Consider the following 141,106-nt stretch of genomic DNA (forward strand, 5'->3'; position numbering starts at 1 on the left):
TCCTGCCATGAGTCCTTCTCGCCTCCCTCCTAGCTCCCCAGATCTGTCTTTCCTCCTGGGGCCTGTCCACCCAGTTCTTGACCAAATGCCATCCCTCAAACTGCCTCAGTGCTTCGCTTGTCCATCCCTTCCCCCTCCAGAAGGTACCATCAGATGTGGCCCCTGGAGCCTGTCTAGGTTGCCACGCTTGGGTCCCATGCTCTGGACTAAGCACAGGTGACAGCCTTATTTCTAGTCCTTTACTTCACCCAGTGCCCATGCAGCTAGACTAGTGGGGAACCCACATGCATCCATGAAGGATCCATAGTGACTCTCTCATCCAATAAACCTGATCCCCAAATCCAAATCTAAAGGGTAAATGTTGATTAACCCCTGTGCCAGGCTTTGCCCTTGGGGAAGAGTGAGTGCTCTCCCCTCCTGCCCTCCAGCCTTGTTCTCTCACTCCTCACTCGCAGGTGCATTCCCTGCCCTTCTTCATCCCCTGGCAGCTTCCAAGAGTCACCCAAGTGAATCAGCCCCATCTGCCTTCAGGCTCAAGTCCCTGTTGAGGTGAACTGCATGCTTTACCCACCTCACCCTCCCCATCCAACAGCAACTCCCTCGGTAAAAGAGGAAAGAGAATGGAGCAGGTACCTGTGGTTGAAGGTTCAGGTCAGGAGGCGAGGGTTGCCAGAGGACACCAGGAGAAGGGAGCAGCCTAGGCCCTGGCTCCTCCGTGCTGCTCTCCCTACGCTGCTGCGGCTGTGACATCCCCCACCACCACCGCCTGTGGCTCTGCTCCTGATGCTCTTTTAGCTTGTGAACTCAAAGACCTGCTGCTTCCGCTCAGCATCTTCTCACTCTCCATCCTGCCCTCTGTGCAGACCTCCAGGCTGTCAGTGGGCAGGCAGAGGAAGTGGGGTCAAGGTGAGAAGCCAGGCTCCGAGCAGTTTCACTCTGGCCCTGAGAAGTGAGGACAGTCCCTTCTAGGGGCAGAAGGCAGCCCCAGCCCTGGGGAGCAGCATTCCAGTACAAGGTGACCCCTGCATCTGAGTCCTTCCTGTAGCCTCAGAAGCTAGAATGCACCATGAGGGGACCAGTTCCTCTCTGCAGCCACCCACCTGCTCCTCCTCTCTAGGCAGTCCTTTCTGCTCTGTGTTCTACAAGTCTGACCTCAGGAGAAAGATGGAGCTGCAGGAGGGAGCCTGGGTGGGTGAGCAGGGGAAAGGAATCCACCTCAGGGTCAAGCACAGCCTTGGGCTGTCATATCCAGGGTCCTCCACCTTGAACTCCCCAAGGGCTGGGGGTGGGCAAGAGGACCAGGTAAGGTCCGGGGAGAATCTTATGGAATTTACCACCTAAGTTCATGCACACAGATATTAGCCCAACCTACAAAGCGGAGTCTGAAAGCACAAGGTTGGGGAATGCTGCCCCCTAGAGCCAGGATCAAAAATTCTTTATGGACATTCAGCCGTTCTCTGTTTATTGCACGAGTATTGAGTTCCTACCTAGGCACAGGCATTATGCTAGATACTTAGAATACAGCAGTGATGGAGGCAGGCAATAGAGTGACTAACCATCACGGTTTGCCCTAGATTGAGGGGTTTCTCAGGACATGGGACTTTCAGTGATAAAACTGAAAAAGCCCCAGGCAAATTGGGACGAGTCAGTCACCTAAGAGAGAAGCCCCTGCTCTCCTGGAGGTCATATTCCAATGGCAATGGCAGGGGTGGGGGTGGAAAGGATAAATACATAAGACAATTTCACGTAGCGGTAAGTGCTGTGGAGGAAGGATAACAGAGTGCAGGATCCTCTGAGGAGGCAGCAGTTGAGCTGAGACTTGGCTGATGAGGGATCAATCCTATGAGCACTCAAAGAAGAGCTTTCCAGGCACAAAGCACAAAAACCCTGGGGCAGGAAAAAGTGTGGCGGGTTTGAGAAACAGAGAGAAAGCCTGGGCAAGGGTGACTGAGGCTGGTTGTAGCTGGCAAGACTCTGATCAATTTACCCTAAGAGCTATGGGAAGCTATTGGAGGGGCTGAAGCAGGGAATACTATGTTCTGGTTTGTTATTTTTAAAAGCTCCTTCCAGTTGCTGGGTGGGGAGTGGATTGGAGGGGAAGGAATGAACGGAGGAGGACTAGTTAAGAGGCTGTTGCAGATGGGTAGGTGGCTGGATTAGGGTGACAGTGGGGCTGGAGAGAGAGGACAGGGCAGGTCCAACTGTATTTTTTTAACGAATTGGACATAGGGGTGAAGGAAAGGGAGGACTCAGGGATGACGCGTATGTCTGGGTCTGGAGCCACAGTAAACAAGGATGTGCCCCAGGGGCATCAGGGGTCCCTCTGCGTGGGGATTAGGAGAAGAGAGAGGAGGAGGCCCTGGCAAGGCCAATAAACTCAATCAACTGGAAGATAGCTCAGTGGTTGTATCCTTGATGTAGCATGGTGGGAGAAGATATATGTCTGGAATGTGCCTTTTTCGGGGAGCAAGGAAGGAGTTTCTTAGAAGGCAGGATGTGTGCATATGGGAGTTAGCAATCTGTCTTAATATTGATGGGCCCAGTTGCAAAGAGACTGCAGAGGGGTCGATGGTTCAGACAGGTTATCCATAAAGCAGTGGTCCCCAACCCTTTTGGCACCAGGGATTGGTTTCATGGAAGACAATTTTTCCAAGGACTGAGGGATATTAGATTCCCTTAAGGAGCACGTAAGAAGCTTTGAAGCTTCACTTGCCCACCTGCCACTCACCTCCTGCTGTGCGGCCCAGTTCCTAACAGGCCACAGACCAGGACTGGTCGGAGACCAGGGGGCTTGGGGACCTCAGCCATAAAGGACCTGTTTAGATGACTTGAAATGGAATGAGGATGGTGTATCAGGATAATAAGGTTAGCTGTAACAAACAACCCCAAATCTCAGGGGCTTGGCACAGCAGAGGTGCATTCCTCACTCACGTTACAGTCCAGTGAGGGTCTGGGGGGGGGGGGGTGGCCCTGGTCCATTCATTCACTGGAGGCTTCCAGGCTCTTCTCATCATGTGGTGCTGCTCCCTTCAACACACGCCCCCTAACATCACCACAGAATGGGAGGAGGGAATGCAGGATGTTTGGGAGACTTTTATGAGTCCAGCCTAGAAATGGCACACATTGCTTCTGCCTTCATTCCATTGCTCAGAGCTCAATCCCATGGCATCAGTTTAGCTGCAAGGAATCTGGGAAGTGTAGTTCAAATTTAGGAGGTCATGTGCTCAGAAGAAGAGACACACAGGTATTGGTGAACACTAGTGGTCCCTGTCACAGGCAGGGAGAGTGCCGTCTGTCTCAGGAGTCGCAGTGACGTCTGTCCTGGTTTGGGATGTGAGTGTGATCTCTGAACATACCTTGGAAGGGAAGCTCATGTGAGAAGTTGTGTGTGTGTGGTGCACACCTGTGTGCTTTGCAGCGCCACGGCCCTTCCATTCTTTCCCATTCTTGTGGCCTTTCTCCAGATGAGATCTTACTTATCTCACACCTCACCACTAAAATAACCTTGTGAATGCTTTGTCTTCTACAATGTTATTTCCCCATCCAATCTGACCTGGATATTACCGTCTAACTAATCTTCCCAGGACCTGGCTCATGTCATGCTACCCCTGTTCAATAATAACAGTACAACAGGCCGGGCGCGGTGGCTCACGCCTGTAATCCTAGCACTCTGGGAGGCCGAGGCGGGTGGATCGCTCAAGGTCAGGAGTTCGAGACCAGCCTGAGCAATGAGCGAGACCTCGTCTCTACTAAAAATAGAAAGAAATTATCTGGCCAACTAAAATATATATAGAAAAAAAAAAATTAGCCGGGCATGGTGGCGCATGCCTGTAGTCCCAGCTACTCGGGAGGCTGAGGCAGTAGGATTGCTTAAGCCCAGGCGTTTGAGGTTGCTGTGAGCTAGGCTGACGCCACGGCACTCACTCTAGCCTGAGCAACAAAGCGACACTCTGTCTCAAAAAAAAAAAAAAAAAAAAAAAAATAATAATAATAATAACAGTACAACAGTTTGTTGGATTTCTGTGTTGAGTGCTTTCACTATAGTTTCTCAAAGTATCTCAATCTTTGCAACAAGCCGGTGAGGTATCATCATTATTTCTCTCATACAAACAGGGGTCCTGAGAGGTTCTAGCTGTGCTAACAGAGCAGCCGCTAGCCATGTGTAGCTGTTTAAGTTAAAATTAATTAAAATTAAATACAATTAAAAATTCAGTTCCACAGTCACACTAGCCACATATCAAGTATTCGATGGCCATGTGTGACTAATAGCCACCGTGTGGAGAGTGCAGATAGCCGGTATTTCCTTCAGGGCAGAAAGTTCAGTTGGGCAGCTCTGAGTTAGGGGCACTTGCCCAGGGTCACAGCAGCAAATGGTGTAGCTGCGCCTCTGACCCCATCTGACGCTAAAGCCCTCTAATAGCTCCTTTTTCCTTCCACAATTAAGAAAGTTTCAGCCTGGCCTTAATCTTCTTGTACAACCTGGGCCCACGCCGCTGTTACATAATTATTTCTCATTATTTTCTTGCACAATCTCGCTGTCCAGCACAAGTTTGCTCACTGCTCTCCAATACTCCCATAATGTCCACTCATAATATTTTTGCTCTCCTCCTTTCTGTCCGCCCAGCTAATGAATTCCTACCTGACCTTTAGGTTCAAATAGCTTAAATATCTCTTGAATCCGTTTCCTTTTTTCTATTCTCACTGCCTCTGCCTGAACCAGCTCTGAGGTCCCTCATCACCTCTTGCATGGCAGCCGGTCTGCTGCTGCTGCTAATTATACTTCCTGACATTTATTGAGTACCTGTAGTGTGCTGGCTCTCTGCTAAGCACCGACCCCTCATCAGGACACTTTGAAGTAGGTATTACTGTGGTCTCTGTTCGGTAACTAAAGCACTGGAAGGTGAAGTACTCGTCCAACTCATCTGTCTGCTTCTAGTCTTCAGGGGCAGCTCACTCTTGCTCTATTACTCCCACCATAGATCTAAAACACAGAACAGCTCCTTCCCTCCCCAGGCCCCATGCGGAAGGGACAGCCTTCTTAGCAGAGCCTGCAAGGCCCTTTATATTCAGAACCTTTCTATTCCCAAAACCCACCACTCCACCCTCAAACCTGATAGTCCAGCCACACACTACTTACAGTTGCCCAAACCTGCCATGTTATTTCTCCCCTCTGGGCCGTCACATATGCTGTCCCCACTGCCTCGAATGTTGCCCATCCCGCCAGCTCTGAAGCCGCCGTGGCAGTGCACTCTGGACCACGAGTGCTCCCTCCTCTGCAGGTTTGGGCCGCACTTACTCTCCACCTTGGCTCCTAAGGGAGGGCTGGGTGCTGATCTCCTAGCATCAAAATCACTTCTCATTAAAATATTAATATATTCTCCAGGCTGGGTGCAGTGGCTTGCATTTGTAATCCTAGCACTTTGGGAGGTTGGGGCGGAAGGACTGCCTGAGCCCAGGAGTTTGAGACCAGCCTGGGTATCTCTACTGAAAATCAAAAAGTTAGCCAGGCTTGGTGGCATGAGCCTGTAGGGAGCAAATCATACGAGCCCAGGAGTTTGAGGTGACAGTGATCTATGATCGTGCCACTGCACTCTAGTCCAAGCAACAGAACAAGACCCCGTCTCAGGAAAAAAAAAAAAAATATATATATATATATGTATACACACACACACACACATTCACACACATTCACACACTCCAAGATTCAAAATTTAATAGGCAGGGGTGGAGTTGGGTTTATTTATTTTTAAAGAAGCTCCTGAGGTTATCTGAGCGAGGCAAATGTGGTTTACAGTGTTGGGCAATTAATCATGCCCTGCCTAGATTCCTTGTGTATAATTCCCTTTGTTGTTATTTAAATCTCACCCTCATTTATTCACGCTCATCTATGCAACAAATATTTATTAAGAAGTATTATGTGCCACACACTCTTCTAGGTGTTGGTGTGAAAAGCGACACCATCCCTGCTGCTCATGGAGTTTATGTTCCCGAGGGTGTGGCCCACAGAACAATGGCCCCTAAAGACATCCACATCCAAATTAATGCCACAGAACCTGTGTCACCTTACAGGCAAAGCGATTTTGCTGATGTGAGGAAGTTAAGGATGTTGAGATGATTATCCTGGATGGTAGGGTCCTCAATCACAAAGGTCCTTATAAGGGAAAAGAGGGAGAGAAAGCGCCACCACAAGTCAAGGCATGTGGGTGGCCTCTCTCTAGAAGCTGGAAAAGGGAAAGAAACAGGCCGGGCGCAGTGGCTCATGCCTGTAATCCTAGCACTCTGGGAGACTGAGGCAGGAGAATCGCTCAAGGTCAGGAGTTTGAGACCAGCCTGAGCAAGAGCGAGACCCCATCTCTACTAAAAATGTAAAGAAATTAGCCAAACAACTAAAAATAGAAAAAATTAGCAGGGCATGGTGGTGCATGCCTGTAGTCCCAGCTACTCCGGAGGCTGAGGCAGGAGGATTGCTTGAGCCCAGGAGTTTGAGGTTGCTGTGAGCTAGGCTGATGCCATGGCGCTCTAGCCCAGGCAACAGAGCAAGACTCTATCTCCAAAAAAAAAAAAAAAAAGGAAAGGAAACAGATTTTCCCCTAGAGCCTTCAGGAACAAGGCAGCCCTGATGTCCCCTTAATTTTAGCCCAGTGAGGCTCATATTTGGATTCCTGACCTACAGAACTGTAAAATAATGTGTTTTAAGAGATCACATTTGTGGTGATGTGTTACAACAGCAAAAGGAAACGAACGAATCCTAGAGGTTGGTTACACACTTTGCGCAGGTGTGCGGTGGGCTCCCCTTGTATTATTATTATATTAACAGATTCTAGGTGCTTGGGGCACAGCCCCTGTTGCTGTGCCCAGGTTTTCCCTCCCAGCAGGCGGCGGGGCCGCGGTGGAGCTGAGTGTCCTCCCGCTACAGATTGTGTCGTTACTTTAGAATGGTCTGATTCTGAGGGTTGGGGTGATGTTTGGTGGGGACTTGGGGGTATGAAGCTTGTGAGGATAAAAGGAAAGAGGAACTGCCGGTGAGAATAGGTGTTTGGGGTTAGAAGGTGACGGTCGCAGGGGTTCTCAAACATTAGTGTGCGAAGGAATCTTCTGAGATGTGGTGAGAGGGCACCTGGCTGATAGGGGGACGCGTGGAAGGAATTATATTCACTGTGAACTCTTATGTTTCCTAATTTTTATGTATTTTAGCAACAAACTTAAATCTTAAACGAGAATGTGCCTCCTATTTAGAGAAAAAATTTAAAAAGTAATCACCGCAGCCTACTTGTATAAAGGCATATTCCCGGGCCCGGCCAAGGCCCACCTATCCTGCCATGGCGCGTCTGGGGACGAGCCCGGGACTCTGCCTTGCTGGCGGGCACCCGCCGAGCAGGCTTTGCAAAGCGGGGGTGCGGCCTGCGCTGGGCGCGGGCGGCCTCCGGCCGGGGAGGGCGCTGTGCCGGCGGCGAGGGCGCGGGGGCCGGACGGGGGCGGAGCGCAGGGCGCCGGCGGCTCGGGCTGCGGCTCGGGCCCTGCACCTGTGACTCTCGGTCGCGCTCGCCCTCGGCCGCCCGGCGTCGCAGCCCCATGGCCCCGTCCCGGCTGCAGCTCGGCCTCCGCGCCGCCTACTCCGGCATCAGCTCCGTGGCCGGCTTCTCCATCTTCCTCGTCTGGACCGTGGTCTACAGACAGCCGGGGACCGCGGCCATGGGAGGGCTCGCAGGTACGCGGGGACGCCGGGTCCCGGCTCGGGCGGGCGGCGGGGAGCGCGCTGTCAGCTGCTCCGGGACGATCCTCCTGGGCGGCGCTTCCCCGGGGAGCGGGTGGGGTGTTTACCCGAAAACACTGGTTGGCAGCGCAGGCCCCGCGCGTGCCCGGGCTCCAGGGCATCCCCCGGAGCCCCCCGGGACCCGATGCCCGCCCGAGCCCGCCGCTGCCGTTTGCACAAGCTTGCGGTGCCGCCCGGCTTTCGTCCCCGCGCCCCGTCTGCCGGCCCTCCCCCCGGCGCCCGCTTCCCTGGCCACCTCCTTCCCACAAACACACACATTCGTTCTGGGGGATCCTCGTCCCCCAAGCGTGCCTTCCTTGGGTGGTGGGTGAGGGACAGGAAGAGGGCTGGGGAACCCATCTGCCTCCTTCCAGTGTGGACCCGCAACCCCAGCAGAGCCCTCCGCGGAGACTGGGAGCACGGCGCTGGGGATCTGATGGAAACTGGACATTTTCTTTCCACTCACGTTGGTGCCTTTTGCGAGCCGTCTGCTGTGGCTCCTCCGCCGAGCCCCGCCGACCACCTTTCTTAAGGAGAGAAGGGGCGGCACCGGCGCGCTGGTGGAGGCCAGGTGCGCGACACTGCCCCCTACTTGCTGTGCACCTTTGGCACGCAATTTAACCTCTCTGTGCCATAGAATTGGTGTGAAGACAAAAAATATTATTTCTACTTGCTAACATTTTTTTAATGCTTTCTATGTTTCAGGCACTGTGTTAAGTAATCTGCTTCCCTTATTTCATTTAATCCTTACATTAATCCTATGAAGTAGGCATTATTGTTGTGTCTAATTTACAGATACTCTAAAGTTTAGAGTAAATAAATAACTTGCCCAGGGTTACACAGCTACGTGAAATAATATGTGTAGGAAAGGACTTTGGGGAAAAAAATACATGTAAAGGTAATGCTTTTACATATGATGATCTTATCCTATTACGAAAATCCTCTGCTAAAAGAGCCCTACATGGAATAATAACTAATTTACTAATTTAGTGGGGTTTCTACCCCTACTAATCAGGTGGGGTTTCTGCCTTATTAGAGGGGCATACATAGCCCCAGTCTAAGCAATGCCAAGCAAAGTGCTGGGGTCACCACGGAAGTGCAGGTGGGCACCCTGGCTGGGATATTCTCAGCCTGCCAAGCTGCCCTGCCACCTGTGGGCCCCTGTCCCTCCTGGGAGCAGCCAGCCCATCTCTGCCCACTTGTCTATGGGTTCTGGTTCCTTTTCCCTCCACACCCCACCACTTTCCATGCTCTTCACCGTTCACTTCTTACAGCTTCTTTTCTGTTTCCTATTGGCCCTGCTGCTTGCTTCCCTTTGGAAGGCCATGTCAGGGCAGGATGGTTGAGATAAGAGGGAGGACAGGGGTGATGGGGGAGGGCCATCCCTGGGACCCCCGCTTGGGTATGCTCGGAGTCTGGCCTGGTGGCAGTTGAGGTGAGCCGTTCCTAGCCGTTGTGCCCTCGGGCATACCAAGGCTTCCTGGGCCACAGTTTCCTCTTCTGTAAGGAGCGGGAGATTCCCCTGAACTAGCTCTCTGACTTCCCTCCAGGTCTGAAATGCTGCAGTTCTGCTGTCCACTCGCTGAATCTTCCATCTCCAGCTGCCTGTTAGAAAGTTGTGGAAAAGGCCTTCTTTCTTGTACTCTGGGGAGTTGCCTAGGTTTTCCCTCTGACCCAAACTCTGCCCTTTCTCCATCCCTGCGGCTTCCCTCGGCCTCTGAGGCAGGCCAGCTGTGGGCTGTGGCGTTGCCTTCAGGGAGAGGCGCCAGGGCAGCAACCACTTGGAGTAGGGTCCTGGCATTTGACCCGACATTTGACCTTTGACACTGGCCATGGAAGAGCCAAAACTGTGTGGTGGTAGGTGGTGGTGGTGGTACATGGTGGTGCGGAGGGGATTCCCAGGCTGGGGCCACGCACCTTCCCCACCCCGAGTGGGTTCTAAGAGAGTCTGTAGCCAGTCAGCCTTCTTCCCCTTTTGGGGGTGAAGTGTCAGCGGATTTAGTGACTTGTGAGCACCTCACTTCTGACTTGGCGTTTTCCAGCCCAGAAACTGCAGAGTCACCAGGGGGTAGCCCTAGCATGCTCCTTCTCCCCTGTGTTAGACCAGCCAGGAGCTGGTTGGATGTGCTGGTTTCTGGGGCCAGGGCAGCCAGGGAGCCCCTGGTTCCAATGGGCAGAGAGTTTGTGGGTGAGGACACAGTCTCCCAGCCTGGTGGGTATCTGGGAAAAAGTGTCTTTGAAGAAAGGCTGGTTTTGCTGGGGAGGCATGTGTTGGACCTACCTGCTCTGGCTTTGCTGTGGGAACCCTGGGGGGAAACAGACTCTTGCTCTAGGTTTAGTAGGCCAAGGAAAGAGAAAAAGAATAGTTGCCCCAGGAGACTAAACTGCTCTGAGTTCTTCCCACGTGAGCTGCAGAGGGCTGGAGTGCCCGAATGTAGAGGGGCCCGACCCAGGCCCAGTGTCCTGCTTGTCTGCATTTCCCCTGGGGGCTCCCCTGGTGGTCTTCTGTCTTCTCACCCCCAACCCAGCTGCTAGGGATGTTTTCACCATCCAGTCCTGCACCTTCCTTGCCTTTAGCTTGTCAGCTGTAAGCCCAGAAGCGGAGCAGGGGCCCTGCTCCTTGGAGCAGGTGGGGTGGAGTTAGGGCGTGGTCTGGCACCGGCTTGCAGCCAGGCGGAGCTGGTGATCTGTCCATTCCTCTGTGAACTGTCCATTCCTGTGTGAACACCAGGCTTGCTGCAGTCCCAGAGTATCCTAGGGAAGGGTGCAGGGCTGAGGGACATCGCCTCCTGCCTGAAGTGTGGGAGGGGACCCATGAGGGGCCCCAGCTCACTCAGTGAACCCTTTGGGTAGAGCTGATAGGGAACTCTCTTCTGAGGAGGGTGGCGGGAGCTGGGGTGGTGGGAGTGGGCCTGCCTCCAGACTAGGCGTGTGTTTATCTGGATGTGAGGCCTGTGTGCAGGGCCTGGAGCAGGGTTGAGGGGAGGTGAGAGGGGAGTAAAGTCATGCTTTCTTATTAACAAAGAACAGGGCCCCAGAACACCCCAAACGGCCGTCTTCTTCTCCCTCTTGGCCTCAGCCCTCTTTGGTATGTGCGTGTACATGGGGGTGGGAGTTTTGGGGAACTACTGGATCATGGCCAGTGGACTAAGAGCTGGCATCTTCATGAGCCTCTATTTCAGCATTTCCTAACCCAGAAATTGCTGAGTCACAGAGGAATTGCTCTGACCTCCTTATTTTTCTCCTAAGCTGGCTTCCAGAATCTTCAAGTGGGAAAGGATCTTGGAGCTCAACTTCTCCAGCCCCTCTGTGGCGTGAGGAGACAGAGGGCGAGTGGACCTGTCCCAGACAGGTGCCCATTTGACTGTTCCTTGAATGTGCTCAGTGACAACAAGCCTCATCCCTAGGGCCCTTTAAGAAACCAAACATCTCCCTCAAGTGAAAACTTAGGATGATGTGAGAGAAGTGGGACTTTTGAGGACAGTGGCTGGTATAAAATCCAGATCACGTAGGATGTAAGCAGAAGCAGGGGATTATATTCTGTCCACGACTGGCCTGCTGCAGCTGCCCAACTAGGCAAGGATGGAGAGATGCTTATCCCTAATCTCAGGGCTAAGGGGACCCACTTTCCTGGCCCCCAAACCCTGAGGATGGTGGGCAGGGGCAGAGCTGGGAGATTGTATGGGAGGGGAGGCTGCCGGGTTGGTGGACCTCTGCTCTCCCTAGGGTGGAACTCCAGGGCCCCTGATTATCCAGACTGGCAGGACCTCTGGGCTCACCCGTTTTTAGATGTGGAAACACCAGGACTCTGGGGCATGCCAGCACCGGGCCTCAGGTTTCCTGGCTTGCAGGCTCATGGGTTTTTGTCCCTCACCAGGCTACCTGAATTGTGACAGCTTCTGAGCTGATACCCAGAGTATAGCTCCACGATAACTAGCTTCCCCTTGCCTTTTTCCCCCCTCACTTTTTAAAAAATTATGAAATATTTCAGGCATGTAAAAAAGGGTAGACAATTTACCGAAATCCTTTATATTCACTACCCAGCCTAAGAAATAAAATAGCATAGATCCAGTCAAAGCGCTCCACACCCCACCTCCCTGTCAACTTCCCTTCCTCATCTCCATTGCCAGAGATAACCACTTTCCCTGCCCAGATACTCATCCTTCCTTGCATGTTTGGGAGGCTTTGATGCCTGCAGTGTGTGCCACCGCTTTCGGAGAGGGCTCCTGACTCCTAGGGCACAGCAGCCTGTGTGGCCCACACCCTACAGGCCAGCAGGTGGAGAGCTTGCAGCTGGCTCTGCCGCTTTCCTTCATTCCTCCCTTGCTGGGACCCCACGGCCCCATCCGGACCCTTGCCAATGGAATTGATATTCGTTCCACTCTTTGGGCTGTGCCAGCAGGCACTGCCTGGCACAGAGGGTTGTTTTGTATTGTATTGTATTGGCCGAGTGGCAGCTGGCATCCTAGGGGAAGTACACACCCAGGCCCAGAGGGCAGGCCCAGGAAAGGCTGGGGGTGTTTGGCTTGCCCTAAGCTGCAAACTAGAGGGAGTGGCATGAGGTCTGGCCAATAGCCAGAAGGCTTCTTGGGTGCTGGGTGGCCGTGGGGTCCTCATGGCTGGGCCTCCTTACCCTGCAAGACCAATGCAGGGAGTTTGGGAAGAGCCCTGCTGCCTAAGAGCCCAGCTACAAGCCTTGAAACTTGGAGGTTGTAGCCTCCAAGGGCCAGGTGGAGGAAGAGCGTGGGGTGGGAGGACAGCCCCAGGACAGGGTGGACAGTGGGAAGTCCCTGGAGAGCAGGCTGGGCTGCTGAGGTTCTCAAACTTTCTGATTTCAGGACCCCTTTATGCTCTTGAAAAGTAGTGAAACTCAAAGCAAATTTTGTTTACATGGGTATGTATAGACATGTACCATATTAGAAGTTAAAACTGAGAACACTTTTCAACACTTGAAAGTAATACTAAAAATAATATTGAGTTAACAACATAAATAACATTTTTGTGAGAGATATTCATGTTTTCCAAACAAAAACATTCAGGAAGAAGAATGCAGGGTTTTCTATTTTTGCAAATCTCTTTAATGTCTGGCTTGCTAGCAGGCAGCTAGAGTCTCTTATCTGCTTCTGCATCTAAGTCCTGGTGATACCACAGGCCCTGTCCAGCTCCACGGGAAGCTACGCTCTGCAGTCACGAGGGAACCAGAGAGGAACGCCAGTATTAATATTCTTATGCAAATAGGCCTGGCCTAGTAGACCCAAAGGGCCCTGGGGATCCCCAAGGGCCCCCGGGCTGCAGCGTGGCTGGCAGGCCGGTCGCTGACCCAGTCTTTCCCGCAGGTGTGCTGGCGCTGTGGGTCCTGGTGACGCACGTGATGTACATGCAGGATTACTGGAGGACCTGGCTCAAGGGGCTGCGCGGCTTCTTCTTCGTGGGCGTCCTCTTCTTGGCTGTCTCCGTCGCCGCCTTCTGCACCTTCCTGGTGCTGGCCATCACCCGGCACCAGAGTGAGTGCGTCCCGAAGAAGAGGCGTGGGAGGGGCAGCTGGGTTTAGGAATAGACCCTAGGATTCCGGTCCTGGTTCCGCAGCTCACGTCCAAGGGACTGGGTAGACCACTTAGCCTCCCTGAGCGTGGGGCGTCTTATCATTAAAGTGGGGAGAATGAGCCCCGCGTCCCTAACGGTGGGGGTGTTCGATGAGACTGCGGGAAGTGTTGAGCACTGCCCATGCGCATTAGCTATTGGTACCGCTCAGTCTCTGCCCAGCTCTGGGGTGGGGGCGCCCTCTGGTGGCGATGGCAGTAAGTATCCAGAGGCCCTTCTCCCCGCCCGCAGGGAGTCTGATGCTAACTAAAGCAGGTTGCAAGTGGCCTGGGGTACGTGTCACAAAAGCAGAGTGCATGATACAGCCCTGTGCTTGGCCAGCCCTGCCATTCCCTCACCCCCACGGCCTCCTGCCTGCAGCCCCTGGAATGCTCTCAAACCTCTTTCACACTCACTTAAGTCTTTCTGTGGGGTCCGTTCAGCTGCTGGGATGTTGAGCGGGAGGAGGGTGGCCCTGGCCTTGTGGCATGGGGCTGAGGGCGGGGCCCTCTCAAGCCACTGTTGGGCTCCTCTCCCTGCAGGCCTCACAGACCCCACCAGCTACTACCTCTCCAGCGTCTGGAGCTTCATTTCCTTCAAGTGGGCCTTTCTGCTGAGCCTTTACGCCCACCGCTACCGGGCTGACTTCGCAGACATCAGCATCCTCAGCGATTTCTGACCCAGGGGTGAGGTCTCTGCACCCCGGGGGTCCTCAGGACCTGGACTCAGTCTCTTGAGACATTGGGAGGGCCTGATCCCACCCCCTTGGGACCCCAGAACTGTGGCAGAGAGCACACAGCAGGACGAGTGTGGTCTCCCAGGAAGCTATCCTGCCTGTCCTGCCGGGGAGACCTGGGTGTGGTGGAAGACGTTGCTCCTCACTGGCCTGGCTGGAGGGCAGCTTTACACCTCAAATGGATGTTTTCTTTGCACTCAGTGAGGAATCTTTGTGGGTCAAGGGGTAGGACCATGAGGCCTTGACCTACGCCTGGGGGCAGAGCAGTCCCAGAGATGGCGACACTGGGCTCTTTCCCCAAGGCCTGAGGAGCTGAGTGGAGAGTTCAATGTCCCTCCTCCTACCCTCTCACCCCGAGCTGGTCTCCCATGAGTGTGCTAGAGCCAGAAGCCATCAGCCTCTCCCTGCCACCCCCGACATACAGAGGCATCCCCACATCCCAGCACAGAACTCCCCCAACAAGGCCAGACTAAGGGTCACGGGAAATGTGCTCCTGCCCCCGGAAGGGCTTTGGGGAAGGGGGCAACGTGGTATAGGCTAGAAGGAGCCCCCAAACCTGTACCGTGTACCCCTCGCCCTGCATTTCCACTCTGCCTCCTCAGAGTGCCATTGCACCCAGACCCCCAGCCATGAGACACCTTCTCTCCCACTCCAGCCCCTGCTCACTGCCCTTCAACTAGAGCTTTTATCTTTTTAAATTTCCCCTCTGAAGGACTAAATCTGCTTTTCTGCCCATACACTGGCCCAAGGGCTCACCTAACTCAGGAGGGAGGGGCCTGTTGTTACCTAGATCTTTTTATGTTAGGTTGCCATTTTGCACGGTCTACCCCTCTCCCACAGACCCACGATGTGTCCTGCCCCTCAGCTCTTTGCCTTATCTGTGTCACTGTCACTTTAGCAGAAATACAGCAGCCATTTGTATCAGACAGCCTCTGGTGGTTACTTGTGGGGAGGGAACCTGGAAGGGGGATGGACTAGGAGGGGTGGGCGGGGCGGAGGGTGGTAATAGTTCTCTAGCTATCCGATTAAACCATTTCCTAGTCCAAGTTGTGGGGAACCAGCAGCTCAGCTCTCCTCTCCCAGCTCTCAGCATGCCCCCCTGTGCGAGGATGCCCACGCACACAGCCTCAGCAACCCCCGTGGGATCCTGTGTCCATCACAGGAGAGGCCAGGCCAGATGGGAAAGGGAGGAGCACCTCTTCCCTTCACACCCTGCCAGGCTGCTGCGGGCTCGGGGCCAGGTCTAAGGTAATGAGGTGCTGCTCTTCCTGCTGGAAAAGCCTGGCAGACTCAGAACCGCAAAGGCAGGTGCTGGCAGCCCTGACGCCTTCCCCTCTGTTTATACCAGCTGAGCTTGCCCAGGCCTGTTCCCTCGCCCATTCTCTCTTCTAGGCTCAGTATATGCTTAAGAAGTCATGGCACATTAGAGCAGAAGGAACTGTAAACAGTACCTATTTCCGGAGCCTTTTGCTGATAAACAGAGGCCTCAGAAGGTGATGGGACTTACCCGAATTCCCAGCTGGGACCTGAACCCGGGGGTGCCTGATTCATGACTCGCTAGGGTTGAGCACCTGTATTCCTGCCTCCCCCGTCCCAGGGCTGGGCCTTGTGTCTATGGACTCAGCCCAGGGCCGCCTCCTTATCACCCCACGGTGGGGCAGGCAGGGACAGATGGGGTGTGTTCAGAATGGGTTCTTCCTACAGGGCAGCGGCCGCAGAAGAGCAAGGAGCTCACCCCGTGCTCTGGGCTCCCAGCCGGACGCATGCTGTGTGGTGCAGCTGTGTGCCCATGTGCACGCCCACGTGACAGCACAGGCACTTTTAAAGCAAATAAAACATTTATTCAGATTTTTTTCGTTTTTTTTTTTTTTTTCTTTTTTCCTTCTTTTTTACAAAAACATGCATACGTACACAGGGTATGGTGGGTCCTGGGGAAGACACACACGCACACGCACACGCCTCACTCGCACACGCTCACACACAAACGCTTTCCTTCTTGGCCCCAGGCCTGGACCCCAAAAGCCTTGAAGACTTTGCCAGGGCAGCCTCCCCTCCCCGTGTCTTGTGTCCACTCTCCCACGCCGCCCCCACAGCCAGGCTAGTCCTATATGAGACAGGAGTGAGAGCTGGGGGGCAGACCCCAGAAACAAGGCTCATGGAGGGGGCAGCATCTGGGGGGCCCCTGGGGGTCGTGCTGTGCTTCTGAGGGGAGACGAAGGGTTTGGCACCATTGGATCAGGAAGCACAGGACTCCAAGAGCACCTGTCTGCTCCACCAGGGCACTGAGATGGCCAGTGCAGGGTGGCCTCTGGCGGGGGCAGGGACCAGGTGGAGGTCTGCCGACAACTGCTCTCAGGGGGAGCTTCGTCTCAGTGCCCAATGTTGCAGGGAAGCTTCCAGAGTCATCCGAGGAAGCAGGTGAGAGGAGGGACCCCCTGCGCTCAGGGATACAGGACCTTTGGCCCCCTGCCTACCTCCAGCCCACAGAGCCTAGGAAGGGCCACCCCGGCTGAGGCCAAGTTCACATTTCTGTGTGGAGCCTGGGGCTGTGTGCAAAGTCTGGGGTCTGCAGAGCCAAAAATAGTGGTTAAGTGTGGGCCCAACCGAGCCAGTCCTCCTCTATGCAGTCCTGAGGAACGTGGGCCACCGCTTGGGGCCCGGACACCGAAGGGGTAGAATCTGTTCTTGAGAGAGCCCTGTCGGGGCCTGGCTGCCCAAACTCCTCTCAGGGTCCTCTCTGGTCCCTGTCCTAGACCCAGGGGCCCTCTCTGGGGTGGCTGTCAAGGCAGGCAGGCCATTCTCTGGCCCAGACCACCTGCCCTCAGGATCTCTGAAGACCCAGGAACGGGGTCTGTTGCCAGAGACTAAAAGAGAACCGGGTCCGAAGGGTAGGGTGGGTGCACATGTCGTTCCGAAGCCTTAGAGATTCATTGGTTCTTCCTCCTCCACCAGCTGCTCTGAGGGCCTGGAGGGAGGGACAAGGATGGGATGCCGGAGGGCCAGGAGCTGCAGGAAGGATCGCAGCTGAGCTTCCCTCCCAGCCCCGGACAGGACGCCTGAGAGGGCAGGGGTGGCTGCACCGGGGATCTGGGGTCTTCCAGCAGGGAGGATCACAGGGGTGGAGAGGGCCCAGGGCCAGGGGTCTGGCATTACCTGTCTTCAGCCAGGATGCCCACAGAGAGGGATGCCAGTGCCGTCACTGCCTCCACTTCTTCTGCGTCGGCCCCCGGCCCCCGGGGCACCCAGGAGTCTGGACAGGAGGCCAGGCGCTGCATGCAGCCCCAGTATTTACCTGGGGCGAGAAGCTGGTGAGATAGGGCGGGGGAAGGCAAGCCCCTCACGCTGCACCCTAGACCAGACACGGGTGTCTCAGGCCCAGGGCCCAGGAGCCTGAGACCAGGAGCAGCAGGCCCATCCTCAGCTTGGGGTCAGCTGTCCCACCTGCCCCCCCCCAGTCGCGCCCCTCCCCACCCAGCCCTGACAGGGTGAGCACAGCAGGTTCCACTTGGCTCTGAGGGGGTCCTAGCAGCGCCAGGCCTTCTCCCATACCCTGTGGCTGAAAGGCCATCTTGGACTCATCGTCCTACATGTGGGTTCCTGAGAGCTTTGGGAGGACCCACTTTCCCGCATACGGGGTCTGTGTCAGAGTGACCTCCCAGGTCCCCGAGCCCCGGCCTCCTGCAGCCGAGCGTCCCACTCATGCTGCCTCCACCCGTGCTCCGCCCGGCGCCCAGGGAAGGAGAGCATGGCAGGTGGGACGAACACGGCGCTGGGAGAGCTGACCATCCCACGGCCACTCTGTGTGGCCTCCGGGCTGCCACCGCCCACCCAGGCCGAGGGAGTGTTGTGAGGCTGATGCACAGGGAGCACCCCCAGCACACAGCCTGGCTGAGTCTCTGCCATTACGCACACTTCCTTTACCCGGCCCTTGTGTGGGGACTCTATTTTATTCATTTTTATGTCCCTAGCATAAATTCTGGGTCTTTACATAAAGTAGTCAATACATGTTGCGTTGAAGTTGAAAACTTAAAGTTCTTTCCAAATGTGGGGGTTATTCTGAGATGCGGCCCCCAAGCAGGCTGTGTTCCCCAAGGCTCCAGTGGCCACGACTTGGGGAAGGGGTGGCGACACGGCCTCTGGCAAACAAGGCCCGAGTGTTGCTGTCGGCCTGGCCCTGGCCGAGGGCTGTGGCTGGAGATGAGAGGTCAGTCCCTGCCTTGAGGAGGCCACTGTGGTGGTCCCTGCTGTGTCCATCTGAAGGGCTTGGAGGTACCCGCTCATGAGGGGCTGCCCACCATTACCACTGGGGTGACTCAGGAATCTTATGCCAGACCAACAGCAGGTCACCTGGTTGGCACTGGAAGCCCTGGAACTCTGGCCACTGGGGACAGGGGATCTTTGAGGTTCTTTCAAGTCTGAGCCCGGTGACTGTCCTATCTCCACACTTACTGTGCGCCCGGATCACGGCTTCCAAGGATCGGATGGCATTGAGGTTGGGTTTCTGTTTCCAGCCTTCTTCTGAAAGGGGATCCACCTACAGAAAACAGTACATCAGCCACCAGTCTCTCAGGGACCCGCAGGCCCGGCTCCCTCCCACGCCAAGGGCCCCCGCCCTCTGGGCACAGACAGGCACAGGCGCTGGCTCTGCCTCGGTCAGGAGGTGCTGGCCCTAGCCCTGACTTGGGGAAGAGGCGTCCACTTTGCCCACCTCGTTTCAGACCTGGCCACCCCTGCGCTGTCCCATCCCATCGCCTGCTCTTTGGACTGTCCTGGGGAGCCAGGCTCACCTGCACAGATGGGGGAGGGGGACAGCTCACCTTGTTGCCCAGCAGAGCAGCCACACAGGCCTCAGAGGCGTCACAGATGGCTGTGAGGTCATGGCCACCCTCCAAGGCCAGCACCACCGCGCCTCCTGCCAGGTTCATCAGCTGCTGTGTCATGTACCCAAAACCTAGACGTTCGGGTGGGGGGAAAGAGGAGGGGACAGGGATGGAGGAGCGGTGGCCCATTCTCTGTCCCGGTCTCCCCGCTTGCTTCCTCCCTTCTAGATAATGACTGAAATGCGTAAGTCGCGAGTTTCCAAAGTGCTTTCACATTGAATCCTGCACAAGGCTCAGAGAAGTTAAGGGACTTGAGAAAGGCCGCACAGCTAGTAAGTGGCAGCAGGGTGGGACTTGAACTCGGGGCATCGACTCCAGCCTGAGTCTTCTTCACGGAGCCACCTCATCTCCTCTTTCTGTCCCCCAGGCCCTGTGGCCCAGGGGGCTGAGGGACGCCCTCTGTTCTGAGGACGCAGCTCCTCCCATCCTCCCTGTGGAGAAGCCGCCAGCCCTGCCTGCAAACAGCACAGTTGGGCTGGGGAGTTCTATGGCGGACCTTTCTGTGTGTCAGACTTAAGTCCCCAGGGGTCTGACCTGGTCAAGCCCTCCGTGTTGAACAGGCCTGGGTCCCAGAAAGGGCCTGGGCTGTGCTAGGCTAGGAGATCCCAGGGAATCCCAGAGCCAGCTGTCATACTGCGGTCCTCAGGCTCACAGCCACTGCTGCTGTCCCCTTTAGACTCGGGCAGTGCCTCCCCACCCCCCACAGCCTGGCTCTCCGTCCCTACTCCTCCTCCTCAGCTGGGGCCCCCTTACATTTGGCAGAAACGTGGTAGCCACCCAGCGGGGCTGGGTGTCCCTCGGCAGCGTCAAACCCAGCTGACACTAGGACCAGGTCTGGAGAGAACTCTCGGGCGATGGGCATGACAACTGTCCTGTGAGGTTGCAAGGAGAAGAGGGGTCACCACTCTGCACAGCACTGTGGGGGCAGAGGCCAGGGCCCCGCCATCTTTGCCGTGGGGTGCCCTGCTCTTAGGGCTCCAGGACACTCAGTCCCCCAGCAGGATTAGCGGGTCATCTGCCTGCTTGACTTTGGCTGGCCACTCGTGTCCCTGGCACAAAGCCTGAGGACTCAGCCCCCCAGGGAATGAAGGGGGAGCGTGTGTGTCTGTGAGTGCAGTGAGCAGGGCCACAGAGAAGGGGCACTCTCACAGCCGGCCGAATGGCTGGGGACCGGCCCAGGGACTGCAAACGCTGGTGCTGTGCACTGAGTGAGCACTGTGGCACTGTGGCACTCAGCTACTCAGTACCTGAGTGCTGACCAGGGCAACTAGACCCTCTGAGGTCCTGGGCCACTAGCACCATTTGCTCATCCCCTCCCCTGCCGGCCCCCCACAGCTGCCTCCCTCCAGCCCTGACCCAACTCTGAGGTCCATTTTGGTGTTCTTCAAAGCCCCGGGCTCTTGGCTCATACACCACGAACTCCCACCCAGGGCTCCTGCAGAATTAGCTCTCATGGAGATTATCTACAGAAAAGTCTGAGATCTACTTCCAGAGTTCTCTTTTCCCACATGGAGCGCAGGGCCCCCAGCATGAACAGAGCCAGAGCCCCTCCTTCAGAATGGCTTTTCTTAAGGTATTCCCCCAGCAAGAAATCCTCTGCTTTTTCTCTGCCTCCCCAATTTAAGTTTCTCCCCCCCTACTCAAAGCCCACCTCCTCCAGGCAGCCTTCTCTGACTAAATGTGGCAGCTCTGCCCACTCCACCCTGCCTGTCTGCCAGCACTCAGTCTGACATTGGTTCTTGGTAATGTGGGACTTTACCCAGTGCCCTTTGACTTCTGTGTGTGTCCTTTCCATTGGAGTTTGCCTACAATGACTAGTAACCGGTGGGGACAGGGTGACAATCCAGCTGATCATCTCCAACCTGGTGCGGTTGGGAAAGGGGCAGGAGAAGGTGGCCTTGCTCCTCTGGGGGCCCCAGAGCACTTACCTGAAGGCAGCCAGGTACTCAGGATCCCCCATGGGGGGGTCCAGACCGCCAGCCCAGGCCACATTGACGTTGAAGCCCTCACCGCTTCCAGACCCTACCTGGGAAGCAGACGCAAGGGAGACATGAGGAGAGCAGAGCCCTGGAAGAGGAACCCCGGATGCTAGCGCTGCCAGACCAGTCCATCAGCCCCCTCACTTCCTCACGGGGAAGCTGAGGATCAGGGAGGCTAAATGATCTGCTTAGGGCCACACAGCTCGTGGTGATGGAAGCAGATTGAGTGCCAGGAGGAGAGTCAACAGGGCGGGAGAATATGGCCCCACCGTGTGGTCACCTCATCCACAGCCCCGCTGCCTGGGAAGAAGTTGCCATCGTCATGGCGATGCAAGGAGATGTAGAGCACGCTGGGATCTTGGTAGAAGGTTTGCTGGGTGCCGTTGCCATGGTGAACGTCCTGCATAGGGAGATGGGCAGTGGATTACGGAAGGCGCAAAAGCAGAGAGATGGGGACCAGGACGGTTAGAGGGTTTCAAGGTCAGGAGCCATTCTGAGGGTCAGGACCCTAGACTGGGAGTCAGAAAACTGGGGTTCCTAGAGCCATATGGGTCAGTGGCCCCAAGTAACCCACTGCCCAGGTCTGAGCCTTAGTCTCTCCATATGGAGGACTCTCTCTCCCTCTCTCTCACTCTCTATAGGGACAGAGAGGAACATGGTGGGTGGGGCTGGCTGTAATATGAAATCCTAAAGGAGGGAGGCATCTCCATCGCTGAGGAGGCAGCCATGGCAGGCCAGCCCACATGAGAGAAAAACCATGTGGGGTGGATCAGTGGCAGGGAGAGGGAGGAGACCAGGATTATACACATCAGGAACCCTCACCACCATGTCCTGCATGAAGTCATGAAGTGACGCAGGTGAATAGAAACTGAGCCCAGTTACGGAGGGGCAGGTCGCTGGCCTGGCCCCATCCCTCCTAGGAAGAGCTGAGCCTACACTGGACTCATAAGACCATGCATGGGCTCAAGCGTGCAGAGTTCCTCCACGGTTTTCAACTTCTGCTTTGACGTGTCCCTTTCACAGCCATCAGTGCAGAAGGGACATAGCTTAGCAGTTAAATACGTGCACTCTAGAGCTAACCTGCCTGCGTTCAGATCCATCTCACGGCTTACGAGATGAGTGAGTGTGTGCAACTCACTGAATTGTTCTGTGCTCACTTTCCTCATCTGTAAAATGGGTTTTAGTCAGGATTAAATCCATCGCTGTAAAACCATCAGTGGCTGGATGTGATTAGTGGTATACTGATATTATCTGCTATTATTCTTATCATAACTACCTGTAGGGGAAATGCAGACATTATTAGATCTGCCAAAAGAAGGCAACAGAGGCCAAGAGACAACACTCAGATGAGAACTCCTACCCACTGTGGGAGTTCGCTTTGGCTGAAGGCCTTCCCACACACCATGTCCTCTGGGCCTCCCAACAGCCCTGTGACGTGAGTGTTATCTTCATTGGAATTTTACACAAGGGGAAACTGAGGCTCAGAGAGGCTAGCACAGAACTAAGACATGGAACCACATCTCTAACGCCGGGCTGGGGGCTCTCTCCATAGGACTCTCGGATCTGAGGTGCAAGGACAGGCACCTACCCAGTCCACAATGAGGATCTTGCTGGCCTTGCTCTGCTGTTGCAGCTGCCGGCAGGCGATGGCCACGGAGTTGAAGAAGCAGAAGCCCCTGGGAGGAGAGAGAGAGGTCCTGCTGGCCCTCTCCCGCCCCACAACCCCACCTCTCCAGCCCCTTCTCTCCCCCAGCCCCTGGCTTGGCCCAGCCCCAGAAGGCTCAGAGAAGGAGGCGAATGTCCCGGCAGGAAGGCCCCAGGGGCCTGCCCCCCACCTCATCCCACCCAGGCCTCCTCCAGGCCTTACATGGCTGTGGAATGATCTGCATGGTGTCCTGGGGGCCGCACCACAGCAAAACCGTTCTGGAAAGAGAAAACGCTCATCAACCAAACAGTCAGCGCCCTGACCCACATCTGCGCGTACCAGCCCCCAAGCCCCAGCCTCCTCCTCTGAGAGGGGGCCACAGGGCATCAGCCGCCAGCATGTCTGACCCTGTCCGGGCTGGAGCTGAAGTGGCCCAGAGCCCGACCCTCATGCTACAGGCCCTGTGCTTACAGGCTGCACGTGAACACAGAGCCCCACATCCTGGGGTGTCCCGGCTATTGTCACTTGGCAATGACAACTGCTACTGACTGTCAAGCAAAAACGATGCACCTGGCACTGTGCAAATGCTGGACTTCATCCTCACAGCCTCTCTGTGAGGTCAACGTTACCTAATCCTCCGTACGACATCTTCATAAAACAAACATTATCATCTCCAGTCCACAGATTAGAAGTCTGAAGCTCAGGTGAGCTAAGCAACTTGTCCAAGGTTGTCTGGTTGTGAATGGCAGAGCCATGCTTTTCAGGCCCACCGAGGGGCTCTGACACTGAGGGCACTGACTGCCTTGGGCTGTACGCTCCCAGATGACTGGGGTGTGGGCCGCAGGACAAGTCCCATGAGACGCCCAGCCCAGAGCAAAAAGCACGGGCACCAACCAGGTCTACATAACCTCAGCACTGAAGGTCCAGCGACGTCCCAAGACTTGCCTGCAGCCACGCAGTGGGCCTTAAATGATCCTGGATGATCAGAACCCTGTGTCTCCTAGAGACCAGCGGTCACAGTGGCTTGCCTCCCTGCCAAGTAACATGAGCCTAGGGTTGAAGTCTCAACCTGGTCCCTAGAGCCCTCAACTTCCCTTCCAAAACCGTGTGGCAATATTTCCAAGAGGAATGAGACATCTGGGGTCCTGTTCCTCCCTGTTGCCTCCCCTGTGGAGGGCCCACCTCAACCCAAACTTCCTACCTTCAGCTCACGGGAGGCCACTTTGAAGGCGAGTTCGGTGACACTGCCGGCAGCCCAGCGGGCTGCATTGGAGGAATGCAGCTCGTTCCAGATGGTGTCAGTATCCACCTGTGGGAGCCAGAGTCAGGACCCGCATCATCCAAGGCTTCGCACAGGAGCCAGGGCCCAATGGGGCAGTCCCCACCCAATGGCCAGGACCCCAGGGGCAGGGAGCTGGGCAGACAGCGCTGCCTCCCCAGTGCCCCACCGCCCAAAGGCAAGGCCTCCTGTGTCCCCAATCCCAGCACAACTTCTCCTTCCCAGCTTAAGTCCCAGAACCAGCCCATATCTGGCCAGCACTCTGCCGACAGCATCGCGCCTGCCTCCCCGGTCAGGGGAGGGGGCATGGCGTTACCTGGGCGGGACTTGGGGTTTGGGCCGGGAGGGGGTTTTAAGCCCCAGCTGACTCTGCTCAGGCCCTGCGGGACGGTCGGAGCTGGAGGGGCCGTCTGCACCACTGTCTTCCACTCAGGGCCCCTAGCCCAGGCTGGCAGGCCCCCCAAACCCAGTCCCTGGGCCTCAAGGGGGGCATGATGGGGAGATGGGGAGGGCGAGGCAGACCAAGAGAGGCGAGGAAGGCAGAGAGAGTCGCAAGAGGCTGGAGAAAGAGAGAAAGAGAGAAAGACAGAGAGGGAGAGAGGGAGGAGAAAACAGAAGCAACAACAGTTGGAAAAATCAGAAAGTGGCAAGAAATGGGAAGTTGTGAACAGGGCGCTGACTGGCTCCCAAACAGCCCCCCACCAGCTACGGCTTCCACTTTCCCTCAGAGCGAGGCCTCCATCCCCTGCCTCCACACACCGTGCTCGAGAAACCACTGCAGGGACATTTCTAGGTGAGGAGAGCCGAGCCAGAGGGGGCAGGAAGCCCCTCCAACAGGTGAGGGGTGAGCAAAGCTGGGGGTCAGAGGGCTGCGTCCTGGGGTCGGGCAGTGCCTGGATAACCAAGGACACCAGGAGCACCCACAGCCCCACGCCAGGCAGTCCCGGGTCTGGAGAGCAGCCTCACTCTGCCACGGAATGGCCGACACCCAGCCACTGGGCTCTCAGAAGGGAGACAACCCAGCCCCAGTCTCGGCCCTGCTCTTTAAGCCTCCCTCAGCATCCACCAAACACCTTCTAAGTGCAAACCTAGACTGGGCTCCATGCTGGGGAGACACCGATGGGCTAGGATACCCCTGGCCCTGGGAGCTTCCAGCCTGCAGTGGCATCGTGGGGAAGTCCCTGGCCGCCCAGTCCGGCAGAACCACAAGAAAAAGCAGGCAGGGGCTAGGCCTGGGAGAACCGAATCGGGGAGATCCGAGAGCCCTTGGCAATTCCCGCTCGAGACCCTGGGCACACTTACCCCAACCCCACCACAGGGCAGCATCACAAACATCCGCTGTGCCAGGAGCCCTGTGGGGAGAGGCCCGCCCCCGTGAGTGTGAATGCTCTCAGCCTTCGGCCCCTGAGGAGGGCTGGGCGGGTGTGCAGGAGAGAAACAGTGCAGGGAGAGGTGGGGTGGGCAGCAGAGGGGCCAGTGTGACAAGCTGGAGCAGGGATGTCCAGGAGGCTGCAGGACGGCCAGCGGGGACCAGAGTGCAGGGGCTGGGCGAGACCCAGGGCCCGGGCACCACCCTACCTGCTAGCTTCCCGTTGTCCAGTTTGAGGCGGCTGAGCGGGTTGGTGCCGTAGAGGAGCACATGCCGCTCAGAGTGGACCAACTGCAGCTCCTCCAGGTTGGCCTTCCGGCCCCGGACACACTGAGGAAGGGCCCACAGAGCTCCTCAGCCCTTGCCCACCCCCTCCCATTGCCACCGCCCCAGCCGCTCCTCATCTCTCGCCGGCCCCAGGGCCTCCCAGCCCATCGCTCCCACTGCCCTCACCTCCTCCGTCTCCTCACCTCACACTGGCTCCGGAGCCCCCGCTCCTGCAGCCGGGACCAGATGCTCTGGATGCGGCCGGCGTGCTCTGGGTGCCTGCTGTTGTCCCCGCAGGAGCACTGGTGCTTCAGCATCGCTGAGTCGTAGACCAGCCCTGCGGGAGCAGGGGTCAGGACCAGGACCCCAAGGCCTCCTCCGCCACCTCCATGGCACGGCCCCCACACAGAGCCAGGCAGGGCACCCCCCCACACCCCCACACATTCCTGCCCCCGCCCCCACCCCAGCCCGTCACACCCATCTGCACACCCTGACGCTTCCCCAGGTGGCCGCAGACAACACACCAACACAACGCCAGCCACTGCCTCCCTGCTACGCTGACCTGACTGCTCACACGGCCCAACACACCACCAAGCCCTCAAGTGCTCAGAGCCTACGCACAATGAGACCTGCTGCCAGGAGTCTCACACTGGCTGTCATGACCCCAGAGAGGCTACCAAGGGGCAGCAGAGGGGAAAGAATTCCTAGGAAACCCCAAAACTGGGAGCAAGGAAGCCCACAACGACACCGGGCCATGTGATAAGACAATTACAGCTTTGGAGAAGTGACTCTTTCAGTGTGACCTGTGGGAAGACTATAGGGGAGGCCCTGCACAGTGCTGGCGGGAGGATGAGTTCCTGTGCATCTTGGGACACCAAGGACCTTCAAAATGCTCGCAGCATTTTCCCCAGGGATGCCACTCCCCAAGAGTGAACTCTGGGTAATAACGCCAAGCACGAGTGAAGATTTACACATCAGGTAAGTAAAATGAGCAATAACCTAAGTGTCCAACCACTAAGAAATCACCGACTAAAAACAAAATACTATGAGACTCTCAGTTTTAAAACTTAATTTGTCAAGAAGCATTCATAATACGTTAACCAAAGAAAGCAGGGTACAAAACATAGTTAATGTGTTGACAGCGTCCATACACGTACATGCGGCTAGAACGAAAACTGGATTGAACTATGGCGGAATTGAAGAGGGGCTACCTCTGGGTGGTGGGATACTGGTTGGTGATTTTTATTTTATTCTTATGCTTTTCTGTACTTTTCAAACTTTCTAAAATAATTCTGAGCTCTTTCTACAAGCAGAGCAACAGTAATAAATGTCAGTTCCAAAAATGGGCTGAATGCGTTGGCAGGAGACTGCAATTCTTATCCTGGCCTGACTGGCACTTGCCATCTGACCACAAACCTGTCACCTTAGATTTCCCAAGCCTTGGTCTCCTCGATGGCCAAACAGAATAACCACCTGCTCCACCGGCCTCACGGGCACCGTGTGGTTCTAACAAGACTAAGCGCTCTGTGGCCTCTAAAACGTCCTGAGCACCACAACACAGACAGACTGGTGCAGCCGGGCCTCTCCCTCCTGCCTCCGCTGTCACCCCTTTCCCACCTGTGGTGAAGCGCGGGGTCCCGGCAGGGGTCTCTGAGCTGGAGAGGGCGCGGGCCTGGCTGGCAGGCTCTGAGGTCGACAGCGAGGCAGACGCAGCTGGGGAAGACTGAGTCCTGGACAGGGGCCGGTGTCCGCCCTGAGCCAGAGGAAGCAGCAGAGGGTCCCCGGTGCTTCCCGGGGGGAGCCGCCCGGCCAGTCGCTGCTGCTCCCAGAGCAGCACCTGAGGGAAACAGGGGGCCTTAGTCTCCAGTTTCTCAGCATCCTGCCCGAGGTCTTGGGAACCTCTGGGTGGGCCCCCTTCCTGGAGAGCTGGGCTCTGGCCGTGGACTCTCTGAGCCCCCTGCCCCCAGCAGCCCCCTCAGAGGCTGTACCCCAGACTGACCCCCCAGCTCCACCAGAGCTCCCTGGGCCCTTGGGACTCCGAAGGCAGAACCCAGGTGAGGGGACTTGCAGCTCTGATCAGGATCTCCTCATCTCCACAGACTGAGCAGCTGCCCCAGAACACATGTATGGACCCACGTGTCACGCTGTGTCCCCTCCCCACCCAATTCACATGTGGAAGTCCCAGCCCCCAGTACCTCAGAATGTGACCTTATTTGGAGACAGGGTCTTTACAGATGTAACTGAGTGAAAATGAGGAGATCAGTGTGGGCCTTAAACCAGTATGACTGCTGTCCTCATAAAAAGAGGAAATTTGAACAGCACAGAGGGAAGACCGTGCAAAGACACAGGAAGAAGATGACCCTCTGTAAGCCAAGGAGAGGATGCCAGACAGCTCCTTCCCTCGCAGCCCTCAGAAGGAACTAACTCTGCCAACACCTTGATTTGGGGCTTCTCCAGCCTCCAGAATTGAGAGGTGATGAATTTCTGCTGTTTCAGGAACCCAGTCTATGGTACGTGTCCCAACAGCCCTAGCAGATGAACACACCGCGGCTTGATTCACACGGTGAGAGTGTTCTGGTTGGACTGCGTGAGCCCAGCTCCTTCCTGCCTCTTGCCCTAGCCGCCCGTGCCGGGGTGCAGGGGAGACGCATAGGACAGGGTGTGCATGGCTCCATGGAAGGCCAGAGTCCCTGCTGGAAAAGGGACATGGCTTCACCCTGAGACTGGCAGGCTGCTGGAGTGTGTGTGTGTGTGTGTTTGTGTGCATGTGTACACGTGCGCACACGTGTATGTGCCTGCATCTTGGTGTGGATGCAGCACCCAGGATCTTGTAGGGTAACCATGGGTCCCAGAGCTGTCCCCTGCACTGATGTCACATCTCCTCCCTTCCTCATCTCACACCGGGCCGCAGAGTCTTGCACACGCGCTCTCGGAGGGGCGTGCGGGCACTGCCATACCTGCGGGTGCTGCTGGAGAGGAAAAGGGCCTCTGGCTTCGGGCTGCGCGTGGCTCAACTCCCTGTGCTCCAGGCCGTCGTCCCGTAGCTGCCCTGCTGCTCCCCCATCCGTCTCGAGGTCCTCAGCCGACGGTATTTGCCGCAGTCGGGGCTTCTCACTCGGCTTGGCTGGCCTCTGAGGAGGGGGGACGCCTGGCTGAGAAGCCACGGTGGAGTGACGGCGTGGGATGGGAGGGGAGGACAGGGCCAAGGACTCCAGCACCATGCAGCTCTGGGCCCCCAGAAGCCACATCCTCCCTCTAGCCCTGCAGGTCCCTGCCCTTCCTAAGCCCCCTCTGCTTTCAGGCCCGCCGGGGCCCAGTTAAGCACCCACTCAGAACCGCCCCTACCCAATTCCTCTCACCTTGATCAGCTGGATGTGAGGTTTGAGCCGCTCTTGGCCAGGCTGCAGGGGGCCCAGCAGTAGGGGGGCGGTGGCACTGGGGGGCAGGGGCTCTGAACGAGTCCGGCTCAGCGGCCGGTGGAGTCCTGACCCGGAGAGCCGCTCGGTGGTCAGTAAGGACTGGGCAAAGTGGAAGGGCACGTGCCCAAACCCAGGCACTGGAGAGAATGGGGCGGTGGGGGCATAAGGAGGGGACCACGGGGAGCAGTGGAAGGAAGCGAGGGCATGGGGTGGGGACCGGGGCATAGCAGAGAGATGCACAGGACAGGGGGACGGGAGAGGCAGGAAGCAGGGGTCCCTTCTTGGGCTTGGCCCTTAGCAGGGTGCAGGGATCCACCCCCGCCCCCCTCCAGAGAAGCAGTGGGACTCACCAGTCAGCAAGGAGGCATGAGAGACTGAGGGGTCCAGGAGGAGAATGGGCTGCAGGCGAGAGGGCAAGGCACCCCCAGCCTCAGCCTCCAGGCCATGGGGCAGGAAGAGGGGAGCATGGGGGCTCCCCAGGACCGGCCCCCGAGGGCCCAGAGTTGGATGGGTCCTGCGGTCACCATCAGCCTGGGAGAGAAGTGCGGAGAAGTCACGGGGGAGAACATACCAGCAGAGAGCAGTGGAGGTGATGGGGTGAGGCAGTAGGAAAAGGGAGCGAAAGAAGCTGGGGGGGCTGCAGTGGGGGTTGGCGCCCCAGCCACTCACCCTGGCAGGGGCAGGAAGCCCCAGTGTGATTGCGGGCAGCAAGGACACTGTCGGCAAGGCGAACAGGGCCAGAGAAATCTCCTGCTGCCGCAGCCGCTGGCCCAAGAGCGCCTGCCGTAGGGAGCAGGGCCAGGGGTCACCGGTCCCAGCCCTCCACCCCGGCACGCTCCCCAGACCCCCAGAGGCTCTGCTGCGGCCCCAGCCCAGGTCAACTGTCTGCTGGAAGAAGGCTGAGCCTCGGAACTGCCCCAGGAGAGCCCAGTCCTGGCAAGGCCTTACCTCCGAGCCCAGGACAGGGTTAGGGCCATGCTCGCTGTCATTGGGGGAGCTGCACCCTGACACGGGCGTGCTGCTACTACTGGGGGAGGAGTCTGGGGTGGGGAGAAAGGGAGGTGCATCAGAGGCCGTAGTGGGCAGGAGGGTACCCAGAAGCAGCCTCTTCCCTGATGGGCAGCCTCTGCTTCCTGCTTTCTCCCCGTAAAAGCAGAAAGAAGGCAGGCCACGCCTAGCCTACAGCACCTGGGGACTATTTTCCTATCTGCCCTTTTCTGGGCAGATGTCAGGTTAGCCAACATCTAAGCAGGGTAGGAGTTAGCACCTCCCCAACCCCCCCAGCAGGTGTGTAGGACACGCCCCGTATGACCACACACAGTAGCCCTGAGGAGGGAACCCCATATGGACAGGACCAGACCCAAAGGGACAACACCCGCCAGGATTGAGGGTGGCTGCTGCCCTCACCTCCGAGGGTTTCCGCAGGCCGCCGCCGGAGGCTGGGTGGCGCACTCTCCTTCCTCAGCAGCGGATTCTTCCTGCGCTCCAGGGACTTCTTGGGCTTGTAGCGCAGTTTCAGGTTGGGCTCAGAGACTGCGGGGAGCACCAGCGTACTCAGGCCCCCATGCCACCCTTCGTTCCCTCACCCCCAGTGAGCTCTGTGGGTTAAGGCAAGAGAAGGCAGGGCCAGAGAAAAGACCACAGCCTGTGGACCGTGGCCCCCGCCCTCTGCACTCCTGACCTGCATCCAAGGCCCTTCCCCCTTAACGTTCCCGCAGGGTCCGGCTTGCGTGCCCAGCTCACCTGTCTTGCGCAGGGGGAAGTGCTCTGGGGGGTCACTGGGCAGGCTGGGCACAGGAGGCAGAAAGCTGCTGAGCATGGAGCAGGCGGCTCCTTCTGTCTCCAAGGGCTCGAGAGTTCTGTGGAGGGAGTTCCCAGGCACTTCAGAGTGGCGGGTGCTGCACAGGCACCTTCCTGAGCACGGCACAGGGGCCTGGGACCTGCTAGGGAGGCAGCAGCGGGCAGGGCCGGCAGCACAGGGCCGGCAGCAATGGGGACCATCTCCAGGGGGCAGCAGTGGGCCACCTAGTCTGCTCTGATCTAGGCAGAGAAGCCAGGGTCTCAGCGCTGGGCTGAGGGCCCCACTGGAGACTGTCTGTCTCCTGCGGCAAGAACCTGCTCTAGGAACTAGGACATTTTTGTGCTTAGAAGATACAAAGAGAGAAGGGACGCCTGTGTGCAAGAAGAAAGCCAGTAGGGCGTGGCGGGGGGGCCTCAGGTGGGGCAGGGAGAGATCATGGAAAGAGAGAAGAGGGCAAGGATGAGTGGAGAGCTTGGGGGCATTATGGGTCAGGAGATGACGGCAGGGGAGGGCGGGGCAAGTACGCATGTGGGGCACGGTGGGACAGGAGGGAGTTACCTGTAGGGGATGCTGGGGCTATTGGGGTGGCCTGTTCTCTCTAGGGCTGCCTGCTGCTTCTTCAGAATCACCTCCGCCAGCTTCTGCTTGACTACACTGCTGGCTACGGCACCTGCAGGGCGGGAGTCACGAGTGGGCTGGGAGTGGGTGGATGGGTGGCCTCCTGGGTACATTGCCTTGTCCACACCCCCAGTATGATGCATCCTAGGGACTCTTCAGGCAAGAGCCAAGCGGAGGTCCCACCCCTCCCTGGAGCCTCCAGACCCCCAACACCTAGGCAGAGCCGGGCAAGCAGAGGGAGAGCAAGTGGCTGGTGGCCCAGCCAGCTGTGCCCCTCCTCGCTCCCAGGCCCACACAGGCGGCCGTGGGTACCCAGGCTGGGGCAGCCCCCATCCTTACTTCGCTTGCTTTTGTCCTTGTTGAGAAGCTGCCGCAGCTCTTGATCCTGCTGCCCGCCCTGCAACTCGGTCATTGGGGTGTCCATGGAGAGCTGTGGGCAGGGCCAGCAGCCCAGGAAGGGGCAAGGAGTTGAGGACTGAGGCTGGGGTCTAGGGAGGCTGAAGGAGGGATGGAGGCTGGGGGCCAAGCCCAAGGTCACCCTGTGGTCAGGGAGCTCTATCTTTACCCTCATGGGCTCTGCCGAGTGATGCTGCTGCAGGCCTGCCAGGAAGAGGTGATGATTCAGGCGCTGGGGACGCTGCAGGGCCAGCAGCGTGGGCTCTGGTGGGGGCTCCACCGTGGGCCGCTGGCCTACCCGCAGGTCCATGGGCTGGGGCTGAGGGCCTGGCGTGTCTGCACGGGGTTTGGGGCAGCCTGGGGACAGAGAGACAAGGCAGGGTCAGCTAGAAAGTCCGCCTGCAGGTGCATGGCTGCAGCCCGCTCAGCCTCCTTCAGGCTCACTTAACATCGGCAGCACACCCTCAGGGGCCTTTCCCTCGCTTAATCCATGCCGTGGTCCTGCAAGGTCAGTATTATCAGTTCCATTTTTCCCAGGAGAAAGGAGGTCAGACCATCTGTACACAGTTACACTCTATTGCTGGTGGTGTCTGAGTTGCGCTTCTGACTCCAGGCGTAGGGCTTTTCCACAAAATGTTCCTCCCCAGGCACGGGGCTGAGGGCTACGGGGATTTAGTGCTGGACTGCAGGCCCCACAGTGGTATATTCTGGGCCCTGCCCTCTCCTTCCCTTTGCCCCTCCCCAACCTCTAAATAAGAGGCTTTGCCCAGCTGCCCGCTAATGAGCTGGGCTCAAAGGAAGCGATCAGGCAGGCAAACAGGTCCACGCTGTTCCTCCTCCAACCCCAAGGGGCCTGGCAGGCCCTCTCAGTCACCACCCTTCCATGCTCTAGCCCCGGCCATCGGATAAAGAAGTGATGCCTCAAGCCTCAGCGGTGAAGCGACCCGTCCAGTCTCCCATCTAGGGGCAGAGCTAGCACGGGTTCTGGTCCTGCCGAGGCCAGTGCTCTGTTATTCCACCAACTTTCAGGAAGTCACCAGCCCTCGAGGGGGCTTCTCACTGGGCAAAGGAAGAGAGGCTTGCAGCATGTTGTCCCTAAGGGACGCTCGCACTAGCGTTCTCTGTGAGTGGACGTGACAGAGGAGCTGCCCCACCCCCACCCATATCAAGAGCCCTGAAGGGATGACTGTGCACCCAGATGTGGCCCGCAGCAGACAATGCGCTGCGTCGATGTCCCCACCCCTGTTCACATGGCCACCTAAGGAATCCCGATTCCTACTCTGGTTGAGTCTGGGCCTCCAATGCCAACACACTCCTGCCCTGGGAAAGGTCTTAGTCCTCCCAGGTTCTGGAGTCCTGGCTTCCAGGGGTAACTCCCCTGATGATGATGCAAGAGGAGCTTAGGGGAACCCAAGACCAGTGGCTTCAGCCACACGGACTATGAGCAGCCCCCAGCAGTGGCCCCATCCCTCACTCTCAGCACAGCCACTGCCTCCAGAGCAGAAAAGAACATAGGAGGGGCTCTGCTATGGGAGGAAAGTACTTTTCAGGGTCCTTTAGCATTTGGGGAAGCCAGACAATCTGATCCTAACTTGCCTTCACTCAGCTTGGTCTCCTCCATCTGCACAAGACCCTCCACCTTGGCCATCAGCTTCTGCCCTGTCACAGCCTGTGTAACTTCTATCTCTGAGATTTTTCTCCCAATGCCTCCTGCCTGTGCTGTCCTCGTCCCTATATTCTACTCTTCCAAATCCTACCCTTTGCTTGAAGCCCAGCTGGAGTCCTCCCTCTTCTCTGGACCCAGTGCAGTGCCCAGGGTCCTCCCTCTTCTGCACAGCCATCATGCTGGCTGTTCTACGGTGGGAGAAGCACTTGGTGGGCAGGTACCTGTCTGAGTTAAGCTCCACAGAGCAGGGACTTCGCTTCATCCGATGCTCATTATCCCCAGCACCTAGAATAGTACCTAGCACATGATCAGCACTCAGTCAACATGAAATCAATGACTAAATCCCTGCATCCCCCCTAAAATGCCTAGGAAGAGATCCTGGCACAGAGATGGGGTTCATTGATTCTTCAATGTTAATCAGGTGTCCTCTCACTTGGCACTGGGCACATACTGCATTCTACTACTTTTTTCTTTTATTTGTGTGTCCCGTCTCCCCAACCTGCCTATTAGCATTTGGACAGCCAGGACTGAAGCAAGGAGGATACCTGGGCTCCCCTGCTCTCTGCCATATGGAGTCACTGGGCACCAGGCTGTCTGTCCTGCACTCTGTAGGCCCTCCGTGGACATTGGCTGAAGGGAAGGAAGGTCAGGCTGTGCCCAGTCCAGACCTAGCCCCGTGGGCAGGTCCTAAACCAGCATGGCCACAGGCAGTCCACCCCTCCTGCAGGGCAGCCTAACAGCAGGCGAGGCTCGGGCTGGCAGGGGAGAGGCAAGGATGGTGAGAAAGCCATCTCACTGGGGCAGCCCTTTGGCTCCCACCGAGCAGTCCTGCGTGGGCTGCTATGCCCACCAAACAGGTTGACAAACAAGAACACACCTTGCCTGGTGCCTGACGTGGGGCAGGGGTCTGAGTATAAATATTAGCTTCCTCCTTTCCTTCCTGTTTCACTACACCCAGCAAGGACAAGAAGAGCATCCTGTCTTTCCTTTTCCTGTTGGGCTTCCTGGCACCGGGCCCAGACCCTATCCAGAGCTGCCTGTCTTACCCCACTCCTCAGCCCTTCCTCATGGCACCCTAACTTTGCCCCTCGCCTGGCACCCCCACCTGCCTACTCTCTAGCCGATCAGCCAGCCACCCTGCCTCTGCAACCCCTCAGCTTCTCGCCTTCCTGGGGCCCCTCCATCCCTCACCTTCCACTCCCCACCACAGGCTCCCTCAGGCCTGGCTCTTACCTGTGCCAAGGGGGTTGGGACAGCGGGCACCCGGACTCACCTGGGTCCCATCTGCAGAGAGAAGAGAGATGGAGTGAAGGGGCTGCAGGGAAGGGAAAAGGGGAGAGACAGGGCCAAGCCAGGCCGGCCCCTGCCGTTCCAGCTGAGCACGCCAAAACCTGGGCCTCCACCAAAAGCTGACCAAAAGGAGAAGACCCCACCCCACCCCTCTCTGCAAATGCCCATGCTGGCTGAGAGGGGTTCCTGCTCCCCCTTCCCCATCCACCCACTGAGTGACCTGCGCTCAGTCCATGCATGGCAAGGACCTACGGAGGCCCCAGCTCACCCAGCAGTGCCCTCAGCCCTCCCTGGTGTGGTCAGATACAATCTTCCCTGGGCAGCCAAACCAGGCTCCCATAGCCTGAAGGGAAAGAGGGCTGGGAGGAGAGGTGGGGCCAGGGGTGGGAGAGCTGGCTGGGGAGGCCGGCAGGGAGATGGGGCGCAGGCTCAGAAAGGGGCGCAGGCTTGGAGATGGGGCTGGGTTGTGGCTTGGAGGCAAAATCAGATCTGGTGGGAGCTGTGGAGTGGAGTGGTCTGGAATGTATAGCCCAAAGACCCCAAATGGGGACCCCTTTCCTGCTACTGCCCCAGCCTGTGCCCTCAGCCTCTGTTCCCCCAGAGAAGAAACCTACTCAGCCTCTTTCCCGGATAACCTGAGATAGAAATCTTTCCCTTTGGAAACAGCTACGTCTCTCAGGCTCCTAAGCCCTGCTCTGGTCCTCCTATCTCATTCAGAGCTGGGCAGCAGCAGAAAGACCCCAAGGAGCTCAGAGGGTGGCTGGGGCAGGGCAAGACAGAGGCGAGTCCTGAGGCCACCTGTCCATGAGGGACACCTTTCCATCCTGCCATCCCAGCTCAGGGCCAAGGGGACAGGAGGCCACCCGGGGGGCACTGGGTGAAGACCTGTGCGGGCCAGACTTGGGGCAGAAGGGAGACTTTCTTCAGAACAACTGGTGGGTGCTATTCTTTGGGTCTGTGTCTCAGGGTAGCCACAGTTCCTCTTCCAGAAGCTGAGAAAGGAGAACTCCTTGCAGTCCAGTGCTGTTGGGGGAGGGGGCTCTAGGCACAGGGAGACTCCCACCAACCACCCCCAAACACCAGTGCCCCGTGCTTCGATGACAACGTATAGTCAGGAAATGCTGCTCCACCTATTCAAATGCTGCCTGTCCTTTGAGGTCCGGCCCAACATCTCCTAGTGAAACGCACCCTGACCTCTCCTCTCCTCCCTTCCCATAGCACTGGCTGTGTGTCCACCGCCTGGATGCTCCATCAGTCATGATCTCTGCGGTAAGATTTGAAAGCCATGCCCACCTGCACCTCACACCTTGCTGGGCACACAGCAGGCTCTGGCACTGGTGAATCAAACACAGTGGCTCTCTCCTGAGAGAGCCACCTGCCTGAGACACAGCATGAGTTGCTTCTCAAGGTTTGTGAGCCCCCGAGGCAGACTCCCTCCCCAGGACACGGTAACCCCTAACCCTGGGCCTTCTTAGGACCTCCTCTTTCTTCTGCAGGACCTGGTCCCCCAAGAGATGTTTCTGGACTGGGCTGCAGGGTGCACTCCCAGAGACCGTGTGAGGCTTAGGGTCCCCTGCCTCCTGGGAGTTCTCTCCCACCTCCCCTGGGTCCCCCGCCTGAGGGCTTGTCAGCAGCATTCTCGCTTGGGAGCAGAGCCAGGTTCCTGCGCCTCGCTCCCCCGGTACCACGGATTCCGAACACCGTGCACCCTCTGGATGGCAGAAAAATTAATGGCCCTGAACTCTGTGGTGTTTGTTACCAGACCCAAAGGGGATGTTTTGTGGTGATGATCTATAATATAAACTCTGCTCAGAAAAGCCGCGCGTGTGCGTGCATGAGCGCGCGTGTGCTGGCAACACGGGCTGCTTCCAGAAGCAATTCTTGGGACAAGTCTGCTTCTCCCCCGACTCCTGGCAATGGCTCTGTGCTGAGGGCCACTGAGTTCAAAAGAGCAAGAGCAACAGAGACAAGACCTGGGAACAGCTCTCTTTGTGTCCCAGAGAGAGAAAAGGTATCCAATGGCCCCCAGTCAGTAGCTGCACTGAAGCCAGAACACGAACGTCCTGCATTCCAGTTGTGACTTGAATTTGGGGACCCTTCTTCTCATCAGTCCCTCGCTGTCTCTCTGAGGGCTACGGCCACTAATTTGGGGTCAGACTGAAATAACATGAGGAGTAAGCGGACCTGAGCGATGGGCCCAGGGCTGGACCCTTCTCCACGCAGCTCTCTGCCAGGGTGGGGAGCTCTCCTTTTTGGAATCCTCACTACTCCCCATATCTACCTTCCTTGGAGGCAAGTACAGTTAGATTTAAAACGCACTTTACTTGGTGCTAAGGCACCTGGGCCTCCCGAGTCGCCTTCCTAAATCAGAGCACCTGATCTCACCCAGAACCAAGGAGCCTCAGAAATTCTGCTCCAACGGGCCCCAGCCCTCAGCAACCTCCAGAGCAGATACAAACACCACAATTCTACCCTGAACGCCTGCGACAAGCTGGCTTCCCCACTGCTCCTACCTAATTGACTCTAGCCCCAGCTTGGCCTTACCTGCCCAGCAGGTGTGACTTTGTCCCCCAGATCTACACAATGCGGCCAGAAACCTGAGCCTTGCCGACGACCTGCTCTCCCAGGGGCTTCAGGCCCTCTGTTGGGGGAGAGGGCTTCCCTAGGAGCACTGCCACCCAGAAGCCCCTCCCAATGCCTCCAATGTCTTTGTTGAGGCTGTTCCCACCTCCCTGGTCTCCTGACTAGCTGAAAAGGAAGTAGGAGACCCGGGCCTCAGCGGCCAGGGGAGAGCAGGCAGTGGCAGGAGGCCACAGTCCCGGGCTCAGGGCTGACTCCCTTCACACCCCAGCTTGCAGCCTCTGGTTCTCTTTCTCTGATACAGGCTGGACAAAGCTGGACCCCGCGTGAGGGCTGGCAGAGAGGACAAAAGCTGGGGGTGAAATGGCTTCAGGAAGATCCAAGAATAAATAAACAGGAGAAAGAACTTGGTGGTTGCCAGGCCTCCCTGACACAGAGCGAGGGCTGAGCGTGGAGGAGCAGCTCTTGTTCCAGGCTTCAGAGATCATTCAGGCCAAGGCCCTCACTTGGCAGAGGAGGAAAGAGCGAGGAGAAGGGCAAGGTCACAGCCACCGGCAGGCCAGTGGTCCAGCAAGGCCGGGCAGCGCAGCGGAAACCCGAAAGGTCAATCTCCAGTGCACCAGGTCCTGGCGACCTCCATGGGAAGCCAGTGATCCAGGGGTTGAAAAGACGAAAACACGGATGAAACTTGGTTTTCACTTTCAAGGAATTTAAAATACAGCCCACAGTCTTAAAAATTTTTGAAAAAATATACTACTTGCAGATACTAAAAAAGAGTTCAAAGAGTCCCAAAAAGTGTAAAACATAAAGTTTCTCACCCATCCCAGACTCCCTAGAACTTCCCTAGAATCAGCCTTTTCTAACAGTTTCTTGTGTCTCCCTTTCGGAAATCCTCGATACTGCCCGTTGTCTTGGCACTGAACTGCTTCTTGCTCAGATTTAGCCAGAACCCAGCAGGCGGCCGAGAGTGGGCTGGAAACCCCTGCGTGTGACATGAAGCTGACAGGCCACAGACTGAGAGAAGTGAGGGTGTGAAGCACAGAGGACGCTGGCCTTGAGGTCAGATGGGCCTGGGTTTGAACCCCAACCCCCTCCGAGACTGGCGGGGACAGCATGAAACACAATTCCATAGGGCCAAGCCTGGCTGCCCCTCCTGTAATCAGGAGATAAGAAGACCTGGTTGGAAGAGGTCACCTGATGGTGGCAATGCTGTGTGGGAAGCAGCCGGCACCCGTGGGCGCTCCCTCAATGGTAGTGGCTGCTGTTTGCCTCCTGCAGTCGGCCTGCAGGCCCCTTTCTGGTGTCAGCATTTCAGTGCCTGGTCCCACCTCCCCTCCCTTCCTCTGCCACAGACCCTGTTCTCTCGGATGCACAACCCTGCCCCTCCGCCTACCCCCAACCTCTCCCAACTACAGTCTCTTCCCTTTCTGTCCCACCTGAACTTTACTGCGTGCCAGGAGTTGTTCTCCTTGTGTTTTACATTTGCTAACTTATCTCACCCTCACGACAAACCTATGAGGTGGTTACTGTCTTTATCCCCATTAGATAGATGAGTAGACTGAGGCCCAGCAGTATGAAATAACTTGTCTGAGGGCACACAATGCAGAAAGGCTGAGCTGGGACTCGGGCCCAGGCAGCTGGGCTCCAGGATACATACTCTCAACCAGTACACGCTACAGCCCCGCCAGATCATTTCCACTTGCCACAGGCCAGCTGGCACAGGACACATGCAGGAGGTAGGTGGGCACGGGGAAAGACAGAAAACTCACATAGCCCCGCAGAGACCCGTGCCAGCAGCAACCCCCCGCCCTGCGCAGGCGAGAGGGCAGAAGCTGCCTGTTTCATCTCCGGGCGCCCTGCAGACAATCCTGAATAATCACTTAGAGCAGCTGCTGACGTCGGAGACACCCAGCAGTGATTTGAGACTGGATGCTGGAGACAGGGGGCCGGCAACAGGCTGGGGTCTCGGAGGAGCGTCAGCTCCAGGTTCCCTGCTCTAGGGCACCCTGCCCTGTCCTTTCTCTAGGAGCTCCCCGGTGCCCGTACTCTCTCACTACCATCGCAAAGCAAGCTGCACCGTTTCTCAGGGCAGGCAGAGGAGCCGACTGCCGTCAGGGCAGGGGCTCAGCTGGCAGGTGAGCCAGCCAGGACGCCTGCCTACCCAGACGAAGGCCTCCGTCAGTCTGAGGCAAGGGGACTGAGCAGTTCTGCAGGCTCCGCAGCTGTGCGCCAGGCAGGAGGCTGGATATGAGGCCGGGCCAGCCCTCCTGCCTCCACAGTGAGCGTGCCCCTGTCCCGCCACCTCTGGGCAGCTGGGGCCCGGGGGCGGCTATTTTTAGCTCTTGACACCTGGGTATTTTGCAGCCGCAGGATGTCCGGTTTGGAGTCTCTTTCTGGGAATCCCACACACGGCTGTTGTAAACAGCCCCACACAGCGGTGGCCCGAGCTGAGAGCCAGTGCACCCCCCTTTGGCTGTTTGAGATGACTCAAACAGGAAGCACATGTAACCATGGCAGCGGCAGCTCGAGCTCCTGGGGGTGGGAAAGTGTCCTCCCGGGCTCCTTGTCCCCCACCCCAGACCCTCTACTCCACCCCGAGGCCTTTCTTCATGGATGGAGACCTGGCTGGACCCTGAGGCAGGAGTGCTGGGCCATTCTGAGGTGCATGTGGCTGTCAATGCCCGGGCCTGGCATTCTCCAGAGAGCCTTGCTGTCCTCTGGCAACGAAAACCAGGGGTCCTGCCAGCCCTGCCCACCTCCCAGGGCCTCTCAGACCACCACTCGGCCTTCCCTGCATGCCCACTGTGAAGGGGAGGGCACAGCTACTTCCTGGAGAGCCTGCATCCACTTCCTGTCACCCACAGCTCGGCCTGCTCCTGCACTGCCCTGCCCACTTCGGGAATTTCTGAACAGGCAGGCTCAGCTCGTCCACACCGCCCTGGGAGTTCTCAGGTCCTGAAAGCCCTCAAAGACACAAGTGCCACACTCCTCCTCACTCCCCTGCTCCCGTATCTCCAATCCCTGAGATAAGAAGTTCACCATGATGTCTAACCACCGTCTTTCCTATCGTAAGCAGAACATCCTAAGCAGGCAAGATCTATCTGTACTGTGGGGCTAAGAGCTTAGGTTCTGCCGGCTTCTGCCTTCACCTCCCCCCTCCCCCCACCCTTCTGGAGCCCCACTTAGATCGGCTGCTCCCTCTCAGCAGCCAGTCTGAGCCAGTCTTTCTCAAGGGTCAGTGCACCAGGAAGCACCCTCTCCACCCTGGGCTGCCTCTCAGCGCCGCTCCCTCTCCCCTCTCAGGTCTCACGCATTCCCTTGCTCTCCTGCCACCCCCAGCTCCAGGGGCCGCGGCCAGACCCTGCCTCCCTGCATACCCCACTCCTGCGTGCCCACTGGTTCTGCCAGGAGATGTGCCTTCCTCGGCTCCTCTCACCTCTGCCACCCACAAGGCCCTCAGCCCACTCCCAAGACTGCCAGGGAAATGTCTAAGTTACAGTATCAACAGTAAGTATATCATTCTGATTGTTAACTGATAATAATGATCAACAACCATGTGTGAATGCTCACCGTGTGCCGATTACTGTGCTAAGCATTTTAATAGTACCACCTCATGTAGTCCTCACAACAACACTATAAGGTAGATACTGTTATTATTTTCATTTTACAAATGAGGAAACTGAGGCTCGGAGAGGTGAAGGAACTTCCCGAGGCCACACAGATGGGGCTGCTAGGGCTCCAGGATCTAAGCTCAGGATCAGTGCACTGGCATGAACAGACAGTTCAGCCCACCTCCTGGCAGGAGGCAAGGCCACCGAGGGGAGGCAGGTCACAGTGTGGTCCTAGGGTGTGACTCTAAGTGTCTGCATGTTCCCACAAAGTGTGTTGTACTCCATTCCAAAACAGCAACAATAACAAAAATATGGGCTGGGTGTGGTGGCTCAAATCTGTAATCTTAGCACTTTGGGAGGCTGAGGCAGGAGGATTGCTTGAGGCCAGGAGTTTGAGGCCAGCCTGGGCAACATCGCAAGACCCCATCTCTATAAAAAAATTTTAAAAAGTAGCCAGGTATGGTTGCACGTGCCTGTAGTCCCAGCTACTCAGGAGGCTGAGGCAGGAGGATCACTTGAGCTCAGGAGTTTGAGGTTGCAGCGAACTATGATGCTGCCACTGCACTCTAGCCTGGGGGACAGAGAAAGACCCTGTCTCAAAACAAAAAAAACTCAGAGATAATAATCTCTGCTTTGTGTCCTTCAGATGTCTTTTGTCTCCAGGAGGCACCCCCACCCCACCCTCACTCCCTTTTTCATCTTATATTTTCCCAGCTTTTTAAATGTATATATTACCATTTTATTGTATTTCTTGCAAGCTGCCTCCAGCAGGGTATCACTAAATAAGCAAACCTCCCAGGGCTGCTGTGGAGGATCAAATGCTGCATGAGCACTCTGGAAACTGTCAAGCCCTGTACAAAATGCGGGTTGCATAACCAGAGCAAGTCACCCTCGCAGTGGGTACTCTGGAGTGAATTCCTTTGGGAGGGAATGGTGTGTGTCCTCTGTCCCTCTGTCTGTCTCTCTCTCTCATTCTCTACTCCCGCCTGCCCCAGGCCTCCCACACAAGCAGGCCTTGGGCAGGTAGAGGGCTGGAGGCATCCACTGGTGCAGAAGGGAGCACACACCTTCAGGGCAGCCTCCTGTGCACACAGCCAAGTGGCCACTGGCATCCCTGACCTGGTGCAGGGGAAGGCAGAGGCCACTGAGGAGACCCTGGCCTGCACCATGGCCCAGGGCTGGGGTGGGGAGTCAGTAGGAACCAAGCAAATGGAGGCATCTCCATGTGAATAGCAACAAGCTATGAAGAGGGGAATTAACAGACATGCCATATTAATATTAATGACAGTAAATACCCAAGAGGTCCACCCTAATCGTGCCCTAGCATCCTCTTCCTTCTGCCTGTTATTTGGGAAGATAGCAGAAGTCGACTGGGCAGATTCTCCAGGTGACCCGACTCCCTCTCACAGCCAGGGCTGCCCTTGAGACTTGGCGGGCAGGGGTTCTTCCCTCTCACAAATCCAGGGTGTTCATACAGCCTTCAGGGAACTCAGCAGACAGACACATGGTCCTGGACATCAATTTGGACAAACTAGCTATAGGGAGAATTTCTGGCCAACTGTGAATTTGATGAGATAAAAATTTACTGTAATGGAAGGTGGAGATCACTGACTGGAAAAACAGCATATGCAGCGTGGTCTCATTTTGGTAAAAAGTACAGCATGCAAGGAAATGGAAAGGTGTGCAGACGGCTCACAGCAGTGATCTCTGATGAGTCTGTGGTGTTTTTTAGTTTTTAGTTTTGGCTGGTCTGCTTTGTCTGATTGTCTACAATGCACACGAACTGCCCTGGTAATAATAACGCAGCATATACACGTGCACACACACACCCACACATACACACACATGAAGATGGCACAGCCACAGGTAGCAAAGTCAAGATGTGACTTCAGGTTCCTGTGAGAACTAGGCCACGGGGCTTTCATTGTCTCTGTGTATTCTTGGACCATAGATCTTCTGAGGTTCCGTGCTATCTGCAACCCAGTGTCTTCTGCCTCTCCTGAATCTCACCAAGGGCCTAGCACAGGGCTGGACACAAAGTCAGGACTTACTTAATGAATGCCTGTCAGCTGAATAATGATCATTTCCTGAAAGAAATGTCTCATGCCGCTTCCAGAGCCGCTGAGCTGGGAATACTCACTGCTGACATCACTGACCTGCCCACCCCTCCTCTGCCTCATGTTCCTCTTAAGAGCTGCCAGGGAGGGGCTAAAATAAAGGTCACTCCAGCAGATGCTGGCAAGGTACTCTACACCCTGTCCCAGACCCTCCCCAGGCTGGCAAGGTAGCCCCTTCGCCGGGCCAGCTGGCTGCGAGGCCCTGGGGTCCCTCCTCACGCTGCCTCATTGGGTAAGGCTGGGGGAGGTGGGGGGAACCAGCGAAGCAGGGGTCCACCCTGTGACTTCTGGCTACAGACTCCTGCTGCTCCAGGCCCTTATGGGTGGAGGAATCTGGAACAGGGAATTTGGCCTGGTTTTTTCTGTGAACTGGGGCTGCGCCCAGTTTCTGTTCTTCATGTCTTCAACATTCCCTATCCCTGACCTTCAAAAATATGAACAATAACATTAATAATAATGATGAATATTCAGTGTACACAGACTTCATACCAGGCATGGAGGCAACTTTATTTACAATATCTCCTTTCATCTTTACAGCAACTCCATGAGGTTGACACTATAATTATTTTTACATTACGGGTGAAGAAACTGAGGCACAGAGAGCAATGTCCCCAGTGTCACACTTAGATGTCTGCAGGAGAAAGAGGGATTCTGCTAAGGTCATCCCAATCCTCCCTCTGTGTCCTTCCAGGAAGGGCCTCCTGCCAGGCTTTGCAATGGGCAAAACAGGTCTCCGGTGATAATTAACATCTGTAGGGTGCTTTAAACGCCAAGTGTTTACATACACAGATGAGAAAATCCCCACTTGAAACTAGGAAATCAAGTCTTAGAGCACTCAGCACCCTGCACAGGGTCCCACGGCCATGTGGCTGTGATTCAAACCTAGGCCTCTGGCCTCAGAATGGCACATTTCGTCCCCCGTATCACACAGTGCCCCTGGCCCACTCTCGAGATGGCCCTGATGGCCTGGAGGGGAGGGTTCCCAGCTCCTTCAGCTCTGGAGCTCAGGCCCTCGCCCGAGGGGGTGGGGGTGCTGTGCCAGCACCTCCTCAGTGTCTCTACCGTGACTCACTCCTGGGACCCAGGGGAAGCACAGCCCTGCGCTGTGGGCAAACATTGCCCGCTGCCCGCCCCGCCTCAGCTCCCCGCCTCCACATTTGCTAACCGAAACAAGGCTGCTGCTATTTTTAACCCTCCCGCTCCCCCTGGCCTGGGGCTCCCCCTTCACCCCCCCACCTCCCCTGCCCCAGCCGGGTGCCACCAGCCTGTCATTCTGAGAGCAGTTCTACAACCTGAACGCCCAGGAGGGCGCAGCGGATGCCCGGACGTGCAGGTTTGTAGGGCAAGCAAAACAAGACGGTTACGGCCCAGTCGCCGAATTCCCCCACCCCAGACTCTTTCCGAGCCTGTAACTCCCAACCTGCCCCACTAATCCCTGTCATCCTGGGGGGCCGGGGGAGGGGGAGATGGGACTTCTGGGCTGGGGGTCACGGCTTGAACCAGACCCACCTGCCCCTCTGGTCTCAGTCTCATCCAGTTTGGGGAGCAGGAGAGGCTCCTTAGAACGGGCTCTGCAGGGAGGAAGCTGAACTAAAGGGGGATGGGGTTCCCCTCATTGTCCCCACGGCATGAGGCTGCCTCTAAGGTCCCAGGCTTCTGACCACCAGGGTTTCCAATCCCTGCAGGCAACACGGGGGGAAAAAGGAAGTGGTGTGGAGCAGGGTGGGGATGGTGAGTTTAGCCAGGGCCCGCAGCATTAGGAGAAGTCCCCTCCCCGTCCTGCTGTGGGGGCTGTGGAGCTTGGGCAGGGAAGGCCTGGGAGCCTGGGGGAGCAGCCGGAAGAGCGGCCAGGGTGGAAGGACAGCCTTGGCAGTGTGCAGGGGGAGGAAAGCAGACCAGCCTCTCTTTTCTTTGAGGGCTCCTCTAGTACTCTACAGAAAGGGCCTGGCCACACCTTCCTGCAGCCCAAAGCTCCCAGGGGAAACCTTCCTCCGAGAAGAGGCTGGAGGTGAGAGGATCTTTAGGCCGCTGGCCTAGAGCAGGGACTCTACACCCAAGTTGCTGATGTGAAAAGTGAACCTCCTGAGGGAAGGGTGAAGGGGTACGGCTGCAGGTGGACCAATGGGAGCATGTCCTTCTAGCAGATGCAGAGTTGGCGGCTTGAACCAGACCACCTGCCCCTCTGGTCTCAGTAACACCCAGTTTGGGGGCAGGTGCCAAGGGCGCAGGAGAGGCTCTGGAGCGCCCAGCCAAAGGGCCGCTTGGGCTCAGGTCTTCCTCACGTCTCTCTCCTGTCCTGCACCCTGCTCCGCCAGCCTCAGCCCTCTCTTGAGCTGTGACCTCTCCCAGCCCCGGCTCCTCTTTCTGTCTCTGTCCACTCTCCCAGGGTCCTCTCTAAGACTTGACCCCTTCTCGCCTCGGTGATTTCTGAGCCAAGTAAATAAACCCCAGTGGCCACAGAGGCAGGCAGGCAGGCTAGGCCCAGAAAGGAGGGATCTGGCACAGCAGTTCCCTGGGTGGGCAGATGAGACGGAAGGGAATGAGGTGGGAGGACGGTGAGGCAGGAGGGCCAGGAGCAGGGCAGTGCTCGAGAGCTCCTGGAGAGAGGCTGCCTCCTTCCCCCTGGACTCAGCCCCATGAAGGAACATGGCTGCTGCCCACACAAAGGAGCTCGCCCTGTGCCGCTCAGTCCTTCCCTCCCTCCTGCCAACCTTTGAGGGCTGCTTGAGGAGTGGAGCTCCGCCCAGGCCCCCCACCTGGATCCAGGTGGTTCCCAAGCATGGCTCTAAAGGCTCTGAGGGCTCACTTGCAGTCTGGGGAGAGGAGAGAGGGCACCACTGTCACCTTCTTAGGCAGGCCTCCCCTGGCCACCCTATCTAAGGAAGTCCCACCTTGTTATTCTCTATTGCTACACCGCGTTCATTTCCTTCTTAGGGCTTATCACAGTGTGTAACTAGACATATAGACTCATTCCTTTACTTGCTTACTTGCTCTGTTTGTCTCCTCCACTAGAGTGGAAGTTCCCTGAGGTCAGAGATTGTGCCCATGTGTTCACTGCCTCTCTGTAGCCAGCACCTGGAACAATGCAAGTCTCAGCAAGTATGCAATGAATGGATGAATTGCTGAATGACTGGCTGAGCAAATGGGGCTCCCTGGTTGCCAACATTGACCTTTAGGGTTGACGCTCAACAGTTCCAGGATTTCCCCAAGGAAGAGGAAGCAGGAAGTAACAAGAACAGCAAGGTCGGGAAAGCTGGGACTCCAGGGGAAAGCTCAGCGCCAGCCAGAGGCAGCACCTGCATCAGCCCTGTCTGGCCCACGCCATGACGCAGGGTGTGTGCACACACGCACCCACAGAGGGGCATGCTGAGCACTGAGTCCCGGACAGGTCTTGGAAGCCTGGAGTTTTGTCTTGATTCTTCCTTTTAGTAGCCCTATGACCTTGGACAAATTACATCTCTTCTCCTCAAAAGAAAAAATGTAGAGGGTGGCCCAGATCCATGGTTCTCAAACACGGCTTTGCACCAGAATTACCCGAAGCACATGTCAAAATCCAGATTCCCGGGCCCCACTCCTGTAGAGTCTGACTGAGTTGGTCTGGAACGGGGCCAGAGAATCTTTATTTTCAGACATTTTCCAGGTGACTCTGAAGCAAATGGTCCAGGAATTGGCATTTGAGGACCACATATGAGATGGTGTTTTATGAGCTGACATCTAGACTTCTATTAAAAAGCCACTCCTACACAGGAATACATCCCCCCAAAACGTGTCCATACATTCCATATACCCCACACAGGGCCACAAATGACAAAGGTGCACTCTCTACAGATGACGCACATCTGTACTGTATGTGTGCATACTCCCAAGACACCCAACACAGAGCCACCCCATGGATCACAAATTGCCAAGGAACCACCACATCAACGTACACAGCCTGGGACACACACACAGATTCCTACCACACACCCAGTGTGCCGCTCACACACACATCACAAGCTGACCCACACTAAACAGACACTATCCTGAATTTATTTTGCCTCTGGGAACTGGTCCAGGACAAAGGAGCTATGCTCTGCTGATGAAAACATCCCTCTGCCTCTGCCACCCCCACCCCTACCCTTGCCCCAGGCAGCATGCTGTCCACTCCCCCATGTAGGGGGAGGGCTGCTGGAGGAGGACATTGGAGAGATGGGTTGAGGGGAGGCAGAGGTTAAGGCCAGCGACTCACGTCCAGCAACCCCCTCTTGTCCCCTTCCCTCCAGGAAAAGCCAAAGGGCCTCCACCCAGCCTCCAAGCTCACTCAGGCCACTTGCCTAGATTCCCAGGCCCTGGTCCTCGGGAGCCAAAAGGGCTAGGGAGGTGGCTAAATCTGGGGACTCCTCCTAACACTCAGGCCTCTAAGGAAAGGGCTGTCTGGGGGCACTTTCCTGCAGCCCCAAGGCCTGGGGCCCCCAGGGAAGGTAACCACAGAAACGGGGGGAAAATATTACAAGGAAACACAATACCCGGCAGGGTCACCTGCTGACCAGGCTTCCTGCTGTGTTGCCCACCCCCCATCTCACTGCCCTCATAGCCTCCTCCAGCCTCAGCCTGGGCCTCCTCACCAAGGCTCTCCTTCCTGCCCAGGGTTAGGGGAAGCAGCCTTAAGAGAAACTCTGGCCCTCTGTGGTTCCAAACAACATCAGGGATGGCCCAGAGCTGAGCCCCCCACTCCTAATCCCTACCAACTCCCCCTGACAGGAAATCAAAGCTTCCTGCCCCAGAGGAAGTGCCCCATCTAGGGAACAAATCCAACACACACAAATGCACAGTCCAGTCCCGGGAGCCTTGGGAGGACAGATGCCCTCCCCCCAGCCCCAGGCCTCACTCTGGCCATGCTTCCAATAATACCCCACACCCTACTGGAGGCCCCAGCCCCCAGTCTGGCCAGGGAGGGCCAGGGTGTGGGGGGAAGGCTGAGAGAATGGGCAGTGGCAGAGTCAGAAGTTCTCGTTCAGGCCCTGCTCCGCCTGCCATTCCCTGGCTGGGCGACCCTGGGCCTTGCGTGATTAGCTCATCTTCTCTCAGGCCCTTGCCAACTTCAAAATTACCAGCTCTTAATGAAAGGCCAGGACAAAGAAGACAGGGAGGAGGTGAGGTTACACATGCTTCTGTCTTCCAAGTCCTTGGGCAAGCATGCCCACAGCTACAGGAGGGTCCCCATCCCCATCCCCATCCCCATCACACATGAACTTCTCACTTGCCCGAGCGTTTTATATCAGAACTGAGAAAGTTCCACCTCCCATGCCCAAATGCCACCAAGGACTAAATGTGAGGTCCATTATCCCTAAGGGAAGTTGGGGGAATGTAATGGCACCCACACTGGACACTGATTCATCTCTTTATAGTCAATCTCTCCTGCTCTGTGCTCTGGGAAGTGTGCTTGAAATTTTCTCCTCATTTTATTGATGGGGAAACTGAGCTTGAGTATGAAACTGAAGTGACCAGCTGAGATATGCAACTTTCTCTCTGTCCTTGGATCCCAGCAAAACACTTGGTGGCCAGAAAGACACCCACCCAATGGGCTTGAACTAAGGGACACAGAGGCCTCAGGAGAACACTACCCCAGGACCAACCAGGTGCAGCTGCACAGAAGGCAGCTCTGAGCTTGATTCTGAGCCTGGCCCTGCTGGGCAGTGAGGGACATCAGGAGACCAAATGCAGGGGACCAGTCCCAGTGGGTCCAGGACCTGAGTGCAGTCTGGGTTCACTGGGTACAACACAATGGGACTGCTCTGTGCCTTAGTTTCCCTCAGAAGTGACTGCAGAGAAGAAGAAAACGACTAACAACTGAGGTGGGCAGAGGGAGCAGGGAGCAGGGAGTGAGAATGAAATGCTACACCGTGAGGGGCTGGAGAAGGGGCCTGGGAAGGTGTGAGAGGGTTGGTGTGAGGAAGGAAGAATGCCAGCAGCCTAAGCCACCTATGGGGTCCTGCTGGGGAGAAATGGGCCACCAAAGTGCCCCATTAGAGGGTGGAGATCTGAGTCACATTCTCCTTCCTTTTAGCCCACTGGCTGGACAGGGGTCTTGAGGAAGGTCCCCATGGATCCAGGTGCAAGTCCAGGGGATGGGCTGGTGAGTCTAGATCTTGAGCTCCCAGCAGAGCTGCTAAGGACCAGTGCCCCATTCTTACCCTAGAAACTGGCAGGCAGAGGTGGGCCTCAAGCAGATGTTGATTAGGGGTGTGGGCAGGGAGGGTTAGCAGCCAGACAGCCAGTGTCCAGACGCAGGGGGAAGCTTTCGGGTGTGCAGGACAGCCAGCAGAGACGAGGAATGGGCCAGCAGAGACGAGGAATGGGGGGTGCAGCAATGGCTGGCCAGGTTAGACTCAAATGGGCAGCCAGAGGGGAAGAAATGTGGGGGGGGGGGGGGGACGGGGCAGCCTGTAGGCCCGAGGGCTCTCTCCCAGCCCACAGGCATAGAAATTCTGCTTGTGGCAGCCCAGCTCCGCTGCCTGGTTTGCCGCCTGCTCTCACACTCCCCAACACCAACAGACCCAGGCCTGGGGGGTGCACATCCTGTCCCCACCCCTCAGTGCACAGCCTGCGGTCCCCACCTTCCCGCGCCCCAGCCGGCAGTGCCCTCCACAGCTCATTTGGGCACAGGTGTCTCTTCACCCTGATGGGTGAGCAAGGGTGGGTAGGCGATGCTCAGAGAAACCTTCTAGCCAGGGACCCCTCCAGGGGGAACCGCTTTCGCCCGCCCAAGGATCTGAGTACGGTCCTGCTCAGCTCCACGGGATGGGGGCGCTGATGTCCAGCCCCACAAGCCCGGCCCCAACTCAGTGGGTGCTGCCCTTTGCCCTCTCGCTTCCAAACCTTCCGCCCCAGAGCACCGCCCCCTCTCCGGGCCACGGCGGCCGTCCTCCGTCCCGGTCCCCCGGCTCGTCCTCCCCGGGAATGGGGGTGATGGAACGTCGGGCCCGCGCACCGGCGACCCGGGGCCTCCAACTCCCTCCCTCGGGCCTGTCGCTGCCCCGGGGCGGGCGGATGTGGACGCCCCGCGGGAGGCCCGAGCCCTCCGGCCCCGGAACCAGCCCCGGCGGAGAGCCTGCCAGAGCCCCGCTGAGCCGGGCGGGGCAGGCGCGGTCGGGGGGTGCACGCCGGGCTGGGCCCGGGCCGGCCAGAGCCCGAGCCGGAGCCGGAGCCGGAGCCGGAGCCCGAGCCTGTGCTGGCGGCGCTGGGTGCCGCGCGCAGGGCGGGGCGGGGGCGGCCGCCCTGTACTCACCAGCGCTGGGGCTGTGCATCCAGGGGCCGGGGCCCTCAGAGCGGGGGGCTCATGGCGGGGCGGGGGGCTGGGGCGCCGGCCTCACATCCCCCCAGTCGCCGGAGGCTGCAGAGCGACTGTGAGACGGCGAGAGGAAGGGAGGGGGCCGGGAGGGGGAGGGCCCTGGCAGCCCGGCCGGCCGGGTAGGATGACAATGGAAGGAAATGCTTTATCTGAGTCTGAGAGCGGGCCAAGGGGGAGGGGAGGGAGGGGGCAGGCGCTCGCGGCCCTGGGACACACCACCCCGGCAGACTGCACCGCGCGGCGCACAGGCGGGCCGCAGACACAGCGCGCGGCCGGATCGCGGCGGGGCGCGGCGCACCGCCCGGGAGGCAGCGCCGAACCCGGAACGCCGGACGCGGCCCCGAGCCCCGGCCGCCGCGCGGCGCTCCGACCCGCGCACAATTCCCGGAAACCCAGATACCTGAGCGCACGCACCCTCGCACACACTACGTACACGAGCATGCATCCATGTTTACACAGGGCCAGAATCCTTGACACAAACACACACACACTGCGGCTTCGGGGAAGGACCCCGGTGCCCATACCTACATATACGTACAGCCCGCAAGCGGACAGCCACACGTAGGGACAGTTGGACACGCGTGGAGTCCCATGTCCCACCCAAGGAACCCCAGATGGACACCCCCCCCCCAACCACACACACACACACACACACACACACACACGACTTGCCTCAGGAAAGTTCCAGGATCTGATTTGAATCACTACCCAGCCCTCCCCCACTGGCACCCCCCCATGCCTGCTGAGGGGAACAGAAGGGTCCAGCCTGTTCCTATTAAAAGAAAAAGGGGGTGGGGGTGGTGCGGATTTTGAAAGTTTTCTTTTTTTAAAGAAATTTCTCAAGGGATTTCCTTCCCTCCTCTCTTCTTCCTCTCTTCCTCCCATTCCTCTCCCTCCACATGCCCCCCTCCTTTCCCCCTCCCGGTCCCTATGAGTCAAACTTCAGCAATGTGCCCAGTGTCCCCCAGTGCATTACAGCGGATCACAGAAATGTTCCAGTCTGTGAGTCGGAATGCAGCCGCCTCCAGCCCTCCCTCAGCTAATAAACTCAGCTCAGGGCCGGCTTTAAGCGGTGGCCCTCCCTGCCTCTCCCCCCAACCACCCTTTTAGCTGGAAAGAAGGTCAGATTCAGGGGTCAGGGGCTGAGGACCTTGCCATTGTGCTTCCTGGCCTAGCCTATCAGCCCTGTCCGCCTCCAGCAATCTGGTGGGTCAGAAACGCAGCTGCTCCTGGGAAGGGGAGAGGTCCACAACCCAGGGACACTGAGCTCTCCTGTAGTATGAGACGCTAGCAGGGAGCAGCTTCCATCTGACCCCTTCCTACTTTCTGCAATCCTAGGAACTCCAGAAGCCTACAGAAGGAGAAACTGAGGCAGACCCAGAGAAGGAGTCGCGTCAGATTGGAAGCAAGAGTTCAAAGTTGCCTAGGAGGGCTTGGCCATGCTGGGTGAACCTCTGGCCTTAGACTTCTTGTTCCCTCGGGCACAGCTCAGGGCTTCTAGCTGCTCCCTATCACATCCTTGTACTTTCCCACCCCCTCGCCTGGGCTCACCGTGTTCCCTCCAAAATGAATGTCCTCCCCAGTCCCTTTCTCCCCCTCTTGAAAGCTTTCTAGTCCTCAAGACCCACAGCTTATACCTGCTTCTCCAGGAGCTTTCCCTGATTCCCACAGCCAGAGGGATTCTTCCCTTCCCTTAAAGGACCCCACCCCAGAACTGTATTGCTCTTTCTCTGTACATTGACCTTCACCCACCTAGTCTGCTTGTTTCAACTCTCTTCCTTCTTCCCCAAGAGCATTCAAGAGTGGGTATCCCCACGCACCTACTGCCATAGTCATGGGTGCATGTTCTGTAGTGTCTTGCATAGAATTCAAACTTGCTGAGTTGTTGAATTGGGACAGATGTTCATGACCTTCAAGGATCGTCCTCCAGCTGGACGCCCCCGATACACTCTTTCAGCCCATAAACTACCTATGCTGACTCTGCAAGACGCATGCTTTTCCACTCAGGTATGTCATCCCCAGCCCTCACTTCCAAATCAGATCACCCTCCTTCCAAAGTCCTCCTTGGCAGCCACAGCCTCCAGAAAAACCACTTGATTACTGCAGACGCCCAGGGCTCTCCCTTGCTATCTCCCTCCCCTAGCCCCACAATGCCCCCCACATGCACACCTCCTAGCTCTCCTGTAGCTCTTTCTGTGCTGAAGTCAGATCCTTGTCTGCTCTCTTCTGCCACATGCATCATACATGTATTTGTTTACAAGTCTTCTTTCTCTTTTTAACCTGATCACTGAGTTCTGAGTGATCTGAACAAAGGGTGTCTTCCTGCTTGTCTGTCCCCACAGTGCCTAGCATGTGGCTTTCTACACACACCAGGATTCAGTGTCCAAAACATAGAAAGACAACATGTGCGACCTACATCAGGGAAGCTGGACTGTGTTCTTCCTTCCCCTGCCAGATATACTTACCACTCCACCAGCCCCCACCCCACAGCAAGTCCTAAGCCACTTTCTAAGTCACATGTCCCCTGCCAGGATATGTTAGACAGCCTCTGGGAACCCTTAGAGACATGAGACAGAAGGATGCAGGCTACCTCTCTCTCCTCTAGCCTGGTTGCCATGGGAAGCTTTTTTTAAAAAGGCTCTTGAGTCCAGGCCTTTCACAGCCTCCTCAGCTGAACACCTAGCAGAAGAAACTGACCCCAAAGGACCTGCCTTGGCTTCCTGAGTCTTCCCTAGAGTCTCCGGCCAGCACAAAGCCTGAGGGCACCAAGTCTGGGCCTACTTGACCTTCTCTTTCTCCTTCTCCTCTCCTTTCCTTAGTTAGCTACTGTTTACCAACTGTTTACCATGTAGCAGTCCTTGCTATCCCTTTGACAAACATTAGATCATTTTATTCTTAACAATAATCTTTGTTATGCCCACAAGTAAAGCGTGACCAATAAAGGTTAACCCTGACCAAAGTTGCACAAGTAGTGTCAGGGCCATTCATTCATTCAGCAAATATTATTGGGTACCTACTTTGTGCCAGGATTTAAAGCTCCTGGCAAAATGATACCTCAGGGCTCTGAGACCCCTCCTGTCCCAGCCTTCTAGATGTGGGGGCTGCAGCCACAATTCATCCCTGTACCTGCACTTATTCTCACACGCTCCCCACGAAGTGAACCAGAACGTACTGCTTCCCCAAGGCCTCAGTGAGATCTTGTGGACAGCCATTGCATTGGCTTGGGTTGAGCCTTGTGTCCCAGTTTCTGGATCTGAGATCAAATGTCAATTCATAGGGTTTAGGACTTTCAGATTAATAGAGGAGGTTAGGTCCCCAACTCCCAATAAAGGGTTTCATAGAACCAAATATAAGAAGTACAAGGAAAGAAGGAAGGGAGGAAGGAAGGGAGGGAGGAAGGAAGGGAGGAAGGGAGGGAGGGAGGAAGGAAGGAAGGAAGGGAGGGAGGGAGGAAGGAAGGAAGGAAAGGAGGATAATTTAGGATTTATTGAACAGCCCCTGCATATCACGTGCTGTTCAAGGCCCTTTCACTTACATCTCATTATTGTCCCCATTGTTTTAGTGAGCAAACTAAAGCTCAGAAAGACAAAATGATTTGCCCAAGGCCACAGAGCCAGTAAGTGACTTAATCCCCAGTGTGTCTGATTCAGAGCCTGTGCAATTTCTCCTGTCAGGTCAAAACAATGGAGACACTATTGCCAGGGTCTCCTGCTCCAGTGTAGCCTTGTTACTTGAGGTCCTAGCTGATCTATACATGTCATTCCAGATGCCAAGTTTCCTGCCTCCCTGACCGCGGCCATGTGGCCTCTCCTTGTTTCCCACCTTTCTCTGTTGCACTGCACAGGCAGGATCAGAGAAACTGTGTAAGTACTTTGGGGAGGGTTGGGGAGAGTGGCTTTGGGGTACAGGCAGGCAGCCCCCATCTAGGATTTCATGGTCTGAGACAAGAGGTGCCACATCGTTCTGGGCCAGAATTGACTGGATAAATCAAGAGGAGGCTGCAGCATGGCCACAAGTTCTGCCAGCTCAGATTGGGGGGGGAGATGATGGTGGGGATGGGGGCAGCTGGAGAGAACTCAGCGAGTCCTTTCCCCATCCCCCCCTCCCTACAGACTCAGCAGGTGATGTGGTTTCCCCTGTGGTCTGTTGCCCTAGACACCTGCAGTTCTGCGTATATGTGCATGTGACTATGTGCCAACAATGTGGTGGGGGGACACGAGGAGAAAGCACTGGCACAGGATAGGGAGGGGCAGGAAGCCAAAGACAGGGTCTCCTCAACCCCAAGACCAAGAAGGTACAAAGAGTGCAAAAGATGGCAAAGGTCACCCGTTCTACTACCCTAGGTCCCCAGCCAGCAGCAGAGAGAGAGTAGGAAGAGTGGCATTGTGGGTACCAGGACCCTGAGCTGGGAGTCAGGGAATGTGAGTTCTAGGCCCAGTCCTGCCATTAACTTCCTGGGTCACACCTTTCTAAGTCTCAGTTTCCTGCTCTGTAAATAGCAATATCTTGGCTACAAACCTCAAGGGGCTGGTCTGAGATCAGATGAAGAATATATGCAAAAGTTTGTGCCACTGTTGAGTTTTAGAATTATTGTCCTGATAGCATAAAAAAAGTTACAGTTGCTTACTGTAGCCCCTGAATATACAACATACACACACATGTACACACACGCACACACACACACTCCCCCAGAATGTGGCGATAAAGAGCATTAAAGACAAAAGCAAAATCACAGCCCAGGTCTTATATTGATCACAATGTGTTGAGGAAACAAAACAAACACAAAAAATACTTGACAGCCTCTTACAAAGCCAACTGTTTAAACCCTCTCATTGCCTGCGTGACTGGCCAAGTCACAACCTACTCTGGGCCTCAGTTTTCTCTTCTGTCAAACGAGAGGGCTGGTTGAGATCATCTCTACTTATTTTTTTGAGTCTAAAGCAGTTTTCTGATTCTGTTCTTCCAAGTGTAAATGAGCACATCAAAACGAGGACAGACCTGGGCGGTCGGGCAGGGCACGGCCTGAATGAAGCCGGTGAGCGTTGAACTGGGTTTGAAGAGCCCAGAAATGTGAAGTGATGTGGGGAGAGAGGCGGGGGTGACATTCCAGGTAGGGAGAATGGCATTTGCAAGGGCGAGGAGAGGAGGCAGAGGGTGGCAAACAGATTAGCCAGGCTCAGGAATGAGGTTGGCAGGATCGGAAGGAGCCTGGGGAGGAAGTCGGGAAAGGAAGAGTAGAAGGAGCCGTCCCAGGGCTGAGGGCAAACACGGGAAGGTGGAGGAGGAACATGGATGGGGAGAGACTCTCTCAGCCCCAGAGGTCGGTGCCAAAGCCGGTCCAGCCAAACTCCACCCAGGAGAGGGGGAGAGCAAAGCCCCCTTGCCAAGAGGCACCACCCACCAGGGAAGGCCGTCCCCTCCCAGCCCCACTCCAAACCCTGAGGTAACGGAGGACCCTGTTAGGCCAGAGCCTGATTCATGACAGAAGCAGATGGGGCCACCACGAAATCCTTCTGTAACAATAATGCTGGCATCAAAATAATAATAACGATCATGATGATAATGAAATAAACTACCCCTCCCCCCCCCCCAGTAAAACCCCACAGCAGTAAACCTCATGACGGACGTGGCTGCGCCATTTACTAGCATCTTTGCGCCCAAGAGCTGCAAGTGTTTGCACAAGATTATCTGCTCTGTAGGAGCCCCCAAACCTGACACTGTATCGAGATCACTTGAGAGAATCTATGAAAAACAGATTTCGGGGCCCCATCACAGACCCAGTCAGATGCTCTGAGGGGGCTGGGTGGTGGCCAGGAATCTGCCGCTCCACAGGTAATTCTAAGGTGTGGTTAGGTTTGGGACTCCCTCATCTGATCCAGACCACTCCTTTCACAGATAAGGAAACTGAGGACACGAGGGGAAATAGCTTGCCAGAGGTGACATGGTTAATCAGGGTCAGGGCAGGCAGAGAGCTCAAGCCTCCAGGCTTCCAGGTCAGCGCTCCTTCCACCACTGTCGCTGCCCAGCCCAGGGATGCCGGTGCCAGCAGAGATTATGGTCAGGGAGGCAGCCACCGGGCCACACTCTAATCATGAGCAAGAAGAAATTTGTCTGAGTTGCAAAATGCCTTTCTGCAGCCAGCTCACGATTACTCGCTCCAGTGGGCCCCTGCAGGGATGCTGTGGTCCACCCACTGGCAGGCTCGAGGTTCGGTCTTGCCATATCCCCCAGCTCGCCCCTCTGTTGCCCCAGCGACTGTGTTGGCTGCAGGGCAGGATCTGGCTTTGCCAGGGGATCCTCAATGGCTCCTCTTTGGAGGTGCAGACCTCTGGTCCCCAACTGTCCAGGAGGGACCATTGAGAAGGCCCTGGCCTAAGGACACTCACCTCTCTTCCCCTAGGAGTGTCTTCCAGGGTGGGTTTGGATTATGCGCCTGTGTGTCAGGAGACTGGAGGCAGGAAAGAGAGCAACGAGCTGAGGGTGAAATGGGGTTGGGGGTGTTTAAACGGGAGGGGAGCAAGGGTGTCCTTGCTAAGTAAGACCTTAACATACCCTACCCGTGCATGATCAGCATCATACTCCTTTTCATCAGCTCCCATTTATTGAGCATCCACTCTGTGCCAGGCTCTCAGGCACAGAGATGCAATAAGCCACAGTCCCTCTAAACTGAGGAATCCGTCATCTCCTGGGGATCAGGATACAGTCTAAGAAAAGAACTTGGAGCAGAGAAAACTGTCAGATGAGGGACTCAAACAACATGTGCTGCAAAGGAGATCGTGGGTTCAGAGTCATCGGAGTTCCAAGTTGGAAGGGACCTGACAGATCATCGGGCCATTTTGGGCTGGGGCAGTGCTTCTGCCCTCACTGACCCCCTTTGTGCTGGCTACCCGAGGAAGCCTGGAACAGTGATTCTAGAAGTCTCTGTACTGTCAGATCCCCCACTCCAGCTTGGCCTGAGTAGCTGGGGGTAGGAGGGCAGAGGAGGCAGAGAGACAGTGTACAGACAACACCCTTTCCCTTGTGCAGCTTCTGAGGCCGGGGCTTCAGGGCTCTCTACACCGAGCTTTTGAGTGGTCATGCAAAAACACATGGAGGAATGGACAAAGGGAGGTGGTATTGTGGCTAAGAGCAAGGATTTGGAGTCAGGCTGCTTGGGCTGGAGTTTGTCACTTCCCCACTGCACGGTCTTAGGCATATTATTTAACCTCAAGGAGACTTGGTTTCCTCATCTGCAGAAGAGGGTGTGAAGCTCCTGCCATATTAGGGTTGCTGCCAGGACTGATGAGATGGGGACACGGAGTGCTCAGAACAGAGCCTCACACACACTGGGCTCTGTTAGGTACAGAGCTCCAATGATAACATTAGTAATAGAAGAAAGACAGTGTCCTGTCTCTTCTCTCTAAGCCTATTTTCCCCTGCAAATTATTAATAAATCTCAAAATGAGCACTGACCTAATTTATACAAGTGAATCCAATCGTGTCTATAGTACAAACTGACCTTTCTAGGGTGTACAGGTAGCTTGGCCAGCATATGGGAGTGGGAAAATATTAATAGGTGCGATCCTCCCTGACCCTCCCGGAACACTCACATGTTGTCTGGGAGTTGAGGGGAGCCTGGACCAGGCTGCAGGGAATGCCATATGGACTGCAGAAAGGGCCTGGCCCCTTCTGCCAAATCCTGGCACTGCACATCTGGAGTGATCTGCACATCTGGCTGCATCCCTGGGGCAATGGTCACAGCTGCTGACATTTGAGGGTGGAGCAATCCAGCTCCTCAGACAGAGCCTGGGGGGCTATAAATAACTAGCTAAGAGGACCAGGGGGATGAGGTTGACCTTTGGGGGGCAGGAGCTGCTGGTGATTTCCCCCTCCCCCCTTGGGGCCAGAGCCAGAAGTTTAGCAAAACAGGAAGAGGCAGCAGCAACTTCTGGGAATGTAGGAGTGGCTCCCCTTCCCCCACTTGCCTGGGGCCTTCGGATCCCTGCTAGGACCTGGGAGAGGTGGAGTCATCTAGGCAAGGAGAGGGAGGGGTAGACCCACACAGACTGGGCCCCAGCTTCGATGCCCTCCTATGGCTCATCTGGAGCACAGGAAAGGCAGGGATGAGACAGAGGAGAAGGGCTGCCCAGTGGGGTGTGCCCGCCTCCCTGGCCCCCTCCTGTTCCCCTTGTTCCCCTCTCAGTGGGCCAGCAGGAAGGATAGGCATCAGAAACAAAGTACAAAATGTCCCTTCAGCTCAGGTATATTATATTTGGAGGCTCAAGGTCAAGTTGAGCATACCTCTGTCTCCATTCCCTCCCAGCCCAAGGTGGGCTAAGGTTAACCCCAAATGGGTGGGAGAGAGCGCCCTAGACAGGAGGAAGGATGCCTCTGGGCTTCTGGAAAGGGGTCCAGGGCCTGACCCAAGTGGAATGATGGAAAACCTCCCAATAGACTATTGAAGTGAGGAAGATCCAAAGCTCTGGGTGGTCCTGGGTAAGTGTTTTCCTAGAATAACAGAGCATCTATAGGGACAAGCTCAGGAGAGCTAAGCCCCAACTCAGAGGACCTCATAAAGTCAAAGACTGAAGGAATCATCCAGGAAATGTTGCATTGCTTTGCTTTGCCTGGGTGAGTCTGCAGACATCTGGTTGGAGCTTGGGCTGGCCCACAGCTGCAGTGGGGTCTGTACCTGCATCTGCCATGGAACGTCCTATCTCCTCAGCCTGGAGCCCGTGTTCCACCTGCTGGGAGGGTCCAGACCAGCACTGTTCGAAAGAAACAGAATGTGAGCCACACGTGGAACTTTACATTTTCTAGTAGCCACACCAAGAAAAGTAAAAATAGGTGAAATTCATTTTAATAGTATATTTGTTTAACCTAATATACTATACTTAAAATATCATTTTGGCGTGTAATCAAAATAAAAAGTTATTAATGAGATATTTTACATTCTTTTGTCATACTAAGTCTTTGCAATGCAGTATGTATTTATTTATTTTATTATACTCACAGCACATTTCAATTCCGACTAGCCACATTTCAAGTGCACAATAGCCATAGGTGGCCAGCGGCAGGTTTAGATGACTTGTAGTTTAACTTCTTCATTACCCCTTCCAGTCCCTTCCTGGGGAGGAGGCTCAAGAGATGGAAGAGGAAACCGTCAAGGTCAATGTTAAGAGTTAATTTGCTCTAGGAGGGTAACTACCCACTTTGGTTTTCAAGCATTCATAATAGAGCTGGAATCAGTTCTATTATATAGGCGGCAAGGAAACTGAGTCACAGGGCAGCATCTTCCCTGACCACTGGCCTTTTCCTCCGCTTCCCAGCTAAAGGCTGATAGACTCCCATTTCCTCTTCAGATCTGCCAGCCTGTGCATTCCTCTTCCCCCTTCGTAAAACAACCCCAAACCCAAAGGAGTTTGGGGAGCCAAGTTAGAGAATGTGGGAAAAGAAGCACATTTAGAGGAAAATGCAGAATGGAGCTGTGGGCAGGTGGAGTGTGAGGTGCTGGTGGGACAAACAAGGGGAAATGTTGGTGGGACAGTTGCTGTCTGGGGCTCAGAAGACATACAAAGGACAGTGAAGACCTGGAGATCAGTGAGAGATGAAACTGCAGGATGGATGAGACCACAAGAGCTGGGGAGAAGAAGAGAGAAAGGGAGGGGAGGGGAGGTGGCTAAACTCAGAAACCTGAGGAAACAAAGATTTCGGAGGGTAGAGGAGTGGAAGCTGGAGAAGGAGGCTGAGAGGGAGCAGTCAGAGATTTAAACGGAGCAAGAAGTGCCACATGGGAATCCAAAGTGGGAGAGAATGTCAAGAAGGAGAGATTTGCTGGCGATTGCAATCAAAATGCTTTAGAATCATTCTTATAAAGAGAGCTCACGGGACTTGTTGAAAAGCGCTAAAACAGTAGTACGTTCAAAGCACAGAAACAGACTCTTTCGGGAAAGAGGAAACACAGCTAGTAAGCAAAGGTAGGGGAATGTTCGACCTGATCACAATCAAAGCAATGTCAATTAAAATGACCCGAAGGTAGGTCCTGTTCTCAAACATCAGCGAGAACTTGGTGAAGTGTGTATGTTGTCGGTAGTGGCGTAACCTCTTTTGAAATCAGTTTGGCAATATATGGTAAGAGCTACAAAATATTGTTACGCTTTGGCTCAATAACCCCACCCAGTATACCCTAAACTAGATTTCAATGGCCAGAATTTGGGGAGAAGAAGTGGAATATGAGCATAATTATGTTCTCCATCACACTGCTTATATTATGGAAAATTAGAAACAATTTGAACACCCACAATTGGAAAGTTGTGAAGTAAATTATAATATTTCCACTTAATAGAAATTATGAAGCTGTTAAAAGGGGATTTATGAATGCAACATAGCATCAAAGGAAAATAGAGATTTGTGCGTGCCCTCTGATGGCAACTATTGAAAAAACATAGGCTTGGAGGAAACGATTAAGAGGTAGTATGTGCAGTAGGTAATGATTATGCAGGGCAGTATGAGCACACGTGTTTTTCTGATCATTTAATGATTGCCAATGTTGTGGAGGGCTGTGGAGAGCAGGGATGAGGGCTGAGCAGAAGCCAAGATTTGGCTATGAGGAAGTCATGAATTCACTCATCTAGCAAGTAAAGGTACTGAGTTCAGTCCATATGCCAGGGGCCTGTCGCTGTGGGTATTAGCCCAGCCTTCTCCTGCCAGAAGAAAGCCCATAGTGAGGGGCGATGGCCAGGTGCTCATCCCAGATTCCCTGGCTGGGTTCCAGGGGGATCTGCCCACGGGAGGCACCTGGAGGTCCTTTGTCTCCTCTGCTCCTGCTGGGGACAAGCCCAAGGGTGGAGAGAAGTCAAGAGCAGGCACTGGAGGAATGTGTCTGCAGCAGTGCCCGAGGAGGTTAGGGGAGGGCGGGGGGCCACTGAGGAGCTCAGTGGGTGTGAGGGCTGCTCTTCTCCGGGGAAGGGTTGCCAGCTGTGGTTGGCCACCTGCTGTTTCACATCACCCTGAAGGTGACATGAGATTAGATTCGGGGGGCCATCACCTCCACCGCCCCCCACAGGAACTCTACCTGGGCCCCCACCTACAGGCACCATCCGGCTGGGCAGCCTCCTGCTCCTCCCCCCTCGGCTCTCTTCCTACAACGACACACTGGGGCCTTGAAATAACACATCTTTATTTACGCCATCATTTCCACATAATTTGCCTATGATTCATTTGTTGTCAAGAGGCATTAAAACCTCCAGCTCCCGGGCACCCCCAGCCTGTCCCCTCCCTCCTAGGCCCCACCGTCACCTCCCACGGTGTCCCGCCTGGCTCTCACCCCCATCCCTGCATCCTGAGCACCACACCCACCCTCTCAGCACCCCTTTACCCACGACCACCCCACCCCTACTTGGTCTTCCTTGGGGAGCAGGGGGAAGGGGCAGGGGCGGGCCCAGATGGCATCCACCCATCTCCCTAGCCCAGACCCGCCTGAGGAAGGCCCTGCTGGGAAGGCCTCTAGCCTCAGGACTTGAGATGACCTCATGCAAGCAGGAAGCCCTGGAAAAGGGAAGAAGCTTCTCTCTGCCTAGAAGCAGGAAGCTGTGGAACCCCCAGCCCCAGAGGCTGCCCCTTTCTTCAACCCCCACCCCCTCACTTTGTCAGGCTGGATTTTCCTCCTGCCCCAAAGCCTGGTCCCTGGGTCCCTCCCCCTCACTGTTTCCCAGTAGGCACAGGGGTATAGAGTTTCCACTGTGTGTGTGTCTGTGTGTGTGTGTGTGTTCGCCACGTGTGCTGGGGAGTAGGAAGAGTTGTCTTCTCACACCCTCATTACCCAGCAAGGCTTTGGGGTTCCCCTCCCTGCCCCTCCCAGGGCCATCTAGGTGCTCAGGGAGCTGGAAGGTGGGGCAGGCAGTGGGGAGGAAGGAGGTGAGGGGCGAGGGTGCTGGGCGCGGGTTATCTGATGTGAAGAGCCAGGTGTGCAGCTCTGGGGTGGGGGAAGAGCAGCCTGAGAGAGAAGCAGAAGCTGTAGAAGCAGCCTGGAGACCAAGAGGCAGAGACAGGAAAGGCAGGAGGTGGGAGGGAAGAGAGACCTTGAACCAGGAAGACCCAGGGGGACTGCAGCTCTCTCCCTGGCAGAGGCTTTCCTCTGCAAGCTCTGGAGGCAACACCGGGCAGGTGGGGGTGTCCCCCAGCCCCTGTAATGCCCCCCACCGCCAGCACCCAGAGAGCAGGCAGCCTCCCTTCAACACCATGAGGCAGAAAGGGACGAGGGTCCAGCCTTATCCCTGAATCAGAGCAGTTGGAGACAGTTGAGGGTCTATAATCTCGGTTGGGGTTAACGGGTGGAGGAGGCGTTGCAGGAGGAGATAATGGGGCGGAGCGGAGCCCTGGCATGGAAGAGCGTGCCCTCGGTCCCCCCAGCCTACGCTGCCCTGCACCGCACCGTGCAGCGGGGCAGTGAGCAGGGCTGTGGGCACCCTGGGCTGGGCGAAGGGTGTGCCCACCAGCCTTGCAGCCTGCTTGGGGTGCCAGCTTGGCCTTGCACAAGAGGGGTCCCCCTGTGAGTTCCAACTTCTACCCCCTAGCCCTGACCTGGGATGTGTGTGCGTTGGGGGTGCTGGTTTTGCGGAAGAGGACATTAGGTTAGAGGATATTTGGCTGGAGGAGAGATTCCCCAGAGGAGACGAAAATGACAGTAATGAGGGCTAATGTCACTTAAATGCACGCCAGGCACAATTCTAAACCTTACATGGTGCCCATTTGGCCCTCACCACACCATGAAGTAAGTACCATCATTATCTTTGCTTTCCAGAAGAGAGGCTAAGAGTGGGTCCATGGGCTGCCAGCGATCCCACAGCTAATACGGGGCAGAGCCAGGGTTCCAACCCCACCCCCTGGAGGCTGTCTGTGCTGCTCTTAACAGCCGCCCTAGACAAGACCGGGCAGCATGCTGCGAGCCTCCCCTCATGCTTCCTTCACAAAGACTCTACATCGCATTCACAGATGAGAAAACTGAGGCCCAGAGAGCTCACGCCACTTCCCCTCAAGGTGACACAAGCCAGTGAGAGATGCCGTCAGGATTCGGGATAACCTACTCTTAAAGTCCGTCTGGTATCTGCTAATCAGCTGCTCCCCTCAAGGCTGGGGGGTGCAGTGAAGAGGCGGCAGAAGAGCAGTTGAGTCTGCCCCTGTGGCCCTCCCGCCTAGCTCTGCAGGGCGGTAGGAGGAGCATGGAAAGCGTTTGCTGGGTCAGTGAACAAACAACCGAACACAGAACAATGGAGGGTCATCTTCCAAGGCAAAGGATTGCTGAAGCCGCTGATATCCTCCCCACCCTCCTCCCCACCCACTCCTCTTCCACCTCAAGTCCTTCCTGTAAACACAGCAGAAGGCAGGGAGCTCCTTGGGGTGGGGTCCCTATCAGGGAGGAAGTGCAGCTGGCTTCTCCCCCACCCCCTTTATCACTTCTCCCCATCCCCACTTATCACTGAGGGTGCTCCGCAGCACCCCCTCCCCTGGGGCTCCTGGGTAGGAGAGGGTAAGAAATTTAAATCAGTGGGGCTGGGGGGAGCTGAGGCAGAGGGACACCAGGAAGGTTTTCCTGGCACTGTTGACCTGGTGCCCGTGGTCCTTGCCAGGCGGGGCTGGAGATATGGGAGGCCAAGCCCTGATCAGCCACTTGGTCTATGTGGCTGTCCTGGTAGGCAAATTTGGGAATGGGAGCCAGGTGCTGACCAGATCGGGACATCTGCCCTCAGCTCAGCCCTAGCCCCACACAGGCTGCCACAGATGTTCACGGGTGTCTGTCAGAATTTTAATTAAATGGGATTGGGTCAGGGTGGCATGGGCCTTTCCAGTGGCCCAGTAGGATTCTGAGTGCAAGTGAAGAGGGCGGTGGAGAGGCCCCATGGAGCTAAATAAGGGCTGTCAAACTAGGCTACACATGACTTCTCCATTCCCCACCAGGGTCTGGAGGCCTAAGGAGGGTTCTGCCCAATGCCCCTGGGGCTCACTGGAACTTCTCCCTGTCTTCCTCCTCTCAGCAACTAGTATCCAGGAGGCCATGCCTTTCTTCTCTGAGTCCAGCTCAGATGGAATTTGCAGAACAAACCAGCTTGGAATTTGATATTTGATCCACCCCTTCCTGTATTCCCTAGATCAAATAACCCAGGATCTCTGACCCTTGGCTCAGATCTGGTCTAATTCTAGAAGAGTCTGGTCAGACTTGGGGTGAGACTGTGAGTCCTGAGGAGGGAGGGGTTGTGGAAGCACTGACAAGCTCCCCACATTCCTGGGAATGCCTGAGTCTTTCCAATTGCTCCCCTCACCGGAGACTCGACTCTCATTACCACCCCTTTCCCTTCCTTGCCTGTGAGGTCTTGAACAAGAGAACCAAAGAGTTTCCGGTTAATGCACTAATGTCAACTTGCAAGAGGGCATAGTCCTTGGCTCTGTCTTAGTCACCTCTGAACATGGTCTGCAGACCTAAGTTTTGGAAGATACAAAGCCAGGAGGGATGGTCAGACTATTGGATGACAAAGCAAGGATTCAAAAGACTTGAGCAGGTTAATGGGGGGTAAATCAAATCAGATAAATATGAATAAGGATAAATGCTAAGTTCTGCATTTAGTCAAAAAACAAATTGGCCAAGTACAGCATGAGAGAGATGCAGCAGACACTGTAGGGAGAGATAGTATGTGGGTTCTGGAGCCACAGGGACTTAACTTCTCAGTTTCCAAAGTTCAAGGGAAGGTGTTTAAATTTGCATGAGACTGTTGCACTTCATTTTCTAGCAGGGACCCAAGTAGAGTTTTTTTCACTTGACATTTATTGTGAAGACTAGATCTTGTAGATGCTAACAGAAGTGGGCAGCACATTGTGTCATATTCATTCATCCATTTATTTTTTTCAACTACATTTATGGAATCCTTACTTTGTTCCAGTCTGGTAGGGAGCCCCAAAGGCAAAACAGAAATTTAAAACACACCACAGTGTACACTTCATGCTATAATAGAGTGGGAGAGCAATTCTACCCAAAGGGGGCAAGTCGGGGGAGGGATGCAGGATAACGAGGGTAAGGGGAGCATTTGTGAAAGACATGAAGCCTGAGCTGGGAATTTAAGGAGCAGTAGGAGCTTGTCTTGTTGAGAAAACTGGGAGATAAGGAACAAGGAGAGGGCATTTCAGGCCAAGGAAACACCATGTAGAAACGTGTATAGCAGGGGTTTCAAAGTGGACCCCTCTGGGTGCCTGAGACTCAGGGGGTCTTCAAGATCAAAATTACTTTCATAGTAATATTAAGATATTATTTGCCCTTTTTGTTCTCATTCTCTCACAAGTGTACAGTGGAGTTTTCTTTTTTCTTTTTTTTTTTTTGAGACAGAGTCTCACTCTGTTGCCCAGGCTAGAGTGCCGTGGTATCAGTCTAGCTTACAGCAACCTCAAACTCCTGGGCTTAAGCGATCCTACTGCCTCAGCCTCCCAAGTAGCTGGGACTACAGGCATGTGCCACCATGCCCAGCTAATTTTTTTCTATATATATATTTTTTTAGTTGGCCAGATAATTTCTTTCTATTTTTAGTAGAGGTCTCGCTCTTGCTCAGGCTGGTCTCGAACTCCTGAGCTCGAGAGATCCTCCCGCCTTGGCCTCCCAGAGTGCTAGGATTACAGGTGTGGGCCACCGCGCCCGGCCTACAGTGGAGTTTTCTGAAGGCTCCTTGACATGCGGTATCATACCAGGTTGAATGCAGAAGCCAATATGAGAATCTGACTGCCTTCTGTTAAGCCAGATGTTAAGGAGATATGCCAAAACAATAGCTTCTTGTCATTAATTTAGTATTACTTGGGAACACGGTTATTTTTAATAAAAACTGAGTTATTTTTGTTAACTTTGAACATATTCATTGTTATTTTTAAAGATTTCATAAATACATTTTAAATTTTTCTCAGTTTTAATTTCTAACATGAATATTGATGGATATAACCTATATAACCAAAAGTTCTTTTTTCTTTTTTAGAGACAGGGTCTCACTCTGTAGCCCAGGCTGGAGTGCAGTGGTGCAATCATGGCTCACTGCAGCCTCAGACTCCTGAGCTCGAAGGATTCTCTCGCCTCAGCCTCTCGAGTAGCTGGGACTACAAGTGCGAGCCACCACACCCAGCTAATTTTTTTATTTTTATTTTTTATAGAAATGGGTCTCACTGTGTTGCTCAGGCTGGTCTCAAATACCTGGGCTCAAGCAATCCTCCCACCTTGGCATCCCAAAGCTTTGGGATTACAGGCGTAAGCCACCACACCTGGCCAACAAAAGTTCTTTGTGGTCCTTATTTTTAAGAGAACTGCTAGTCTAAAGGCAGGCCACCAAGGTGCAGGTTCAGAGAGCTGCAAGCAGTTGGACAGAGTGGTGGCTTGAGTGTCAATGTCTGGAAAGATGACGTATAATGCTGGAGATGGACAGATTGTGATGGGCTTTATACCTCACCGAGGGAGCAGGGCTCCAATACACGCGGGGATAAATGAATGAGAAGCAATGACACAATGAATACATAGCTCAAACCTGATTCTTGACACTCGTATCCCTTTCCCTTTCAGGGCACAAGCCACTCCTTACCAGAGAATACTGACATTAATTATGGCTCAGTAATATGCAAGTCTGGATGGTGGTAATTGTTCTGGAGGGTGATATTGACAAAGAAATAACATAATTGAAAGAAGTTGGGGACACGGATAACTAGAGTTCCTGTGTTTCGGATTTATATTCCAACCTTCCTTCTCATCTCTTTCCCACACTTCTCTCCCCAGGCAGCCTTCAGTCGGGGCCAGTTTGGCTTATTAAGTGGCACACTTGCCCCCTGGTGGCCAGATGGCACAATGACACTTCCCCCAGCTCCTGCAGACACCCATGGAGCAGGAGGCCCTAGCCACAGAGGGTGAGATCCGGAGGAAGGCCAGAAAGATCAGTCTGGGGCTAGTCCGGAGGCCCCGCAAGGATCGGTGGTCAGAGCGTGGGAGCAAGGTCGCCTCCCTGATGAATACTTACGTGGCCGCCCTCCACTCTGCAGCCCAGTGATGCTGCCCAGCATGTATGGCGGCCGGCTGCACAGCAGGGACTGTGCTCAGTGCTTTCCACAGATGTCACAACGACAGCAAACCTGTGAGGTAGTTACTAATACAGTTGCCATTTTATAGGTGGAACTGAGGCTCAAAAATGTTAAGTAATTTGCCCAGGGTCATACAAGGAGCAAGTGGCAGAGCCAGGACTGGGGTCGGCAGTTCACACTGTTAACTGTTACACTTCTGCAGCGTCCACTGCTTTGTAATCGCGTGTTTTTAGGTCTGTCTTCTCCCCCTGGACGGTGATCGTCTTACTCCTCGCGGTATCCCCAGCGCTGAGCTCAGCGGTGTGTCTGTGCTTGGAAGCACTGGAAGGACGACGCCACCAGGCTGGACCTCAGAGGGACCCCGCGGCCTCCCGCACTCCCAGCACCGACTGCTCAGGGGCCCCGGGCTCAAGATCTCAGCCTTGGGAGGCCCTTGGCTGAGGTGTGAGTGTCAGATCCTCCCCCGCTGTGACTCCAGAGGTGGCTTGGGAAGCAAGAGAGCAGGTCTCTTACCCATGTCCCTGGCGCGAGGACAGGTAAACCCCACCGGGTACCCTCAGGAGCAGGGACTCAGGGCCATGCGGGACCTCAGTCAGCATCACAGAGACCAAGGTGGAAGGGGGAGCATGGGACGGGGTAGGGGAGAGGCGGTTAGCTCAAACCTGTCCCTGTCGGGCAGTAGCACCACCTAGTGCTGAAGCTCAAGACGATTTAGGCAAACATCAGCTAATCCACAGCTGGGAGTAGCACCCTCCTTTGGAAGTACCTCCTGAAACTGTTGCTGTCCCCCTCCATAGAGCCACAGGGCAGGGCCTGGAACTCTTCCGGCCCCTCTCCAAGCCAGAGCAGCTCACTACAAAAGAGCTCACCGGGTTGTACAAAATGTGAAGAAAACACCCCTCAGTCCTACCAGCCCTTGGCTGAAAAAAGCCACTGAGCTCAAGATCATAACAAAATATCACTCTCCTCGGGAATAGCCTGCACCCAGAAGCCCATCTCCCTCACCTTAACTTGGGACAAGACAGAGGGCCGTCTTGGCTTCAGAGGTTCCACGCCAGGAGGTTGACTGAGACCTTTGTTGAGCCCAGCTTCTCCCCTACCTCTCTCTCCCTCAAACCCCTACGTTTCAGTCTATATTTCAGAGTCTACTTCCCTGGACCCCATCCCGTGTATCATGTATGACATGTGTGCATACGTAACTTCGCTGGGTCCTTGTCCACAATGAAGACTAGCCGATAGGATGTAGGTGTGATGAGGCATCTCCTTGGCCATACTGGGAGTGTCAGATATCACCTACCCTCCTGTCACCTGCAGGGGCCATGGGGTGGGCAGACAGACCTACACTGCTCAGGCAGCCAGCACGGAGCATGGTAGAAGCTAGAGAAACGGAAGGTTCTGGCCACCCCAGGCAGGCCCTGTTTGCTTGCCCCCAGGGCTGAAGGAATCAATATTTCCCAGCACACTGGTGACCTGTTTTACACCACATGATGCCCTGAGCCTGTCAGCCCCATGGCCTGTGGGGTGTTTTTGCTTTCTGTGTCTTTTGAGGAGCAGATTTGCTTCACGGTAGCCCAGGTGCAGCACAGTCCGATGTAAGGGGAGGACGCTCCCTATTTATCTTTCACAGGATGTCAAACAGTCTAGTGGCTGTTTGGTCCAATGCATAAACAGAAGCATGTTGGGCCAGTGTCCCAGGGAGCCGTCCACAGTTAGTGCCAGGTAAGACCGCATTGTGTAGACCAGCTGTGCAATAGAACCTTCTGCAGTGGCCAGAATGTCCTGTATCTGCATTGTCCCTTGTAATTGCCCTGAGGCTACTGAGCACTGGAACTGTGGTTTGTGTGGCTAAGGAGCTCAACGTTTACTTTTATTTCATTTTAATTAATTTAAATAGTCGCATGTGGCCAGTTGTTCCTTTATTGAACAGTGCAGGTGTAGAACCCAAGCAAGAACATGAAGACTTAAAATCACTGGGTTCTAATTATAAGAATTTCCTGGGGTACATTCCTCGCAGTTTACCTGAGAAAGCTGATTATAACACACAGGTCTGGAGATTTTTTGTGTTCCTCTAGATCATCTATAAAGATGTCAAATGAGATTCTCCTAACGGTTCCTCAGAACTCCGTTCTTTACACTTCTCCAGCCGGAGACGTGCCCGTCTAGGCAGCTGTTGATTTCCTCTCTCGAGGTCCGTTCATTTTTCATGACAATATAGCCCTCAAGCTCTGTGCCTCATTCCTGTACTCCCATCTCATCCCACCTTGACACATTTTAGCCTTTGGTTTGAAATCTTTTCAGGTGCTTCCAAAAAATTAAAATGAATCACCACTCACAGGTTCCCAGGCAAACTTATACTAAATAAACACATTGGTTGGGCACGATTTTCCCCTGTACGGATCATGATGCTCTGTCCTTGGTGGGTTATTTCTGCGTGCTGTGCTCAGCGATGCTACCCTTGCCATAAAGCCCACTTCATTGGGAAGCAGAGCGGGGCGCATTGGCTGTAACTCCTCTGGGCCCCTTGGGAGTCCTGTTTCTGCACAGGAGTCATTTGCAATCCTTTAAGTCACTGGAATAGCAGCCATAGCAGCTGTCTCTGATGCAAGACACATCTTTGCCAACAGTTGCCTGGTTTTAATTCTTGAGGTTCTCGGGTAAGTGCCACACTTGACTGGGCCCAGCACGTTCGCCTGAACACTTCTGGAGAGTAGAGCACTAATCCAGGCCCTCTGATTTTCCCATCTCAGGGCCCACTTTGGGGAATGGGAACCTCCTTTACGTCCTCCCAAGGAGAGAGCTGGCCAGACTGTCATTTGTCAGGCCTCTCAACCCAGTAGGAAGCAGTATAATGTAGTTGTTAATTAATGGCTTCTGGAGCTAGCTGCCAAGAGTACAAATCCCATTTCTCTCCCCTCCCACAGGGTGGCTTTGGGCAAGTTATGCCCTCTGTCTATGAGGGTAATAATAGTCCATCTCCCATGGGGTCCTTATAAGGATAAGGCAAACTGGTTTGCATAAAGCATTTATTTACAGCAGTACTCGCAACAAAGTAAGTGCTATGTAAGTACAAGCTATTTTTATTACCATAAGCAGAACTTTTTTCACTGGTTTATTTGACAAACTTCTGGCAAACTTTTTTTCTCTTTGGAAATCACTCAGCAGGCACCCTCCGCGGCCTTCTTTGGTGGCTGTATTTCTAGCTCTCACCAAATCTGTCGTACAGTCCGACCTCTCTGGGCCTCACTCACTTCCAGTTAGGCAGCAGGAGGATTTTTCTATCTCTGGGAATCTTGTTTATTTTGCTATTTGGTGCACACTTTCCTTCAGTTTCAATAATATACTTTAAGAATTTTAGATTTATAAACATCTGTTTTTATACTCTCATTCTAAAACAGAATAGATGATAGCGTTTTCTCTCAATTCAGCCCCATGAAACCTCACTTTTCCCTCTTTTCTTTTGCTTCCAGCTCCCAGACTTCCCGTTGGGAGTGTCCTGGGTGGTTGCGGGCCCCAGGACTGGGTAACCAATGTTCTGGAGAGTCCAGCTGAGCTCCCCGGAAAGGGCAGGGCCAGAGGGAGAGCGGGAAGGTGAAGACACGACAAACACAAATGCACTTTATTGATAAGGCAACAGCATAATACAGGGCTGGGGCACAGCGCCCAATGGGCCAGGGCCACACATGGAGACAGAGGCTGAGTGTCCTTCGTCTTCCTTCTGACGAGTCGGTGGCATTACCACCCAGGGAGGGAAGGAAGGAAGGAAGGGGTCCCAGATCCAGACTTGCTCTGTCTGAAACCCAGGGCTTCCCCCAAGGGGCTGGGTCAGCCACCAGGGGAAGGGGACGGGGGTCTGAACTCAAGCGTGGTATAATGAAAAGAGCACTGGACCACGAGCCCAAAGTCTGGCCCAGTCCTGGCACTACTTCTAACTAGTCCTATGAACCTGGGCCAGTCATGCCCTCCTCTAAGTATTAGTTTTCTTTAACAAGGGGGTTGAACTAGTTTAGCAATTTTCAAGCTTTTTCTCTTACTGAATAGCAAGCTGGACCAACGTGTTCTGCAGCAAAAATCAAACAAGGGTCTCTCCCGAGACCCTTGTAAAATAACAACAACAATAATTAATGTACAGAATTTTCACAATGTAAGTTTTTCCTCCATAAATATCTCTGAATCAGTGGTGCCTGCTACCCTCTATATTAGAATATAGTACAAATGGAGTCTGATTCTGAAAACAACGTATATCTAATAAATTTAAGATTAAGCCATGTGTATGCTATTCTGCAATAAGGAATGTGGCTTTCAGATGATTTTCCCACCTGAACAATTCTGAGAGACACAGGGCCAGGTGGACACTGACGGCCCTTGCAGTGGTAAGTCTGATTCCTCCTGGGAGTTTCAGGGAACTGCAAACGCAGGTGGGAGGCACATCTTCCAGGGGTTTGGCGATCACATTCCCACTGACGTTACCTCCCTGGCAGTACATCAAACGCAGCCATGTTCCCCAAACTGAAGCAATGATCTGAAGAACCCTCGATGACCCTCCTGGAAGAACCGCCTTTGGGGCTGGTCCCACACACCTGCAACCCATTCTCATGAAGAAATCCCACCCTGGAGGAAACACACCAAGCATGGCCACCTCCTGGGGTGGGCTGGCTACAGAGGAGGACACGGAGTCTGAAGTTATATCCCCCACCCCTGCCTCACAGGCCCCTTTTGACTTCTGGGTGGCGGAGTGAGAATAAGAAGGGAACCAGCCCCACCCCCCATGCCCCTCCACCCTCAACGCTCTCTCCCATGAGCCCCCAGAGGACAACTCACTCTCCCTCCATCTACCCCCCAGGGTGCTGGAGCACAAGCTCCAGGCTCTGCGGTGAGCAGCCTTGGAAGCACACCTAGGCGGCAGGAACGGCAGGCCCGCCTGCTGGGCCTGGGAAAGTTCTTCTCCTACCTCCCACCCTGCCCGGGAGAGAAGATGCAGCCCCCACTGGTAAGCAGAGAGGGAGGCGCTGCTTCTCTACGCTGAGCTGCTGGGAGACCCGGGACTTCCAAGAGGGAGGGCTCATTCTCTGCTCTCCCATGGGAGCTAAGGCACTGGCCGGGGGAGGAGTGAAGACCCGGATGGGGAGTTTCTGCAAGCTGGGGCAATTCAGTCTGCCACGTGAATCGCTGGAAGGAGCACTCCCACGTCAACCAAGCCCTCAGGCCCATGTCGAGGAGCTATGGGCATGGTGACAGGGACAGCCTGTGGCCACCCACTACTCTTCTGGGAGGCTGGTTTTGTCTATTCCCCACCGCCCACGCCCTGCATTCTTCTTCCTTGGGCCTCTCGACAGGTGGGTTCTGGGCCAGTGGCTCCAGCGCTGGGGAGAAAGCCCACCTCCCCAGACCTACTGTCTGGGACTGTATAACTGTGACAATGGGATGAAGGTGGGTACCCAGGGGCTAGACAAGTGCCCTTTGGCCAGCAGAGGTGGGGGAGGGAGGAGTTAGGCCCTTAGTCACCTTGTTTTTGGTCATCCTTGGCAGTGAGTGTCCTAGAGAGGCCAGAGGTGGGAGGCAGAGGAAGGAGACCCTGTGGTGGCATGCTGCCTGGGGACAGACGGCACCATCTGGCGGCAGGTGAGATGGGGGAGGGTGGGGCTGCGGGCCAGTCATTTGTCGTGGGTGGGCAGGGGGAGGGAGATCCCCACCAGGCTCTGGGCGCGTGGGCCTGGAGTGGGGGAGGTACTCTGTCCCTGAGGCATGGGAGCACTTCTCCTGCCTGCCTGTTCCCTCGGCACCAGCCAGCAGCCACCTGTGGAGAGGTGGGGGTGTCCCTGGATGAGGCCCTGCCTTCAGCCTCTGCCCTCTGCCCCCACTTGAGTTTCTCTGTCAAATAAACAGCAAGTCCTTATGACTGAGGTCTGGAGGGGCTGGGGGCAGCCCGTAGCCTGCAGGAAAGGGGAACCTGGGCTTAGGTCGGACAGGAGAGAGGCTGGGCGGGGCTGCGAGGGGAGGTGGCAGAGGAGGGGCTGCACTCCAGAGGGGGTGGGGAGGGCCTCTGGGCAGTAGCCAGCCCCGGGCCTGGGCGCGCAGCCCTGGAGAAGCAGCCCTGCCCAGGCGCCACCGCAGGCTGCCCCAGTCAGGAGATCTCATTGCCAAACACCTCGAGCACGAGGGGCGTGAGCCTCATGCTGCACTCGGGCTGGAAGGAGAGGCAGCGGTACTGCTTGGAGTGCTCCTCGTTGAGGCTGCGCAGGTCAGCCAGCTTCTGGATCATCTTGGCATAGAGCAGGTGGCTGCCCGGGGGTGGGTGGCGGCAGCGGATGTAGGTCTGCAGCGTGTTGGACAGGCGGTCCTGGATGGCCTCCACCAGCGCGGCATCCTGTACCCCCGGACGGTCTGTGGGCACCGGGGTGCAGGAGAAGACACAGGAGCTCTGAGCCGGGCCCCTCAATCTTGCCACCACCCCCATCTACGCAGACACCCAACCACAGCACCCCCAGGTCACCGCTGTAGGGCTGCTGACCTGTGACAGCACTGCCTGGCCCAAAGCCCCACAGCAACTTCCCATTGCCTTTAGGATAGAGTCCCAGGTCCCCTGTCCCCAGCTCTCCTGGCTTCCTGTCTCTCTGCTCTGTCCTTCCATCAGTGTCCTGATGCGCCACTCTACCTGGCCTCTAGGCTTCAGGTGTGTGTCCCCTCTGCCTGGAACCCAGCTCTTCATTTCTGCCTGACTCTTACTGATCCTTCAGGTGGCAGCTCCCTCCAGAAGGCCATTCCTGACAACCCTCTACCTCCACGCCCAGACGGCATCAGGTTCCCTCCTATTATACCCTCCTGTAGTATCACGTCTTTATTTTTGGTAAACTCTCATCATATTAGGAATTAGTTGTTAAACAGCACCTGTTTCATGTCTCCTCCTAAGCTTCACGGGAGAGAAGTCTGTGTCCTGTTTGCTGCTGCATCCCTGTGTCTAGCATAGTGCCTGGTACCTAGTAGGTGCTCAATAAATCGCCAGGTGTATGAGTGACTGAGTGCGCGAATGCCAACCAGGCAGGGGAGGGGAGCCCACGTCCACTCCTTGGGCCCCCAGCCCTGGAAAACACCCCTGGGCAGAGGCCACAAGCTTGTACTCTGAACACTATGTAGGCAGAGGCAGAGCTGTCCCCCTCTGGGACTTGTCACCAACACAGAACATCCCTAAGACCACAATAACTTCCTCTTCAGCTTTTTCTCCCTTTTCTCACCCCAAACAAGCAGAAGAAACCAAGGGTCACAGCACACTGTTTCCAAAATCAGTCTGGTAAACTGTCTAGGCAGAATGTCCATCGGGCCCCAGGGTTTTGACCCTGCCTCCGAGGAGCCTCAAGTGACAGAAAGGTTTGGCTCGGTTCACACAAGAGCAGAGCCTGAGTATGGGAAGACTCAGGCCTTTCTGTGGCCTGAGGAAGCCTCTTCCTCTCGTTCCTCAGAATCCTCCCTGTGGATCACCTACGGTCTCTGTAGGGCAAAGCCAAGGGCAGCGAGGGACCCCTCAACACACACCCTATGGGCTGTGCAAACCCAGCAAAGCGGGCATTTCCTTATCCGCCTCTCCTTTTGCTCACTTCTCCCTGCAGCCAGCCCTGATGGCCCTCAGCAGTCTTTGTCACCCTGCCCGCTTTCCAGGTCCCTGAGTTCTTCCCTGCTAGGCCCGTACCTGGGGAGACAATGCAGATGGCCATGAGCAGGACGTGCTCCTCCTCATGCAAGTTCAGCTTCTTCAGCCCCACCTGGAACTTGATGAGGGGCTCAATCAGCTCCAGGCTGTGTCCAGCTGTGAGAGACAATGACCAGGTGTTGTGGGCAGGACTGAGGAGCCACTCACCCCACCGCACACGCCCTGTTTGTTGCCACCCCCCGCCCATGTGCCTGCTTGGGGCCCACGGCCCCAGGAGGGGTGGAGGCAGAGTCCAGACGCACCTTTGGCCACATCACGGACGTCATACTTGTAGTCATGGCTGCCGCAGGTCCAGGACATGTCGTCCATGGTGAAGGACTGGTTGGAACGCAACATGATGACTTCGATGGCGCTTGACTTCAGCAGCACAATCTGGTCCTCAGAGGTGAGGTCTCTGACAGGGAGGGCAGGGGAGGAGGTCAGATCAAGACTTTCAAGTCACACAAATCAGTTTGGCATTTTGACAGGTATACACCTGCCAGGTGACCAGCATGTGCCCTGAGTCCTCCATCGAGGAGCTTGCACCCTGGTTGGAAAGGACAAGAGTGTCCCTTGAGAGAGCACAGAGAAGGACTGTGATCGTGTGCCAAGGTGAGAAGGGAAGTAGCTCAGTTACCAAGACAAAGAAGACCCAGTGACTGCACAGCCAGAGCTCTTAGAGACAGGAAGATAAAGCCTGAGAAAGCTCCAGCGCTGAGGTATAACATGGTGGTCTGCAAATGGTATGGCCAGAGTTATCTACAACTCCCACTTTTTGTTTTCTCCTCCCTCCTCCTGTCCTCCAGTCCTTATTAATAGCAAACTCAACCAACTGTGTCTCCAGGCCACGTCTCGAGCCCTTGACCTCCGACCCCCTCCCCCAGGACTGCTCTGGCTCAGAGCTCCATCCTCTTTTACAACAGCCTCCTCTGGAATCTTGGACTCAAGTCTCAGGTCTCTTTCTTACTGCCACTGCAGGTGAATGTCACTCTTGTGCTCAGAAATCCTCACTGACTCTCAAACACCCCAGGGTCAAGCCCATACTCCATAACTCCGCTCCGACCTGTCTTTCCAGCTCCCTTTCCCATTGCACACTCCACTGACCCTCCATTCTAGCAACATTGGGCTACTCTGCGTTCAGATGCTGTGCGTCCTCACACCACCATGCCTTTGAGCATACTACGGCTCCAGCCAGGAGTACCCTTCTAATGCTCTATCCTGTCTTTCTGGTCCCTGGAGCCCCCACTCTCCAAATCTCTTCAGCATAAGTAGAGCCATTTCTTTCTGACCCATTGCACATTGCTGCTGCTCCTATTTTACCCTTTCCCCTCATCTCTGTTATTTATAGTCTTGTCTCTGGCTCTTTTTTTTTATTTAAAAATTTTTTTTAGAGACAGGGTCATGCTCTGTTCTTTAGGCGGGAATGCAGTAGCACGATCATAGCTCATTGCAACCTCCAACTCCTGGGCTCAAGTGATCCTTCTGCCTTAGCCTCCCAAGTAGTTGGGACTATAGGAACATATCACCATGCCAAAAATTTTTCTATTTTTTATAGAGACAGGGTCTCCCTATGTTGCCCAGACTGGTCTCAAACTCCTGGCCTCAAGCGATCCTTCTGCCTTGGCCTACCAAAGTGCTGGGATTACAGGCGTGAGCCACTGCACCCAGCATCTGACTGTTATTTGTAAGGTACTTGCAAGCTAGCACCAGTTCTTAATTACATAACTGTTGTTCACACACTGATCATTGAGCCCGGAGCACAACAAGGGGATCAATAAATATGTGCTAATGGGTCGAGAGGAAAATGCACTATTCTGAATCACGAGTCATAGTGGGCTTGTCCGAACAATAGCAAGGAAAAAACAGGGCCCACATTTCAACTTGCTTCCAAGCTTTTATTCCCATTCTCTTCCTGTCTGCTTCCTCCTGGACATCCTGTAGATGGGCTGCCATCCCCCCTCTGGCTGAATGTTGGTATGTAAGGCAGAAAGCAGATATCAACTGATGAGAGTTTCGCATCATCGGGTGACAGATGACGGGGCATGAAAAGGCTGGTGAGATCAGGGAGCCAGCAAAGCATCTGTATGGAAAAAATCACAAAGTGCTAGAGTTGGAAGGCTCCTTCTAGAGACTGTGTGGTCCAATTCCTCCTCCAGCATTCCTGGCAGATGGCTCTGACACAGCCCCTGCAGGGTTCTCCTGGTGTCAGGGAGCTCACGCCTGCGGATACAGTTAGGGGTTGTCAGCACCTGGGTTAATGGCCTCTTCTTCTATTGAGCTACAACCCACATGGTGATGTACTCATTCGTTGCTTATAGTTTTGTACTCTCGAGGAGCACAGAATCAGACTTCTCCACTGGCCATGGACTTCCTTTCAACCATGGCTAGTGGAATTTTTTTAAAAAAAGAAAACCACCACGTCCTCCTTTTGTCTTCTCCAGGACAGACAGTCTAATGACATGGTGTCTAAACCTCTCACCATCCTTGTCACTTTTCTCTAGATGTTCAATCCACATTTGAAACATAAAAACTAACACCACCCCTATTTTAGTTTTAACTTATACAAGTAAAACATTTATTATCACATCTTTGGAATGTACAGAAAAAACATAAAAGCACATGAAAATTGCTCACAACCACAGTTAACATTTTGGTGTATTTCCTTCCTATCCTTTTTCCATGAAAAATATATATGTTTTGAACATACTTGAGTTCATACTAACTCTGTATTCCACTTCTTATATCATTTAACATCCTTTAACCCAATTCTTCGTGGGTTACATAATGTTACATCATAGCAATATACTAGAAGTTATTTAATCAGTCTCCTGTGTGCCTATTTTTGGACATTTGGTTGCTTCCTAACTTTTGCTGGGTAATTCTGTGTGGGATATCTTCGTACATCACACGTTCAATGCCACACTCAGAATGGACGGCCCATGGTGAACACATGTTCCATGGGTGTGTGGCCAGAGAGATTTCAGTGGGATCGCGGCTTATGAATACTACCGCCATCAAAGCAAACCTAAAACAACCTCAAATTACCCCCCGCAGCCTGGAAAAACAGGGACTTTGTAAGTGCAGGTCACAGCCATAAGCAGGGATGGCGGCGGGGCGGGAGCCGAGGCAGCACAGGGGAAACAGTCAGAGAGCTTGTCCTGCGACGGCAGGCTCAGCCCGGGCCCTGTGCCTCCTGCCTGACCCGTGTTATGTCCACACCCTGCACTGCGTGGCTGCCTTGTCTTCGCCACCCCCACAGGCACAGTCCAGCCCCTCCTCTCCGAGATTCCCACGGTACCTCTAGCAGGTTTCTAGCAGAGCTCTTATCTCTCTGCAGCAATTGTTTACATGTCTATCTCTTTCATCAGACACTGAATCTCTGGATGCCAGAGACTGGGACCTAGTTGACTTTTATCCCTTGCAGTTTACATAAGAAGGCAATTTGTTAGATGGATGAGTAAACAAATGTGGAGAAAGGGGTATAGGGTGAGGGAAACATGGTGACTCCCAGGACTTTGGCCTGGGAAGGAGCCCTGGAAATGGAAACGGCAGTGAAGTGGAAGGTATTTAGCCCCCGGTTCGGGCTGCAGCTGATGTGGCCCTATCTCTTGTGTACTTTACTCAGTAGTGAAGCCTGAAGGTCCTAAATCCTCCAATCTAAGGCTGCTCCTGGCCATTTGGATGTTGCTACTAACAGCACCTCCTCCATGCCTTTCTTTTGCAGCAGTGCCAACAAGGAGAGAGATTTGTGGGGTGAGGCTGAGAGGCTGAGGGAGGGAGGTGGGAGGAGGGAACAAGGCCAAGGCCGCAGTTCACACCCAGAACAGCCTATCCAGTCCTGCCCCACGTTGGTCTCACGCTTGCATGGGAGACTCATCTGCCCCCTCCCCACTCACCCACACAGGAGTCTCATCCTGCCTTCCCCACACCCTCCGCCCCCGCCTACAGGCAGCGAGATCAAAGCCACCAGGGAGGCAGCCACTGTTCTTTCAGTTCTTGGAAAAACAGAACCCAGCAGAACCAGAGAGCTGCTGGGCTGGCCCTGCCTGGGCCCAACTGGAGCCTGGGCTTGGGCTCCAGTCCAGGCTTGGCATCACCTCTGTCCAGCTACAGAGAGTGTCCACATCAGTGTGTCCCCCTGCCCCCACCCCACCCCCGCCTCAGGAGCTCTTGCCAAGGCTGGAACCATTTTCACTGTACAACATTCTGCTCTGGGACTTTTCAAGTCATGCTGAAGAGAGAGAAGCCAACTCAGGGATGTTCAGGATCAATTTAACCCATTTTGCATCAATAGCTGGGCCCCTACAGTACCTGCCCATATGCACCTCACTTTGGCCATGACTGTAGGGCTAGACTGGGGAACCTTGGAGAAAATGAGGAAAGGAAGGTGGCATGCTTTAACTCCACCTTGGGGAGAGAAATTGAGGGGAAGGTGGTGCTATTCATGTCAGGTATGGGGGAGAGAAAGGGACAGTGGCCAAGGGCACGGGGTGAAATGGAAGCTAGGATTACTTGGTGATAGGGACAGCATTGGGGTAATCTGGTTTAATAAGTAACTTTCCCTATAGGACAATTTTCTCATGTGTGCCACCACATCTAGAATCTCTGAACCTTGGTATCTGGAGCTCGGGGGCCCTCTGTCCAAAACCCCACCACAACAGGGAAAGATGAGTCCTGTGTAGGTGAGGACGGCTGTCTGGCATTAGGATGGATGCCGGTGCTACTGTGTTTTTCCCCTAGCTGTTTACACAAAACAAGACTTTGGAATACATGGACTTTGCAAACAATAATGTGAAGCATGGAGGAGGGAGTTGGAACTTGTGCTCAGTGGAATGTGTCGTCAGTTCCAAGGAAAGGCTCTGAGGGTGAACCGCAGGCCCAGCACGATGCCGGGGCTCACAGACCAGTCATTTGCTCCTGCCTGCCGGCCAGAGGGGCCCTGACCCCTGTTATTACAACCAAAATGTGCCATGCAGCAAGAGTGTCTCAACACCATTTGATGTTTTTCTCTTCTTCCCAATTTTTGCATTAATTCCAGGGGAACAGCATTGGAGAGTTTCTGGTGTTTGGGTTGGCGAGAGGCAGAACATAACACAGAGCCAGTTGTTTTCAGGCAGAAACAAACTGGGAAGTGCTGGGTCTAGTTCTGTGAATTACCATCAACCAGCTGGCAGGGTGGGGATTTAGACAATAATGAATGGCCTCCCTATCCAGCAGAGGGGTCCTCAAAACAATAAATGGCACCTCATATTAGTTCCTATGCAGAACTGGCCGATGTTAATGCATTTTCCAGCTCCCAGTATTCCAGCACTGAGTCTGAGCACCAGCATCTAGGAAGCGTTCTGCCTTCTGCTGTAACTACAGCTATTGCTACTACTTGAAATGATACTAATGTTGCCTGATACTGATTTATTTCTTTCTATGGCTCAACTACATTGTGTATGTTTTTTATGGCAATGTAACAAAGGACCATTTGGATATAAATTTACATAAATACAGATATAACTATCTCCCAACATATCTACTAAACCTGCCAATACTCTATTGTTTTAAGAATATTTAACACTGCATAAATAGTTTAACATTGGTATTAATACAATAAAACACGGGAATGAATGAGTGAAATGTGTATGAATGAACCCATAGAGGAGGGTCCCTACTCCAGTAGAATTCCTTATTCCTATCTATTTTGGCAAAAAGGTTTCAGTTTGGTTAGGAAATGGTCTTTAAATGTAAGTTTTGGTGACAGATGCCCAGTTCATAGTGCCAGCAAACCTGTCCCCCTCTAGTACTCCTAGACTATTTCACGAGTCCACAGGGCCAAGCTTTCTCTTGGAATTGGGTGTGGAGGAATAATGCAGGTTGAATTTAAAGGAATAATATGAGGGTTAGAGTCAAGCCAGTGGGAGTGGACACAGCAGTGAACTTTGAGTTCCAGGCCTGGCTCGGACACGCTGGCTGCAACACCAGGAAGGGACCCCGGCTGGCCATGAAACCTCTCTGGGTTTTCGTTCCATCATCCAGAAAGCACAAGGATGGGCTAGCTCTCCAGCGCTGGTCCACAAAGTAATACAGGATGGGCTGCACTTCCTAAAATACAGATTCCTGGACCTACCCCAGAGACTCTGATTTAGGAGGTCTGGGTGGGGCCTGAGTCTATTGGGGGAAAGCAGTGGACTGGTGGTCTCCAAGCCTCCTTCCAGCTCAGTTGAGGGTTCTGACCCTGCTCCCAGAAGCCACAGAAGCTTCTTACCTGAATCCTGGGATCATCTTGGCAAAGCCGATGACCTTTTGGATGCTGTAACTGACCAGGTCAGCCAGGTGGGGCAACATGGAGAGCTGGGACAGGTCCAGGGTCACAGAAGGGTCATCTGAGTCCTCTTCGTTCAGATCCAGGTTGGAGAAGCTGGACGGCTCCATCATGTCTGGGAAAGACAAGGGAAGAGAAGGAGCTATTTGAGGACAGTCAGGCCAGGCCCCTCCTGCCTGCCACTGTGTGGACCTCGCGTGCCCTGGCAGCAGGGCCAGCTGGGATCCCACAGCGACCACCTCTCTCCACAGGTCACTCTTCAGCCCCAGGCCTTCCTCTGCAACTCTCCCAGTCTCTTTCAGCAGTGGGAGGCAGTAAAATCAAAGAGCCAGACATACTTAGAGAAATGAGACTCCCTCAAGCCAGGATTTTTCAGACCACACGTTGTTCCCCACGATCTCAATCAAAAATTAATTTGGGCCCAAGCAACCCATGGGAAAAAACATTCAACCTCACTAGTGAATGAAGAACTGCAAGGTAGAACATCTACACTTTTCACCTGTAAGCTAGAAACGACTAGGTTTAAATGTTGATGGCAGTATTTGTAAAGATGCAGGGAATTAGGCAATCCTTATGCAGGGCTGGGGCACTAAGGGAGGTGTACACTGTGCAGGTAATCTAGAAAACCATTTGGCACCACGGGTCAAACGCCTACAGTTGTGTGTACTCTCTGACCAGTAAGCCCACTTCCACGAATTCATCATGAGGAACAAAATCCAGAATATGTGTAAATATTTAGCCACAAGTATACTATCTTACTGAAAACCTGGGAAACACTCTACATATCCAATCCTTTAAAAAGGACATTCTAGATGTATGCCGAATGATATAGAAATATGATACAACATACCATTTGGAGAAAAAAAGCAAGTCATCGGTCTGTATACAACACAATTCCATTTCTGAATGTACATACATGTTTAAAAAATATGGGAAAGAAATATACCATAGTGTTAACAGTGATTATCTTTGGGTAGCAGGATTAAAGATTGTGTGTATATATATATAAAATTTAGTTTATATTTTCTAAATGTCTATGCTGAATATGTATTACTTTTGTATAACAATGTTTAAAAATTAAAAAAGTTATTAACTTGTTTAATTTTTATAGCTTTTATAATTTTTATAATTAAATAACTATAGTATTAATATATAGTTATTTGAGTTTTAAATAACTATATGCTATACTAAACATACCATTGCTGGGAGTAAGCACTCTGAATCAATTAACCCATGAGAGGACATCAAAACTCCTAAATAATATGAAAGTATTATTAACAGGTGAAGTACAGGCCAATGTATAGGTTATACAGATTGCTCCTCATTGGTACAAATGAATATGCCACCATGTGGAAAAAGCAGGAAGGCAGGTAGAGAAAAGCAGCACATGGGAAGGATCCTACCAGGTGAGGCCAGGCCAGTGCTTCTCTGTAGTGTCCCCCCGCCCCTTCCCTCCTGTCACTTCTGGGTGGGTGGACACAAGGTCTGGCTCTAACTGCTATCTCTGGCTGGTGGCACTGGGACCCCTTCTACCTGTTCTGGATCCGAATCTGGAAGTACCATATCTCAGCTGTCCTCACAGGACGGGTTTTTGCATCCCTGCCCTCCTGTAGCCCCCAAGCAGAGAACACCAGGGTTGGGTGAGACGGAGAGGGAGGAAGGACAAGGACGGGGGAGGATGAGGCAAGATGATGAAGAGGAAGGTAGAAAAGGGCTGTAAGAAGAAAAGCACAATACCTCCCAGACTCTCAGGTGAGCTGGAGGTGATAGGTCTTCTAGTCCCAGAGCAGTCCCCCAGGGCTCAGGTGGAGTGTGGGCCACAATGGGACCCACACGCTCTCCCTCCCACCCCAAATTGCACCTTCCGAACCGCCCAGGATCAAAACACCATTTCAACAAATGAGGTCATGCCCAGGGAGGGGCCCCGGCCAGAAGCCTGGCTTAGAGGAGAGAGCACAGCCGAACCCCAGCTTGGGCCCTTCCCCAGCGTGGGCCCTTGGGCTAGTCACCCCTCATCTGTACAAGAGGGGCTGTTTTGAGGACACTGTGTGGCACTCAGTACATAAGTGCTGCTCGTGTCAGGGAGCCTTCTGCCTCTTTTGGTCCACAGCCCAAGGGCAGGTGGGTCCTGCTTACCTGGAGAGGCGATGTAGTGTTCTGAGCAGGAGGAGGAGTCCTCCCCGGAGAAGCTGGCAGTGTGTCTCGAGTTGGGCCTGGAAGGGAGGCTCCCTGCACCCTCACCTCCGCGAACTGGAGGCTGGAAGGGAAAGGTAGGGTCTCAGAGACTCACATTTTGGGGCCACCTTCCTACCTTGGCCCTTGGCCGTTGATCTGTCATAGGAATGGCTGCGAGGAAGGTCCATGGGAGGGGAGGCCTCTCGGTACCGAGGGGCAGAGCAGCCTCCGTCCCTTCGGCTGGCTGTGTGCCAGGACAGCCCTCGCCCTCCACACCCACTCCCCGTCTCCTCCAGGTCGGCTCGTCCTGCCGGCCAGCAGGCGGACGCACCCGGAAGTGGCTGAAGTCGGCGTAGGTGGGGTCGTAGGTCTTGTGGTGGGCGTCCAGCAGAATGGCGATGATGCGCTGCTGCTCCTCGGACAGCTTGGGCCGCAGGCTGTCCTTCAAGGCCTCCTCCTCCTTCCGCTTCAGGATCATCTCGCGCTTCCGCTGCACCTCCTCATCCGTCAGGATGACTGTGGGTTGGGGGGCAGTCAGGAGGGCTGCAGCCCCTCCAAGAAACCTTCCTCCATCAGTAAAGGCCCAAGATGGGAGGGGCTTCAACACCCAGGGCCCCCCTGCCACAGGGACTCTGACTCCACTGTATGCAGGAAAATGGGGTTTTCTATGATGAAAAGGAAAGTACACGCAGGAGAAAAAAAGAGGAAATTTAAGAGGCAGGATGGTCTGGGAGTCAGGGAGGCTGGGTTCTCAAGAATGTGTTGTGAGACCTGGATCAAACTGTTTCAGCTCTCTGGGGTTCGTTTTCTAGCTTGAAAAATGAGAGATTTGGACCAGACAATCTCTTCCAAGGTCCCTGTCTTATACCTTCCTCCATAAAGCATGTGTGTGTGCAGGTAGAGCAAGTAATAACACCCACCTCCGAGGCTGAGCTGATTCGAGAACTGCACGCCTGCCTGGCACAGAGCAGACGCTCGTTGAACATCAGTGCTCTGCTTTGCCCCCAGCCCCCTCCCCACCATGCTCTACGATCCTGAAGAAGACATCAGGGTGGAGAGAGGGTGAAAGAGTAACTGTGGGCGCTCGGAGGATTGGAGGCTGGGAGATGCTGAGAAGACGCCTCTGTGTGGCCGTTCCCAGGTCCAAGTTTCCAGACATGGAACTCAGGCATCTAGTTCACTCTAACCAAAGGAGAAAGACTTGGCCTCTTTAGTTCTCTGCAAGACAACCCCTCTTGCAGCCTGTACAGTCTTGACATTTCTGCCCATGGGAGTTTTCGAGTCCTCTTGAAGGCCCTGAAGGCTGAGGCCTCACAGCTCTAACCTTGGAAGTTCTCTCCAGCCGCTAGTCAGGGTGTTGGGCCACCGGGAGACCCTCCGCCAGCTGCAGGCTTGTGCAGGGGCTCGTGTCTGCCTCCCGGTGCTGGGGCAGCTGCCTGGGAGGGCGGGGCTGGGAGCAGGGATGCCTGGCACGGGGGCCAGGCAAACAGACCTCCTGGCCAGGGCTTGCAGAGCGCTGGCGGCAGGAGTGGGCACCAGGGCCCTTGGCCTGTAGCTACTTGCTGGGTGCTGGTGCTGCCAGGGCATCTACCCACAGAGCTGGGGAGTTTCACAAGAGCAGGGAAAGGAACCAGAACCTCAGAGTAGGTGAGTTCCAGGCTTCAAGAAAGGCCATTGGCCCAGGCTCCTCAGGTAGCGGGAGGACAAGAGAAGTTGGTGGAGGATGTGGATGGCTGGTGCCACAGGCATGGCAAGAAAGGGAAGCCTACCGCAAAGACGGAGCGTCCCTCCACAGCCGAGGTAAGCCCTACCAAGAGAGGGGCCGGGAGGAGGCCACGCCCAGGAGACTGACTCACCTGCCCGAAGCGCTGCCGGCTCTCCTCCCACGGAGGGTGTCTGCCCAGAGCCTACGGGGTCACGCAGGGTGGGAGTGGAAGGGGCAGAGAGCACCCCAGGGAAAGGCAGGGTGTAAGGCCCTAGCCTGGGGAATCCAAGATTAGGTGTCTGGTCTTTCCTGCTCACCTGAGGGGTGAGGCAGATGAGTTGGCGACACATGAGCTAGGGAGACCTGGCATGACACCCCATGCCAGGGGTGTCTACAGGCATGTCCCTCGGCCTTACTGGACTTTGCTACATGATTCTATGATGTTATTGTCCTGCTCTAGGCATGCTGGCATTGCTGACCTGTGAGTGTGGCCTGCTCACACTTGCCCCTGCCTTTCCACCTGCCCTGGGTCCTGTCTAACTGGGTCTCCCCGATAACTATGTGAGCTCTATTGGTTCTTCAGTGCCCAGCCACAGCCAGTTCTCTTTTGCCATGAAGCCCTTCGTGATTGCCCTGATCTGTGCTGAGCCTCATTTCTTATGCTTGCTGCGTATTTCCCACACACGTTGGCGCCCAGTTGTCTTCCACTCTGTGGACCCATGGTTAGTACAGGTTTCAATCAATGCCTGCAGAGAGAGCCTAGGAAGTCCAAGGTCTCCCTAGACTGCAGGTTACTTAAGGGCAGGGGCCACATCTTATGACTCTTATGTTTCCCCGACAAAGGCTAGTGCAGTGGGGCTGCCTGGCCACGGTTCTCGCTCCATAGTCTGACACCAGACAACAAGCACATCAACTCAGATTGCACCTACTATGTGCGAGTCATTTTGCTGGCTCAGGAGAGGACAGTGAGCAGCGCTGCAGTGCTGCCTGTGCCCTGCAATGCCGGGAACGGCACACAGCATGCCAGTCTAGACCGCCCTTCAAGGCCTCCTCCTCCTTCCTTTGCTCATAGCTGAGCAAAGATGATCTCTTTCATCTTAATAATTGTGATTAAAATCTTTTCAAGACAGAAAACCTTGTAACGGAACACTTGTAACATCATGTAACCTTTTCCTGATGATTCACAGCTGAACTTTGCAGGACAAGGTTATGACCTCAGCGTGTCTGGGGCTCTTTGCCCTCCACCGTGTGGCTCAGCCTGCTGTGCCTTGGAGTTCTCGTGCTACTCTTCACAGATTTCGGTGTTAGCTATGTGTTGTCTCTTCTTATTGGTGCCTGCCTCTAGAAGTGTGCTTTCCTCCCCCTTAGGAGTGACTTCTGATTCTGAGCTAGAAATTCTGGTGATCAAGTTTGATGTAATAAAAAGATAATATTAATAATCATGGATAATACATACAGAGTTTTTTTATGTACCAGGCACTATTCTAAGTGCTTGTTGTATATGAACTCATATATTCAGTCCTCATAACAACCCTTTAAGGCAGGTGCTAGTGTTATTCCCATTTAGCAGATGAGGGAACTGAGGCCCTGAGAGGCTATATGTCTTGCTCAAAGTCACACAGCTAACCAGTGGTGGATATGGTATTCGGACCTGGGCAGTCTGTTCTGGAGACAATGGTCATAACCACTACCCTATACTGTGTCTGCTTATAACCAGTTGGAACTGATCAGCAGAACTTGGCTCTCAGCCATGCAGTCCTGACCCACGAGGTGCTCTAATCCCTCTGAAGAGTGTGAAAATGAAATAAAGTTGCAAAGCTTATAAAGGATTTACTTTAAAAAGACAAAGAAGATTCAAGGTTAACCTTACAACATCCTTCCTCCCAGACACTTGTATCAAATAGCAGCCACCATCCTCTGTGTGGGTAATAAAGGAAGAAATGCTGAGATCTACTGATTTCAAACAGGGGCACCCACTCACGGGCTTCCTGCAAGGCAACATTGTGTTGGGACTGAATAAGTCGGAAGTCTCTCACAGATGCAGATGCTATTTCGATTTATGAAACAATCTGTTTCAAAGGGTTATTAATTTCATGGGAAATTTTAAAATCATTTTCTCAATGAATTGATACTAAAATGTTATTACTATCATGTGGGAAGACACATGTTTCAAAGTTAAAAGGCACTGACCTAGAATGAGAGTAAACAGGCTCTGAAAGACTGTTTGTTGGGCTCTTCAGTGAATAATGTGCATGAGCTTTGGCACACGGCCTTTGTAAAACCTACCTGGCTGCTAAGTAGCATCTGAGACTTCCTTCTAAGTTCCCTGTTCAGTGTGAAATAATTTTGTGCGAGTTACTGCCATGCAAGAAATGTTCCCTGCCTAACAAAGTTGAAATCAAGTTGGGAAGTCAAGATCTGCAAACATAAACAATGTAAACATATTTCAAGATGCCAAGGGTGGCCTAAGGACAACAGGGAAGAGGACATAAAATGTTGCCAAATGAATGACACAGAAATATCAGGTTTGGGAGAATCTTACTGATCTATCTCCCCGTGGGAGATACAGAGATACAAAGAAACATAAAGGGGAGCTAAAATTCATTCATTCATTCAACATGTACTTATTGAGCACCTCCTAGGAGCCAGGTGCTGTGCCGATGCTGGGGAGAGAAGATACATATCTGTAAAAACATTAACCAAGTTAACATAACAGATGGTTCTGTGCAGAACAGATGTAGTATAAGCAAGAACTCAACTATGAAATTTCTTGGGTTCCAAAGGCATAAAGTTAACAAGGACTTGAAGCGAAAGGAAAGTAGTCTTCCATCAGAACAAATCTGTCTTCAGCACATCTCTTAGGGCCCCAGGAAGTGCCCAGAAATGCACAATGGAGTGAGCTCTGATGCACTGGGGGTGCCCGAGGGGCTGCCCTGGGGTGCAGCCCACAAGCCTGGCCTTTGGAAGCAGACAGACCTAGGTTGGAATGAATGCTGGTACTAGTATCTTATTAGCTCAGAGGCATGATATTTTAATTCCTCCAAGCTTCCTCTCAAGCTATTAAAAAAATAGAAGTATTTACATATTTGGAGTGTTGTGAGGATTGAAGAAGAAAATGCATGTTCCTGACATGATATCTGATACACAGTAGGTAGTCAATGAACTTTCCTGTGCCTCCTCTGTGCAAGGGCCCAACCCCCTGCCCTGGCCAACAGGGAGCCTGGGTTTTTAGCTCCCTTCCTGTGGTTTTACAAATGTTAAGACCCTCAATTATCTCTGGCACAGCAGCCAGCCCAGGTGATAAATAAGCAGATATACTATCAAGTCCCCTGAAGCTGGGCTAACTTGAGGCAGGGAACTGTATCTCTTACTGGACCACCTTCCCTTTGGGGCAGTGGAAAGCACCAGCTTAGTGCTGGCCCGATGTTTCTATTTTAGCTAGAGCTCTAGGGCCCAACCCTGGGAGCCCCACTCCAGCAGCCCGTCCACAACCTGTTCTCCACCATGGACATATTACTCTCTGCTGGGACAAGAAGGGGTCAAGGAGGGTGCATGGAGTTAGATTCTAGCCCCAGCTCAACCCAGCATTTCTGACCCCAATCCTGGTGTTTTGACCTCTCTGAGTACCAGATGTTCTTCCTATTCTGTTAATAGGACACCCCCTTCCCCAAGACATGGGAGTGGGGCCTCTCATGCATCAGGGAACTTGGCCCTGTTGGGAACTCCTGTGGCAACGCCTTACTGAACCCCAACAGTGAAACCCCATGCCGTGCTTGGTTGGCGGCAGCCTCAGAACCCAGGCTCCAGGCCTGCAGAGGCCTTGTGCTCCGCCGAGACAGGGGCTATGCCGAGTGCACCTGTTTATGTCCGCCCTGGTGCCGCGCTGAGCAGGCCCCGTGAAGAATGTGTGCAAGGCCCACAGGCACTCCGCTTCTTACCCTCTCCAGCATAAACACCGGAGTCGGGTGGGGCAGGACTGGGGTAGGCGAGGTCGGCGTGTCCAGGCGTGCGTGCTCCTGTGGGGGTGAGGAGGAGCGGAAGCCTGGGAACTCCTGCCAGGGCCGCCAGCATTGGCTGGGAAGCCAGATCCGCAGAGAGGAGTCGGTACCCCCAGGAGAGGAGCCTCGGTCCGGGCTCAAGGAGGAGGCCCGAGGTGAAAGCCTCCGCTTTGCCTCTGTTCCCCAACAACAGAGAAGTAGCTTTCCCCTTAAGGAAGAAATTTCCCACCCCCTTGGCCCCATCCTGTGACTGTTCCCCTGTTCCTGACACATCTCCCTGGTACCTTTCTTCTCTCCATCCCCCAAGAAAGGTCCGGTAGCCAGGAGGGCCTACATCTGAGCATCCCTGTTAAGGCACCTCAGGCCCCCCACTGGCAGGGCCTGGGTTCTGTCCTAAAGCCGGGCGGGGGTCCGGGTGCAGATGCAGGCAGCAGCGAGTGAGGGGAGCAGAGCAGGGACGAGCGTGCAAGGGCATCGCTGCCAGGGCTGGCCCAGTGCCCTGCTCCAGCCCAGGGACAGCCTGGTGAGCCCCCTCCTGCATCTGCTGAATTCAATGGCTACTTTGGTTACCAAATAACTGTACTGCAGCTCCAATGCAAAGTCCAAGTGTTGTTTTCAATGGTGGGTCAGAACATCCCTGTAAATCTGCCATGTTGGACAGGAAGTCCTATAGGGTCACCCCTCTTCCTCCATCTGGATTCAGAGGGCCATCCTAGAGCCCCAGTGTGTCCCCTCACAGACCCTTTTCCCTGGTCTCCCCCAGGCACCAGCCCTCAGATCTGCTCATGGGGCCACAGTGGCTGGAAGTCTCCGGTGGGGCGGAGCATGGATGCCAGCTGAGCTCCGAATGTTTATTCTCTCCATCACTCCTGCCCTTCCTAGCCCACAGCACTCTCTCTCCCAAAGTCCAGAGAACCCTGGGGTCCTTGAGCCTCACTCTCTGCTCCAGGTCCAGGGAACAGGGAGCTATGGGAGTATGATGATGTCCTGGAGGAAGACTCTGACTGAGGAAGGGGGGACTCTTGAAGACACCGCCCTGCCTCTCCCTCCTCTCAGCCTCACTCCAGAGGGGCCCTCCCGGGGCCTCTGAGACACACACACACACAGATCCCAGAGAGGCTCACAGGATGGCCCGGTGCATTTGACCCTGGAGTCCCAGCTGCCCTGCTGCCGCTGCTGGTCCCACTCGCGCCCCAGCCACAGATGCTGGAGGCTGAAGAGGAAGGGAGGCAGACCTCTCTGCCCAAACCCACATGGCAGGGGACCGGCCCTCCCCGGCCCCCACCCAGCCCCCTGGACACTCACACTCCTTCATCATGCCGATGTCCACGCAGCGCTTGAGCCGGCAGGCCTGGCAGTGGCGCCGGTTGTCCTTGGTGATGCGGCAGTCCCCATTGAAGGGACAGGTGAACAGTGCCTTCCGCTTCATGCTTCGCCTGCAGAGAGAGCACATGCCCTGCCCTGGGTCACTGACCTCCTGGCTCCCAGCTCTGGCTGCAGAGAACAGCCTACCAGGGCTGTGACCACTGAGACCTGCGCAAGTGGCCCCCAGACCTCCTTCCCCCCAGTGGCTGGGCCACACTCACTTCTAGGCTGGGTGGCCCCCGGCCCCTCCTCCTCCTCTCACTGCCTGCTCGGCTCCCAGCACGGCTTATACTTACTTGTACGATCTCTGCTCCTCTCCCTCTTAAAAATGACACAGGAAATACATGAGTAAATTTTTTCTAGTAAAAATGTGTTAAAATACTGAAATCTACATGGTAGCCCTCATAATGTCTTATAATGAGCTATTGTGAGAGGCAAGGGTGCTAGTCTCAGCGTTAAGTTTTCTAGAGTCCAAGAGATCTGTGACTAAAACATTCCCCGTTCCAGGGATAGACTTGTGCACGGAAGGGAGCAAAGGCCCAAGCCATAGCTCCAGACATCTAAAGAACCTGCCCAGAAAGGGAAGAGGCCGGATGAGCAGGTGGGAGCCCTGATACTTGGCCTTGGCTTTCTGAAAGGCGAAGGAAGCAAGGGCTCTCTGAGAACAGAAAACTTCTAAAGGGTTCTTAGCTAGGAAGCTGGTACCCCTGGTATCCTACATGACACTGTGTGTGTGTGCGCATGTGTGCACCCTGTGTGCACGTGCAAGCTTGAGGGCTCATTTCCTAAATTCTATCGTTTCCCACTGCCAGCCACACCACGTAGACTTTGTGAGTCTGCATGAAGGACACTTTCCCAGAGGCTTCTCATCATCCATGTCCTAGAGGCTCCTGCTACTCCTCCCAGCCCTACCTACTAAAAAACCCCACTTTTTTGCCCCAGAGCAGGTGACATATTTAGCTAGGGAATGATGGTGGCAAAATCACTTTCTGCATGAGCAAGCAGCACCTTCCAAGGAGCTGCTGAGTGTGGAGAAGCCCAAGCCTTAGAAGAAAAGGCCCAGCCCCAATCCTTTCCCTCCCAGAGATGAGCTAGTGACATCTTCTCCAGATGTCAGACACTAGTTATGATTATTGGTAAAACAAAAATGACTTGCTGCTCATGTTCATGAGAACATACACAGGGTTTAGGATGATCGCACTCATCGGTTGACAGACTTGCTCCACCAAGGGGACAGATGGGGACCAAACCGACTTGGCCAAGGGGACAGTGGAGAAGAGACCAGTGTAAGGCTCTGCTGGCAGTCACAGGCAGACTCTTAGATCCACAGGGGACCCAAGAGACCATTAGCGTAACCCCCTCATTTTATAGATGGGACCACCGAGAGTGAGAAATGTATATCAGTCAGCTATTCAGCAAGAAGTTAAGGCTCCTAGGTCTGGAAGTCCTAGGGATCTGAGGCTCAGCTTCTGGGTTCCTGGATTGTTTTCAACCCCAGAAAACATAAAGTGCTCAGTGAAGTTGAGCCCATAGGCAAATAGCTGCGCGTGGCTGGCTCTTGAGCACAGCTCAAAGCCAAGAATGACCCAGTGGTTGAGGAAGCAGCTGCTGTTGGCTTTGGATTTTGGCTCTGGCACCCTCCTGTGACAACCTTCATCACTCAGGGGCCACCAGCAGAGCTGGGCTGCAAGGAGGCGGAGTGGCCCCAGGCTGTGACACCGTCCTGCCCCACTAACCAGCCAGAGAGAGATTATATGCCAGGTTTTGTCCTCCATCTTTACAGAAACAAGAAGACTTTCACCTTTCACCTCTATACCTCTACTGCAGCTTTCCAGAGGGACAGGAGAATATGCAAGCACCTTGTGCATTTTTAGGGCTCCCCAGGTATGAGATACGATCGTCACCATACGGCCCATTTGTATATTCCAGGACGGGAGATTGGTGGCTCTCCATTCTCCTTTCCCTCTTTTCCACCTGGTGGCTCTTGAGGCTTCACCTGTTACCACAAACGCTCAGGCCCCAGGATGCCCATAATTCTCTAAAGCTACTCACAGAACAGAATTTTCTAATTCAGAGCTAATTCTCATTTTTTTTTTTCTTTTTATATTTTCACAACCGGGCACCTTGCCCAGGGGCTGAGCGAGTGCACCCCTGTCTCCTATCCTCCTGCCCAGTGTCTTGTCTGGCTCAGAGCTCTTCCTGTTAAGCCTCCAGGGCTGTCGGCACCAAGAGCACATGTCACCTGCCAGCCCAGTAGGCACCTCCAGAGATACCTGCCAAAGCTTCTCACAGCCCTGGGCTGGGGGCTGCGAGCTTCCTGGGGTCCCAGGAGGGAGGCAGCCCCAGTGCCCTTCAGAGGCCCATCTGTCCTTCCTTAGGCTCTAGGGGTCCTGCCTCTGCCCCTCACTGGTGGGCAGCCCCCCACACTGCAGGGTTGCCAGGAACCAGATCTTGGTGCATCACCATCTTTCTTTTATCTTTCCCATGTTGCTTTAAATCTGAAGCCCAATCTCGGGATTCCACACACCACTGGGCTTGACTTCGCCTGACAACAAGAATGGACACTAAGGCTGGGAGTAGGGATGAAAACCAACGCCGAGATGGGTTACACGAAAATACCAGAGGGGGAAACCCCAGTGCCTCTGCTTCCTGCTTAGGAGTCATAGTCTGAAGCCCAAGAGCATTGAAAAAGGACAAGAAAACAGCATCACACTCTGGAGAGTGGGGCCAGTGCTCCGGGATGGAGAGTTCTCCCGCTGGCTCTGAGAGACCCAAGTCTGTTCCGGAACCCAGATCCCAGAGCTGGCCTTTCAGGCGCGTCTGGCCCAGCATGGCTATTTGCTGGGCCACAGGTCCTGTTGGCTCAGAGGTCCTGTTCTTCCCTGTTCCGCTGCCTTCTAAGGGCACTTCCACACATGTGGCTGTCGTTTAGTCTCTGCCCACGAGGAGTCAGGGCAGCCAGACAGCCCAGCCCGGCTCTGCGCCTTGTCCTGAAGATCCACACTCAACCCTGCTTTCCTCCCAATGCTAATTGCCTATGAACTAGTTCGGTTTTGAGAAATAAGAGCCTCGGGTTTCCATGGGAGCCCATTTCCTCAGCTGCTCTCTGGGCCTGAACCCTGTCATCCTCTGGGAGGTTGGCAATTATACCCTGCTTAGGAAGGGGGGTAAGGGTGGTGCAACCAAGCTAAATATAGATGCAGTTTCTAGAAAGCCAGGGGTGAGAGAGGACATTGACCGACTCTCATGCCAGAGACCAATTTATCCAAACACAAAAGAGACAAGCAACTCACAAAAGCGTCAAGCTCCTGGGGCCAGGGCCTCAGGCCTGGGACAATAGGTCCTTTCTCCAGTAGGTGGCCTCTGCCAGCAGAGACACACCTTGTGTAACCCAAGCGTGGGGTCAAGTATCCCCTCTGGGCTCTGTCTCCACTGCAGCTGCGTGTCACAGAGATCCCGGTGCCTGGGCAGGATACAGGAGCTGGATGGAGCTGCTGATCTGAAAGCCCTACGTGAGGTGACGGGAATGTTAGCAGCTTCATTAAGGTGATCATTTCACAACACACACATGTGGCAAAACATTGAGCTGTGCACCTTAAATATAGGCCGTTTCTATCTGTCAATTACACCCCAGTAAAGCTGGAGGAAGCAAAAAGAGAAAGACCTATGTCACCTGATTGGGGCCCGATTTGCATGTGGCAGCATCAAAGGGTTCTCAGCAGGTGGTTTTAAAAAAGCTTTATGCAAATTGACCACGGGGTTGAAAAAAATAAAAAACTGAAATAAAATGTAAAAAAGCTTAAAGGAAGGTTAATACTAGTAAGGAGCATAGCCTTCTTTTTTTTTTTTTTTTGGAGGGCAGTTTAGCAATATGCATCAAACATGTTAAATGTAGACACCTTTTAACATGGTAAATTCACTTCTAGGACTTTATTTTGCGGGCAGAGCAGTCTGTGGGCCTGAGGGTGGTTACTGCAGCCCTGACTGCAGAAGCCAAAGGCTGAACCGAAATGCCCATCAAGGGAGGGCTGGTTTGTTATGTCATAGACGCATATGTGACTGCAAGAAAGGCAAGGAAGAATGCTGACATGGAAACAAGCTTGAAGAAATGTTCTTTAGTAGATTAAAGCAAGAAGCAGAATGGTGACTATAGTATACTCCCGCCTGCATGCACACCTGTGTGCGCACACACACACACACACACCTACTCATACATGCTCATAAAGGGTCTGAAAATGAACACAGTGAACAGGTAACAGTGATAGCATCTGGTAGGAGGGAAAGAACTGAGAATTGGGTTCGGTAAGAGACTTAGTTTTCACTTATACACCCTTTTAAACTGTTTGCTTTTTAAAAACCATATATAGACATTACTTTAAAAAATTCATATCCATTTCAAATATTTAAAAAATAAAAATGAAATACAGGCTTTGGTTTGATTGATTTGCTTGAGTTTAAATCCCAAAGCACAACCTTCACAAGTTACTTAACCTCCCCATGCCTTGGTTTCCACATCTGTAAAATGGAAACAACCCTACAGAGGAGGTCATTGTAAGGATTAATTAAAGGAAAAGGGAACTGGACCCAGACAAAGGAAGCACTAAACAAAGGGAAGGGAGAGAAACTGGCAGGGAGAGGCAGTGGCAGGGACTGCTGAAGAGTGGCCAGAAATCGTAACCATCCCAGTGAGAATCTGAGACCCTAGAGGCAGACACCATGTCTTACACCTGCCCCCTGGTGCCTAGCGCAGGACTCTGCAGGCGGAGTTTTAGAAGTTGTTCCTGATGTCTAGACCCACAGACCACTGTCCAGTTCTGCTGAGCACTAACCAATTCCCACCGAGTCTCTGACATGAAGCTCTCTCAGAGCTCCCAGCCCAGCCCTTCCTTTTTCACACCTGATATTTAACGCCTTCTGTTCAGGGACCTCTTTTCAGAAACCCCTGCCAACACATCACAGCCAGACACGTTCCAGGTTCCACGGTAAGGAAGAGGAGGAAAGGATTGTCTGTCCTTAGAAACTAAAAGGGGATAATGACACTAGCTGTCACTGTTGAGAGCTTTCTGTGTCAGTACCTCACGTATTATCTCCAGTGCTCTCAACAACATTTCAGGGTAGGTACTATGCCTGTTTTACGAGTGATACAAGAAGGCGCAGAAAGTTAGATAACTTGCTTAATGTCACACAGCTCACAAGTGCGAAAGCTGGAATAGAATCGAAATCTGTTTGACTCCAAAGAATCTGGTCTTCTTACCTACCATGGTCCTCATCACAAATCTGCCATTTCTCAATCCAAGCTGGAGGAGCAATCAAAAACATGCCTCCCCCAAGTCCAGAAGCACAAAGCAGAGACTGTCCTCCTCTAGGACAAAGAAGCCATCAGGATTATAGGCAGTCCCTGGATGGAGGCTTCGGAAGTAACGTCTGGCCACGCTCTCCACTGGCTCTATATTGTCTGAGCACAGAGAGGATCCCAAGTGACTTCATGTAAATGAGCCCTGATTAGAGTTCTGAGCTCCTACAGAAATGACCAAAAGGCAATGTAAGATCTTCTTCACATCCGTGCAGCTAGCTGTCTTTCTTGACAACCCCAGCAACCTTTCCTCTCCAAATTCTCTGGCTCCCTCTACCCAAGTTTCTGAACATCACTCTGGGACCATCCATAGATAACCCCACTCATTCTCTTTCATCTACTTCCTCGCACATCTGTGGATGGAGGTCAGCTGCCAAGTGGACCTGGACAAAGTTCTCTCCGGCAACACTCACTTCTTCATGACTTATTTACTTGTGCCCATAGAATACCTTGTGTGGCTGTTCCTCCCCTTTTCTCTGTTTACTCTACTGCCTTTAAGCACTTTGAGTCTTAAATTGCTGGACACCTGCCCCATTTCTCTGTTTCACTTCATATCAAGGTTCCTAGAAGAGCTGCAGATATCAGCTGGGCGACCTTCCTGAATCCCAGACCATTTCTCATGCTCCTGGGTCCTTGTCAGCCTGCCTTTTGCCCCCTGCACTCCACAAGACCCATAATTAACAAGGTCCCCGGGAACCTTGGGCCTAGCAAACAAAAACAGGCTTCTGCACACTGTCTTTCTCAGCTTGGAGCTTGCAGCACACAGCTTCAGTGTCCTGATTAAGGAAGTGTCAACAAGAAGGAAGAAGACAAGATAGAGGAGTAAAGGATGATCTGTCTCTCAACCTTCCTTCCAGGATCAACTCTTAAACTTCACCATCAACCTTCATTCTCTTCATCAAAGGGGTCCCTCTGACTTCCTTCTCTGTCCTTTACATCTTTCTCTTATATCACACCCTGGAAAAAGCCATCCATGCCTATATTTGTCCACATCCATATACATATATGGACCATCCATTATATGTATACAGAGAGGGGAAATATGTAGACCATCCATTTGTAGTAGATCTACATATTTTCCTTCTCTGTATATAAATAATGGATGGAGATATATATATATATATATATACACACACACACACACACACACACACACACGGGGGGAAATATGTACTATAAAATTTTAATATATATATTACAAATTTTATATACACACACATATATATGTAATTATACAAATGGATGGTCTACATATTTCCCCATATATATAATTTTATATATGTGTGTGTGTGTGTGTGTGTGTATAAAATTTTAGTAGATCTACATATTTCCCCTCTGGCTCCTACTTATGCTCTGGTTGTTAACATATAGCCAGGAGATGTCTGACTGTCTACAAGCCTACCTGTGCCAAACTTTTATTCACATTGGAAACATCATCTTCTCTGAGGATGTCCATGTATTCCAGGACAGCAAGAAGCAGAAGCAACATGAAATAGCTTGTAGGAGGAATTGACCAAGAATGGCCTCTAATTCCTGATCATAGATCAGTAGGACTGTGGTCCCTGCATAACCTTCCAACCTTCCTAATCACCCTTTGGTTTGATTATGAGTGTTGGACTAGCTGGGATGACTATAATTAGCTCTTAGAGCAGTTTAGTTTGACCATCTTAGAAAGCCAAACCAAATACTAAATGGTCAAACAGGATTACCAGTTTCCAGAGCTTGGAAAACATCCAGGGACCCAACATTAAAGCAATGCTCTTTCCTGAGAACTGCCGTGACAGGGTAGCATGAGCTCCGTGAGGGCGAGGGCTTCATTGCCCTCATCTCTGCGTCCCCAAGGATGCAGTGCCTGACACAGAGAAGGCACCAGCCTCGGACATAGTCCTCCTTCCTGGGATCAGAATTTCACAAACAAACAGATATAAAGGACAATAGAATTCCTAAGTCACGATTTGAACTAGACTAAAATGGAAAAATTCCAAATACTACTTGGGTGAAGCAAAGGAGAGGAGAAATGATGTACGTGCAGTCGACTCTCATGATGTGTGGTTATGCTTATGGTCTATAACGTGAGTGAGCAGTGGATTAGTGAGTCCTAAACCATTGCTCCTGGGGGAAATACAGGGTTATGTTCCTCTGGTCACAACATTTTCATCAACTGATCAATACATAATCTTGTTTTATGGATGTTTTCTGTTTAGGACACCTTATTTAATACATATTATTGATTTACTAACATAGAACCAACAGCCAATAGTTCTATTGTCTGAATGAAGCTTGTCTAACACACATAGTTTCTCTCTAAGGCACATGATGGCCTCTTCCACTTAAGAACAACAGATAGCACAGCTGCACTACATGTGGGAACCACTTTAAACAGCAAAATCACCAATCAAATCACACAAATGCAAAAAGCATAGCACTAAATAGACGGTGAAAAGGACACTTGTTTATGGTATGAGAGCTGAAACGGAAGGCAGGCTGTCACCTTGTTTAACCTCAGCAGAGAAGACGCACATCAAATTTTTCCCGGCTCTGCACGTGTCCAGAAATGACCACAAAAGCGCTGCCAGTATTGATTTTGGCAAATTTTAGCAAGTAGGCAAATTTGCAAATATAGAATACATGAATAATTAGGATGTGTGTGTATTTTTTTGTTTACATATCAAATGAAATTCAAGCCAAATGACGGAGATGTGTTGGCTCTTTAGAAAGTGCAGCCTGGCTCAGTCATCCGGACAGGGACAGTAAAGATCTAAGGTAGGCTGAGGACAGGGTAACAAGACATAAGCAGCCTGTGGCCATAGTGCCAGCCCTCACAGGTGGTGGCTGTGGCCGTCAGCCAGCAACAGATCCTAAGGGGTCCTACCGAGAGGGGCGAGTCATGGTAGCATCACGTGCCCACAAGCAACACAACCGCACTGCAGCTCTGCGATGAGACATGTGTGCCACCCCTGTGCCACCCCAAACGTACCACCCCTGTCCATTCTGCCATCTCCCACACTTGGCCTTGGGCATGAGGAGACCTGTCCTTTTGTACCCAGGTGACTCACACGGTCCTGGCCCAAGGATTCAGAGACTAGTGGTGTGTCCAAGGACAGCAACCACAGGTAACAGGAGTTAGAGCCACTCTAGTGAGGAACTGACCTCCAATATGTCATAATCCAACATGCAGCCACCTAAGGGTCCCATTTCCCAGAGCTGGATACCAGGAGTTAGGTGGCCTGGGAAGAGGGAGGGATTTGGGTTCAGCTTGAAGCTGTTTGGTCAATGAATTAACCAAACAGTCTCAAGTGCTGTTGGGGACGTGTTGGTGGCAGACTGGTGAGCTATGGCCTTTGGTGAGAATCTCCATACTGCCAGCTCCTAGCCCAATGCTGGATCATAGATGTTCATTCAAATCTGCTGAGGGAGTGAGTGAGAGAAAACACAAAATGAGGATGGATGGCTGGCCGGAGAGACTTTTGTTTATTTTACGAGGGCATGGTTCCACTAAGGGAGTGGTAGCGGCCCATCAGGCTAAAAAATAATATACTTATATTGTTCTTTATGTTTTTCAAAGCACTTTTATATATGTTATCTCATTAATCCTCAGATGAACTCTATGTCGCAGGGAGGTCAGATATCAGTACACCCATGGGGTTAGTTGAGCTAACTGAAACACAGAGAAGTCAAGGTGTTTCAGCAAGGACACTGGTTAATTAATGGCCAGCACCCCGGCCCACACATTTCTGAGGGTTTCGTGGCAGGACGCAGGTCCTGATGTGTGCGCCCAGATTCCTTCTCCATTGCCATGCAGGAGGCAGCTCCCACTCTCAGGCCCTGGCAGGAAAGGAACCAGGTGGTACTGAGACACACGGCCTGGGCTCTGGAAGGCCCACCCTGTGGGACGTGTGGGCTTCAGGCCCGAGGATCGATAAGACCTAGAGCCAGCGATGCTGCTGGTCTGGTTCCCTGAGCTGGGAACAATTAGCACCCACAGAAACCCCGCTGCCCAGCAATTGCTCAAGGCCATGAAACTGGGGCCTGCTGGTTCCTGGGGTGAAGGGCAGGTGAGTCGAGAGTCCCCGGAGTCCCTATGCCAAAGGAGCGTGTACCACACTAGTTCCCTGGACCCTGATTCACTTTGCCCTCAAGGCGAGACAAGCTCTTCAGTGCAGACAGGAGCCAGGCCGACCTCAAAGTGCTCATCCTGGACCCGATGTGCTTTTTGCTCACTTGACAGTCATGGCCCTGTCCTCCACTGTACCCACTTCCAACCCGGACTGCTAGACTTATGCTCTCTTCGAGCCGCCTTCTTCCAGGCTACTTGCTCTCTCTCCAAAATATGTCGGTGCTAACCTCTCCTGATTCCCAGTTCCAACCTGCAATCCATCACTTTCCCATCCTCCCTCCCTGGCTTTGGATGGGAAGCTCCTTGGGCCTTTCCGGGGCTTTCCCACACCGTTTGCACTTGTAATCCTACGCTCACAAAAGGAGAGAAGAGGAGCTGGTAGAGAAACTGGCCTAAGCAAACTGGATTGCTGGTGCATTCCTGACATTGCCTGGGCATTCTGAGGCTGGCTTTCAGAGCTGGGACAGACAAGCCATGGGTGAAGACATGGTGCAGATAAGGTGCAGTGGCCCAACAGGGGTGCAGTTGGATTGGATGGGGAGGTACGCTCTCAAGCCAAGTTCTTGGGCTTCCCCAAAGACATGTCAGTCTCTTGGGTTAGGAGGCTGTGCACATAAGCTGGGGACGAGGTCCCCTCGGGAAGGACAGACACACGGGTCAGTGCAGGGGGCTGCGGTCCAAGGAGTGACGGGAAGATGGAGACCCACACAGCAACCTCAGGAAAGTGATTTCCAAGAGGACCAGAGGACACAGCTGGAGCTGGGGTTGGGGAGAAGATACTGGTACCTCACCAAGACCCTGTTGCTCCCACAGCTGTGAGAGCTGGCATGTTCCATGGACATGGAAGGAAGAGACATGGAAAATGCAGGGGTTTTCTTTGTGGGAACATCTTGCTTCCTTTCCCTCCCTTGTTCTTGGAGAGAGCTTGGGAGGAAGCCTCACCTGAAGAAGCCTTTGCAGCCTTCACAGGTCATAGCATTGAAGTGAAAGCCCGTGGCTCGGTCTCCACACACCCCGCAGATCCGGGGAACATTCCGGTCAAAGTCACCAGGGTCAGGCAGGGACGTGCTGGCCGCCATCGCCTCCATCCCTGTAAGAACAGCAGGCAGGTCACAGCCATAGCCAGAGTCAGTGCCAGGGCCCACTGGCATCCTTGGTATCCCCCCCGCCCACAGCCCCACCACCATCAGGGAGTTTAGCAAAGTTGGGCAGCTCCCCAGCGCCCAGGCCTGAGCACGATCTCCCTGGCTCACTCACTGCATGGCTCTCCCCACACAGCTGGCTCAGAGCATGTCCTGGAATCAAACTGCCTGGGTGCCGATGCCGCATCTGCCGGGCTACTTTGGAGGAGGTGGTTGGCCTCGATGTGCCCCCCAACCCTGTCCTCATCTGAAGAGGCATTTTCCTTCTAGGGTGTGAGGGAGGCTCATGGGAATGAACAGATGCACACCACCGGCACCGGCTCTGCCCCTGTCGCAGACCTGAACCAGCTCAGGGACCGCTATCTTGCCCAGCGCCCTCTCCTAGAGAAAACGGAAGCCCTCCCACTACTTCAGCCCCTCACACGCAGCGACAAACCCTCACCTCCTCTCTTCCTGAGGGTGAGGGGAAGAGAGGACTCAGTGCCCAAGCCAGAGCCCTGGCCATGCAGCTCGGGACTGACAGGCGCATGCCCCGGTGTCCTGGTACCAAGGTGACCAGAATACCTTCCCCCTTTGGTTTTCAATAATATTTAATACATTAGTTTGAATATCCTTCTGAGTCATGAGAGTCATACACAATTAACTAATTTTGTTTTCAAAGACATTTTTTATAAATAAGCATTATCATCTGGACTTGGATTTCGCACTTGAGCAAAAGGAGAAAAGAGGGAACACAATGTATCAGCTCTGGGAGGCCCTTCTCAGGAAGCAGCTGGCTGGACTCTTCCATTAGGCAAATCGGGCCCTTGGCGTCGCCTGCTGCCTCTGATCCCGACCGCTGTAATGCTCAGAGCTGATTCTGGGACACCTCAGGCCTCTCTAAAATGCTCTCAGATCCTGCTGCCTCCCAGTTTCACCTGAATCTTCACAAGGGACATTACAGGTTTAAGTGGCCCCTTTGATCCAAGGCAAGAGGGAGGGTCCCTCAGGTCAGAAGAAAAATAAGAGAGAAAGCCAGGAATGAGGGGACAAGCACCCCCCACCCCCAGACCAGGGTACCATTTTTTGCCACCCCTGGGTGAGAGAGGCAGATCCTGGTGGGCCTTGAGAGGCTCTGAGCTACTTTTCCATGCCAAGGGCCACGATCTCCGATCCAGGCTTTGGAACCTCAAAGCTCATTAGAGTCTCATTTCATTTCCTCTTCGTACCACGCCCTTTACAAGTGAGGCCCAGAGATGCCCAAGACTTGAGACATCTCTAGCAACTACTATTGCAAAATGCACAAAACAAATACTTAATTTTTTAAAATTCCATAAAGAGCTTCACACCAAGGAAAGGAAGGTAAGCAAGGACACAGCATTGTCAGTCCTGAAGGGACAGAGCAAATCCTGGTCACAGACAGACACGGGAGATCCCTTAACCTTCTCTTTCAGCTTTTCTTTTCCTGGAAACTTTAATAGTGACACTGTTACCCATCCCTTTCACAGCTAGATTTATACTTTCTAAACTATAATGGTTACACACACACACACACACACACACACAAACCCTCTATTTATCTCTATGTGTATGTACACATATATCTATCTTGCTCACTCTTTCTATATATTTCTTTCTCTCTCTCTCTTTCTCACATCAAAAAAGAACAAAGGAATGATTAACAGAAGCCTTTGAAGAGAAGAGATTGGGGAGGAGTATGTAGAGGTGTTATGCGCTAGAAGTATTCCACTTTTTGAGCAGTAGGAATACAATATCTTATTATGATGAAAACACTATGTCTAAGTTCATATGTCCTTTTATATATATGAAACATTTCATAATTTAAAACAAATTATGAAATTATGAAACTAAAAATAGAAAAAGTGCCTGTGGGTCTGTCAACATTGTCCCTATAGACCATCCCAAGTCCCAGCTGACTCCTACAGGAGTTTAGAGCATAGCACCCATCCAAGATGTGGGCAGGGATCCCAGAGGCCCAATACCATGGTGGAGACATTGGAGAAGCTGTCTAAGATGCTTGTGGCTTAACCCCGGGTCAGCTGAGATGTCACAGCTCCGAGTCATCATGATGTTGTTGCAGAGTCTGGGTCATCCAGGCTCCCAAACATCCAGTGGATTTGGTGGGAAAAAGAGAACTCAAATGGGAGGTAGAAGGGAATATCAGTCAAGTCTGTCCAACAAGTGTTCAGCATCACGTGGGCTCAGCTGGAGATGCTATGACGCAAGCGAGTTGGGACAACACACTACCGCAGCACGGCAGCAGTGCAGTCCTGCAGCGGGTGAGGAACTGACTGCCTTGACATCGGGAAGTCTCCTGGCCTGGGGTAAGGGCCCGGGCACCGGGTTAGGCTGGACAGGAAGGCTGGATCCGGCAGCCAGAGACCCACAGTGTGCAGGACCATTTCAGGGGAGCTGACAGAAGGCCCAGACCTGCTTTGGCTTATTTGCTGGTGCCAAGAACAGAGCCCAGGACCAGAGACCAGATGTGGTGAAGAGGCCCAGGACGCTATGGCCTGAGAGCTGAAAGTCCCAGGAATGACAGGCAGGGGCTACGGAGGGCAGGAGGGAGAAAGAGGAGATGGGGCTGGATAGGAAACACCCAACAGGCAGGACGGCCCCCTGGGGTCCTGGCCAGGAGGCAGCAAGACTCTCCCTCCCGAGCCCCACTGAGCAGCCACGCCTGCCTCATGCCTGTGGGTCTCAGCTGCAGATGCGGGACCCGCATCGGCAAAGCCTCGGGTAGTGTTCCCTTCCTTCCCTTGACCCCCACCCCTCAAACGCAGAAAGCCAGGGAGGCAGTGGCCCACGGGAAACACCTACCTGAAGGAGCAGGGGCAGGCGAGCGGGGTGCAGGGGTGCTCTTCTATGAGGGCTCACAGACACTTCAGACCAAAAAGCTTCTGCAACGAGGAAGGGGAAAGGTTTTCTCTAAAGCACAGCTCCGACCTCCCAGCCATTCCTCTAAGGAGCCCAACGAGCACGCACGAGAGGCTCTTTCCAGGGACTTCAGTCCCCACATCAGGGACTGAAACAGAAGTGGCTTGTTGGGGGCCGGCGTGCCATGTCATCTCCCTCGGGGCTGTGGGGCAGGGCCAGGCAGCCACCAGAACGGCCCTCCCTGAGGCAGGGAGCAGCAAGAAACAGTGGGAAGGGGCGAGGGCAGCACCCAGGCCATGGGTGAAAGGAGAGCACCCCTGCTGCAGGCTCTCCTCCTCCTCTGCCAGCCCAGGGTGTCAGTGGGGGAAGGGCCCCTCTCTAAGGGAGCCCTCACGCTCCCCTGCCCCCAGTGGGCAGAGCCACGGGGCAGCGTGGTGGCTGTTGAGAGCTGGTGGCAGAGCTGGACCAGGTGGCAGGACAGCTTCAAAGGCAGGAGTCTGAGATCTCCCAACTGCGGAGACTGGGTGTAGGCGGGACAGGTGCTGCAGGGGTTAAATACAGCAACACGCTGCTTTCAAACAGGATGTTTTCTGCCACTTTTAGCTCTTCGCCAGACATGCTTAACACCCCCGGCCTCAGTGAAGGCTGCAACAGGGCTGATTCTGGGGCCCAGACTCTGGGTCTCAGAGGCCTGATGGGTCAGCAAGGTGGGGGGACTGGCAGAATTTCACCCTTCCCACTGCTACCTATGCCCGGCCCGGCTTGTTCACCTGCACAGATAGATGGACAGATGTACAGATAGACATGCATGTGAGCGTGCGCACATACACACACACACACACACACACACACAGGCACTTCCTCCCTTCCCTGATGCCAACAGGAGGTGACTGGGGAAATACAAACATATACAATTACCTGACGCTGACCCTGGCAAAGACCTTTAAGCGCAACCCCAGATGGAGCAGGTCCAGACCTTCAGCTTTTATCTCTCTTCAGAGACCTCCTTCCCCTAGTGGCTTGACTAGGCAGGGAAGGGGACAGCCCGAGAGGCTTCTAAGACCTGGACCCAGTCCAAGAACTACCAGCCCACCGAGTCATTTGCACCCTCTCCAGCACTGCCAGCCCCCAGGGAACACCCAAGGAAAACCCCCATGGACAACAAGCTGAGAGGTCCTGAGCTAGGCCGGCCCACTCCCAAGGGCCTTGGGGAGTGGGAGGTGTGCCTGCTGGGGACAGGCATGCTGCCATGCACCTCCACGCCAGACTGCCCTTTGCTCCCTCTGCTCACACTGCCCAGGTGCCCCGCCCCCAGCTGACCATGCTCTTCTGGACCCCACCCTGTGGCCTTATCAATTTCTCAGCCTCCCTTCCTGATGCTTAGGAAGGCTGAGGTGAGGGTGAAGCGGGGACAGAAAGGACCACTGCTTTCCTATCCTCAACCCCTAAGGTTTTCAGAGGTTATAGGTGACATCCAGGTAGATCACCACCCTTGAACTTCAGAAGTATCTACCACATGCCAGGCCTGCTAAGCTCTGCCTACATTATTCCATTTAATCCTCACAACAGTTCCGTGATGGGGCAGCAGTCCTGTTTCACAGAGGGCAAAGCCAAAGTTCAGAGCACTGGGAGGGACTTGCCCAGGTCCCACAGCAGGTGAGCGGCAGTGCCAGGGGCCAAAGAGGACAGGCCGATTGCAGTGCCCACGTGCATGTTCTTGCCCCCTGCTAACTCCTCCCGTTCCCAACAATAACCATTACCGCCCTGGACTGGGCCCTGCTCCAAGTTCTTCCTGTACACTCATTCACCAGCCTTGTCAGGCAGGTGCTGTTATTATCCCTATCTTAGGGATGGGGAAACTGAGGCACAGGGAGGTTGATAGTCTTTGGAGCTGGAATTTGAATCTAGGCAGCTTAGCAAATTTATTTCCCCAACCCTAAGCGCTGGACACCCTTCACTTCCACTAAGTCAGGGAGCAATGCAGAGAACAGCCTCCAGGTCATGGTGGAGGGATGTGGCAGCCCTTTTCCTTCCAGGGGTCCCCAGCCCAGGAGGCAGCAGGGCTCAGCCAGGATCCACCTTCTGCCCTCCAGCCCCTCTCATCTTGGAAAACCCTATTCAACAGATGGGCCTCTTCTCCCCATTCAACTTTTCACTACTGGTGGTCCTTTTAGGAGAGATTATCCTCGATTTAGCATCTAGGTCCAGGGCAAAGACACAGGGTGAAAAAGAGGGCAGGTGGAAAAACTGCTCAATCCCCTGCCTCTGCCATGTCACACAGCCACCCCACCAGCAATTCACGTTCTGAGTACATACAACTTCCCACTGCTTTCGCGGGGGCTGTCCCTCAACCCCCTCCTGACCCTGCTTCAGAAATACCCAAATCCTTAACACTGAGCCTCAGAGAAACAGAGGGGGAGAAGCTCAACTCTGCAGAAAGCCCCTGCGTTCCATTCCACCAGGGCCTGTGTCTCACATTAAAACCCCTGCCTGCTGCTGACCTCAGTCCTGACCTTGCCTTAGCAAAAATGAGAAGATAACGCATTTCCTTCCAGTCACTGAAGCCACAACCTTTGTCTCTCCTACACATCTGCCTATCAGCTCTCACAACAGACACCCTCATCTTCCAGCAGCTTCTGTTAAAGGGGCATCCCCAGGCAGCCTCGCCTAGGACATCCTTGAGGAGTGGTGGCTCTGGGGTGTTCTGAGCAGAGCCCTGGGAAGACAAGGATCCAAGTCCCCCTGGGCTCAATGTAACTCCACCACATTGACTGGACCCTCCCCAGAGGACGGAGGTGGGTAGAGCTGTGACTCTGAGGAAGACCATGGGGTGGACAAGAGGTCTGACCACTAAGGTCTTCTCCAGCTCTGAAAGTGTGTAGCTCCAAGACCGGAATTCCCACCTGAGGAGGCCTTGTAAAGAGTCATTCTCGGAGCTTTCTCCCCGATCAGATGAGCCCGACATGCCTGCCTGAGTGAGTGAGATCCACTCATCCCCAGATGCCAGTGGGCACAAGGACATGGAAGATGTGGCCCCTAACGGACCCCAGTGGAGAACTGGAGCCCAGGAGGGCGGTCCTCCCGCAGCCAGGTTGGGACAAAGTGATCAAAACTGGGCTTTCTAATTGTTGACATTGGCTCAAAACTCCTACTCCTTCTAGAAAGAAATGGAAAGCTAAGCGATTTCCCCGCAGAGGGGGAGAAAATGCTTCTTCCTAAAGTTGTCACACACAGTCACCCACATGCTGGGCTTCCTCTGGAGTAGATAGGCCCATGTGTCCACCAGCCACGACTGCACATGGACTTGTGCATACACACTCGTCTTGCTGTTTTTCATGTCATGATCCTTTCGACTCTGCCCTCAGAGTGCTGAGCACTGCATGCTCTACCTAACTTTCTATTCGTCATGTTTTTATTCTAGTATATAACTTAGGCTCAGCAATATCATGGCCAGCTAAAGGGATACCCTTTCTACCTTCCCTACCAACCCCAACATACACCTGCCTTCTTTGCCCAGAACAGTCTCTGTATTACCTCCCAGAGGAAGCTGAGGGGGAACAGAGTGGGAATGAGGGAAAGGGGAGAGGGTGTATTGTATACATAGAACTTATCCAAACTACCTCTTGCCTACAACTCTCTCCTCAGCTCCTTCATACACACATATTTTAAACATGGATAAGAATGGTTGGAAATTATTTTCTGCAGACTACAATGTCCAAAGTAAAACCCAATAGATAATAGTCATTTCAGAAAATCTCAAGATCAGAAGGTAACTTAGCACCACCTAGTCCAAGCATCTTAAATCCCTTCTATAATATTCTAGCCAAACAGTTTTCTAGCCTGTGTGTGAGTACTTTTCCTAATGTAGAACTATCTCCCACAGTAATCCACTCTCTTTGGATGGCTTTATGCTTAGAAAGCTCTTCATTATGTACAGATGAAATGGCCCCTGCAGCTTTTAATTTTTAATCTTTATTTTTTTTAGAGATGGGGTCTCACTCCATCTCCAAGAGCTAGAGTGCAGTGGTGCTATCATAGCTCACCGTAACCTTGAACTCCTGGGCTCAAGCGATCCTTTGGCCTCAGCCTCTGGAGTAGCTGGGACCACAGGCGTGAGCCTTTGCCCGGCCACCTGCAGCTTTTAATTGCTGGTCCTAGACCTGCTCTTTACAGCCCAGTTAGACAAATTTACTGGGCCATTCACACAGGGTGTCTAGGGGAGGTTTGGCAAAACCACCAAGGTTACCATTGTGCAAAGTAGGAAAAAGGGCCTATTCCTCAAGACACTTTACTTCCATCAGTCAGAAAATTATCATAAAAAATATAAAAATCTACAGTTCCTGTTGTGAATGAGGTAGCAGGGGAGAAGCAGCAGAAGATGGCCCAGGTTACATTTCATTTTGATTTAGACGCCATGAACTTCCCAGGTATGATTATGATGCACACAAGAGCAGGAAGGAAGGTGGTAAGTGCAGACAGCGTCTGCCTCCGTGGCCTTCCCCTGGAAAGAACCGTTTCTGGCCCAGGACAAGGGCCCCGTGGAAGAGTGTGAGGGGCTGGGTGTGCTCCCACCATGCTGCCTCTGTCTGCCTCCTGTCTCCCACTCGGCTGTTCCCAGGGCAGGCTGGCCCCTGGCACAGCAGCTCAAAGAACATTTACTAGGCTTACCAAACGTACTTAATAACTGACTGTACGGGGAAATTAAGTGGCTGATGACCGAGCAGTTGCAGGAAGGAGTTTACCCATAAAGGCGGTGCTTAGTTAACCCTTTTGGGAATATACGTCACCTTGAGAACCTGGGAAAAGTCATGGACTGACACCCCACACAGTGTCAGGGCTAGTGGGTCACCCCCTAGAAACCAGGCTACCAACTCCCACTCACCAACGCTCTTTTCTGGCTACCTGCCCCACCACTCTGGAGCAGGAGCAATTCTTGGAGTAGGATTCAGAGGTGGGAACCCATGAGGCCCCAGGCAGGGGGACAGGAGACACAGGACTTACTTAGACAGATTTCCACTTCTTATTGCTAACAATTATTCCTGCAAGCTGCTTTTTTCCAGTGGAAACTCTGCCCTCAGCTTTGTCAACAAGATCTCTGTGCTGATTACTGCTCTCCAGGTAACAGGCTGAGAAGTGTGGGCACCGGCAGTGGCCGGCGAAGCACAGGGAAGCACAGGCTGCAGCCAAGTCTCTCTGGTTTTATAGCTGAGGAAACTGAGGCTGCAAGAGTAGAAGTGGGGGTTCAGTCTGGGAAAGGGAGAGGAGCGGGGAGGATGGGGAGAGGTTGGTTAACGCAGCAGTCCCCAACCTTTTTGGCACCAAAGACTGGTTTCATGGAAGACAATTTTTCCATGGGGGGTGTGGTGGGGGTGTGGTTTGGGGATGATTCAAGTGTATTACATTTATTGTGCAGTCAAACCTCTCTGCTAATGATAATCTTGCATTTGCAAATGCTCCCCAGCACGAGCATCACTGCCTCAGCTCCACCTCAGATCATTAGGCATTAGATTCTCACTCACAAGGAGCTCGCAACCTAGATCTCTTGCATGTGCAGTTTACAGTGGGGTTCGCACTCCTATGAGGATCTAATGCCACTGCTGATCTGACAAGAGGCAGAGCTTATCCAGTGATACGAGCAATGTGGAGCAGCTGTAAATACAGATGAAGCTTCGCTGGATCCCCTCGTGCTGTGTGGCCAGGTTCCTAACAGGCCAGGGACCTTTAGGGGTCCACAGCCCCAGGGTTAATGGATATAAAATTACAGCTTGGTAGGAGGAACGAGTTCTGGTGTTCTGCAGTACTGCAGGGTGAATTTGGTTAACTATAATTTATTGTATATTTTCAAAAAGCTAGAAGAGAGGATTTTGAATGTTCACAACATAAAGAAATGATAAATATTTAAGGTGATGGATATGTTATATCAAATCCCTGATCTGATCAATTATGCATTATATATACATATTGAAATATCACTCTGTATCTCATAAATGTGTATAATTATTACGTATCAACTAAAAATAAAAGGAAAAACATTCTTGGAAAGTTAAAAAAAAACCAAAACCAACCAAAAAGAAACAGGTCATCAGAGGGGAAGTGACTTGCACAAGACCACCCACTGAGGAAGTGTGCTTCCTCTCCTCCGCCCTGGCCCAGGCCTGAGGACGGTAATCACCCGCCCAGCAGCTTCCAGGAGAGAGTGTGGTATGAGGGAGAAATGGCCCATGGAAGGGGTGTGTCTGTCATTCCTGGGAGGAGGGGAGCCGTGGGAAGGCCCTGCAGGAGGCGCTGACGCAGACTGCAGTGCCACCAGCCCTCCCTGACTCCACCCTTACAACTTACACACAAAGGTGTGAGAGCATCACCCTCTCGCTCCTGCCCGACCAACTCCAGCTCCCAGCTCCATCCTCTGGGGCCAAAGACATGGACACGGACTCAAGACAGCCAGGGAACACTTGGGAGGGAAGAGAGATATGCCTGGCCGTGGTCTTGCCCTACTCTGGGTGGGTTTTCCTGGGATATGAGGATATGGGTACTTCCCAAGTATCTGCTACAGGCGAAAGCTGACAGGGCAACAGGGCTATTTGTCTAATTACTGGAAGATCATGAAACAGAAACTGAGGCAGCCCCAAAGTGACAGCACCAAGAATATAGGGAGAGCAGGTCCAGCCCTTCTTGGGGCAGACCCAAACTGCTGCTATTGCTGGTATAGCTGATGGCTAAATGCAATTTTCTCTGATTTTCTTTAAAAAAAAAAAAATGGCTTCAGGAAAATAAGAGAGAGCTGCTTCTTTCTTCCAAGTGACCCTCAAGCCCAGCTTTTAGCGCCCTGTGTGCCTCTATCCAGGCCAAGCATCTGTCTTAATGCTGGGACTGCTGGCCCACGTCTGTGCAGGCCTGAGTCCACTCTTGCCCAGGCAGACCTCTCAGAGGCCCACCCCACCCAGCCCTCCCCAAGCCATCCTGGCCAGGCTTCCTTTCCTTATCTTCTTTCTGGGACCAATGTGATCTCTGAATCACTCCAGCTGTGAAAGGTCAGCATCCAAACCCCAGGTCCTGCCAGCTCCGAGAGGTCTGACATCCTTGGGATTAGATCCGTTGCCTACATCCAGCCACCGGGGCCAGCCTGGCACCCTTGGCCACCTCACCACTGTCCAGCCTCCCCCAAAACCATTCCTGTCTCCTCCTCTGGGACATGACGGACAAGTGAGTCTCAGGGCTGTTGTGAGGATCAAGCTACCTGGTCTCTGAGCAGCACCCAAAAGGGCGCCCGGCACGCTGTACACTTTATAAAGTTAACTGTCAGTATTAGAACTGTGCCTGCCGTCAGTACAGTCCCTGGAGAACCCAGGAAAACAGGGAGAAGAGCTGCAGGCCCAGCGAGATGCTGTGGAGGGCTGGGCGCCTGCTCTCAGTCCTAAAAGCTCCACCCCAAACAAACATTGCCCAGGAAGCCACATTTTTGCTGAGCTGGGACAAAACTGACCATCCCACCCACTGTCTATGGCTTCCAAAACTCTGGCTGCTTGGGATGGGGAGAAATGGGTCATTTCAATCTCTCCCCCAGCAAGCAGAGAAGCTGAGCTACAAACCCAGACTTTGGAAGGAAGACGAGGCCTGTGGCTCCCTAGTCGTCACTGGTTACTAACTCCTTCTGCCCATCGCCCTTTCTCTCCGTCTCTGCCAGTGCCGCCCCTCCCCCCACAGCCGCCCCGTCTAGTGCCCGTTCCTTATCATGCATCTGTTCTCACCCTGGCGGGACCTGAAGCGTGACAACCTCAGGGATGGCCCCCCCGTCTGTCATCAGGGCAGCTCCTCACCCACTCCTGCCCACCACATGCAGCAGAAGGCAGAGCTCGGTGGAAAGGCTGAGGTGCGGGCCAAGGGGCTGGAGCCGGGAGGTGGCAGTGAGGGCTGCAGCGGCCCTGGTGGCAGGGTGGCCCCTCTCCCAGACTCTGAGCTGGCTCTGGCCCAGTGGGCCTGACTCCTGGCTGCCCCAGCTCTTGGAGGCCTGGAAAGGCCATTCACTTATCCTGGGATAGATTGTGAGGCCTGTGTCAGAATCAGCAAAGCTCCCCAGGGTGTGCTGAGATGCACAGGGCTAGAATAACTCTCTATGGAGCGGCTCTAGTCCCGTAAGGGGCCAGTATACTCAAAGGCGTCCTCTCCATCTTCTGGGTTATTGGTGAGGGGGTAGACACCTCCCATGTACAGTGTTAATGAAGCTTCTAAAGGCCTAGGCCAAGTGGGAGGTTCCCATTCACTGTCGACAGCAGCAGCAGTCACCCCAAAGTGATACTGGCTGCCCCTCAGTTTCTCATTAAAATGGTTTCCCCTAAAGAGTTTTTCCAGGGCTTCTGTTTGGTCAGGCTCCTGGCTATCCTTCTGTGTACCTTCCCTCTAGGGGACCCTCTTGGACGGCCAGGGAGGTTACAGCATTTCTTCTTGGCCTCACACTGTGGTGAGCATTGGTTCTGGCCCCTGCTGCCTTCCCTTAGATGGTGACCAGGCTTAGTTTTAAGAGCCGATTACATGGCAAGGCCTGTACTAGAAGTTAGAGACACAACAGTGAGCCAGGCATAGGCTCTGCCCTCTTGAAGCCCACGGACTGCAGGGGAGACAAACAGGAACCTCCAATTCAGTACAAAACATGCTACGATCCAGGTATGCCCGGGGCGTAATGGGGCTTGTAGGAGGGCCCCTGGCCTCACCTGGATGACAGGAGAGAAGAGAAAGCTCTTTGGAGGAGATCCCCTCGCAACTTCTCAACTGAAACAGGAAGGAGCACAGGAGTTTGACGTGGTAGTGGTGAGAGGGCAAAGGAGAGTCACAGGCAGAGGATGCCACACGTGCAAAGGCTGAGAACAGAAGAGAAAGGACATGTTTGGGGCACAGAAATGAGTTCAGTGTGGCTGGAGAGGGTCAGAGGGTGCCAGGAAGAGAGGAACCAACTGACCACACTCATTTTGGAGACCTATAGGAAGTACATTCCATTCTTTCCATTACAGAGTACTTCTTCCAGTTAAACCCAGTGTGTCTTGAATACCAGGAATTTTAAATTATTGCAATGCTATTTTGAAACGGAAGACTTTCAGACCTCGTTCAGATTCCCGTCCCAACCTGAATCCACCATGAGTGTTGTGAAGAAAATAAAAAGGGGCCTCTCTCATGGTTTCTTTGAGAGGTCAGCCAAGCAGCAGCCTCTTCTGCAGCAGAGCTGAAGTGCCCGCGGGTGTACACGCAGAACCACCATCCCCCGCAGCCCTCTGGGGAGATCCTAGGATCATCAGTAACTGAGTTAGGTGGGAGAGGTAAAAAAGAGAGTTCTGGAAAATTCAGCTGAGCCGAATAGGGAAAAATATGTTTTGTAAGAGAAAATCAAAAGAAAGAACAAACGATTCAACAAGGGCAGATGGAAGGGAAGTTAGTGAGCAACTCAGATGCCATGTCACCAGGCTAATCCTTACTTAATTCATCAGCCTGTCCAGAGTGGCCGGATACGGTTGCTGGGCACAGGGAGCACTGGGCTGCCACGCAGCCTCCGGATCCCCAAACCTGCCTCCACCTCGGTCCACTGAGGCCACTCAGCTCTCCTGGTCCACAAGGTCGCTTCCTTGTTGCCAGGAATTGCTCTAAGGAAGGGCACCAGGTACAAATACACGGTGCTAGCAAACAACCTGCACCATGGACACGTGTGGAAAGTCCATACGCATGTAGGCACGTGCCAGTCCCCACCCCGAGTTCAAACTCACTGCTGGCCAACAGAACACAAGCCTGCCCTGTCCTTAGAGCCATAATTGGAGGTAACCCTCTTATTTCAATGTTTCAGGCCAAATATCAGAATCTGTCTGGAGGATTCTTCCGCAGGGCCATACAGTGGCGATAGCTGCCTCTGTCCTAACCCATGAACCCTCTCCAAACTGCAATTCCCCCTTCCCACCCCTTCGCCTCGGCATCTTCCTCTTCCTTGTTTGTCTTTGGTATCCAGGGGCGAAGATGGAACAGATTTAATCCATAGAGCAGCGTTCAGTGAATGCTGCCGCAGGACAGAGGAGGAGCTAAAGCCAGCATCTCTAGAACAGCAACCTCTTTCCCTCCCCGCAGGCAGCTGTCTGCAGCTCCCCAGCTGCCCTGAGCTAGGCCAGGTAGCAGAATTTCCTCTCCCTTCACTCCACACTCTTTCCGGCAGAGGCAAACATCCCTAGGAAGGAATTTGATGCTCCAGCTTAGAGCCTGGGCTCAATTAAAGGACTTGCGGGTGAAGCCCTGCTCCTGCGGGCTGGCTGGGCCCCACTGGGTCAGCTGGAGTTGCTGGCAGCCAGGCAGCAAGGGGCAGCGTTCTAGGGGAGGACGCCAGAGACCAGGGCCCATCTCCACCTCTGGGGGAGGGGTGACACCCCTCCACCCACTGCTTCCCCTTACTCCCCACCCTTCCCCCAGAACTCCCCCTGACCTGAAACGCAGCTCTGTAGCCAGGCTCCACCAAAGCCAGGGGTTGAAGTTTAACAGACAAAAATAATTCCCAGTGAGCTATTTTCTGCCCAGCTTTCGGAACAATAGCTCAGGGTAACGGGCAGGTAGGGGGAGGAGGCTGGCCCCCAGCCACCGTCCATTTAGGACCTTTCCCCCACTCCCCGAGGAGCCGGGATTTATAGAAATGTGGGACCATCGTCAAGGTGGACTGTCTGCTCCACCTGCTACCACCTGTGTACCAACGTGGGGCGGGAGGGTGGAGGGTCGGGGGCAGCCTGTGGGAGCCGTCCTCCGTGGCTACAGCTCCCTTACAGAAGGGAAGGACGAAGAAGAAAACACTACTACTTGACCAAGCCTCAAAAGGAAATTCTATACAATTACAGTGTCAGCTGAGATAAAATATTTAAAATGGTTATAAAAATCGTTATACTCTATAAAAGTGTTAGCTATTGTTTTGCTACTATTCTCCCAAGTACTTAAGAGTAGGAGGAGGCATAAATTCAGAGGCAAATGTGAAGACTGTGACAAAACACCTTAAAGGATTACATGGAGCATAATCCTCTCCCCGCAGCATGAGGGCCCCACAGCCAGGAGAGCCCCACGTGCAGGCGGGTTCCTACAACACACGAGGAGCGCCATTCTCTGCCTACCAAGCCCGTTCCAAAATGTGTCCCTGCCTTTTCATTTTTATTATTATTTTTTTTTTTGCCTAGAGACACTTTCCTTGACTGTTTCCCTCTGATTTCTCTCTCACAGGATTTTTCCAGCTTTCTATGAAAAAATCAGATAATCTGGCCACACGGGGCTGCAGTGCCGTGGAACCCTGCTGGCCTGGAGCAGACGGCCCCTCTCCACCGGGCTCGTGCCCTCGGGTCCATCTCATCAGGGTTCGCATCCCCCAGCCCCACTCAGTCCCCACCGGGCCCACAGGGACAGCAGAGCTGGCAGCCTGCCCGGGCAGGTCCAAACCCTGCTTTCTCCCCACCGCTAGCTGTGCAACGAGAACCAATGACCTGCCCTCTCGAAGCTTCTGTTTCCTCCCCTGTGAAATGAGAGAAATAGCAATACCTGCCTCAGAGGTGTGCGAGAATTCAGTGAGATGGTGCCTGGCACTTAGTACCTGCTCAGTAAGCGGTAGAGAGCTTGTTGCTGCGCACATTTGGTACATTACCTAAGGAGCATTCATCTGAGTCGCAGCTCAGCTTTTGAAGATTTAACCACACAAAGCAGGTGCCCTTCAACTCTCCTTTCTAGCTGAGGGGGCCTGGTCTACACACAAACATATTTTCATCCAGCAAACATCTATTCATCCAATGACCCTCTGTTGAGCGTGTCTGTGATGCGTTAGGCCGTCTGTTGAGCAGTGGCACTTCCAAGACGGGATTCAGACCTGTTCTCAGGGGCTCACAGCAGAGTGAGGGGGACGGACAATGGGACAGACAACATGCCAGGTGGAGTTAAGCACAAAGCTCTCCCCACCCAGCCTTGCCCGGAACCATTCAGGAGTGTGGCATTCAAAAGGACCCGAGGGTGGGTCAGACCCTCTCCTTCTCCTTCTAGGCTCCAATCACTTGGGGGGCTTTACTACACGACCCCCAACCTCAAATTAGCTCCATTTCATCTCCAGTTTCCCAGGCTGTGCGCATGATTTTAACAAAGCTGGTCAGATCTCAAATGGAGTTCATTATAATGGAATTTTACCTGAGGCAGTCCATCCCCCACTTCTTAACATCATGGCACCCAAGAAGTCAGTGTGCTTGCCAAATAGGCTGGGCAGAGTAACTTCCTGCCCCTGGCAGAAGTCCGGAAATTCAGAGTCATTTGGAACAAAGAACTCTGCCCCGAAGGTGTTTTCCAGCATGTGCGTGGCCAGCTCTGAACTGCCCCGTTCCCCCTCACACCACCTGCTGCCTCTTCCCAGCCCTCCTCAGATGGGAAGGGCCAGGGAGACTGAGCTGATGACTGGGACATTATGCAGGGACAGGCAGTGGACGAGTGAGGAAGGGCATACGTTCTGGCTCTGATTTAGTAGCTCAGCGGCTACTTTGGGCAAGAAATTTGAACTTCAGTTTCTTTTTCTGTAAAATGGGCATAATATTATCTACCTCATAGGATTATTGAGAGACATAAATGAGAAAATTCATGAAAAACTCAGTGCCTGGAACAGAGTTATAATAACCATTGTTTACCATGATCGTCAACTATTATACAATACAGCAACTTCACAAGGGTCAAAGGTTGGTGGAGAGAGAGAGAGAGAGAGAGAGACACACACTGGTTGGAGTTGGAATGAGGGGGTGGCTGGAGAGTAGGTGGGGACAAGCTACTGAGCCCAGCACAGGCCTGGTAGCCAAGGTGAGGCCCAGGGCAGAGGCTCCCGCTTGCCCCGGAGCTGACAGGCATGGGCTGGATGAGTAATTACAGAATTGAGGGCTGGGGTGACCCATGCAACTGCCCAGCCAGCCGCATTCTTTTGTCCCGTGGGTGGCTGGGTAGTGGGCAGCTGGCTGTTCACGTGGCTACCAGGACTCTGACTATATCTAACACTTCTTTCCGCAGAACCCCCAGGCAGGGTGTTCGACCTCAGACGGGGAAGGGATTCTCTGTGGGAATTCTTCTCCTTTCCCTGCAGCACCTCCTCTGTTCCCTGCACCCCAACCCTCCAGCTCCCCCTGCTTCTCAGATTGGACAAGTCAGAAAGCCAAAGAGCTAGGATAGACTCTGAACAATCAGCCAGTGGAGACTATTGACCTTCAGTCCACCTCACCTGGAGCCTTAAATGATCAAGAAGACCTGGACAGATGTGACTGTATCACTGCCCCTCCGCCACGTGCTTTGCTTAGGTAGCACACTCGTGCTTCTTAAATTTTCATGTCCTTTTCTCAAAACTGATGCCCAAGAAAAATCTATATCCCTCCCAATCCACTTGACAAAAACGCAATTCAGTAGGTATTTATTGAGCACCCAGTATGTGCTCAGTGCTGACACCAGGCTCTTGGCTGAACTGAAGAGACCACCAAATGCTGGGGAGGATGTAGAGCCATGGGATCCCTCACCCACTGCTGGTGGAAGCCCAGAGAGAGAGGGCTCAAGTGTACCTGGAGGCCCAGCACAGGGCCCTCAGAGTCAGGCTGTGGCACGTACAGGGTCACCTATGTAAACACATCAGACAAGCACACAGATAAGCCAGAAACCAAGTCCCTAGGTCATGGATGTTACTGGGAGGAGCAGGAGGTGAGGGGGTGGCTGGAGAGTAGGTGGGGCCAAGCTGCTGAGCCCAGCACAGGCCTGGTAGCTAAGGTGAGGCCCAGGGCAGAGGCTCCCGCCTGCCCCAGAGCTGACAAGCACAGGCTGGATCAGTAATTACAGAGTTGAGGGCTCTGTTATAGCTAAGAGGGACTGTAGAAATTCATCTTATACAACTTTCTCATTTTAGAAATGAAGTCTGGATCAAGTGTTGAAAAGGATGGGGAACAATGTGAATTTTCATCCACTGCCGAAGGCAGTGTTGTTCAGCACAGCCACTACAGAAAACGTTTGGCATCGGACAGTAATGCTGAATGTGGGATTCCATGTGAGCCAGCGATTCCATGGCTAGCTATACGCCCTAGAGAAACTCTCCTACATGCACCAGCAGACAAGTATAACATGTCCCTAGCAGTATCATCAAGTCATAGTAGCCCCACTGGAAACGACCCACGTGTCCATCAACAGGAGAAAGACGGACAAATCATGGTGTACTTTTACAATGGACTACTACACAGCGGTGCAAACTGATGAACTGCAGTGGTGCGTGCCTCAGCGTGCGGGAACCTCTGAAACAGGATCTGATAATTTACAAAGAAAAGCAAGGAAATAATTAACCAAAACTCACTTTGGGGTAAGGAGTGAGGAAGGGGGATGCATATGGGAAGAGGCAAAGGGGGCTTTGAAGATGCCCTAAATGTTCATCCCCAACTTAGGTGGTAGGTACAGAGTTTGTTATATTATCCTTTAATTTGTACATAAGCATATTATATACTCTTATGCATACGATATATTTCACAGTTAAAAAAATAAACAAAAGAATTGAAGAACCAGAGTCCCAGAGAAGCTAAATAACCTTCCCAAGCTTATCAGCTAACAAATGACAGAAATAGAAATCAATTTACGAAATCTGAGTTTAGCCAGGTGCCAGGACAGCCATTGTTGAGTTCTAAAGGGACCTCGCACAATGGTGGGTTTCTGGGCTAGGAAATCTGAAAACAATTGTGAGAATTTCCCCCCTTCCCCCCTGTTAAATTCCCAGTGTCTTGAGTGGTGCCTGGCACATAGTAGGCCCTTGACCCATATCTACTGAATGTCTGCACGTGCCTTTCTAGGGCCTACTTTGTGCCAGGCATTTGACTTACATCGTCTAATCCTCACACGGTCCTACAAGGGAGCTGTTATTACCCCCAATTTACAGATAAGGAAGCTGAGATTTGGAGAGATTAAGAAACTTGCCCAAGGTCACAGGCTAGAAAGTGATGAAGTCAGGATTCAAATCCAAGTGTCTAACCCAGACCCTTTCTCCTGTTCTGTCGGCTGCTAGCACAGCTTCTAATAGCACTATGTAAATTCCAGTCATATACCAAAGGACCCTGGGCCCCACAGTTGAGGAGGTCCTGTCTCCAGGCTCTGACACTTACGGCCAGGCCCAGTGACACCAAGCAGTGTAACGCAGTAGTTCCAGGCTGGCTTTGCAGCCATGGGCAGGTTGTTGTATCTCTTTAAACCTTGGTTTCCCCCATATATATGCCAGAGAGAGTGATAGTACTTACCCTGAAGGGACGCTGTGAGGATTAAAGGACACAATAGAGTGATCAGCACAGGGGCCTGGCAGGAGGCTATCAGAGGAGGCAAGAGGCCATTTCTCCTTCCAGCTGGGCGAGGTTCAGGTGTCCTTAACGGGATAGCCAGGAGGGGAAAGAGGTAGGCAAGGTGAGAATAGCTCCCCATTGGCCAGGGGATAATCACTTAGCACCTAGTAGGTTATCAGTAAAGTGGCTTGTTTGAAATTGAAAGAGTGTTTCTTATTTGCCTTCTAGATCATTCAAGTCTTATTCAAGTCCATACAATCTCTCTGCACAGTGTTACTTCTCTTGAGTTCTTCTTTGCTATTCTTAACCTGGTGCCCAAGACTGCCAGAGAGGCACTGGGGTCTAAAGGTACTGGCAGAGGGAGCCTCCTTCTGAGAGACCACTGTCCCCAGAGTAACCTTTGGGCAAACTGAGCTTGCTCTCAGGTCAACTTGTTCAAACTAGTTAGTAAATGTAACCCTGCCACTCACAGACATTTATTGCAGGCGTATAATGTGCAAGACGTGACCCTAAGTGCCCTGTGGCCATCCTGTGAATGCAGAGGCAGTAGATCTCCATGGAGGTTAAGAGCATGGGCTTCTGCATGCCTGAGTGTGAGTCCTGACTCTTCCCCTTGCACACCATGTCACCTTGGCATATTGCTTAACCTCACGAAGACTCAGTCTCTCCATTTGCCAAGTGAACACAACAGCAGTTCCTGTCTTACAAGATAGTGATGTTCTGCACATAGCACAGCACCTGGTACAAAGTGAGTGCTCAGCAAGTAGCTACTCCTGGAGCTATAACTCCAGAGCCAGCAGGTGGCACACACTGGATGTGTCACTAGCAAAGCCTTGGGCTTCATGGTTACTCCACATTGCCTGGAATGTCACACCTTGCATAACACCTCAAAGGTTCAACTTGTCATCAGAAGGCCAGTGAGAGGCACCAGCTTCCCAGGAACCAGCCTCTGGGTCCTGCCCCAACTCCACTTTCCCGCTGGTGCAGCTGCCCACACCCAGCTCGGGACCAGGACTCAGCCTTGTGCAGAATGAGGACTTTGTGTGACATCTGGTTCTGGGAACACTGCTTAGTCTATTCCTTGGCATGGGACCTGCAGGGCAGGTTTGCAAAAGCATGACACACACTCAGATTCACAGAGCGTCGACTGCTTCTGCCTCTCGCTGCTGCCATTTACCGACCAGTCACCCTGTCCACCCCCAGCCAGCCTGGGGGTCTCGCCACCTCCTACTCCCCACAAGTCACTTCTAACGCAGGACTTCCCAAGAAGTTTTCACTTGCCCTTTTCATTTGCTTGTGATGAGAACGACTTCCTTCCTGAGTGAACAAGAGTCACGGGAGTGCCTCCACTCCCTCCATGCCCTGTGTCCAAGCACTCACACACTGGACCTCTGGGGACTCTCCAAGGAGCCCGCCCTGAGCATCTGGACCACGAGGACCAAGGACTCAGAAGGGAGGGCAGTTTCTCTTCCATATGTCACCACAGCAGGATGCAGTCGCTGCCACCAACGCCTAGAGCTTGAATTGAGCAAGAACAGTTTGTCCCCACCCTGGACCATTTCCCCAATAGTCAGACCAGATTAGAGAGGCAAATTCTAGTGTCCATGGGGACTGACTCCATCTCCTGCTAAGGAGCTTCTCTCTGGCTCTGGCTGCCACTTTGCTCACCATTTCCCTGAAGCCTGATTGCAAGTGACCTGTGTCCTTTATCTGGGCAAGGTTAATACCCTCCACTTCCTGGAGTTTATGCTTCAGAGCCAGACCTTCCTTCAGGAGAGTGTGGCCCCCAGAGCTTTGGGAAGCTGGATGGACAAAATGAGGAGGATACAGATATAGGGAAGGGGGAAGAGGAAGCATGAGGCTGAGTCTTGGCTGTACTATGGGTCCCAATTCCCCCAGGGGAAGCTGAAGAGGAGCTGGCAGGCCTCCCTGTCCCTGTCTGAGGTAGGGGTGGGGCAGGAAAACCAAAGGTGAGGCTGTTACAAGTCAAGGTGAAGGGAACTCACTCAAGTGGTGGGCTGTGTCCTGGGACAGGGTGGCTGGGAGCAGTGCTGGCCTCAGGGAAAGGATTGAAATTGGCTGATAACAGCAGGGCGCAGGCTGGGGTGTGGGGCTGCCCCCAGAATTAAGCTACCCCCATCTTTCCCTTAGCATCAATCCTCCCCCTCCCCACCGTCCCTCATCACTCTGTGTGACCTCTGCTGGGTTTGGAGTGGTGTTCACTAGAATGACTAAATGTTCCATTTTGCCCTGGAAGATTTTGCTTTATGTCCATTGTCCTGGCATAACTATGCATAGCATCCCCTTTCACGCTTAAAATATCCCAGTTAGAACAATACATTACATGGTCAATTTTCTGGCATATCCAGGAGGGCCCTGACATGGGAAAAGGTTGAGGACAAATCAGAGAGAAGCAAAACTAGAAGCAAGGCCTTGGTGGCCCAGAGCAACAGTCAGGCTGGCTTCAGCCCATGTGGATCCTCTCACAACTGGACAGTCATGGAGAGCGAGCCCGAGAGCTACTGCCCATCCAGGGGCTCAGATTGTCCTGGGACAGAGGCCTGGTCTGCTAGCTTCTGCTTCCCACCACCCCTCAGAGGGCCTGGAACCATGCTGGGCACACAAGAGGCTCTTAATCAAATCTGGTAATTTCCTTACTTTCCTCTACCTGCATCCAAAGCAGACTTACGGCAATGACAGATGGAAGCTGGAGCCCTGCAATTCTCTACTCAGCAACAAACTGAATGTCATCCAGGTACTCCTGACTCTGGCCCTCCAGCCACTAGAACCTCACTAGTGTGTAGGCAACAGCAGGCTTCTAGCAGAGGTTCCAGAGGCCCTTCCCAGTCTGCATGTTGCTGTCTCCTTAGGATGTAGGGTAAAGCACTAAAGAATGGGTGCATCCTCTCCTGTCTTAGATAACCACTTGGTCTAGCCCACTAGGCCCAGGCCATTGAAGGCCTGGGCTTTGGACACCTGCTGTCTGTTCTGGGGTAGAATGTAGGGGTCCAGGAGGTCTTCTTGGAGCTTCCTCTGGGACTTAGTCCCCAAATGAGATCAGTTCTGAGGTCAAATAGGGGAAGAAGACCAAGAAACCATAAACACAGATTATCAGGGTAACCTAAACAGCACCCAACCTTCCATAATATTTGTACAAACAAAGTGTGATAGCCTTGGTGGAAGAAGAGTGAGGGGTTGAGAGAGCTTACTAACTCTTCTCCTTTCTCTCCTTTCTTACCCCATTTTCCAGTCCCTCCTTTAGCGTGTAAGGGTCCAAGTCATAGCTGATTAGGACTAGCCAGACCTGAAGCCACGGGACCCAGTCAGAGCACAGACTGTGAATTCCCCAGCTTTTTGCAGTTTGAGTCAGCCCCACAGCCACATCGGCCTCCCTGGATGCTTTTCAAATAGGTCCAGAGAGGCTGCTGAATGGGGGCCACAGACTCTGGGGAGCCCCTACTTCTGTTCAAGGATGTCTAGCACCCAAAACAAAAGCCACAAGAAATTTGCAGTTTTGCTACCTCCTGGTCTGGCTGCATGCCAGTCCTAAAACTATTCCAGAAAGAACCATAATTGCCTCCAGCATTTGGACAGAGAAGGGATGGGTGAAGGTCCCCCAACTCACAACACTCTCAGTTCGTAGAGTTGAGTCTCCAGTGTCCAGATAACCCATCTCTACGCTTGGCAAATCACCCCCATTCCCTAGCCTGGGTTAAAACCTTCTTTGCCAATACCATGCCTTCTCTGATCCCACAACATTCTCAATTTCTTCTGCTCATCCACTTTCCTAGCAGCTAATGAGACCACTAGGCAGAAATGGAATGAGGAGCTAGAGAAGTCTACAGTGCTGGGATGCACCTCCTGATCCTAGGAGAAGGATAAGAGATGTGGAATTACCACAAAGTCACAATCCCTTCACAGTCACCTCCTTCTGGAATCATCCCACAGCCATTCCATAACCGCTGCTGGGTTGGGTGTCTGAACCCCTGCCCCCACCTCCCACCCCACCGTGAGGAAGACCGCCTTCCAGCGGGAGCTGGAGCAGAGCTGAACTCTGCCCAGGAGAGCTTCTGCAACGCTCAGAAAATGCCTGCCCAACTGCTTGCCTGGGCTCTGGCCCCTCTGGCTGCAACTGAGCCCAGACAGGAGGCTGACTCACTCACCGCACGGAGGAGGAGGAAGAAGAGGAGAAGGACAGGGAGGAGGAGGTAGTGCGGGAAGGGCCTGGGCTCAGAGACCCAAGATTCCCCCGGCCAGGCAGACTGGGTCTCAGCCTCTGGTCCACCAGCTGGTGGGGGGAAGGAGGGGCAGCTGTCCACTGGCCCTGAAGACCACATGGTGTTCCCTCCTAGATACTGCCCCTGAATCCTCCGCGCTCACCACCCACGGACTCAGGGCACCCCGTTTCCCAAACAAAAACTATTCCTCGAGACCCCTCCTAGCTTAAATGCTTACCCCTGAGTTCCTCTGGACATCTATTGACAGGCTCTCCTGAAAAAATCAATGCCGTGCACTAGGACCAATTAGGTCTAAAATCTTTGGTAGTTTAAAAAAAAAAGTCAAGAAAAAAAAGAAAAATATTCTACTTAAAAGACCCAATCCACCATCTCAGGTGACCATATGTGGACCCTACAAGACAATAAATAAGGCTACACACACTCCACCCCCAGAAGACCTTAGCGCCGTCAACCAATCGCTCCCTTTCTTATTCCTCCACTCCATGCCAAGGCGCCCCGACAGAAGAGGGAAACAAACGCTTCTTGTTCCCCAAGTGCAGAGCACTGTGCTGGCGGAGCATTTCTGCGTTAAGCTGTCCGCCCGAGCGCCCAGGATGCAGCGGATCCCCTCGCCAGCCTGGGGCGAACTTCAGCTTTCTCAGCCCTCAGTGCTCCCTGCGTCCCAGCCTCATGGCACGACAGGCTGGATCGCAGTCGCCAAGTTTGCCCCTGAGACTTAGACTGTAATACTTGACCCCGGGCACTCAGGCCCCTGCCCCGGACGCCACGACCCCGTTCTATTCCCTATCCTGAAATCACCTTCCCCGCAGCTCCCGGGTCCGCACCTGGTCCGGCGGGCGGGTGGACAAGCAGCTCCGCGCTCCCGGCGCCTCCTGCTCTGCTGCCGCCTTTTGACAAGCAGAGACAGCCCCGCACCTGGCCCCGCCCCTCGAGCAGGCCCCGCCCCGCCCCGCCCCGCCCCGCGGCTTGGCCCCGCCCACAGGTCCGGTCCTCTCTTGCCAAGAGCTCCACCGGCGCTGCAACCATCTTGACGCTGATTCAACCACTGACTGCACTGTCGCCTTGGAGACGCTGCCTCGTGAAACTTTCTCCGACTGCCGTCCCCAGGGCAAGGCATGCTCCTGCCCTCCGTGGGTCAGAGTTTTCGATGACTGTGCGTGTGCAGATCCACGCTACTGCCTGCGGTAATTGTGGTGCGTCCCCGCCACCTCGGCGGCCGTGGTTCCACCCAGCCTCCTGCGGACGCCTCCGCCAGGTGCGTCACCCCCACCTGAGCTGACCCGGCCAGGACTTCGTCGTCCGCGGAACTCTGGGGCGCACCTGCCGACGGGCACCAGCGTCTCTCCCAGCACTCGTGGGAAATCCTGGGCGCCGCTCGCTGTCGTGCTACTTCTGCAGAAGTCGGGGAGCTCAGCCCGACCCCACAGCTTAGGATAAAAGAGCACACGGGGCCGAAGTGGAACCTGGAGTTGCGTCATCGCTCCCACCCGACGTCCCCTCTGCAGCGACGGCGGCTGACCACATTCCTGGCCTGTCGCGAATCGAGTACAAGCAGGCTTGGTCCCAGCTTCCCTGATCCCTTGTCCCCAGTTCCCCCTTCCCCACAGTGGCGTTGGTGTGAAGGGAAGGGAGGAGATACAGAGTACACCCGAGACCTGGAATTGTGGATGGCTGCGCAAAATTCGCCATAGAAAATTTCGACTAAAAATTACCGCTCCCTGGGCACTGCGTTGGATTCCTTCGGAGAGATGAAAAAGATGGGGTTCCCACCTTCTTAGAGCTCACTGTCCAGTGGGAAAATGTATAAATAAATAGTAATTAGAACATAATTACAACATAATGTTCTAGAACGGAGATGCCCACAAAGCCATCCCTCAGTTGATGACCTCCTTTAGGCAGGGAAGGTATTGTTATTCACCTCTTTCAGAGGAGGAGACCATGGCTCAGAGTGACAAGCTGAACAGGTGAGATTCGCCCAACATGACCCAACCATTCAGTGAAGGACTAGTACTGGAGCCCAGCAACTCTGGTGCAGTGGCAGAAGGACCAATTCTGAGACAGCTGTGCTACACTGCATGATATCCAGCCCCTCTCAACTCTCACTAATTGCACCAGGAGAAACGAACTGAGGCTAAACGGAAGGAAGAACCCTCAAATGGTGAAGCCTGTTACGCACTGAAACAGTTCATTAAGTGGGTATCATGGAAACTTTCTGGGAAGGCTTAAGCAAAACACCAAAGAGATGCACATGGTCTGATTGAACCTAGGAATGGACCATCTATTCCAAGAAGCAGATGAAAGGAAGTGCCTCTTCATCGGAGCAGTGGTATTGGTACTTCACATGTGTAAAATGCTTTATGGTATAAAAATAAGTCTTTGAAATATCTTATTTGATCTTCATCACAGCCTTTTGAGACAGGCAGAGTAGAAAATGCTCTCCCCATTGTACAACTGATGTGCAGAGTTGTCAAAGTTCTTACAGCTGGGGAGTGACAGAGCCACTTGAATACAGGTCTTCCCTCTGTACATCCCACTGTTCCATGCTGCCTCTCAAAAAACGACAGTTATTTCCATGCACTTTTCATCTGTTGGGTCACTGTCTAGATAAGCCAGCCTTGGAGAACTCAGAGGTTCTGGGTTTGGCAGATTTGCAAGATTGTATATGTTGTCATGGTCCCCAGCACATGCTGTCATCAGCTCCATCACCACATCCCTAACCACGTTTTTCTCATTGTCCCCTAATATCTGAGCTGCTCTCTCTCATGTGTCACTCCAAACCCTCTCCTCTCTTAGGTCATGTCTATCCCCATTAGGACTTTCCCAACATCCCCTCGTCAAAATGCTCTGACAATGCTCTGGCCTTTGTCACATGTATTGTCTGTATTTCATGGTTTGTCACCTGATAATGACCCATCTTGCATTTACATTGAACAAAGATGGATTTTTTTACCTCCTTTGTTTTATTCTTAGGAGGAAGGTTATTTTGTAAGAGCAGAAGAGCAAGATCACAGGAGAGTCACTTCTCTATGTTCTGTTGTAATCACTAATTTTCTCCTGCCCTTACTTCTCCCTAGCCAGGTACGTGGCTAGGAAGGGAGGCTGCTGTTCCAGACCCTGTTGTCTTGAAGCTTTGATAAAGGGCTGCATTCCTGCACTACAGAATTAATAGTTTTTTAAACTCCTCTAGCTTGACTGCTGTATGAAGCATGCACCAGAACCTCTGCAGAAAACACTAATTTTCTCATTCTTTCCCCTGAAGTTAACATTTCTTGTATTCTCACTTGTCCCTGGGAGGGGTGGTGGTCCTTATTGGGATGGTTGAATTGTTTTGGCTAGTTCTCATCTCTGATAAATTATATCAGGGAATATCTACTAAGTGCTTGCTATGTGCAAGGTACCATGCTAGGGTGCTAGAGATTCAATGATTTGTATAGAAACAAAAGAGCCTTCAAGGTGAATCCTACCTGGGAGGGAAGATTCCAGAAGTGCCAGGATGAGGCCATCCCTGTTCACTTCATTCCACAGAATCCAGGGAAAGGCAGAGCCTGGCCTCTCAACCTCTCCACCAGGCTCTGGGTGCCTGGGGCTGGCCTGGACAGGTGTGGCTACAGTCAGGCCACAGAGCTGCAGCCTCTCGTCAGCTGATGGGCTCCCCTTTTCTGCAGCCTGGCCACTGTCCTCAAGGCCAGCTGACACTCTCTGAACCTCTTTCCATGGTGCCAGAGGTTGAGTGGGTCATCTTGTCCTTGTGAGTTTCCCAGAGACCCTGTGCCCATGGACAGAGGTTTTTAAGCTGTCCAGAGGCTGCTCCACCAGTAAAAATGTGCCCTTTGAGCTCTCTCTGGAACACTCCCATCTAACTGTTTGCTTTTCTCTTTCTTAGGGCCCTTTTCCCCTTAAATATTTTATGGTTATGGGCAGGGTAGGACTGAAGGGAAACCTCTCATTCAGCAAACTCTCAAAGAACATTCTGAGAGGCAGCCATGGAGTCATAGAGACAGAAAGGAACAGACAGTCTTCTCAGTTAGTTTCCTTGTTTCAGAGATTTAAAAAAAAAAAAGGAAAAAAAACATTAATTCCAGAAAAGTTAATTCACTTATCTTTCCTAACCAATGTTATGATAAAAAGAATCTAGGACTATTCTCCCTGTTTATGTTCCATGGTGAAAATGGAATAAATAAATGGAAGAGGCTGTAATCAGTGAAACCAAACCATACAAAAGGGTCTTCCCAGGACGGTGTTTTTCAGATTTTGAACTGAAACCCATAATAAGAAATAAGTTTTTATCATGACCTAGTATGCTTATGCACATATGTAAGCTTCATGAAAGAAAGAGATGTTCTGCAATGCTTTCTCTTATTTTCTCTATCCTCCCTTTCTTCTCTCCTTCCTTCCTTCCCCCCTTCTTCCCTCCCTTCCTCCCTTCTCCCCTCCCTTCCTCTCTTCCTTCCTCTCTTCCTTTTCTTCCTTCCTTCTTTTCTTTTTTCTTTCTTTCTCTGATTTCACAACCTGTTTACGGGTTGTGACCCAAAGTACAGCATTAAAAATCCTGCCCTAGGTCATGGGCTAGGCTGACTTGATTGTTTGAGTAAGCAATGGACAGAAAACTCCATCTTGCCTTCCTGAATGACATGAGCAAGTCCCTCTCACCAGGGGATCCCCTCATTAAGAACCTGCAACATGAGATTCACAGAAAGGCATTTGAGAGACCAGCAATGGCTTACCCATAGCATCCTCAGAACCCCATGATGGCTCCATGGTGGCTTCAGGGGTTTGGGGATCCTACCTCCAAAATCACATGGTCAGGGGTAGGTCACTGAGGCAGCATGTATCCACCCAGTGTTTGCCTTTGTGGCCTTAATTCAGCTGATATCTTACCACTCTCCTGCATTTTCAAGCTTTGAGAGGCTTTTTAACCTCTGGATGCTTTATGGCATCTCAGAAATCCTGACTTCTCCAGAATAGACAGCTCTGGGGAGTCATGTGCAATGCCATGAGACGTGGGTGCCTGCAGACTCAGCCTGCCCTAGAAAGAGTAGGGCACCCCCAGTTATTTACTCCAAATCCATCTGGCTCCGGGGCTCCATTCCCAGTAGCCCAGCTCATGTCTCCAGCCTCAGGGCTTTTGGCATTTGTCTTTCTCACCTGCTCCCACATCCTCAAGCCCCAGGCTGCCAGCCTGCTGGCCCCTCACGCAGCGTCTGCTGGCATGGCAAAGCAGAGCCTTGAGGCTGGACGAAGAAAGGCTCAGACTCCCACCTGCACCTTCAAGCAAAGGCAGCTCAGAGCTCTCCCAGGCTCCCAGGTATTTGCTGGGCTCCTGTCCAAACCCCAGAAAACAATCATGACTCTACTCCAAGCTCCAACCTCAACCATTCAAACATCGAGACCACCAAAACAGACTAGAGGCTCAGGGTCCTTTCCCATTTACAACTGTCTATGGCATGAGTTCTGCAAACACCATGATTACTCTTGTAGGAGAAAAAGAGAACCTCAACCCCAATGCCTTTGGGGAATTCTTATTTCACTCCTCTAGGGAAGAGTGGAAGAGCCCAGTGATGGAGATAAATGGAGAACCTCTGTGGCACAGGAGTGTCTTGGGAGGAGGTGAGAATGGAGTCAGCGCCGCATTCCTGCTGAAGAGGTCAGCAGGGACAAGCTGACTCTTTTCAAAAGAAGCCCTTCTTCCCCAGAAGAAAGTCTCCAGGGAAGATGATTGGGCAATGACCTCCTTTTCTTCATACCAAACAGAAGTCCCGCAAGCCTCATCGTGGGCACGCCTGCTTGTTTGTCCTGAACAGGAAGGACACTCTGTAAGCAGTCCAGGAATGCATTAAACAACTCTCCCCTGGGGCCCCAACTCCAGAAAGATGTGGCTGTTGACAGCTTTTCCCCTTTGCCTTTGGCCTCTGGCCTGAGACAAACCTTCTATAAAGCACGGCTGCCCTGTCTGTTGTATTTGCCTCCTGTCCTATGTCATTAAAGGTGTTACCATTGTTAAAATTATTGTTTCTGTGTCCACCTCCACTTCCAGCTGGGCCTATTCTGGATTGAATGATAGTGGTGGTGTGTTGCTTTGTGTCATCCACATGTCCTGCAGCCAAGAAGTAGTCTTTAAATAGTTTGGATTTTAAAACCTACTGGCAAAAAATAAACGATATTCCTATGGGAATATTATTTTTAAAGTACTGTCATTAGCTAACATCTCAAGTCACACCGCATGATTAGGGTGCAATCCATGTCAACATTAATGAATGGCTTCCATGTCATGGAAGCATTTGTCTTAGGGAAGGGAACTAGACAGACTGGCTCAGAGATACCACATTCCATTCTCTTCCTCTTGGGAAGTTCTCCCTCTGGGAGTCGTAACTTCTGTATTGAGTATAGCCTGGCTGAAGGTTTTGTCTTTAGTTTGGCCTACATAATCTGGGGTTTGAAATATAAAGGAATTTGGATTGGTGATCTCCATGTACCTGACAACATCCCTGTCACATTTTCACAAAGTTCCAGGGATTGAAACTGCCGGAGAGTGGGGACAGCGTGTCAAGTTTATAGCATGGTGGGAAAGAGTGTGGGTTTGTACTACTTACTTATTGGCTGGGTGACTGGGCAAATTCCTTAATCTCGCCAAGCTTTGGTTTTGCCATCAGTGAAATGGAGATAAATAACAGTCACATGGTCATTGACGTCATATTGTTGCTGAGGAGATGAAGTGAAATAACCTATGTAAATCCGTCAGCACTGTGCCTGGCATATAATACGTATTCGATGAATATTAACTTAATAGCTAATAGCTATTCATTGTAGTCATTAGCAAAGCCCCTTAAAACTGTCATGGCCCCTGAAGTCTCAACAGGATGTTACCCTTAACCTTGGTCTTTAATTCTTATCTCTCTGATTGGGAAGAAAGGGAGGATAGAAGGGAGGGAGAAAAGAAAGAAAATAGGAGAGATAAAAAGAAAAGGAGTGCTTAGTCTTACTGGGATTTTTTAAAAAATTGTAGGTCTGTCAGCAATATTGCCACCTATTCTTAAAAGGACCTTACCCTTGATATACAAATCTGAGTTATTTTTGCCTTTTGCCCAGTATATTTTAGACTTGGTCTAAATTCTTGGAGGTCCTTGGCCTGAGGTGGGATGCTTTGATCAGCTGAGAGAACCAGTAGACTGCAGACTCCCAGGTCTTGTGGGACATTGACATTATGATGCCTTTGCTGATTGCTTCCAACAAGTCACTTCCTTTTAGTGAGACATGGGGAAAGGGAGTTAAATCTATCTCACAAGACCAAGAAGAGAACCAACTGGAAAGCATTGCCAAGGGTGTAGCTCGCATGTGTCTCGGGAGGTCTGCAAGCCCTCTGAGGTCTGGTTGCCCATTGCCATTTGGGGCACAGAGTCAAATCCAACAATGGGAGCTGTCTATACTGGGGCTACCAAATCAGGAGCTTTTGCAGAATAAAGCATTTAAGATAAAAATGTTTTGTGCTTTATGCTAACTGTACTCCTTATCCAGGAAGGACCCTCCCCTTTGGGGATTTTATTGCTTGATTACAAGAGGTGAATGGCATTTATATCCCCTTTTTGCATGTGAAGATGAAAGTTAACTGAAGGCCTTAGGATATATGAAATGTGGTTTGTACAGCAGAAAAAAAGATGTTTTCTTCCAACTTAGTGAAGACTGTGTTCAGATTGCTTTTTGAAGGTCATATGTAAGCATCAATTAGGACTTAAAAAGCCATATGGGGAGGCTGCCAGGACCTATTCAGTTAGCACCCAAGGCTCAGGCTGGTTCCTTCTCAAGACGGACCCTCTCCAGCAGTGGGAGTCCTTCTCTTTGGTAGCAGAGCCAGTTTGCTGTAGCCTGGGGCCTATCATAGTGAAGACTTTTACCCTTCGATTGCCCAGTTCCACCAAAAGGCACATCAAACTTTCAGCAGCTCCAGGCGGCAAGCTGCCAGACAGGCCAGGGACGTGAGGAGCTCCCAGTGGTGCGCTGGTGGTATGAGCAGCTCCAGGCAGCACTCACAGCTTCCCGTGGAGGTCAGGATGCTGAAGTCTGCAACACCATGGACCTGGATTGCCTCTCCTCCATGCTGCAGTCTGGTCCTCTGGCTCTCAGAATAGATGCTCGAATTATTTGGGAGAAGGCCTCACAACTTCCCAAACCGCCCCGAGAAACGTCTGCTTTGGAGCCATAGCTCCAGAATTAAAGGGATCTCACCAAATTAGAATCACAGCGCCCTTTGACTCTGTGCCTTGCTTGGCATACACCAACTCATATCACCCTGCAGGTTCAGTTTAAAATCTAGTACATAAATTTCTGTTGTTAGAGGCACAACCATGCTTACTTTTGGGAAGAGAACTGGAGATCACGCCTGGGAGAGGGCACAGGGGGCTTCCATGGTGCTGGTCATGTTCTATTTGTCGACCTGGGTAGTGGTCACCTGCACGTGTTCACGTTGTGATAGTTCACCATGTTCTGCACTTAGGACTTGTGCACTTTTCTCCATGTGTGATACTTCAATAAAACATTCACCTCCCGCTGCTTTCTGCCACCACAATTTTCTTTATGCTCTCATTTTACAAGTGGGAAAACTGATGTCAGAGTGACCCTCTCCACAGAGGCAGCACGAGGAGTGGACTGCCTCCTGCGAGGAAAACCAGCGGGTAATGACTGGCATATGGACAGCCGGGTCAGAAGCTCCTTTAGGGAAAGCACTGTGCCTTTGTATCCTGCGGTGCCCGAGACAGTGTGTATAGTGAGGGCTCCACGGATAACTTAGCGGTCAAGATTCTCTTCAGGACAGCTGAAGAACTGAAGCCTGAGAAGCCAAATTCTTTGACCTGCTTGGCTTATTTAAGTAGAACCTAAGGCAGGATCTGAGTAGCATTCAAACTGCGGTCTATGTCTGAGAATATTAACACCAAGAGTCTGGTGCCATGGGTCCCTGACCAGGTTAAACCAGAGATACAAACAAGACAGGCTCTCCTGGCAGTGGCCATAAGCAGGAGAGGGTGTGGGAACCCTTTCTGGGTTATTAGGAGAGTAGCCTTTCAATTCTTACCTTGGCCACCACCAAGGACCTTCCTTCAACATATATTCTCAAGGACAGCTGTCCCTCAGTTAGGGTTCTTGGGGCCTGGGAAGGAGGAATGTCCAACTTAGCTGACCTCTGGGTGGCAGCTACCAAGTTCAGAAAGAATATGGTGAAGAGGCCCAAACCATCAGGGGTTTCCACCTTCCTCACAGCCTCACCTCGGTTGACTGATGACCTTGACTTTCTTCCCTGCCCTCCCACTCTAAGCAGACAAGCCAAGCACCCCCTCTTAGAGCTCTCCTTCCTGCCCTCCCACTGCCCAGCATACCTCATGTGCCTCCGCCCCTTCCTCCCCAGGTTCCTCATCTGTCCCACGGTGAGGAGCTGAAGGGCCACCAGAGCTGATGTCAGTGAGCCTAGGACTTGGACCTGCCCCCATAGGGGGATAATATACCAGCTGCCAACACTGCTCACAAATTCTCCTTCCTCTCCCTGCAGTGACACCTAAACCATGGGTGAAGAGTGGGGAGAGAGAGCGTTCATGCAAGTAGTTCAGGTGTCCGGTCATGAAAACACAAGCTGTCGGGTGCTGGCAGGGCTGGGATGGAGGTTCTGAGCAGGATCCTGGACCCACACAAGGAATTAAAACTACTGAATATTTTTTCTATATCCTTGAAGTAATCTAAATATCCCAGTTCCCCGTTCTCTTTTCCTCTTCCCAGGAACTCTATGCTTGATCTTGACAAGAATTAGAAGTGAATCCCGGAGGAAATGTCAAAATTTCCACAGTTGCTTCCTAGAGACAATTGAAGTAATTCAACAGTTTCTACCTTGTTGGGGGCTGGATGGCTAGAGAATCAAGTGTTTCTGCATAATCTTTCCCTCCCTCACCTTCTCTTCTATTCCAAGAGTCTTAAACTTTGGACTGACACGATATGCCCCGTGGATTGTGACAATGCAATCTGGCGCAGCAGAGAGGCCGATTTGGTGCCTGTGGCTGGTTTACTTCCTTATCAAAGCTCTGAATGTGAGGAGACACAATTCCTGCTTTGTAGTTAATAATAGTCTCCCCTCTAAGCTCTTATCTTACTGTGTTAGAGGATTTGTTAACATTTGATCTGCAGTAATTAAGGATTTATGGCCATGTTTCTTTCTCCCAAACAGCATCTACTCTTTAAGTAGAGAGCATTTGGGAACCAGTGGTGTTGGAACCAGAACAACCGACAAAGATGTGTCAAGGCTGTGTTACCTTCATCTTAGCCCCAGCCTTGAAAAAGATGTTTCCAACAGTGCAGTGAATTAGGCGCCCTGAATGATCCTCCCATTTGAAACAACAATTTTCTAAAATCTTAAATTTATCACCAAGCTGGCCCTAAAGAAAGAAATCTGCAGAACTCAAAATGAAATGAAAATAGGAACACAGGTTGGTAACCAGGACCAAAGCTCACCTGACCCTGGGAATTTTGAGCTCTCTTTTACTTTAATGGCTTCACAAGGCATGGGGACAGGAAATAAAGCCAAGGGATCATTCCACATGAAGTTGGCCTTCAAAGGGTACATCCCAGGACTCTCTGTGTAAGGACAAAGAGAAATAAACCTCCATGCAGAAGTGGACAGCAAGGAAACTGGCCTAGGTCATTCTGAATGGTAGAAAAAAATAATAAATATCCCCTTAAAATTCACAACTGCAAGCCAGTACTTATCCGGGTTTATAGTCCAAATTCATGTGGTATGTGATCCAAAAAGAAAAACGAAAAAACTCAAACATAAAATTTAATTTAAAATGATCCCAGGTTTCTACTGCTCAGATAACCGGCAGAATCAGATGTAAATCTTCTCTGCAGGAATTCTTAACATCATCCCAGTACTCAAAGACTTGCCATAGAAGAAATTTCAAGGATAATTACAGCTCACAGTCAAAGTCAGAAAATACACATGAAAATACATCATAATGAGTGAGAATCAGCAGAAACAGACCCACAAAGGCTTCAGATACTGAAATTTCCAGACATAATATAAAATAACTAAGTTTCATAGGTTTAAAGAAATAAAAGAGAGCTCCAAAAATGAGCTGGTAACAAGAGACTGTAAATAACTAAGAAGACTTGGAAAAGAACCAAAAAGAATTTCTAGAAATAAGAAATAATAAGTATTGGTCAGGCATGGTGGCTCACGCCTGTAATCCTAGCACTCTTGTAGGCCAAGGCGGAAGGATCGCTTGAGGCCAGGAGTTCAAGACCAGCCTCAGCAAGAGCAAGACCCCTGTCTCTACTAAAAATAGGAAAAATTAGCCAGGTGTGGTGGTGCGAACCTGTAGTCCCAGCTACTCCGGGAGGCTGAGGCAGGAAGATTGCTTGAGTTCAGGAGTTTGAGGTTGCTGTGAGCTAGGCTGACACCACTGCACTCTACCCAGGGCAACAGAGTGAGACTCTATTGCAAAAAAAAAAAGAAATAATAAGTGTTGAATCTTAAAACTTGGTGGATAGATTAAACAGCAGATTAGACATAGCTGAGGAAAAAATTATTAAACTAGAAGGCAGAGCTGAAAAAATTATCTGGAATATAGACTAGAAGGACAAAAACATGCAAATTATGAAAGGTTAAGGAATATTAAGGAGAGAATAAGAAAATTAAATTGTGCCTACTTAGAGATCTAGAAGGAAATAGAAGTATTCAAAAAGACAACAGCTAAGATGTTACTGAACTGTGGAAAACATGAATCTTTAGCTTCGGGAAGCCCAGTGAACGCCAAGATGAATAAAAAGAAATTCACATCTAGGAAAATCGTGGTAAACTAAACACCAAAGAAAAAAGAGAAGAGTGTGAAAGCTGCTGAGGAGAAACAGCCTATAAAGGAATGGTGATTAGTCTTATGGATGACTTTTCAACAGCAATAATGGGGCCACAAGACAGAGAGGTATAGCAGTATTTTCAAGGTGCTAAAAGCAAACAACTAGGAACCTAGAATTTTGTGTCCAGTGCAGCTGTCTTTCAACAATGAGAGCAAAACAATGATATGTTCCAAGAAAAATTGAGAGTATTTACAGCTAACAGATACTCACTAAAGAAAATTCTCAAGAATTTATGCAAAAGGAAAATGATCTTAGATTGGCTATCTAACATGGAAGAAGGAATGGTCAAATAAAGGTATTGGTGAACATGTAGGTAAATCCTAACCAATATTAACTATTCAAAATAGTAATTATAATGTCTAATGTATGTGTGGTAGGGGAAGGCCAGAACTAAAAGAATAGATATTAAAAGCATCTAGGTTGGATAGAGATGATTAGGGTTAAAGTGTTTTAAAATCTTTGTATTGTTCAGGAGGAAGATGCAGATATTGATTAATTGCAGACTTTGTCAAGGTAAGAATGAATATAAAAATAGCTAGCAAAACCACCAAAAATAAATATAGAGAGTATAATTTCAAACCAAGTAAATGGGAATAAAAGAAGTCAATAAAGGTATATTTAAAGAAACAGATACAAAAATCAAGTAAAAGCACTTAATAGAGTGGTAGCAATAAACAAAATATGTCATCAATCACAATGAGTTGTAATGAAATAAATGTTCTAGTAAAGGATAAAGATCATCTGACTGAATTTTAAAAATTCAAGATATATGCTTTAAGGTCAATAACCAGGAAGCTAAAATAATTCTAAACCTGTATACATTTAATAATATAGCCTCAAAAAATATGGAGCAAAATGACAGGATAATAAGATGATAAATTCACTATTATAGTGAGAAATTTTAACACACAACTCCAGGGAAGTGATAGATTTAGTGAACAACAAACTAGTGAGGTTAGAAAAGCTAATTAACAAGCTTGATTTAATATTCATGCAAGGAACATTACCTACGACGACTAGAGAATAAATATTCTTTTCAAGCACGACATGGAATGTTCTTGAAAACTGGCCAGATGTTAGGCCATAAAGCTGGTCTTAACAAATTTAAAAGATGGCTTTTATACTGATCATATTCTCTGACCACAATTCAACTAAAAGAGACAACGTCAAACAGGATAGTCTAGGTGATGCTGTGGTTACAACATCAAAACCCGAGTAGCTTGACACAACAAAAGTTTATTTTGGTTCTACACGCAGACAAGCCCTCCAGGGCAGCTGCTGTCTACATGTGGCTCTATGTTCTAGACTGGTCTGAACTGGTGGCGCCTCCATCTCAACATGTGTTTTCCCAATCCCTGTGGAAAGGGAAAGAGCATGGAGGTTGCCTGCTGCTTTTTAGACTGCTTCCACTGTATTTCATTGACCAAAACAAGTCGCTTGGCCACGACTAACTTCAAGGGTCAGTGAAGAGTATTCCTTCCATAGGTCCAGGAAGGGAGGAGAAATGGCGATATTGACGAACACCAAAACAGTCAATAACAAAGAGTCCAGGAAAAATCCTTTACAACTGGAAATTTTAAAATATACTTCTGAAGAATAAACCATAAAATAAAGAAGAAAATACCTAGAATTTAATAATAACAATACTATATTTTAAAACTTATGGATACAGCAAAAATAGTACTTAGAATTGTATAATACTAACACTTGCTTAGCATTGACTACGTGGCAGGCATTGTTTTATGTACTCTACATGCTTTACTCGTTTCATTTTCATAACAACCCTTGAGGCAGGTATGAATGAGGAAACTGAAGCATGAAGAGGCTAACTGAAGTCACACAGCTAGTCAGTAGCAGAGACAGGAATTGGAGTCAGGCAATCGGCTGTAGAGCCCATGTGTTATATTAATAGTTGCAAATGCTCACAGTCAATTTTTTTTAAAGTTCAAAATTAATGTGTCAAGCATCCCATTTAGGAAGTTTAAGACTGGCAGGGTGGCTCACACCTGTAATCCTCACATGTTGGGAGCCTGAGGTGGGTGGATCGCTTGAGGTCAGGAGTTCAAGACCAGTCTTAGCAAGAGCAAGACACCATCTCTACAAGAAAACAAAACAAAACAAAACAAAACAAAACTTACCTGGGCATGATGGCAAGTGCCTCTAGTTCCAGCTACTCAGGAGGCTGAGGTGGGAGAATCACTTGAGCCCAGGAGTTTGAGGTTGCAGTGAGCTATGACCAGGCCACTGCACTCCAGCTGAGGTGACAGCAAAATGAGCCAAAAAAAGTACAGGAAAAAAATAGAATAGAAATTATTAAATTCAAAAAGGCAGAAAAATAAAATAAAAAGTTAGTTCTTTGAAACAACTAATAATATAAATAAACCTATGGCAAGATTAATCCAGACAAAAAGAAAGAAGCAAATCCATAATATTGGGGATTAAAGGAGAGTCTAATTAAAGATGCAGTGGAAATTAAATAGTTGAGAAAATAGTTGAGATGCTGTGAAAATATTTATGCCAATAAATTTGAAATTTTAGAAGTGGATACATTCTGAGAAAAATACCATTTGCTAAAACTGACTAAAGAAGAAATAGAAACCTGAATAGTTGTATAAGCATTAGAGAAAAAGAATTAAATTGGCCGTTAAAAATTCTCCCACACAGAAAACACCAGACCAAATAGCTTAATAATAGGTAAATATCATAACCTGGGTTGCCCCAGGAAGCAGAGCCTAAGTCAAGGGCTTGGGGAAAGATGCCTTATTTGGGGATGTTTTATTTTGGGAGTGGGCAACCAGGAAAAAATGAAGCAGGGAGAGAGGATCAGCCGACACAACTAGGGCTCAATCCTGCCAGGTAGAACGCTCCTTAGAATCATGCACTTGAGGGATGGGAAAGGAGAGCATTTATTCACCAATTTCCATTCCCTGCTGGTCAAGAGTTGCCCTGCGGGGTGTTAGCTTTCTTGAACTTTGAGATTTGCAAATCCTCAAGTGCTAGGGGTTTTTCCAGGCCCTTCTCAAAGCCTAGTAGAGAAGCCCTACAACAGAAAGTGAGAGATCGGTGGGACAACTGAGGCAAGATGCCTCAAGTTACACCTGTGCAAAGTTGATGCAATAGCTGGAGTGAAAGGGATGCCCAAAGGATGGGGGTGGGGCCCAAGAGGTGGTGCATATATTAAATAGTAAGTCCTAGCAAACATTAAAGGACAATCATTTCAATTTTATATAAATGCTTGCAGACAGCAGGTAAAGAAAGGGCACTCCTCAACTCATTTTATGAGACTAGTGAAACCTTGATACTACAACCATACAAGAAGAGTACAAGAGAAGAAAACAATGAGCTAATCTCACCCATTAACATAGAAAGAAAAATCTTAGAGGAAATATTACCAAACCAAACCCAGCAATGTATAAAACATTAACAGATTAAAGAGTGGAGAGAACCACATGATTACCTAAATAGATGCAAAAAACAAAAAAGGTGTTCAGTAAAGTACAACATTCATTCTTGACTTTTAAAAAAATATTTGCAAACTTGGTATAGATGGGAACTTCCTTAACTGGATTGAAATAGAGAAAACAGCATATTTAACAATGATGCTTTGAAATATTTAATATTTCTATTAAGATCTAGACCAAGATAAGAATACTAATTATTATTGGTACTATTCAACATTATACTGGAAGTACCAGCAATTTGATATAAGTCAAGAAATAGAAATGAAAATTATGAGGATTAGAAAGAAAGAAGCTAAACTGCCATCATTTATAGGTGATGTGATTATCTATGTAGAAAACCCAAATTCATTTATAAATAAATTATTAGAATTAATAAGAGTTTAGCAAGATTGCTGGCTACAAAATTAATTTGTAAAATCAATGGCATTTCTACGTACCATCAACCATCTGATGGAAAAATTAAAAGAGTAAAAGCAAGCAATGTGCAATAATAACAAAAATATAAAATTCCTAGACATAAAATCTAACAAAAGGTGTTCATGTTCTTCATGGAGAAAATTACAAAACTCTGTAGAAACATATTATAGAAGATCAAATAAATGGAGAGACATACCATGTTCTTGGCTAAGGGGACTCAATATAATAAAGATGCAGTTATTTATAAATTGAATTGCATATTCAATGCAAATCTAACAAAAATCCCAACAGGGTTTTTCTTGGAACTAGATAAGGTATTTCTAAAATTTATTTGGAAAATCAAATGCCAAATACAGACAAAATCTCCTGATTTGAGGGAAAAAAAGAATAAGGTGAGTTACTTGCTGTATCCAATATCAAGTTATAGTATGAAGTTATAAATATCGCAAATCAGGGCAGAGAAAGACAACCAGACCAATAAATCAGAATTGAGATACAGATCCATACATGTCTGACACATTTGTAACAGAGTTAATGTTGTGTATTAGTGGGGAAAGGATAGATTATCTGATACACGAGGCTGGAACAACCCAGTCATCCATATAGAAAAAGATTAAATTGGATTTTTGCTTTAAACAGTCTACACAAACCAATTACAGGTTGATTAAGAGCTTAAATGGGGAAATGCAAAACTAGAAAACTCTTAGAAGATAATGTAGAAGAATATTGATAGGACTTTGACATTAAAGAGGGATTTTTCTTTTGCATTTTGGATTTGTAATCCAATCATTCATTTTGTCACTGAAATTGTTTTGACTTTGGCCATATGGAGCTCTTTTAGGTGGCTTCTGTGTCCCTTTGACATATCCCCATAATTTTGTAGTTTTTTGAGCACCTCTTTGCTTTCTGACACTACAAGATGCTCCAGACACATCTTGTATATCTCCTGCCCTAGCCCTAGAATCAGCATTTCTCCAAGGATCCCTGGTTCCTTTTATTGGAGAATGATATTTGGAATCAAAATCTGGCCAAAGAGTGTGCTTGTTGCTATTTGTGTATTCTTGCTTCTGGACCCTTTCAGCAGAAAAAGCTAGGAAATATATATGTACATATTCTATGCAAGTACACACACATCCATAATTATTTCTATGTCTATCCATCAGCACCTATATTAAGCTAACCATGAGTCTGATTAATGTCTCCAACTCTCATCCAGAATGACCCGGTTCATTCCAGCCTTGGACCTTGCTTATTTGAAAGCTCCCCCTCCAAAAGTGAGAAACTTGGCTTCTACCATCCACCTTCCAAATGTCCATGACACGCAAATAAATATTAGTTAGTGATTAAATAGGTAAATAAGTAAGGAAGAGTAGATCAATCTCCTATATGGAAGAATTCCCAATAATTTATGTAGACACTACTCTCTCAATGAGGTGGAGTATAATTCCCTGCTCATGAGGTGTGGTGTACACATTACAACTTCCTTCTAACAAGTACAGTATGGGAAGGGTGGGAGATGTGACTTTACAGAGAAGAGAACTGACAGACAATACCTCAGCCAGGTGATCAAGGTCAACATTATCAGTGATAAGTAACATTAGAGCATATACCCCTTGAGATGATATGATGAAAATGACACTTTTCCTCTGTAGTCTTCGTCCCTAAAACCCATAATTTCTGT

General features: G+C 52.5%; 3 protein-coding genes across 5 annotated transcripts; 1 reads left to right on the top strand and 2 right to left on the bottom strand.

Moving 5' to 3' along the window:
- Nucleotides 1–7,503: 7,503 nt before the first annotated feature.
- On the top strand, nucleotides 7,504–14,975 carry SLC48A1 (solute carrier family 48 member 1). Its single transcript, XM_069490178.1, has 3 exons — nucleotides 7,504–7,708; nucleotides 13,090–13,257; nucleotides 13,876–14,975. Exons 1-3 carry the CDS (start codon nucleotides 7,573–7,575, stop codon nucleotides 14,010–14,012), a joined length of 441 nt encoding a protein of 146 aa, XP_069346279.1. The 5' UTR covers nucleotides 7,504–7,572; the 3' UTR covers nucleotides 14,013–14,975.
- A 913-nt stretch (nucleotides 14,976–15,888) lies between these two features.
- Nucleotides 15,889–50,390, bottom strand: HDAC7 (histone deacetylase 7). 3 transcript variants are annotated; one of them, XM_069489315.1, is made up of 26 exons: nucleotides 50,254–50,390; nucleotides 34,622–34,672; nucleotides 31,892–32,079; nucleotides 31,666–31,756; nucleotides 31,267–31,378; nucleotides 30,651–30,766; nucleotides 30,315–30,440; nucleotides 29,856–29,947; nucleotides 29,577–29,687; nucleotides 29,258–29,438; nucleotides 28,848–29,044; nucleotides 28,446–28,619; nucleotides 27,106–27,325; nucleotides 25,692–25,825; nucleotides 25,431–25,551; nucleotides 25,155–25,204; nucleotides 23,775–23,882; nucleotides 22,796–22,851; nucleotides 22,517–22,604; nucleotides 21,209–21,328; nucleotides 20,878–20,975; nucleotides 19,703–19,821; nucleotides 18,887–19,020; nucleotides 18,519–18,603; nucleotides 17,223–17,361; nucleotides 15,889–17,034 (listed from the first exon to the last, which is right to left on the bottom strand). In XM_069489315.1, the coding sequence occupies exons 1-26, from the start codon at nucleotides 50,270–50,272 to the stop codon at nucleotides 16,989–16,991; spliced, it is 2,976 nt and encodes a 991-aa protein (XP_069345416.1). In that variant the 5' UTR covers nucleotides 50,273–50,390; the 3' UTR covers nucleotides 15,889–16,988. The 3 variants fall into 3 exon arrangements, with proteins under 3 accessions (XP_069345416.1, XP_069345417.1, XP_069345419.1); XM_069489316.1 differs by lacking the exon at nucleotides 34,622–34,672; XM_069489318.1 differs by lacking the exon at nucleotides 29,577–29,687.
- Nucleotides 50,391–73,507: 23,117 nt separating this feature from the next.
- Nucleotides 73,508–101,192, bottom strand: VDR (vitamin D receptor). Its single transcript, XM_069490793.1, has 8 exons — nucleotides 101,033–101,192; nucleotides 90,561–90,691; nucleotides 83,884–84,068; nucleotides 83,514–83,634; nucleotides 81,321–81,492; nucleotides 75,331–75,482; nucleotides 75,068–75,184; nucleotides 73,508–73,767 (listed from the first exon to the last, which is right to left on the bottom strand). The coding sequence occupies exons 1-8, from the start codon at nucleotides 101,176–101,178 to the stop codon at nucleotides 73,508–73,510; spliced, it is 1,284 nt and encodes a 427-aa protein (XP_069346894.1). The 5' UTR covers nucleotides 101,179–101,192.
- Between the last annotated feature and the right edge of the window lie 39,914 nt (nucleotides 101,193–141,106).

The sequence above is a fragment of the Eulemur rufifrons genome, chromosome 16, assembly GCF_041146395.1.
Source record: "Eulemur rufifrons isolate Redbay chromosome 16, OSU_ERuf_1, whole genome shotgun sequence".
NCBI lineage: Eukaryota > Metazoa > Chordata > Mammalia > Primates > Lemuridae > Eulemur > Eulemur rufifrons.

Coding starts and splice junctions, on each gene's coding strand:
- SLC48A1 (XM_069490178.1), top strand. CDS start 7,573: ATGGCCCCGTCCCGGCTGCAGCTCGGCCTCCGCGCCGCCTACTCCGGC. Junction 7,709..13,089: donor GGCCATGGGAGGGCTCGCAG/GTACGCGGGGAC, acceptor TCTTTCCCGCAG/GTGTGCTGGCGCTGTGGGTC. Junction 13,258..13,875: donor GGCCATCACCCGGCACCAGA/GTGAGTGCGTCC, acceptor CTCTCCCTGCAG/GCCTCACAGACCCCACCAGC.
- HDAC7 (XM_069489315.1), bottom strand. Junction 30,767..31,266: donor AGCCCCAGCATCCCCTACAG/GTAACTCCCTCC, acceptor CTCCCTCCACAG/AACTCTCGAGCCCTTGGAGA. Junction 29,948..30,314: donor GCCTGCGGAAACCCTCGGAG/GTGAGGGCAGCA, acceptor TCCCCACCCCAG/ACTCCTCCCCCAGTAGTAGC.
- VDR (XM_069490793.1), bottom strand. CDS start 101,178: ATGGAGGCGATGGCGGCCAGCACGTCCCTGCCTGACCCTGGTGACTTT. Junction 90,692..101,032: donor GGCTGCAAAGGCTTCTTCAG/GTGAGGCTTCCT, acceptor CTCTCTCTGCAG/GCGAAGCATGAAGCGGAAGG. Junction 83,635..83,883: donor CCGACTTCAGCCACTTCCGG/GTGCGTCCGCCT, acceptor TTTCCCTTCCAG/CCTCCAGTTCGCGGAGGTGA.